Source organism: Stomoxys calcitrans, chromosome 1, assembly GCF_963082655.1.
Source record: "Stomoxys calcitrans chromosome 1, idStoCalc2.1, whole genome shotgun sequence".
NCBI classification, from domain to species: domain Eukaryota; kingdom Metazoa; phylum Arthropoda; class Insecta; order Diptera; family Muscidae; genus Stomoxys; species Stomoxys calcitrans.
In genome coordinates, this window is record NC_081552.1 from 167,915,419 (window position 1) to 168,033,832 (window position 118,414).

At 38.8% G+C, this 118,414-nt stretch overlaps 10 protein-coding genes and 2 long non-coding RNA genes across 16 annotated transcripts; 6 read left to right on the forward strand and 6 right to left on the reverse strand.

Annotated features, from left to right (window-relative positions):
- The first annotated feature begins 1,832 nt into the window (after window positions 1-1,832).
- On the forward strand, window positions 1,833-33,906 carry LOC106085447 (85/88 kDa calcium-independent phospholipase A2). Of its 2 annotated transcripts, XM_059370994.1 has the most exons (14): window positions 1,833-2,174; window positions 11,379-11,513; window positions 12,429-12,718; window positions 12,785-12,955; window positions 13,022-13,150; window positions 23,773-24,392; window positions 24,461-24,652; window positions 24,720-24,817; window positions 24,879-25,439; window positions 25,506-25,593; window positions 28,952-29,075; window positions 29,148-29,271; window positions 29,326-29,419; window positions 33,691-33,906. In XM_059370994.1, exons 2-14 carry the CDS (start codon window positions 11,474-11,476, stop codon window positions 33,827-33,829), a joined length of 2,670 nt encoding a protein of 889 aa, XP_059226977.1. In that variant the 5' UTR covers window positions 1,833-2,174; window positions 11,379-11,473; the 3' UTR covers window positions 33,830-33,906. The 2 variants fall into 2 exon arrangements, with proteins under 2 accessions (XP_059226977.1, XP_059226978.1); XM_059370995.1 differs by lacking the exon at window positions 11,379-11,513.
- LOC106085457 (uncharacterized) lies at window positions 10,577-10,977 on the reverse strand. The gene is made up of 2 exons (XR_001220944.2): window positions 10,905-10,977; window positions 10,577-10,700 (listed from the first exon to the last, which is right to left on the reverse strand). It is a non-coding gene; the product is annotated as an uncharacterized LOC106085457 (long non-coding RNA).
- A 15,562-nt stretch (window positions 33,907-49,468) lies between the features above and the next one.
- LOC131997203 (uncharacterized) lies at window positions 49,469-51,229 on the reverse strand. Its single transcript, XM_059367751.1, has one exon. The coding sequence runs from the start codon at window positions 51,227-51,229 to the stop codon at window positions 49,469-49,471; it is 1,761 nt and encodes a 586-aa protein (XP_059223734.1).
- A 2,780-nt stretch (window positions 51,230-54,009) lies between these two features.
- LOC106085450 (uncharacterized) lies at window positions 54,010-57,176 on the reverse strand. 2 transcript variants are annotated; one of them, XR_001220942.2, is made up of 3 exons: window positions 57,065-57,176; window positions 54,587-54,648; window positions 54,010-54,499 (listed from the first exon to the last, which is right to left on the reverse strand). It is a non-coding gene; the product is annotated as an uncharacterized LOC106085450 (long non-coding RNA). The 2 variants fall into 2 exon arrangements; XR_009398789.1 differs by having other exon boundaries at window positions 54,587-54,691.
- On the forward strand, window positions 54,916-57,191 carry LOC106085449 (protein wntless). Its single transcript, XM_013249704.2, has 2 exons — window positions 54,916-56,402; window positions 56,513-57,191. Exons 1-2 carry the CDS (start codon window positions 55,094-55,096, stop codon window positions 56,887-56,889), a joined length of 1,686 nt encoding a protein of 561 aa, XP_013105158.1. The 5' UTR covers window positions 54,916-55,093; the 3' UTR covers window positions 56,890-57,191.
- A 7,945-nt stretch (window positions 57,192-65,136) lies between these two features.
- LOC106085459 (uncharacterized) lies at window positions 65,137-68,254 on the forward strand. Its single transcript, XM_059370998.1, has 2 exons — window positions 65,137-65,511; window positions 67,995-68,254. Exons 1-2 carry the CDS (start codon window positions 65,227-65,229, stop codon window positions 68,175-68,177), a joined length of 468 nt encoding a protein of 155 aa, XP_059226981.1. The 5' UTR covers window positions 65,137-65,226; the 3' UTR covers window positions 68,178-68,254.
- A 9,606-nt stretch (window positions 68,255-77,860) lies between these two features.
- Window positions 77,861-79,657, forward strand: LOC106085465 (zinc finger protein 135). Of its 2 annotated transcripts, none has more exons than XM_013249729.2 (2): window positions 77,861-78,147; window positions 78,207-79,657. In XM_013249729.2, the coding sequence occupies exons 1-2, from the start codon at window positions 78,019-78,021 to the stop codon at window positions 79,608-79,610; spliced, it is 1,533 nt and encodes a 510-aa protein (XP_013105183.1). In that variant the 5' UTR covers window positions 77,861-78,018; the 3' UTR covers window positions 79,611-79,657. The 2 variants fall into 2 exon arrangements, with proteins under 2 accessions (XP_013105183.1, XP_013105184.1); XM_013249730.2 differs by having other exon boundaries at window positions 78,059-78,147; window positions 78,217-79,657.
- LOC106085466 (uncharacterized) lies at window positions 79,630-93,361 on the reverse strand. The gene is made up of 5 exons (XM_013249731.2): window positions 93,148-93,361; window positions 92,904-93,083; window positions 92,719-92,840; window positions 80,164-80,715; window positions 79,630-80,103 (listed from the first exon to the last, which is right to left on the reverse strand). Exons 1-5 carry the CDS (start codon window positions 93,187-93,189, stop codon window positions 79,686-79,688), a joined length of 1,314 nt encoding a protein of 437 aa, XP_013105185.2. The 5' UTR covers window positions 93,190-93,361; the 3' UTR covers window positions 79,630-79,685.
- On the reverse strand, window positions 87,543-92,710 carry LOC131998552 (uncharacterized). Of its 2 annotated transcripts, XM_059370997.1 has the most exons (3): window positions 89,837-92,710; window positions 88,690-89,741; window positions 87,543-88,634 (listed from the first exon to the last, which is right to left on the reverse strand). In XM_059370997.1, the coding sequence occupies exon 1, from the start codon at window positions 91,682-91,684 to the stop codon at window positions 90,566-90,568; it is 1,119 nt and encodes a 372-aa protein (XP_059226980.1). In that variant the 5' UTR covers window positions 91,685-92,710; the 3' UTR covers window positions 87,543-88,634; window positions 88,690-89,741; window positions 89,837-90,565. The 2 variants fall into 2 exon arrangements, with proteins under 2 accessions (XP_059226980.1, XP_059226979.1); XM_059370996.1 differs by having other exon boundaries at window positions 88,690-92,710.
- A 1,771-nt stretch (window positions 93,362-95,132) lies between the features above and the next one.
- LOC106085452 (biogenesis of lysosome-related organelles complex 1 subunit 2) lies at window positions 95,133-96,252 on the forward strand. Its single transcript, XM_013249706.2, has 2 exons — window positions 95,133-95,605; window positions 95,660-96,252. Exons 1-2 carry the CDS (start codon window positions 95,225-95,227, stop codon window positions 95,795-95,797), a joined length of 519 nt encoding a protein of 172 aa, XP_013105160.1. The 5' UTR covers window positions 95,133-95,224; the 3' UTR covers window positions 95,798-96,252.
- Window positions 95,803-96,340, reverse strand: LOC106085453 (immediate early response 3-interacting protein 1). Its single transcript, XM_013249707.2, has 3 exons — window positions 96,130-96,340; window positions 95,979-96,077; window positions 95,803-95,903 (listed from the first exon to the last, which is right to left on the reverse strand). The coding sequence occupies exons 1-3, from the start codon at window positions 96,215-96,217 to the stop codon at window positions 95,848-95,850; spliced, it is 243 nt and encodes an 80-aa protein (XP_013105161.1). The 5' UTR covers window positions 96,218-96,340; the 3' UTR covers window positions 95,803-95,847.
- A 7,551-nt stretch (window positions 96,341-103,891) lies between these two features.
- Window positions 103,892-105,076, forward strand: LOC106085454 (nurim homolog). Its single transcript, XM_013249708.2, has 3 exons — window positions 103,892-104,378; window positions 104,475-104,645; window positions 104,711-105,076. Exons 1-3 carry the CDS (start codon window positions 104,052-104,054, stop codon window positions 104,969-104,971), a joined length of 759 nt encoding a protein of 252 aa, XP_013105162.2. The 5' UTR covers window positions 103,892-104,051; the 3' UTR covers window positions 104,972-105,076.
- Window positions 105,077-118,414: the final 13,338 nt, after the last annotated feature.

A 118,414-nucleotide genomic window follows, 5' to 3' on the forward strand; every position in this document is an offset into this window, starting at 1 on the left:
GCACAGTTGTTGGGTGTCATACCAGAACACCATGTACAAAATTTCAGCCAAATCGGATGAAATTGCAGCTTCGTGGGGCTCAAGAAGTCAAATCGGGAGATCGGTTTATATGGGAGCTATATCAGGTTCTTTACTGATTTGGACCGCACCTGGCACAGTTGTTAAAAATCATACCAACATACTATGTGCAAAATTTCAGCCAAATCGGATTAAATTTGAGGCTTCCAGGTGCCCAAGAACTCGATTTGGGAGATCGGTTTATATGAGAACTATACCAGGTTATTGACCGATTTGGACCGTACCTGGCACAGTTGTTGGAAGTCATACCAGACCACTATGTACAAAATTTAAGCTAAAAATTGTGTCTAAATCTGAACCGAAATGGCCCATTTGTAATCCCCAACGACTTACATCGATATTAAGTACCTGTGCAAAATTTTAAACGGTTAGCTTTACGCGTTCGGGCGCTATCGTGATTTCGACAGACGGACATGGCTAGTTCGAATTAGAATTTCGAAACGATCAAGAATATACATATATACTTTATATTGTCCTAGATCAATATTTTGAGGTGTTACAAAGGGAATGATAGATTAGTATACCCCCATCCTATGGTGGTGGGTATTAAAAGGGTTTTAGAGGCTCTAAAAGTAACAATAGGGCGAAGCATATACATATGTATATAGGTGCTATCTCTAAATGTGAACCGATTTCTCTTGAATTCAACAAAAAAGTGTCATAAAAGAATCCTATGTGCCAACATTTGCAAATGACTACATTATTGCGATATTCTTAAAACTGGAGCAATATGACAATAGATAAGATACTCGATTGTAAATACATCACAAGTTAAGCTGAATTTCGTGATGTTTAAACCAGTGCCTTTTTTATACCCACCATCGAAGGATGTGGGTATATTCATTTTGTCATTCCATTTGCAACACATCCAAATATCCATTTCCGACCCTATAAAGTATATATATTCTTGATCAACGTAAAAATCTTAGACGATCTAGCCATATCCGTCCGTCTGTCTGTTGAAATCACGCTACAGGCTTTAAAAATTAAAATAATAAGCTGAAACTTTGCAAAGATTTTTTTGTCCAGAGGCAGCTAAAGTTCAAAGATGGGTTAGATTTGGGTAAATTTTTGTTGTTGTGCAAATAACTCTTAATTGTAACATGAAACAAATCGAAAATGGCTAAATAAAATACCCCTATTGTTTGCATGGACCAACAAATTGATTTGAATGACTTAATACTGCATAGCTAAAATAATCGTCCCGGCACGGGATAGCTGTGAGCACCTCACAGGCTGGAACATTGTGGTCCGATCTGTGGGGTGTTCTTTGTTGTCACGAGAAGCTTTGCTGCGAGCTACTGGGCGCTTCCACAGGTTGCGGATGGTTGAATGCTCCATATAGAGTAGCTGCAACACGGCCAATCAGCGGAGACGCTGGGTGGCACCAGCTTTTGCACAAAAACTATGTGCTTATGATACTCGATATAACAAGGCCAGTTATTGGCGCCTTTAAACAAACAATGGCCACCCTGTGTCCGCGGCGATCGGCCTTTTGGACCGGAACGAGCTTGCTCACCTACAGGAACTTGACGAGGATCGCCTCCTTCACATAAAAATGTGGCTACAGCAACAACAAATAATCGTCAAACCACGGTTGAATTAATTCAACCATGCGTCAAACTTACTGACTTACCATTGTTGTATTCTAATTTGACAAACACAACTATGGAAATACTGGTATTTATTAACAGCTGATGTTGTCTATACCAACAACAAAAAATACTGTTTAAAAACACACAATCATCTTCAACAGCTGTATGTATTAACGAATAGTTTTTTCCCGTGCTTTTACTGCTCCGTTGGTTACATTATTTTAATTGTTTCTAGATCAATCGCAAAAAAAGTACAGCAAAAAAGCAAATATATTGCGAAACACATTCACCTTTATTCTATTTAAATAGTTTAGCCAACTACTTCATCTGCACATGTTAACAAACAATTAAAAAATTGTGTTAAACAAGGGTATATCCCCCATACAAAAAAGTTCTAATATAAGAACAGTGAACTTGTGAAAGTATCAAAACAGGAAGTGTATCAACAATATCTATAAGAACGGGAAAACAGCCTACAAAAGCCTTTCACTATGCTAAATGGTAGAGTTTATATAAACGTATATGTGCAACAAAAACATTTATTATAGATTTTTCCATAATGTTCGCTTTGATATATTGCGCTATTATTGAGAATTATTATTCATCATATCGCAAATTTCACTAAGTATACACACACACCGATGTATTTGGGTATTTTTGCACATAACTACCTACAAACATGTACACATCAAATCACCATTTGTCTTTAGACTTAGTTACAGCGGTCAAAAAAAGTATTCATCATTCAATGTTTTTTTTTTAATAAGTCTACAAAAGACAATTGGAATAAAAACATATTAAACTAATGATGCAGTAGTGCTTGTGTGATATATATGTACACAATTTCATTGTTTTTAAAGAAAAAAATAGTATTTATTGGAACAAAAGGGGCCATTTTACAGCTGAACACAAAAAATTAAACAAAAAAAGTATTCATCATTACAAAAAAACAAAAAAATAAATAACATAATTTAAAAAAATTAATACTTTGTTATTCGACCACCGCGTCTTATAACTTCTTTTAAACGGTTTGACATCGATTGGACTAATTTAGCGGTTATATTTTGGTCTATATTAGTCCATTCCTCCATTATCACCTGTTGCATTTGACTCTTGCTCGAAAAATTGCGCGTTCTCAATTTGCGTTCGAGATGTTCCCAAAGATGTTCAATTGGGTTCAAGTCGGGACTTTGAGGAGGAGTTTTAATGACTTTGGGGCAGTTATACAGCATCCACATCTTGGTATTTAAAGCAGAATGTTTGGGGTCATTAGCTTGATAATATTGAAAGTTATTACCAAGCCCAAGTTTTACAGCACTATCTTTTAAATTCCTCTTTAAAATGTCAATGTAATACTTATGATCCATTACTCCATTAATAATTTCAAGATTTCCCGCTCCTGAAGCCGCCATACACCCCCAAACCATTAAACCACCTCCACCATGTTTTACAGTAGCAACTGTGTTTCGTTCTTCAAGCTCTGTATTTGGTTTTCTGTACACTATGACCTTTCCATCGCACCCAAAAAGATTAAACTTGCTCTCGTCTGCAAAAATGTCTGTTTTCCAAAATGATTCGGGCTGTTTTACATACATTTTTGCGAAGTTTAGCCTTTTCACTCGGTTTATTTTATTTATAAAGGGCTTCTTACGTGCAGTTCTTCCTCTGTAACTATGCCTTTTGAGTGTATTTCGAATTGTTTGTGTAGTAACTTCCTTCCCTAAATATTCCATATTGTTTTTACGAAGAATGGTCGCATTTGTCTTCGGAGTTTTCTGAACTTGCCGCACTAGCCAACGCACATCTCCAACTGAAAGTGCTTTTGGTCGACCAGATCTTGGTTTATTGTCAACAGTTTTCGTTTCTGTCCGCTTTCTGATGATGGATTGTATAGTAGATCGTGGTCTATTTAATATTTCACTGATAGTTTTTTGAGTTAAACCATTCCTGTGGTGTTTTATTATCAAAACTTTTACCTCATCAGAAACCTCGTTTTGCTTACGACCCATTTTGACAAAAACTATATTTTCAATGAAATTAAATATTTGCTGTCAAGGGCAAAGCCTCCTTTACTAAATAAAACAGAAAAGGGGGATTCCCAAATAATATTTGAATTTGACTTTGATGATAGCACATCAATGATGAATACTTTTTTTGTTCTGTTTTTGGTGTTATTATATAAAATTGCATTTTTTGCGCTAATTAAATTTATTTTTTGAATTTATTTTAAAACATATTACGAAAAATAAACTATTGCATAAAACTGCATTATTTGTTTACTTTAAATTTTCTTCAATTACCCAAAATAAGTGAATTTATTATCAATTTTGCTAATGATGAATACTTTTTTTGACCGCTGTATCTGCGTTGCTAAACTCAATAACACTGACCTTATACACTACTTGTGGACTAATAGAATTCACAGTTTTATCTTATGTTTCCACCAGTTCAAAGAATATTTTGAAGCTTATCTTTTGCTTCCATAACGGTAACAAGAACGGAACAGCCAGTATAATACATTTTTGGCAAACGTGTTTTAACCTATGTACTTCAGTATCAGTAATATTTAAATTCCTACCCTATTTTATATAAACAAAAAGTTATTTTGAAAGTAAAGCAACTGAAACAAAGCTGTGAATAAGCGCAGTGTAAAAATTTGAGCTGATATCATTCTTATAAGAAGTTTATCGAAGAAACATTTTGTTAAAAAGCTTGTAACGGCAAGAAGGAAGAGGTTTTCGTACTGGGATCCACCCAGCAACATTTCTGGTTATGGACTGATCCAACTCTTCGTGGCTTCCGCTTGAACAACGAAAAAAGTCTAATACTCACCGACCATCATGAATCTCTATTTTTTTTAGGTCCACGATTTTGATGAAGATGACATGAGGTTTGGCGTCAAACTAAAAGAAATTAGGTTAGGTTTGGAAAAAAGCTTCCATACACTTGTATGTTCGTCCGATTAAAGGAAATACGAAAAATTAAGGCTGTCATTGCATAAAAATTTTAACGTGGTAAGGGAGATTTCGATATTGTTTTTGTTGCTGTTATAGGCGAGCAAGCTCGTTCCGGCATATACGACCGATCGCCAATATCTCGCCTTGTCGTAAAGAGCATCATTGGCACTCAGCATTTAAGCAAAAGCCGGTGCCAACCGGCCTCTCACTGAGACTCCCCACTCGATACCGCTGGTTGTCCACGACTGCAGTTGCAGCTACTCCGTATGGATCATTCCACTATCCGCAAGCTGTGGAAGCACTCTTCCAGCTAAGCTTCTCGTGATAAAGAAGAACACCACACAAAATAGAGCCCAAAGTTCCAGCCTGTGTGATGCTCATAGTTATCCTGTGCCGGGGGAGATTTCGTTGTTGTAGCAGTTTATTGTGTTCTATCTTTAGACTGCTTGATTCTGTTGAGTGTCAAGATCCAGGAACTCTGCGACTAAGTCGAGTGGGTCTGGCTGCGCAGTTAAACAGGTGACGTTTATCATGTGGTCCCTGGTCACAATCGGGACATACATCTTGTTCTGTAGGAGTTAAGGCGGCTGACTGCTATCTGCTGGAACGTAAATGAGCAGAACTACTCCGGTTGTTCTCCAGGACTACATTCACCAGGTAACTATTTACCGTATCTGCATGAATTTTGTGCGGATCTGTTGTGCGGTGATGGCATGCAAAGCAGTTATTGTGCTATGCAGTCTCCGAAATCCATGTTGATGCTCGGCGAATGGAAATTTTCCTACGAGGCTCGGGAGCAGTAATGCCTCAAGCGCCTTTGCTACTTATGAGAGAAGGGAAATCGGTCTGTACGACTCCCCCAAACTCGGGTGCTTTCCAGGCTTCAGTAGTGGGATCACTTCACTTCAGCATCAGTGTAGAAATTCCGTCGGGGCCCAATACCTTGGATAATTTGGCGAGACGGATGACATTCGTAACTTCGCCCATGGTAAATTATGATGGCTGTCCATCGGCTCGGAGACCGCGGATACGACGAATGGCTCCCCTCCTTGCCCTGTCACTCTCGAGATGCATAATAAATTGACGGTTGAACAACCTGGTGCATCTCTTCGGATTAGTCACGTTTACGTCCGCCTAGTTTACGTTTAAATTCCGCCTATGTTCGTTGACTATCCTGTTTATTTCCAGATTCACCTCACTTTTTCTGGGGTTAGTGTGGTCCGTACAACAACAACGACTGTGGGCCCGTACAACGACAGCTACCAACCAGCGGTATGTAAACGTTGCATAGCTCTATCTCGGCAGTACCGGACCTGACTGCTATCTCCATGCGGCGGCGCAGGCGAGATGGATCTATATTGCACGGAATGGTGTATCACGAAGGTCAATCCCCCACCTCCTATCCTTGAGCGAATCTTACGTAGCACATTGTATCCGTGACAACGGTGCAAGCTGCGGGTTTTGGTCAGCTTTGTCTCCTGGATCGCTGCAACCAACATGTACTTTCGACTCATAAAATCCACAATCTCCTTGATCTTGTCACGGAGACCGTTGCAATTCAATTGCAAAAATTATACACTTCCCGACAACGAGGACGTTGTTGTTGTAGCAGTTTATTGTGTACTATCTTTCGTCTGCTTGATACTGTTGAGTGTCAAGACCCAGGAACTCCGCGACTAAGATGGGGTGCGTCCACAGGGATCTGGGTCTGAGTCGAGTGGGTCTGGCCGGGCAGTTAAACAAGTGACGTGTATCGTGCGGTCCCTGGTAACAATCGGGACATACATCTTGCACGTCGGCATCAATCCTAGCTCTGTGGGAATTGAGGCGGCTGCATCTGCCGAAACGTAATTGAGCCAGAACCACTCTGGTTTGCCGGGGGAGGTCGTTTTCTTCGGGTGCAATGGGTGGTGGTCGTTCTCCAAGGACTACATTCACCCGGTAGCCAATTAACGCGTCTGCTACCGTGTCTGCATGAATGTTGTTCAGACCCGCTTGATATGCCGCTTGATCTAGAGGTTCTCTCTTGTAGCGCTGGACCTCACGCTCTAGATCGTGTAGATCAACCTTAAGGCTTCTGGGCGGTGGGTATCTATCCACAAGATGATGATTTGGATGATTTCTGCGATAACAGCCCAGAAGGTATTGCTTAGACAGCATGTAGTCATGTCTTCGCACTGGTAGGATCTTTGTCTCCTGATGGAGATGGTCCACATGAGAACTAAGGAGACAGCCCGTCGCAGTTCGGAGGGCGGCATTCTGACAGATCTGAATATTATTCCACTGCGTGTCACAAAGTTGACGTGACCACACTGGCGCTGCATAACTTACCACAGACCGACCAATTGCTTTGTACGTGGTCAACAAGGTTTCTTTGTCTGCACCCCAAGTGCTGCCAGCGAGTGACTTGAGGACCTTGTTTCTACTTTTGACTTTATTGCAGATTGCTGTGGCATGTGGGGAGAAAGTGTAAGAGCTGTCAAATGCGACGCCAAGTATTTTGGGACACTTGATGGTCGGAATCATTTCTCCATCGACCATCACAGTCAGCTCAGAATTCACCTCACGCGTATTTGTAGTGAACAGTGTGGCTGAAGATTTGGTGGCGGATATCTTCAGATTTGTTGCAGCGAAATATGAGGCAAGCTCGTTGAGGTAGACGTTCAACCTATCGCAGATGTCATCAATGGGTGGGGGGCCTGATGCCATGATCGTACAGTCGTCCACATATGATACGATCTCTATGCCGTCTGGAGGAGGTGGGATGGAGGATAGGTAGAGGTTAAACAGAGCCGGAGATATCACCCCACCTTGGGGAAATCCCTGTTTCACTCTACGGTGTTTTGACTTCTTATCCCTAAATTCCACAAATGACTGGCGGCCACACAGATAATTCGCGACCCAACGTTTCAGACCTGGCTGGAGGGACGTGTTGGCGATGTCCTCAAATAATTTGGCATGGCTGACCGTGTCGAATGCCTTCGATAGGTCCAGTGCCACGAGGACCGTCCTGTCACATGGCCTGGGTTGATTGAAGCCACGGCAAATGTGTGTGGTGATGGCATGCAAAGCTGTTGTTGTGCTGTGCAGTCTCCGAAATCCGTGTTGATGCTCGGCGAATGGAAATTCTCCTACGAGGCTTGGGAGGAGTAATACCTCAAGCGTCTTAGCCACTGGTGAGAGAAGGGAGATCGGTCTGTACGACTCCCCCAAACTCGGGTCCTTACCAGGCTTCAGTAGCGGGATCACTCTGCCCATTTTCCAGACATCGGGAACTATAAGAGTGTTCAATGACAGGTTAAGGACTGTGGTAAGGTACTCAACTCCAGGTAAATCCAGATTCTTCAGCATCAATGTAGAGATTCCGTCGGGGCCCAACGCCTTGGAAGGTTTGGCGCCACGGATGACATTCGTAACTTCGCCCACGGTAAATTGTGATGGCTGTTCATCGGCTCGGAGACCACGAATACGGCGAATGGCTCTCCTCCTTGCCCTGTCTCTCTCGGGATGCACAATAAATTGACGGTTGAACAACCTGGCGCATCTCTTCGGATCAGTTACGGTTAACTCGCCAAAAGTGACTGAGGTCCTGTCGTCCCGTCTACCGGGGTTCGAGAGAGATTTAACAGTGGCCCACAATTTGCCTGCACCGGTGCCTAAGTTACATTGCTCCAAGTGTTCCAGCCACAAATTCCGCTTATGTTCGTTGACTACCCTGTTTATTTCCAGATTCAGCTCGCTGATTCTGGGGTTAACGGGGTCCATAGCACGAATCCCATCACGCTCGTCTGCGAGTACCACTGCTTGCGCCGGGAAATTGGGTCGCACTTGCGGTATTCGACCGGCTGGTATAAAGCGAGCGGCTGCTGCGTTGATGATGTCTCGGAATTTCCTCTCGGCCACAAGCACATCAGAGGGGGTGGCAGTTCATTGAAGCGGCGATTGGTATACTCTCTGAAGCCAGTCCAATTGGCCTTCTTGTAATTGATGAACGTCCGGCGCTCAGAGGTTATGAAGTCGGGTGGTCGGTCGATGGTGAGGATTATGGGGAGGTGGTCTGACCCCAAAGAGATGACGGCTTGCCAGGATACGTCACTCAGGAGATCAGGGGATGCGATTGAGATGTCTGGCGAGCTGCTGCACCTCCTCGTAATCCTAGTGGGGGCATCCTCATTCACCGTGCATAACGTGGAGCTATCTATCTGCTCTGCCAAAGCTATGCCACGCTGGTCGTTACCTAGGGGAGAATGCCATGACGAGTGATGTGCATTAAAATCCCCCAGAACCAGACGACTATGGCCAGATAGCAACCCACTTATGTCGGGGCTGTAGGCCTGGCCATTAATCGGGACACAGCTACCAACCGGCGGTATATACACGTTGTATATCTCTATCTCGGCAGTACCAGACCTGACTGCTACCCCCATACATTCCATGTATGGGTCACTAGCGTCAAGCGCAGGCGAGATAGGTCTATACTGCACGGAATGGTGTATAACGAAGGCCAATCCCTCACCTCCATTCCTTGAGCGATCCTTACGTAGCACATTGTAGCCGTGACAACTGTGCAAGCTGCAGGTGTTAGTCAGCTTTGTCTCCTGGATCGCTGCGACCGATATGCTCTTCCGATTCATAAAATCTACAATCTCATCAATCTTGCCTCGCAGTCCATTGCAGTTTAACTGCAAGAACGATACATTTCCCGACACTGGCCTGGCAATAGTAGGGCTAGGGTGCTGTCGTTGCATAAATTGCCTTACGGGAGAGGTCGGGGGGTCACATAGTCCGACGACGAGGACGCCGAAGGCGACGACGGCGACGCTTGTGACCCACTGCTGGCTATGTTCGCACAGCACCTAGCGACATAGCCAGTATGACTATACTCTCGTAGCGAGGTTAGGCCAGAGCAAGAACGGAAATGTACCCACTCCAAGCACCGGTTACACCTCACCGACACTGACCGATGATGAAGGCGGTTCTGGCAAACGGAACAGAACCAGGGTCCGGGGTTCTTTTCAATCCCGGCACGGACCAGAAGCATACGGAGAAGGCACTCCGGGATGTGCCTCTCCCATGACGAAAAAAGACGAACACGTACACTGAGGCGGCAGCCCTTGCCGATGAAGATTCCATCGGGTCAATCCGGTGCGTACAACCGGCTGCCATGGACCTAGAAGGCGACGGCGACGACGATGACGCTTGTGACCCACTGCTGTCTATGTTCGCACAACACCTTGCAACATACTCAGTATGATTATACTCCCGTAGTGATGTTAGGCCAGAACAAGATCGGAAATGTACCCACTCCATGCACCGATTACACCTCACCGACACCGACCGATGATGGAGGCGGTTCTGGCAAACCGAACAGAACTAGGGTCCGGGATTTTTTTTAATTCCGGCACGGACCAGAAGCGTGCGGATTAGGCACTCCGGGATGTGCCTCTCCCATGACGAAAAAAAGTACGAACACGTACCCTGAGGCGGCAGCCCTTGCCGATGAAGATTCCATCGGATCAATCCGGTGCACACAACCGGCTGCCATGGGATTGTATCGTGTATTGTTTATACTCAATATTTAAGAAGTTGAATATGAAAATTTATATATTTTTTTGTAAAATCGAGTATCATCTAAATGCCATAATTAAAAATCAACGTTGGTCGAGTTTAAGTATTCTCCACTTCACTTTTACTTTAATTTGCTATGACAGGACATTGTCCCATTAGCCTAACTCAGAAAAAATCCCCAGCGCCTCGATATTCTGCGATTTTTCTTCTCCACCAATAAAATACTATTGACATTTTCGTAATGCTACCAGAACTAATAAAGCTTACTTCCAACGTTACAACTATTTAACCCAAATTAAGATGCAAAATTTAGGTCCTTAATAGATGCCTAATATGATCTGGCATTGCATTCCATTTTAACTCATTAAACCAATTGGATTGCCAACTTAAAAATGAAAATGGCTACATTTAATTTTGTGCTTATGATGAAATCGTATAGTCTGACATCTTTTGTATTAGATTTTTGTCAATAATAACTATGACGTTGTTGCTTTATTTTACTCTGAAAATAAAAAACAAATTTTAAATTATACAGAGACATGAATAAGCAAACATGAAGTGGACCAAAGATGAAAGTCCAACTACAAATGAAAATATTAACAATAACACGTCATCCAAAGTAATGCCTGCTATCAACGCTAAGAAATACGTATGCCAAAAACTGCAGTCTTTTTAAAATAATTTGAAATAAATGAGTATAGCGTACATGTAGTGTGATAGTTTGATAGTTATATAAAACAATTTCAATAAAAAAGTATCAGCCAAAGACAGCGATAAACAAATTTCTTAAAAGACTAATTTTTTGTGCATTTTAGGAAATACAAAGATTTCATTCTGTCATTACTTCATATTTTTGTGGAAAAGAAATTGAATTGCCACTGTGTAAGCGCATTGCCACTGTATTCATTATACGCCTAAGAAGGTACTCATAATCATAGGTACGAAAGCAAATGTGCACTTAGCATGTGCGAGAAGTTTGCATATGTCTGCAAATACATAAAATTTCTTAAGTAGATGTAGTCTCATATATAAACTACCGGTAACCACAAAGAAATTTGGCCACGCATTTCAGTTACCGCATACAAACTAAGCTAAATATATTGTAATCTTCTAGGCCAATAACATTCATATATTTCTCTAACTTTTTTTCATGTTCTTCTATTTCTAAAAAATTTATAAGGTTTCATGTACAATTAATTTTAACGCATAATATCGACCGATTAACTGCATACAACTTCTGCATACATCTGACGGCGATCATACATTCCATTTACTATGTCTTGGATGAGTTTGGGAGTTATTGCTACTGGTTATGGTATTAACATTTTCTATTACATATGTGTTCATAAACAGCCGTATTCATAGAGAATAAATAACAAGTTTATAAAAAGTTATTGTATGATCAATTCTTTTGTTACATAAGGAAAAATAAGTAATCAACCTAACATAAAGTAATCGTTACCAGACACAAGAATTGGATTGAACATTTCGATTAAATTGAACAATTGATTTAATGAAATAAAATGAACAATTGATTAAATTGATTAGATTAAACAAAATCACTTTTCCTTCTTTGAAGCATCATCGAATCGCATCCCCCGGGGAAAAGTTTAGCACGACCGCCTATGAAGACGAACGCCAGGCGACATTTTAAAAGTATTCTTTACAAGTGGTGTTGTTCTGCGGCACGCCATTCGGAATCGGCGTTGTAGTTATTAAACGTTTTTAAATACAAGTAACAATTATACAGAAATCTTGCACTAACTGTTTACACTTCAAATTTATGAAATTAGTTTATGAATACGGCTGTATTTTCTTTTTTGCATGTTATTCAAGTAATTGGGCCTACGGCAATTTGGTCTTTATTGTCAAATTAGAATTTTTTGTAGCAGCACTTGGTTTGCATAAAGGCTCACCCAGATAACGTATTCATAAAAGGGTACTCTCTTTGGTATGCCATATTTTTTAAACTTCAGGAATAGTTGCAGAATGGGATTCCTTGTGAGCGACTATACCAATTTAAAATCATGTTGAAATTAAAAATTTAAATTCATATTTAATTTTTACTCATTACGTTTTGTAGTAAAATCTTTTCTTAAGTTTATCAAAAAAAATCACACATCTGCATACAATATTCTCTAGGTGCTGACTATAAAAAACTACCTCTCTACATATGTTTAATTTATTTGAACGATTCATATTGATTATGCTTTCTTTAATTTTTATGTAGCATTACAAAGATTATTGGGCGCCGATAATCCGCCCAACAAAGTTATAGAAATAAAAAGCGAATCTCTAGGTTTCTTACAAATATTGGCTCGAGATGAAGCAATGGTACTGTATGCTCCACCATTCAATTCGAACGACAAGAAAACGTACGAAATTGTTCTACAACGGCCTCACACGGAATCAAATACAACATCCTTCAGTTTATTTCGTTCGGCGTCGAATCAAGAGGCTGAAGACAAATTTAACGCTTTCCAACACCGGCTTCCCCTATTTGTATCCATAGTTAATGAGGTAAGACCACTCGTTAGTGATATCCAAACATCGTAATTGTTAATACCCATTTTCCATCCTTTACAGTTTTATAACGTTAGTGGACTACAAAAGTTGAGTGATATTTTGTCAGAAAATCCCTCATGGTCTATAACACATTTAGTGGCATATTTTAATTTGGTTGAGTACATTAGTCACCCAAAAGTTATGCAATTCATTGACTATGCAGATCACGTCAACTGCATGTCGCCACTTCAGGCAAGTTTCAATGAGCTTTATTTATCCAAATGTAAACAGAATGAAAATAATTATGTTTCACTTTAGCTGGCTATTAAATGTTCTAATGTCGAAATGGTGAAGGCTTTAATGCCTCTTTGCAAAATGGAACATTTAGATAATAACAGCAATTCCGTGTTTCATTATGCTGCTGGTACAACTAAAGAAATACTAAATGTAAGTTTGTACAAAAAAACACTTGTTTAATCTTTTCGATTTGTCGCTTATCAATCTGGGTGTTGGTGAAAAATTCATAATCTGGGAGATGGTATTAGGTTAGTAGAGCAAAAACCTAAAATTGTTTAGAGTTTACGGCTCTTTACTTATGGCCCGTATTTTGAAGTATATGATGGATAGGTCGACGGATTTATGAGAAATTTAGTTTTTACATTAATAAAAAATATATTTAATGGAATCTAAACACGTTTTGTGTAACAGAGTTTGAATGGCTAGCCGACCATGAAAAGGTGAATTCACTCGGTGGCCAATAGACATACATAGCGAGAAATTATATATATATATATATATATATATATATATATATATATATATATATATACATATATATATATATATATATATATATATATATATAGATCAATTTAAACATCATCAAGTCAAGAAAGTCTGCCGTAGAAAAAAGTCGAGTCGTGCAACAAGAAGTAGAACAATAAGCAGCATATGCATCCAACGTCAAAAAGAGGTTTAATGGGAAGTGCCAATGCGCTAAGCTTGAACACATGAAACAAGATTGGTGGGTGAAAACAGTCAACATAGCAGAGACATCAGATGAAGTCAATTTTATGGTAAAGAGTGTTTCAAAATCCCTTCTATATAATAGAGTCCCGGTGAGCATGAAATAACTTGCGCTAGACTCCGGAGCTACCGATCATTTTGTGAAGGATATTACTATGTTCTAGTCAATAAATAATTCGAATGATACACGTTATAAAATTGTTGCTAAAGCAAATGAGGTGTAGAGCTATCGAAAATTGGTGATATTATACAAAATAAGAGTTGTCTACCATACAACTGTTTTCGTCTTTTAATCTAGTTCGTGCTAAACGAGCAGTCTAAGCTAAAATATTGTTGTCAGAGATTAACTGTTATTGGGTGGTATTCAATTTCTGATTTATTTTTAAGAAAAATTTTTAATGTTCACCTTTATCATATGTACTATAAATTATTATTGATAAAATTAGTTAAAATTATGGGACTAACTATTTTTGAGTAGTGTTTGATTCCCGATTTATATTTATGAATTGTTAATTTTGTAGTGGCTTAGTCTTATATGGTCTAACGACTTGACTAATAAATGAACAAATCAAAATAAAAATTTATTTCGGGAACAATTTAAACTTACGAAATCCTTTATAGCCCGCAGTTTCGTGAAAACTTGATATCTGTTAAGAAAATAGTTGATGAAAGGCTAGTTGTAAAGGTCTACAGAACACAAGCTATTATTCACAGAGCGAGTGCTCTAATTGCGAAAGGAAGAAGTCATGGAAATTTATTTGAGTCAAAAATAATAATCAAGAAATGTGACAAAAGCGGAAGAATCCAAACTGTGGAATAAACGACTGGGTCATATGGATATAAAGCAATGCATGATTTGAAGAAATTTGAAATGGGTAGTTGTTTGCCAACAGTGGCAAAACGAATCGTGTATTGAAAATATAGATAACATTGACACCATAGGCAAAACTGAAACTTAGAATTTTTATCTAGAGAAGTGAATGCGAAAGCATACCTCCATTGAAATTAGCAGATTATTATTTGTTTACTTTCCAATGTCTCTTCAGCACCATACCCAACACTTTCCAAGATATTGAAATTTCTAATGTTATAAGCTGTAAATGAAGAAATTGATTCAACGCATAGGAAAAATGTGTGGGAGTATGAATCAAAACCTGACAACGTCAAGCTCTTAAAAATCAAGTGGGGTTTCAGAATTAAAGAAGATGATAATGGAAAACCAGAAGGAATTTTAGCACTACTACAGCCCTTCTTTCTATTACTGAATCGATTCGGAAGCGGATTAATGAACGCTGTATCTTGGTGTCCTTAGATGTGACTAAAGCGTTTGATCGCGTAGATCATTTTATTCTTGCTGAGAAACTAAGAGATGAATTTAATATTTCCAAGTCCGCGTGTAAATTGACCATACGTATTTACTTGGGCGTTCCCAGTATGTTGACATAAATGGGACGAGATCGGCTTTTTATAATGTCACATCTGGTGTACCTCAGGGGTAAGTTTTGGGCCCTATATTATTTCTTGTACACAGTAATGATATGATATTACAGTTTGAGCATGAGTTTGCAAACGTTTTGTTTTTGCAGATGACATTTATTTATTAATTGACGCAAATTCTGCGGAGTCTTGTATTAATGATCGAAGACTGCATATTAATCCTGCTAAAACCAAGGCTTTGTTTTTCCATTCTCGTTACCGAACTGTATCATTCCCACGCCTTTTTGTTGATAACCAAATGGTTGAGTTTGTAGAATATTTTAAATGTCTTGGCTTGGCACTTGATTCCGGGCTGAACTTTGGGTGTCATATTTCAAATAGAATTTGTCTTGTCTTGAGAAGGTTGTATGCTCTCAGATCGTATACTCCGAGGCGTGTTCGTCTGCTATTAGTACACTCACTTCTAATGTCACAGGTGAATTATGGCATAGAGGTTTATTGTGGAACTTGGTCTTATAACTTACAAAAGGTTGAGAGTGGTTAGAAGAATTGAATTGAGAAACATACACATAAGCCATTAATCGGCTTGTTGTGCGCTCTAAAAACTACAAAGTAACCTTTAAAAAGAAAATTTTAAGTTATGAATTCCGTGCTAATTACAAAGTCCTTAATTGTTTTTAATACCGCTCCCCTAAGTTGGTTCATGTCTGATATTGTGTCTCCACCTAAGTACCGGTATCTGTTGGACGCGAAAGCCGGGTAATGACAAAGAAAATGCTCCAACGTCTCATCATCTTCCCCGATTTTACATAAGTGAACGCGTAATTCTATCTGTCCCGTTATGATACCAAAAGCTATACTGACCTCCTTCTTGCTTCCTTTCAGTAATGCCCTCGTCTTTTCACGATCTGACCGTTTCACTGTTCCACAATGTTGCATGTGCCCACTCCCTTAACTATATATATATACATTAACGAGAGCATAACCAGGCCTTTACTCGACAATAGTTTTGAATAAATAAGTTAAAAATGTTCCTTCTGGCAGAAAAATAATGTTAAACATTGTCGTAGCCACATGTATATATATATATATATATATATATATATATATATATATATATATATATATATATATATATATATATATATATATATATATATATATATATATATATATATATATATATATATATATATATATATATATATATATATTAACTTATTTATTCAAAACTATTGTCGAGTAAAGGCCTGGTTATGCTCTCCCAACAAAAAGGCGTGGGAATGATACAGTTCGGTAACGAGAATGGAAAAACAAAGCCTTGGTTTTAGCAGGATTAATATGCAGTCTTCGATCATTAATACAAGACTCCACAGAATTTGCGTCAATTAATAAATAAATGTCATCTGCAAAAACAAAACGTTTGCAAACTCATGCTCAAACTGTAATATCATATCATTACTGTGTACAAGAAATAATATAGGGCCCAAAACTTACCCCTGAGGTACACCAGATGTGACATTATAAAAAGCCGATCTCGTCCCATTTATGTCAACATACTGGGAACGCCCAAGTAAATACGTATGGTCAATTTACACGCGGACTTGGAAATATTAAATTCATCTCTTAGTTTCTCAGCAAGAATAAAATGATCTACGCGATCAAACGCTTTAGTCACATCTAAGGACACCAAGATACAGCGTTCATTAATCCGCTTCCGAATCGATTCAGTAATAGAAAGAAGGGCTGTAGTAGTGCTAAAATTCCTTCTGGTTTTCCATTATCATCTTCTTTAATTCTGAAACCCCACTTGATTTTTAAGAGCTTGACGTTGTCAGGTTTTGATTCATACTCCCACACATTTTTCCTATGCGTTGAATCAATTTCTTCATTTACAGCTTATAACATCAGAAATTTCAATATCTTGGAAAATGTTGGGTATGGTGCTGAAGAGACATTGGAAAGTAAACAAATAATAATCTGCTAATTTCAATGGAGGTATGCTTTCGCATTCACTTCTCTAGATAAAAATTCTAAGTTTCAGTTTTGCCTATGGTGTCAATGTTATCTATATTTTCAATACACGATTCGTTTTGCCACTGTTGGCAAACAACTACCCATTTCAAATTTCTTCAAATCATGCATTGCTTTATATCCATATGACCCAGTCGTTTATTCCACAGTTTGGATTCTTCCGCTTTTGTCACATTTCTTGATTATTATTTTTGACTCAAATAAATTTCCATGACTTCTTCCTTTCGCAATTAGAGCACTCGCTCTGTGAATAATAGCTTGTGTTCTGTAGACCTTTACAACTAGCCTTTCATCAACTATTTTCTTAACAGATATCAAGTTTTCACGAAACTGCGGGCTATAAAGGATTTCGTAAGTTTAAATTGTTCCCGAAATAAATTTTTATTTTGATTTGTTCATTTATTAGTCAAGTCGTTAGACCATATAAGACTAAGCCACTACAAAATTAACAATTCATAAATATAAATCGGGAATCAAACACTACTCAAAAATAGTTAGTCCCATAATTTTAACTAATTTTATCAATAATAATTTATAGTACATATGATAAAGGTGAACATTAAAAATTTTTCTTAAAAATAAATCAGAAATTGAATACCACCCAATAACAGTTAATCTCTGACAACAATATTTTAGCTTAGACTGCTCGTTTAGCACGAACTAGATTAAAAGACGAAAACAGTTGTATGGTAGACAACTCTTATTTTGTATAATATCACCAATTTTCGATAGCTCTACACCTCATTTGCTTTAGCAACAATTTTATAACGTGTATCATTCGAATTATTTATTGACTAGAACATAGTAATATCCTTCACAAAATGATCGGTAGCTCCGGAGTCTAGCGCAAGTTATTTCATGCTCACCGGGACTCTATTATATAGAAGGGATTTTGAAACACTCTTTACCATAAAATTGACTTCATCTGATGTCTCTGCTATGTTGACTGTTTTCACCCACCAATCTTGTTTCATGTGTTCAAGCTTAGCGCATTGGCACTTCCCATTGAACCTCTTTTTGACGTTGGATGCATATGCTGCTTATTGTTCTACTTCTTGTTGCACGACTCGACTTTTTTCTACGGCAGACTTTCTTGACTTGATGATGTTTAAATTGATCTCTACTTCAGGTAAATTCTCTAAAACAATTGTATCATAAGATTCAGGAAGGCATTTAAACTACTGTATTCAAAACAAAACTCTACTATGCTCATAACATGATATTTTAAGTGGAATATGTACACATTTGTTTAACAGAGAAAAAATATGTTCTTTATTGCTCGATAACAGTTTTGAATTAATAAATTAAAAATGTTCTTTCTGACAGAAAAAGAATGTTACAAATTTAAAATAGAAATTCAAAACAAGTAATAATTTATTCAGATTCTTGTTTGAAGTGTTGAGTGGAGCGGAAGTTTTCTTATTTCGCTCCACAAGAATTTTTCTATTACTCGTTTCTCATCATTATTTTTGGAAGAAAAATTTAAGTCACTCAAGGATACCTACGGAGTGGTATCCATTAAGCGGTTAATGATCTGCGTCTGTTTCCAGTGGAGCGGCAGATCTAGAGCCCGGGAGTAGGCTTAGAAGACCAAAGACCCAACAGCAGCGGTGGTGGTATCAGGCCGTAACATGTTGTCTGCTTCCTCGACTGATGGAGCGGCTGCTCCAGGCCCCACTAGCCGACAGACGACAGATCAGCAAGGGCTTTTAACGAAGACGCCTGGTTCAAGTCTTACGACAAGGCCGAACTAATTATATACTCGCATGCCTATAATTTTCCTAGGCCACTCCCTAGATTGGGCTCGAGATTCGCTGCAAAGGCTACCCCAAAGACTACACGTCTAGATCCGCAGTCAGACAAGGGAGAAGGGAGAATAACCGGGCTGCATACCTAGGAATAATTGGAGTGGTATAGACAAATGACTGTCATCAGTATACTCCGCTGTTCTTGTGGAATTTCCTGGGTCTCCTTCAGTTTTTGACGATGCAGGCTGGTGTCGGCGCAATTTAATTGCTTTCGAGGATCAACGCTTAATTGAAATGTATCGTTGCGCCCTAAAAAATATTGGTGAGATCTTGCCAGGCGCAGCACTAGATTTAGTGAAGAAGGAAGATATTCCTTCTCGACCAATGACGCATGCTTGTATACCAAGGATTCGCCCAGACCCTGAATCCGTACTAGGAAGACTAAGGGAATGTAATCCCAATATTTCAACCACCGACTGGAAGATTGATATGTTGGATGAGGCCGATGGTGACCGGAGACATGCAGTATTTGTACTAAACTCCGGCTGTCAACAAGTCTAAAGGAGTTGTATCGTACGAATTCAACAAGTTAAAACTGAAGGTCTATAGAAGCGATTGATTTAGGGAATCAGGAGACGACTCAGCAGTTGTTGCTGAACACTTGCCTGAAGAACTATCGACCACATCGCTAAGATCTAGCGGATTGCAGGAGACTGCAAATCCCCCTACTACAATCGAGACAGGAGGAGAGGCATCGAAACGGGACCCGACAAGCCCTGTATGGGTAGGTCATCCGTTTGGACTGGGCTCAAGGTGTGCGCCAGCGGGGAAGGACGGAACTCAAGAAGTACTTCGACAGCAGCAGTTAGTGAAGCATCTTAGGAGGAATCGTCCACACCGCAAGTGTTCAGTGCCCTGAGGAAGAGTGGTTCCTCTGTTTTCTCGCCACCCCCTGAATGCGTACGGAAGCTCATCATGATATCATCAAAGAAAGAGGTGAACTGCTTATTGAATAAGTTGCAAGTTGCTGCTTATCGAATAAGTTGCAAGTTGCAATCTGGCGATTTGTAATAAAGAGGGAAAACCGACCTTTATTACCACGAACAGGCAGGAGATACTATATATTACCTTTGTATTGGAAGATATTAGTGTCAGCCTTGGAGAAAATACTAGAGAAGTGGTCCCTTGGCTAAACAGAAGAAAGGCAGATTGGGATAAATATCGGCACAAATTCTGCACCTATATCCCTACTAGACCAGAAAAGGATGTGGTAACTGCGGAGGATATAGACACTATGGTCAAGCAGATCACGAAGGCCTTGAATGACTCGCTTGTATCTGAATGTCCTAGTGCCAAGCCAAAGAGCAAACGGCGACCGCCATGGTGGTTGGTCTAAGGAAAGACTGCAGAAAACTCTTCAACAGAGCGAAAACCACAAGAGCACCGTACGATTAAGAGCTAAGAAAGGCTGAGCTAAGAAAAAATATAGACGAGCTGAGAAATGCTCAGAACAAATCCTGGTTGCATATGGTAAAGGCAAATCCACTAAAACAGCCCTTCACGACCTAATCGGCTACGTAGAGGGTTCTCTGACGAGGAATATACCATGGTAGTATTTCTTGATATTGAAGGTACTTTCAATAATGTAAAACAGACGTCAATCATGAAGGAGTTTCTAGGCATCAACTCTACCGTAAGAAAGTTTGTTAATAACTTATTTGCTAAAAGATGCATTACGGGAGGATTGGGATCTGTGGATCAAAAAAGATGGGTCAGCAGAGGAACACCTCAAGGAGATGTACTATCTCCTCTACTTTGGAATATAGCCATTAACAATATATTATTGTCACTGGAAGTCGGGTATGCCGATCACGCGGCAATTGCGGTTGGGAAAAGTTTCCCAGCACTCTAAGAGATATACTTCAGGAAGCTCTACGTGCAGCAGCGAAGTGGTAGCAGGTAGCAGAAGTAGCAGGAAATACAAGATGCCTACAGTGTCACCTGTCTCCTTGGGAGGAGACCGCGTGTCATGCAGTGGGTATATACTGCAGTTGTCAGACCTTAAATGCTATATGGTTGTTGATGGTGTTGTAGCAGTCTGTTATACACTGAGGCAGCAGCGCTTGCCGATGAAGAACTCCATTGGGTCAATCCGGTGCGTACAACCGTCTGCCATGGGATTGATGTATGTATCTGATGTATGTTCCAGACAATGTGGATTAAACCCTACCTGAGCCGCTTTTTGATAAAAAACTACTGTACCACTACTCCTGATACAACCGATTGGAACTACGATATCCCTGATAATAGAAGGTACATAGACTTCTATACGAATGGTTCCAAACTAGAAGACCAAACTGTTGGGTGCACTCTAAAGATCTAGGTTACCCGACCACTGCAGTGTATATCAAGCGGAGATCCTTGCAATTAAGGAAGTGGTGGAATGACTTAGATATAATGCCATAACGACGATTGGCATAAATATCTTCTCAGGCGCCAGGCAGCCATTAAATCCCTGGAGAACGTATTTCTGAACACAAAAACCGCCCTCGACTGTCGCAGATCCGGTCCACATAGATATCCCAGGGAATTGTAAAGCGAACGAGTTTGCAAAACTAGGAACTACCTTACACATTCCAGGGATACTGGAATCTGTGGGTATGCCTCTAGCGACATGTAAACTAAACAGGACCAGGCCCTAAGGATAACGAATGATAGATGGTCACAAAGAGGAGGCTGTGAGCATTCCAAAACTATGTGGCCTAATCTAGACTTGAAGATGTCTACCGATTTGCTGTCATAGGCTAGAACAGACGTCTCAGTCATTGTATGCTGACAGACTGAAGGTTGCCAGCAACGACTTTTGCAGAAGCTGTAAGGTCATCGAAGAAGAAGAGTCTATAGAACACCTGTGTGTGTGTGTCCCGCACCAGCGGTCAGAAGGAGTTCAACTTCGGGTTCTCATTTCTCTGATTTAGCGGATGTGAACATTCTCAAGTTGTTGGGCTTTTTTTAAGCGATATGGCTGGTTCAACGGTAGGAACTTGAAGGCATATCCCCTCTTCTCTACCTGTGGTATCACAATGGAGAATTCGTCTAAGTGAGTCTGATGACAGACTGCCACTTAAACCTAACCTAACGTATTAAGTAATGTATGGATTTAGCAAGTAACAACAATAATTTACAAAAAGACAAATAACATATTTAAGTCAAGTACCTAGGGGGCCTCTTAATGGAGGCCACCGTAGCGCAGATGTTAGCATCTCCGCCTATGACGCTGAATGCCTGGGTTCGAATCCTGGCGAGACCACCAGATTCTGGGTCCTCTTCTCTTTTCATTGTACAGTAACGACTTGGCGGGTCAATTGTCTTATTGTGAGGTACATATGTACGCTGACGATGTACAAAAATATATCGGCAGTCCGAGGGATGAGATTGCTGAAAACATACGTCTGCTTAATCATAGAGTCAGCACGTGGGCGAAAGCCAATGGCCTGTGTCTCAACCCTGTAAAGTCCAAGTGTGTGGTTATCAGAAACAGGCTGTCTCGTTTTTCATGTGATGTCGGTATATTCATTAACGACTCTAGATTGGAAATCGTTCCTCATGCAAAGAACTTGGGCGTTGTTATTAACAGCACTCTGACTTGGAGTAATCATATCGACTCTGTCGTTGGTCAGGGATATTCAAAATTGCGTGCTATCTGGGCCACTCAGTCGGTTACTCCGCTGAGGGTTAGGTCTCTCTTGGCAAAGACTTATCTTGTTCCTGGCATTCTCTACGTCTGTGAGTTGTTTGCTAATTGCGACTCGGTAAGTAGACGTAAGCTAAACACCTTTTTTAATAGCGTTACTCGTTATGTATTTGGCTTGAGACGGCGCGATTCCATCTCTGAATACTCTTTATCTCTGTATGGCGTCTCCTTACAGCACTTGTTGTTCCTAAGATCGCTTACTTTCCTGCATAAACTGATCTACACGCAGGCACCACAATATCTGTATGGATTTATTGATTTCGCCAGATCTACTAGAGGAAAAAAATCATTCCCAAAATGTATCGGAGGCTTGTTTCTGAATGGCATATGCTCATATTCGCTGTACGTCTCTGGAATTCACTTCCTAACTATCTGCAATTACTCAGTAACTCGGCAACATTTAAAACCAAACTTTGGAAACATTTACTGCATTAAGTTGATGAATGTTAAGACTCATTTATATATTTATTTTTATTATTTTATACTAATCTTAATTTCTTTTTTTTCGGATCAACTAAGTCTATTTATTCCTCTTTAATTGATAAATTCACTTTTGTTTTTTTTTTTCTTTTAAATTCAAATCTACAAAGCCACAAATGTTAGTTTTTTCCGTTAGTAAGTTATTCATTCAAAATCTGTGATGTATTGTATAGTTTTAAGTGTTTACTATGTACAATTGTTGGAGATATTAAGAATTTTATATTCTTGTTGTGCGGGTGTAAATAAATAAATTACAAATTACAAATATTCAGCGGTGGTTTTCCCCTCTCCAAAGAGGTGTCGCACTGCGGCACGCCGTTCGGACTCGGCCCCTTATCATTGAGCTTAAACTTGAATCGCACTGCACCCATTGATATGTGAGAAGTTAGCCCCTGTTTGTTAGTGGAATGTTCATGGGAAAAATTTGCATTACCTAGGGGGTGCGTTCCTCCCAAAAAATCCATTCTAAAAATAGTTTACTATGTTATATAGTTTACTATGATAAATATAATACCCTCCCAAAAAAACTCCATTCTGAAGATAGTTTACTTTGCTACATAAATGTTAATCCTTTGCATTCATCCTTTTAGAACCTTATTGATAAGAGCACGGTTAACCTTAATCACATTAACTCTGACGGTTATACACCACTTCATTTGGCTTGCCTTGCCGATAAACCGGAATGTGTTAAGGCCTTGCTCATTGCCGGCGCAGATGTTAACATAGAAGCAAAGAACATAAGCAAATTGTATAAGACATCGACACCAACTTCTGTGGCCGAATTTTTGAAACAAAATGCTAACAAACTTTACACTCAGGATATGAAGTTTGGCGGTAGCCCTCTTCACTGGTGCTCATCGCGAGAAACATTGAATGCCTTAATAATGCAGGGGTGCAATGTTAACGCCACAAATTTTGATGGTCGAACAGCTTTACACGTAATGGTAGCTCGCAATCGCTTCGAATGTGTCGTCACTCTGCTTGCACATGATGCTGAGATAGATATTGTCGATAAAGACGGAAATACCCCACTGCATATAGCCATAGAACAAAAATTGGTAAATATAGTACAGTGTCTGGTGGTATTTGGTTGCGACATAAATATAAAGAATAAAAATGGTGAAACTCCACGCCACATGGTGGGTGCTGAGACGGGAGCAAGCAAACAAGATGAAATTTTGTATATTTTGCATTCAGTAGGAGCAAAACGGTAAATAGTTAAATAATTGAAGGAATTTTAGTTTTTGGAATATAATAGTATTTTTGTTGTGCTTTCAGTTGTTCTGATGTCAAAGGTAAATGTCCTGCTGGTTGCAGTTCTTCTGGCACCTATAATGGAATACCTCCTGAAGCTCCAGAATCTGTGGAGAAGCGTGAACATATAGAAAATATGTTGGCATCCACCAGTCGACAGGTGGCTGTTGGAATGTTTGCCTCTGCAGCAAATGGTTTCTTGAATGAAGTCAAAGAGTAAGTACACTATAGAATAGATTTATTATTGATTTTAAGTTTATATATGTGCATACTTGTCCATTAGGCCTCCAGTTGTTGTTAACACTGAAAAAGTTGAAAAAGGACAGAGTATTATGGACGCCTTATTAAGCATGTTTAAAGTCAACGCAGACTCTATGAAGGGTATGGAACAGTTTTTTTTTGTTTTTCCTATAACTTAAAAAATGTATGAAATATTTTTTAGCTTCGCCATCTAGTAGTGTGGAAAACATAAATCCAAATGAAGGAGATGAAGCCACCTCCGGAAAGTGCTCTCCAGAGGCAACATCTTCCAATATGTCATTAAACTCTGCAACCTCCACACAAAAGGGTGATAAGCCCTATGGTAAAGGTCGTTTACTTTGCCTTGATGGTGGTGGTATACGTGGTTTAGTGCTTGTGCAAGTCCTCTTAGAAATAGAGAAAATATCTCAAACGCCAATAGTGCATATGTTCGATTGGATTGCTGGAACTAGCACTGGAGGTATATTAGCATTGGGTCTTGGATGTGGAAAAAGTATGCGCCAGTGTATGGGATTGTATTTGCGCATGAAAGAGCAATGCTTTGTTGGGTCTCGCCCATATCCCAGTGAATTCTTCGAAACTATATTAAAAGATAATTTGGGCGAATTCACTGTTATGACCGACATCAAACATCCCAAAGTTATGGTTACCGGAGTTATGGCCGATCGTAAGCCTGTAGATTTACATTTATTCCGTAGCTATCAATCAGCAAGTGATATTTTGGGCATAATAACGCCAATAAGTAAGTTATACATATCAATTATTCTATACATTATTAATTCGTTATTAAAACATTGTATATCTGTAGCAAATCGAAGAAGTCCACCTCCAGATCCAAAGGACCAGCTGGTATGGAGGGCTGCTAGAGCTACAGGTGCAGCCCCATCCTACTTCAGGTATTTAATCAATTCCGATCTGAGTTGTCTGTACTGTTAACGTATTGTCATATTACAATCCTACGGCAGCCGGTTGTACTCACCGGGTTCACCCAATGAAGTCCTTTATCGGCAAAGACTGTCGCCTCAGAGTACAAAACACTTTTACAACATCACCATGTTGTTGTTGTAGCAGTGTGTAATACACTGAGGCGGCAGCCCTTGCCGATGAAGAACTCCATCGGGTCAATCCGGTACGTACAACCGGCTGCCATGGGATTGACAACAACACCATATTTCAAATTAGCGTAGACTTGTTGTAGAAATACTCCAATCGATATTTACTTGTTTAGTTATTATTCTAATCAAGTATGCTTTTCCTATACATATCGGAACATCAGGTATGAAAAACGTATTACAACAAAATTTGATAAAGGAAAACATAAAGCCAAACGTTTTGGGGTTCTGTGATATATGTACTGAGGCAAAACAGTGTCGTGAACCTTTTGATGGAACTAGGTCTAGATCAACAAGATTACTTGAAAGGATACATTCTGACGTATGTGGGCCAATAACTCCTGTGGCCTGGGATGGTTCCAAATATTTTGTTTCATTCATAGATGACTACAGCCATTTTGCTATGATTTTCTGCATAAAGAAAAAATCAGAAGTCTTTCAGAAATTCAAAGAATATGAGGCCATGGTGACGACAATGTTCCCTAATGTGAAGATATCAAATCTTACAATAGACCAAGGTACCGAATATTTGTCTAAAGCACAGCTAGAATGGTACAAATCAAAAGGAATACAAGTTGAACCCACCATTGCATACACACCGCAGCAGAATGGAGTATCTGAGAGGTTCAATAGAACCGTCACAGAAAAGATAAGAGCCATGATATTGGACAGTGGAGTTCCTAAATTTCTTTGGAACGAAGCAGCTCTTGCCGCCGTGTATGTTATAAACAGAATACCAACAAGGGCTTTAAATGAAATGGTAACACCGGCAGAAAAGTGGTTTGGGAATAAGCCAAATTATGATATATTAAGAATCTTTGGTACAAAAGCATATGCTTGGATACCAGATAAATGCCGAAAGAAATTGGATTCGAAAAGCAAGAAAACAATTTTTATTGGCTACGCTCCAAATGGATACAGGCTGTGGGATATGCAAGCAAGAAAGGTAATACTGGCTCGAGATGTTAAATTCGACGAAAATTGTTTCCCGTACAAAGGTCTCGTTAATGAATCAAGTGAACCCAAAATAATTTGTGTCTGCTGAAGAGAATAGTGCAAACAACAAAGCGGAATCTGAAGAACCAATTGCACAAATGAATGAACAGAATGAAGTAACGTCTGATGAAGATGATAGCCAAAATTCAGCTGAAGAAAACGACCCGGATATAGGAAAAAGACGCAGCCTAAGAATTAAACAATTTCCAATGAAATTTATGGACTATATAACTGGACATGAGGCGAATGTGGTTCAAAATAATATACCCGAAAGTTTCAACGAAATCTTCAATAGAGATGATACCGATAGCTGGATGCAGGCTGTTAATGACGAATTGAATTCTATGAAGAAAAATCATGTCTGGGATTTGGTTAAGCCTCCAGTAGGTGCAAAAATCTTGAAGACAAAATGGGTCTTTAAACTTAAGGAAGACTGTAATGGGAATCTTACAAAATATAAGGCAAGATTAGTTGCGAAAGGCTTTCTCCAGAAACATGGCATTGACTACTGGGAAACCTATGCCCCCGTTGCTAAGCTAACAACTGTGAGAATTGCATTAGCCATTGGTGTTCGTCACGGTTATCACTTTCACCAACTAGATGTAAAAACAGCTTTTTTACATGGAGATTTAAAGGAGGATATATACATAGAAATTCCCCACGGCGTCAAAGCAGACCCTGGTCTGGTGTGCAAATTGGCAAAATCTTTGTATGGCCTGAAGCAAGCTCCTAAATGCTGGAATGAGAAATTTAACGTGTTTCTTCAATCACTAGGATTTTCAAGATCCAGGCACGATTATTGCCTGTATTTTAAAATGGATACCGATAAAGCCAGTGTTCTTATTCTTATACTATATGTTGACGATGTATTGGTGGTTGGAAATAATATCAATCGAATAATGGACTTAAAAACTCAACTATCAAAACATTTTGAAATGTCAGATTGCGGTCCTTTAAAACATTTTCTAGGTATGAATATGGATTTATGTAATGGAGAATTAAGCATATCGCAAGAAGCAAGCATTTCCAAAATCCTGATTAAGTTTGGGATGACAGAATGTAATCCTGTAAAGTCTCCCATGGAGAAAGGCTTGCAATTGCAAAAAGGTGAATCTCCAACAAACTCGAATCTACCCTATCGGCAACTTTTAGGGAGTTTAATGTATATTATGGTATGCTCTAGACCTGACATTTGTTACCATGTTGGATATTTAGGTCGATTTCAAGAAAACCCAAATGAAATTCACTGGCAACATCTTAAGCGTGTACTGAGATATTTAAAAGGTACAATGAAGATGAAACTGAATTTTAGAAACTACTCTGATGAACCAGTAATTGGATATGCCGACGCTGATTGGGCCACAGATTTGTCAGACAGAAAATCTGTTAGTGGATACATGTTCAAGGTCTATGGATGTACAGTATCATGGTGCAGCAAGAAGCAACAAACAGTGGCAACTTCTTCTTCCGAGGCAGAGTACATAGCTCTAAGCATGGCTAGTACAGAAGCTTTGTGGATACGAGGTGTATTAGAAGATTTAAGGGAAATTAGCGGATATGCAGTAAAAATTTTTGAGGATAATAAAGGCTGCATTGGAATGTCTAACAATCTTGAAAGCAAAAGGGCAAAGCATATTGACATCAAGCACCATTTTGTTAGAGACAACATTATGAATGGAAACATAGTGGTCGAACACATAAGATCAGAAAAACAGTTGGCGGATTTATTTACCAAATCCTTGGATACCAATAAATTTCAGAAGCTACGAGTTGAAGCTGGAATTATCGATTGAGAGGGGGTGTTGTAAAAATACTCCAATCGATATTTACTTGTTTAGTTATTATTCTAATCAAGTATGCTTTTCCTATACATATATTATTTTAATCAAGTACGTTTTGTTTTCCTTGCATTGGTGTATAGAAATATTTTTTTTTTCTTGTCAGTCAAAAAATAACCCACCTTTGAATTCTGTTCGTTTAATAAATCTTCAAATTAACTTTTACTAAAATAAATTTGTCAATCCCGTGAATTCTTAATTACAAGAAGACTCAATCTTAACTTAACTCTCATTTAAACAATAGTTAAGAGCAATTATTCATATTCACGTTCATTTGAAGTTTAATGTATAACAACTTACAATTTCAGAGCGTTTGGACGATTTTTGGACGGTGGCTTAATAGCCAATAATCCCACCTTAGATGCTATGACAGAAATTCATGAATACAATATGGCTTTGCGCAGTGTTGGACGTGAAAACGAAGCAGTACCCGTAAGAAAGCCTTAAAATGAATTATGTCAATTAAAATGATGATGACGAATAAACCTTTAATTTGCACTGCAGGTATCCGTTGTGGTCTCGATAGGCACTGGTTTGATACCAGTAACTGAATTGAAAGATATTGACGTTTTTCGACCGGAAAGTATTTGGGATACTGCGAAGCTGGCCTACGGCCTCTCAACTATAGGTAACACCTAAAATATTCCTCTTACAAATTCTTAATTTGCTTACTTTTCTGTAGGAAATTTGCTCGTGGATCAAGCAACAGCTTCCGATGGCAGAGTCGTTGATCGCGCTCGCGCCTGGTGTAGTACTATTGGAGTCCCTTATTACAGGTATGTATGTTTATTTAAATGAAATAGTAATAGCATGAATAAGGACTAACATCAAGAGTTAAAAAATCAAAAATCACGATGACCCCCTTGAGGGTTCAGAGCCGGTGAATTGTTCCAGCTCTGTTTTTCTGCATTATATATCAAAAACATTTGCCTTTACCAGTTGATATATCATATCTTCTTGCAGTAGTGGAATTCTTATATCGTTAAAAAATTAGTTGCCGAAATATTAGTCAAGATTATTACAAATTTTTTTTTGTCCATGAACATTCCGCTAGGAACAGGGGCAAACTTCTCACATTTCAATGAGTGCAGTCCGATTAAAGTTTAAGCTCAATGATAAGGGGCCTCCTTTTTATAGCCGAGTCCGAACGGCATGCCGCTGTGCGATATCTCTTTGGAGAGAGGTTTCACATGGCATAGTACCTTACAAATGTTGCAAGCATTAAAAAAATTCTCAAGAAGAATGCGTGGTAAATCTTACAAATATATTTAATAGGAACATAGACCCCAACAATCAAATATTACTCAAGCATGTGTTAATGATTCAATATGACATTTCTTGCAGCTCGATTCGATTTTTTACACATAAAGCTTGATTCACGCATTACGCAAACGTGTATTTACTTCAAACTGCCCAACACAATGCATAATGACTATATTTTTTAATGCTCAACCGAACGGAGTTGTATGCAATCTAAGTTTCCCCATTGATAGACATCATTGATGTCCTTATACTCGTATTGAAGGATATTTTTTGATCGACCTTACATGTTGTTATTTTTTTATCATTGAAGAGTGTGTAAAGAGTATATTTTCTTTTGCTCAACCCAGGCAGGCAGAGGTATAGAGAATAAGAAAATATTCACCGGCAGCAAACTTTGGGTTGTTTAGATTATTCCGAACCACTCTTGCTTGCTTCACTATTATCCCAATGATCTCCTAATTCTCATCGGACATGGCCATATCCCTCATTCAAGCAACCGCTACACGCTACTGACTAGCTCCAACACATGACATATCCTAGGCAAAAGTCCGCCCGTAGAAACTGTGAAAAGCTTGCCAAACTGTGAAAAGCTTGAAATTAAAAACTGGAAGATGGCCACTGTGTGGGTGTGTCATCCGGTGGGATTTGGCTCAAGGTGTGCGCCAACGGGGAAGGACGGAACTCAAAAGCAGCAGCTAGTGAAGAATCTATGGAGGAATCTTCCACATCGCAAGTGTCCAATGCCCATGCTTTCTCAACTGCCCTTGGCGGACTCAGGAGATGAAGCTAACGCAATGGTGGTGGAAATTCTGAATTCTGGCAAGGTCCGGTTTCTCCACCATTGTAAGATAGCTTCGGAGGCACTAAAGGTTCTTCTGATGGCAGGAGGATTCAACGTGGTTCTTGTCCAGGAACCATGGGTGGTTCGTGGACTAAGAATTCCCGGATTTAAACTACTCAGGGGTACGGGGAATGGGAGACACAGAGCCTGTATTCTTGCAAAGAGTAATCTAGATGTTTTTCTTCTTCCGTCGTTAAGCACTGAAGATTCAGTGGTAGCCAGCCTTTAAATAAATAAGTCTCATTACTGGCTGGCTTCCCTATATGTATATGGCACTCAGAGATGCCGCCTTCAAGCCTTAAGTTGCTGGTTGAAGCCGCTTCTGCAGGTAAAAAGAGCCTCATTGTAGGAAGTGATGCTAATGCACATCACCAGCGATCCCATGGCAGTCGGTTCTACGCACCGGATTTACCCGATGGAATCCTTCATCGGCAAGGGCTGCCGCCTCAGTGTAGGTGTTCGTCCTTTTTTTCGTCATGGGAAAGGCACATCCCGGAGTGCCTTCTCCGCACGCTTCTGGTCCGTACAGGGATTGAAAAGAACCCCGGACCCTGGTTCTGTTCGGTTTGGCAGAACCACCTCCATCATCGGTCAGTGTCGGTGAGGTGCATGGAGTGGGTACATTTCCGATGTTGCTCCGGCCTTATGTGACTACGGGAGTATAGTCACACTGAATACGTTGCAAAGTGTTGTGCGAACATAGACAGCAGTGGGTCACAAGGGTCGTCGTCGTCGCCTTCTGCGTCCTAGTCGTCGGACTTTGTAACCCCCGACCAGTGAACGGTCTCCGAAGCAAGATCGACGAGATTATGGATTTTATGAGTCGGAAGAACATATTGGTTACAGCGACCCAGGAGACAAAGCGAAGACATAACTACATGCTGTCTAGGCAATACCTTTTGGGCTGTTATCGCAGAAACCATCCAAACCATCATCTTGTGGATAGATACCCACTGCCCAGAAGCCTTAAGGTAGATCTACACGATCTAGAGCGTGAGGTTCAGCGCTACAAGAGAGAACCTCAAGATCAAGCGGCATATCAAGCGGGTCTGAACAACATTCATGCAGACACGGTAGCAGACGCGGTAATTGGCTACCGGGTGAATGTAGTCCTTGGAGAACGACCGCCACCCATTGGACCCGAAGAAATCGACCTCCCCCGGCAAACCAGAGTGGTTCTGGCTCAATTACGTTCCGGCAGATGCAGCCGCCTCAATTCCCACAGAGCTAGGATTGATGCCGACGTGCAAGATGTATGTCCCGATTGCAACCAGGGACCGCACGATACACGTCACCTGTTTAACTGCCCGGCCAGACCCACTCGACTCAGACACAGATCCCTGTGGACACACCCCAATAAACTGCTACAACAACAATAACAACAAAGCTGACCAACACCTCCCGCTTGCACAGTTGTCACGGATACAACGTGCTACGTAAGGATCGCTTAAGGAATGGAGGTGGGGGATTGGCCTTTGTGATACACCATTCACTAATTCATTTTTTTGTTAATCAAACATCGCCGAGCTTTACATTGATAGATTGGAAAATTTACAAGTTTTCATAATACAAAAATCAATATTAAAATCTAATTTAATACTATTACTAAAATAAATAACTAACAAATTTATTGAATGTAAAAAAAAATAGTTTTTTAAAAAAATTAGTAACATAGTCTAACGCACAATTATCCGTTCAAACACCAAGAAATGTTGGATTAGCTTAGACTTAAAAGTTTGTTGACATACTAAGATGTTTTTACGACTAGTAGGAAGAGTATTCCATAGCCTAGACAAGCGTATTAAAAATGGTCTTTCAAACACAACATGATTGAAACTTTCAATACGAATTTAAGAGTTCTGGGTTGAATGCAAGAATTATTGAGAAAGTGCTCAAAAGAACATCCAAGTAATTTTTTCGCAAAGTATTCGTAGTCTAGTCTACGACGACGACCGTAAACAAAGCGTAGTATACTATGGAAACACTTTTGTAGCCTAAGCAGAATAGTCCTATTGGATCCGGAATATACCTCAGCACCATACAATATATGAGGCATCAGCAACGAATGAGCCAGCATATATTTTATTTGTGTGGGTAAAATAACATTCAAATTGTAGAGCTTTCTAAGTATAAATTTTAGTTTGGAGCAAATATGTGCAATGTGCAAGGAAAATACAATATCAGAATCAATTACAAAGCCCAATGAGGTCATAGTATCAGTCGATGTGACAGAACTGATTCGGAATATACCTCAGCACCATACAATATATGAGGCATCAGCATCGAATGAGCCAGCATGTATTTTATTTGTGTGGGTAAAATAACATTCAAATTGTAGAGCTTTTTAAGTATAAAGTTTAGTTTGGAGCAGATATGTGCAATGTGCAAGGAAAATACAATATCAGAATCAATTACAAAGCCCAATGAGGTCATAGTATCAGTCGATGTGAAAGAATAGACCCATCTCGCCTGGGACTAGTGACCCCAATATGGAGTGCATGGGGATAGCAGTCGGGTTTAGACCGCGCGTTATGCATTGTTGTGGTATGGTGGACGTCGCTTCAAAAGTCCACCTACTATTCAATACTCAGCGGGCTCCTGGTCATATCGACCACTGCAGAATGTATCAAGCGGAGTACTTGGCGATTAAAAAAAAATGGTGGAAGGGCTAAGATGTAATGTCATAACGACGATTGGAATAAATATTTTCTCATACAGCCAGGCAGCCATTAAATCCCTTGGGAATGTATTTCTGAATTCAAAAACCTTTAAGAACTTATCTGATTTATCGGATGTGAACATTCGCAAGTTGTTGGTCTTTTTAAGGCGATTTGGATGGTTCATCGGTAGCAACTAACCTATCCTAACCTAGCTTTTAAAATACTTAATGAGCAAAAAAGATGTGACAAATGCTGAAGCATTTTTGTTGCTTTTTACTTTCAGATTCAATCCGCAGCTATCAGAAGACATTGCCATGGATGAAAAAAATGACCAGAAGCTTATAAATATGCTATGGTGTGCCAAAGCGTATGTGCATGCCAATCGAAACAAAATTATTGAAATGATCAATTGTCTAAAATAGCATATAAGACGAATTTAGACTGCGCATTTTCCAGTTGAAAATAAAACGTCTTTTTTGATATTGACCAAAATCATAAATATGTAGTTAATAATTTAAAATCTAAATGGAGAAACAAAAAAGATGTTTTTATATGAAACAACCCTATATCAATCTACCAACTAATGTACTAAGCGTATTCAACCTACTTTGAGCGGTCTAAATTCGAGTGTTCATTAAAAAAAAAACCTTATGAAACCACTTTTATATTACTTTCCCCAGAGGGAAGATTTCAGAAAACAAATTTTATAAACAAAATATCTGTTATTCATATCTTCAGACCAATGAAGCTCTTTTAAGATATTTTGGAAAAAAACTATACTTAAATGGAACGTTTCACCACATCTAGTTAGTAATTAAACGAATAGAAAATATTTAACCCTAAACGATATCTTGTACCATTTCCAATTACTAATCAATTAATTTTTATGTTAATATGCACTTACTTTTAAATATTTTTAATTGATTTATTGGGTTTGTTTCATTCCGTTTACTATTATTAACATAGTTTTTGTTTACTTATTTTTCAACAACACAAAAAAATACCATCTCCTTTAAACGTAAATTATAACAATTGGAATATAGCCTATATTTGTATTTAAACATTTACAACATGTTTCGAAAAAATAATTGAAATATGTACGTAATAAAAACTCATTTATTTGTATTCATAAAGAACAACGTGTATTATTCTGAGTATGGATGGGCACACCTTAAAATTTTATTCTCTAAAATTTTATTTGCTTTGGTTATTATGCGCCAAATTAAGTGCAGGTGTATAACATCGGAAGTAGAATAAAAAAATGTCTGATAAGCAGCTGATCTAGATAACAAAGATCAAATCTGACGTCTCTAAGCGGTGTTTCCCTATCAATAGTAATGGTAAAGAAAACAATTAATTGTCGTCGAGCGGAAGGAATCTTTGTCTCCTGATGGAGGTGTTGCACATGAGAAAGAGTAAGCCTTTCGCAGTTCTTGTGCAGCATACTGGCAAGTCGGGGTCCTACCCTGTTAGGGGCAGCATTCATATATCACTGTGAGCAACACATAGGTTGGGACGTTGAGGTCCGATCTGTGTGGCGTTTATTGCTGTAAAGAACATTTTCATATTAATTTTTGTCATAAACTTGCTGGCCCAGGCCCGCTCCGCTGCGCCTTCTTTTACTTTATATGGAACAAAAGTTTCCTTGGAATACTTATTTTCGACAATTAAAGATCTTTTAGTGAAATATCATGCTAACTTGACGAACAGTTTAACATTATAAGTGCCTTTATCTGAATCCCATATGATCTTTATTGGTCTACGAATTTAAATTTGGATGTAAGGTGTACTCAATTCTTAAAATACTTCATTTTAGCCCGATATTCTCATGATGTTCGAGTTAGGGGTGTTATCGGGGGAGAGGTGGTCCCCCAGATACTTGGGCCTGAAAAAATATCAGCATCTCTCAAATACTATTTATTTAAACACCATATTGCCATTGCCTTTATTGATAAAATTATATGTGGCCGACAAATCGTTTGTTCGATTCAAAATTTATTAACGTAATGACATAAAACAAAATGTAATTTTCTATTACATAAAATACAAATTCAAAAGTATAGTAATGAAATTTAACAAGTGAATGATAACAAAGTTTATTTCAATACTCCTCCTCATTCACTTTAAATTACATTTTTCGCAGAGAGCAATATGTTTAGATGCTGTTAGTGGTTTGGTTAATATATCAGCTACCATCTCCTCCGTTGGACAATATATGCATGTTATTATTCCTTTCTTTACTAAGTCTTTTGTTAATTTATATTTTGTATCCATGTGCTTAGTACGAAAAGAAAACTTGTCGTCATTTACCAGACGTAAACAGCTTTGATTGTCATTGTAAATTACAGTTGGTTCGTTGGTAGGATGATGTATTTCTTCCAACAATTGCCTTAACCACTTTGCTTCTTTAGCCGCTTCTGATAAAGAAATGTACTCAGCCTCGCATGTTGAAGATGCTACAAGTGTTTGTTTCTGACAAGACCATCCAATTGTACCTCCATTATAAAGAAAAATTCTTCCGCTATTGGATTTTCTTTCAGTTCTTTCTTCTGCCCAATTTGCATCAGCATATCCAACGAGACTTTGTTCATTTTCTTCGTTGCTTAATTTTAACTTTATTTCTGATGTAGACTTAAGATACTTCAAAACTCTTTTACACTGAGACCAATCTTCCATTGTTGGTTTAGAAACCTTTTGAGCCAAGATACTTACAGAAGCTGAAATATCCGGTCTTGTATTTGTTGATATGTATAAAAAGTGTCCAATGATTTTCCGATACTTTGTATTTGACTCAAGAAATTTTGATCCTTCTGCTTTCCCGTAACTAACATCCATTGGCGTTCTTACAGGCTTTGAATTCTGCATACCATATTCATTTACAATTCTTTCTATGTACGATGACTGACATAGCTGAAAGTTTCCTTTAACATCTTTAGAAATTTCAATTCCCAGATAATGTTTAATTTCACCCAAGTTTGTGATAGTGAAATTCTTAGACAACGCATTTTCGACATACATAATTTGTTTTGATGTGCGACATGCCACAATGATATCGTCGACATATACAAGAATATAGCTCAACGTTCCACATATATTTCCCCGGTAGAAACATACATCATTTACGCATTGTTTAAATCCCAATTTTTCAAGAGCTTCATGTAGAACCATATTCCAAGACCTAGCAGCCTGTTTCAGTCCATAAATACTTTTCTTTAGCAAACAAACCTGCTCATTGTCCTCTTGAAACCCTGGAGGTTGTTTCATATAAATGGTTTCAGAGAGCTTTCCATTTAAAAATGCAGTCTTCACATCAAAATGATTAACAGTCATTTTTTCCTTACCAGCAATTGACAGCAGGATTCGAAACGAGGTATGTGTCGCAACAGGTGCAAAAACTTCGTCATAATCGACACCGAATTTCTGTGAAAACCCTTGAGCGACTAGTCGTGCCTTGAATCTATTTATTTGACCATTAGCATCGCGTTTCACTTTAAATACCCATTTACTTCCAATTGCTGTCCTTCCTTCTGGAAATGAAACGAGGTTCCAAGTCTGATTTGATTGAAGAGATTCTAACTCGTCTTGCATAGCTTCCATCCACTGTACACTTTCTGCACTGCTAATAGCTTCTTCATATGATTTCGGCTCTTTAATCTCATTTGCTGTCCATATTTCATCAATGAGTCTCCTTGCCGCAATGCCTTTAGTAGATCTGTTTGAAGTTCTAATCTCATTTTGCTGGTCAGAAATATTTACATCTTGTATTGAGCTGCTGTCCTCAGTTGGAATATTGATTGCATTTTCATCTGTATCATTTTCTTGTGCATCAATTTCTTCTGTTACGTTTTCTTCTGGTATCTCCTCCTCAATCAATAATCCATTATCTCTCGGATTTAATGAAATTGAGACATCATCATCTTTATTCTTTATAACATCTGTGAATATCACATCACGACTAATACAGACTTTCTTAGTATCCTGATTGTAGCAGCGAAAAGCCTTAGACTTCTCATCATAACCCAGAAACAACATTTCATGTGCTTTGTCATCTAGCTTACGTCTTTTTTCAGATGGAATGTGTACCAAACATCTTGAACCAAAAATGTGAAATTTCTCTAGACTTGGTTTGACTCCAAACCACAACTCGTATGGAGTAGAATTGGTCGTTCTGGTTAAAACTCTATTCTGTATGAAATTGGCGGTTGAAACTGCTTCTCCCCAAAACATGTGCGGTAAATTTGCATCTATTAACATACATCTTGCCATTTCAATCAAAGTTCTGTTCTTTCTTTCCGCTTTTCCATTTTGTTGTGGAGAATGCGGAGCAGTCAATTGGCTTTCAATGCCTTCAAACTTTAGAAAATCCTCAAATGCTTTTCCCGTGTACTCTCCACCCCTATCGGATCGAATTTTCTTTGGAATGTGTCCGAATTTAGTGCGGCACAATGTAACAAAATCCTTAAATGTTTGTAACACCTCAGATTTTTGCGATAACAATCTTATTATGGTAAAACCTGAGAAATCGTCTATAAATGTTACCATGAACCTTTTTCCAGACGGTGTAGTTGTTTGCATTGGCCCACATACGTCACTATGGATTAATTCTAAAGGAGCTGTAGATTTTGTCATTGACTGCTTTGGAAATGACATTCGAGTCATTTTACCCTTAACGCAAGATTCGCAAATTTCCTTTATTCCGCAGTCAACTATTTTCAAATTTTGAACCATGTTTTCTTTGCACATTTTCCGAATCGCTTCAGGATCACGATGTCCTAGCTTCCGATGCCATTGGTGAATGCAATTTTCATTATGTTGCAATACCGCATTAAGAAAAACTGGTTGCCGTAAAATATACATTCCACTGTCAATATCTGCCATTCCGATATTTTTGTTACCAAAGTTTATGTAACAATTGCTGTCTTTAAATGATACGTTATATCCTGATTTTGTTAGCTGTCTGACTGAGAGAATGTTACCAACCAAACACGGAGCATACAATACTTCATTCAACTTCAATGTATGTTGGTCACCAAATTCATTGCATACAACAATCTCACCTGAACCAATGCCTTCAATAGCCACAGTCTGTCCATTTGCCAGTTCAATCGAGCTTTTGTAGCTTTCATTAAATTTCTTGAAAAAATTTCTTTCACTTACTGTATGTCGTGTAGCACCGGAATCGACAAGCCAAGAAAACTTCTTATTCTTGCAAAAATTGAACAAAAAATCTTCGCTCTTTGATGACTTGTTTACCTTTTCTTCAACCGAATTGACTTTATTAGCATTCTTTCCGGGATTTTGCTTATTTTTCCAGTTTTTATACTTGATGCAGGTCTTCTTTTGATGTCCTGACTTTTTACAGAAATAGCATACACTACTATTACCGGTCACTGCTTTCAAAACTGAATCACTTCCCTCATTGGTTGCGTGATGCCGTCTTTCGAATTCTGCAATAACTCTTTGTTGCACTAAAGCGAATGTTATCTCTTCTTCCTTGCGGGATTCAAGGGATGTAATAAGAGTGTCATATCCTTCGGGTAAGCTACTTAAAAGCATAGCAGCACTCCACTTATCCGACAAACTTTCTTCGCCAACATCCCGTAGTTTCGTAAATAAATCGTTCATTGCATTTATGTGAGCAACTGCATCACCTCCTTCTTGAAGTTTTAAACTACATATGGACCTCATCAAGTATACCTTATTTGTAAGTGTGTTTTTCTCATGATATTCTTTGAGTGCGTTCCAGGTGTCCTTAGCGGTCTTTGCATTTCGGATGTGTCCCAACTGGTCGTCCATTACAAGCAATCCAATCGTTCCTCGGGCTTCATCATCCTTTATGTCCCATTCTTCGATTTCCGACTTATTGGTAATTTCATTGTTCTGTCCAATTTTCGGCGGAGGACGAGATCCTTCAATGACACGCTTCCACAAATTATTCTTACGCAATAGCAATTCCATCTTGAATTTCCAGTTAGCATAATTTTCATTGCTTAGCTTCACAAATTTAGGTTTTGCATCCGACATTTTAGATTTTATTTTTTTTTTTTTTTTTTTTTTTTCTTTTCTTTCCTTAGCGAATTCTTTAGCGTATCCTTATTGAATTCCTTTATTTAGTCCTTATTGTTTCTTTATTGCAATCCTTTTTTTTTTATTTTCACAAAGGCCCATAACCTATTGAAAAATTATATGTGGCCGACAAATCGTTTGTTCGATTCAAAATTTATTAACGTAATGACATAAAACAAAATGTAATTTTCTATTACATAAAATACAAATTCAAAAGTATAGTAATGAAATTTAACAAGTGAATGATAACAAAGTTTATTTCAATAGCCTTAAGAGGAGTTTACAGGATGAGGTGTCCCCCAAACACAAACACATGGCCCCAAAATAGGTTATCAAATTCTTTTTCTAATCTCAAATACCTTTCATTTGAGCCACATATTGGCATGGTCGAAAAATGTTTTCCCTTTGAGGGTGTTTTGGGAAAGGGGTGATGCCCTAAATACATGGTCCTACATTTGGATATCAAATTCCTATTCTACTCCAAAATACCTTTATTTGAGCCCCATATTGCGATGGTCACTTAAAAATTGCTATTTGTGGGGTATTTTGGGAAAGGGTAGACCCCCAGAAAATTGGTTCCGAAAGTGGGTATCAATTCTTACTCTACCCCCCAAAACCTTTCATTTAAGCTACACATTGACATGATCGGTAAATATGCTCGATTTAGGGGTGTTTTGGGGATTGGGGTGGTCCCCCAAACACTAAGCCCGGAAAAAAATATCAGCAACGTGCTTTATTCTCATATATCTATATATCATTTATTTGAACCCCATATTGCCATTGCCCTCAAAATTGGATATCAAATTCGTTTTCTAATCTAATTTAAACTGCTTATTGCAAAAGTCAGCAAATATGGGGGTTGTTATGGTGGTGGGATGTCCGCTAGACAGTTGGCCCCTAATTTTGATATCAGATACGTGGTCTACTCCCACATACCTTTAATGTGAGCCCCATATTTCCCTAGTCGGCTACTCAGTGAGTTGGCCTTGAAAATATATATCGGATTCGTGCTCCACTTTAAAAACCCTCTTATTTAAGTCTCATATTGCAATAGTCAGAAAATACTTCCTATTTGGGTGGTGTTTTGGGAGTGGCGTGTCCCCGTAGGCACTTTTGCTGAATATTGATATCAAATTCGTGCTTTACTCCCAAACACCTTTCATTTGAGCCCCATATTGCTATGGTCGTAAATTTGTTCCCTTTTGGGGGATGTTTTTGGTGAGAGGCGGGCCCCAAGCACTTGGTTCCATATTTGGATATCAGATTCAGATAAAGGCTCTTATATTGTTAACCTGTTAGTCAAGCGATATACTATTTTCATAGCATGGTATTTCACTAAAAGTTCTTGAATTGTCGAAAATAAATATTCCAAGGAAACTTTTGTTCCATATAAAGTAAAAGAAGGCGCAGCGGAGCGGGCCCGGGTCAGCTAGTACATATATAAAATCAATTTGTGTTTGTTTGTGTGTTCCTTATAGACTCAGAAACGGCTGAACCGATTTTCTTGAAATTTTCACAGATACTACATTTTTAGATGTCTGAAGGGCCCTCCCCCGTACCCTAATTTTCAGAAACACCAGATCTCGGAGGTGGGTGGTGCGATTTAAGCGAAATTTTGTGTGCTTTCATATAGTACCCTAAAAATAAAAATTAGGTATCCAAATTTCGGATGGGGTACTTAGGGGGGCTGCCCCACCCTAAAACCTACCAAACATATACAATAGTTAGACCAATCACGACAATATGGGACTCAAATGAAAGGTATTTAGGATAAGAAAACGTATCTGATATCCAATTGTCGGACCAAGTGCTAGGGGGTCACCCCAAGCCCCAAAACACCCCTAAATCGGACATATTTACCGACCATGGCAATATGAGACTTAAATGAAAGGTATTTGCGAGTATAATACGAATCTGATATCTAAATAAGGGTCCACGTTTCTGGGGGTCCACCCCTTTCCCAAAACATCCCCCAAACAGGACTTATTTACTGGCCATGGGAATATGGGGATCAAATAAAAGGTATTTGAATGTAGAATACGAATCTGATATCAAAATATTGGACCAAGTGTTTGGGGGGCGCCTCTCACGACCCATAGCCCCATAGCAATATGTGGCTCAAATGAAAGGTCTTTGGGAGTCAATATTCGGGAAAAAGTGTCTTTGGGGCTAACCCACCCCCACAACACCACCTAAATAGTAAGTATTTTCTGACTATTGCAATATGAGGCTCAAATAAGAGGGTTTTTAAAGTGGACCACGAATCAGATATATATTTTGAAGGCCAACTCACGGAGTGGCCGCCCATCCCCCAAAACACCCCCCAAGCCGGTCATGTTCGCCTACTATGGAAATATGGGGCTCAAATTAAAGGTATGTGGGAGTAGACCACGTATCTGATATCAATATTAGGGGCCAACTGTCTAGCGGACGTCCTACCACCATAACAACCCCCAACTAAGACGTATTTGCTCACCAAGACAATTTGGGTCTTAAAGAGAGTGAAACTAAATACTCATAGTTTTTAGGGCCAATACCCCAAACCGAACATATTTGCTGACTTTTGGAATAAGGAATTTAAATGAGATTAGAAAACGAATTTGATATCCAATTTTAAGGGCAATTGCATTATGGGGTTCAAATAAATGATATATACATATATGTGGAGCTTAAATGAAAGGTATTGGGGGGTAGAGCAAGAATTGATACCAATTTTCTGGGGGTCTACCCCTTTCCCAAATACCCCACAAACAGCAATTTTTTAGTGATCAACGCAATATGGGGCTCAAATAAAGGTATTCGGGAGTAGAATACGAATTTGATATCATGTAGGACCATGTATTTATGGCATTACCACTTTCCCAAAACACCCTAAAAGGGAAAACATTTTTCGACCATGTCAATATGTGGCTCAAATGAAAGGTATTTTAGATTAGAAAACGAATTTGATAACCTATTTTGGGGCCATGTGTTTGGGGGCGCCTCATCCTGTAAACTCCTCTTAAGCCAATGGCAATATGAGGTATAAAAAAATGGTATTTGAGAGAAGAGCACGATTCTGATATTTTTTCAGGGCCAAGTATCTGGGGGACTACCTCTCTCCCGAAAACACCACTAAATCACACATCATGAGAATATCGGGCTGAAATGAAGAATTTTAAGAATGGAGTACACCTTACATCCTAACTTAAATTCGTAGACGAATAAAAATCATATGGGATTCAGACGAAGGCACTTATATTGTTAAACTGTTAGTCAAGCGATATACTATTTTCGTAGCATGGTATTTCACTAAAAGTTCTTGAATTGTCGAAAATAAATATTCCAAGGAAACTTTTGTTCCATATAAAGTAAAAGAAGGCGCAGCGGAGCGGGCCCGGGTCAGCTAGTTTTTTATATAATAGAAATGCACAACATGCATAGTTAGATCTCTGCAACTTTCATTTTACTTAAATCGTGAAGCTTTCATTTTACGTAAAATCGTTAAAAACAGCTGATTGTTTTTAACTTTGCAGTGAAGTGAAGAGTGTAAAAAGTAAGTACTGCCGTTAATGTAGTGTTTTTTTGGATTTTCGTCAAGTTGTTGGATGAGTATCAATTAATACTCATATACCAGCGCTAAGTAGGTAATTTACAGGTTAATCGGAGTTTTCAGCGTATGTGCATAGTCTGTGTGTTGCCATGTAGAGGGTGGATATGTTCTTCTTTAGGGGTTTGTGCGCTGGGTTTCATTTAAGGCTTGCACAGTTTTAAATCTCAACTTGTACAAAAAGTTGCATTTTTGCTGCCAGTGGGTACCGCCGCCTGGTCTTTGTTAATGGCAAGCAGTTCCCCCAAGGGTGAGGACATTTTGGATTTTATTCTGAATAAGAAGTTGTTGTTGGAAATTGCGCAACCCGTTGCAGTTGACAGAGTGACAGATGCGTTAATATAGTATTTTTCTGCCAAAATGTACATAAAAGGTAACCGTGAAGCAATCCGGTGTGACCTTGGTTTCGCCAAAAATAGTCCATTTTCTCATTCGTCCACCAAATAAATATTTAGGTGACCGCTAATTCAAACAAAATAATTTTTTCGAAGTCACAGTTCGAAAAATTAAAACATGTTTTGTCTGAAAATTCATACAATTTGCAGAAACAAAGGTAAACAAAAGATAGAAATAAAAAGAAAACCTTGGACTTGTAACTTGTTGTAAAATATTTGGAAATTTAGAAAAGCCTGCGGTTTTCTTGTTGAGACCAAATGGTAGATGTTTTTTTAAATCTCAATTTAGCGCACACTGAAGTGATTTTTAAACCCAAAAACTAATGACACAAATAAAAAACAATCCAAAAGTGGCAATTTAACAGCTGTTTTGTGATTTTAAGGTGTATTTTCAGTATATATTCGGTTTTCGCGGTGAAACTCCATATAAAAAAATAAGCAGAAAATATTGATGAAAAGTGTTTGTTTCCCAAGCAGAGCACAATCACAGTTGCTGCGCAACAAGTCGTTTTCTTATGTAAAATAAACCCGATCGCCAAACTTCTAATTGTAACTAAGTGTTTGTTAGTGTTAAGGCCGGTTCTACATTCGGTTTTCGCGTTAAAACTCCATATAAAAAAATAAACGAAAAAATTTGCCGAAATGTGTTCGTTTCGTCATAACTTGTTTTTTCATCTAGGGAAAACTTACATTTCGGGACGCCCATTGAAAGCACAACCACAGTCGCTGTGCAACAAGTCATTTTCTTACGCAAAATAAACGCGATCGTCAAACTTGTAATTGTAACTGGGTGCTTGTTGGAAAAAAATAAACTGTTTGTGGATGCACAAATAAGAAAGTATTTTTTAATATAAGTAAATATACTCGAAAGAAAAATCAATTTTTCTTTCACTACATGCAACTCAATCAATCTGTACGAAATTATAAGGTTTGTGAAAGAATGTGTTTCGCTTTTGGTCTTGCAGTTACAACAACAATATTTGGATAAAAGTGGAAGATGCTGACAAAGTCTTTTGGAAAGTTGTGCTTATTTAACTTATAACAGTGAAAATACTACAAAATCTTATTATTTTTACCAATAAATTCTGCTGTCTCTTTTTAAACTATTTTGTGTTTCATTATATATTAATTTCGTAGGGGTGGGTTCTGGTTGAAATTGCAACAACATATATGAATATATGATTTAGGGAAATTTTTACCCCAAAAAAACGTAGTACCAGCCTTAAGGAGGAATTCACATTGCTTTCATCATAAAATTTTTTGTGTATTGGTTTCACATTTTTTTTTTGCGAAATCTCACACACGGGTTACCTTATTTCACATAAGCCTGCGAAATGAAACCAATGTCATACCCGATTATTTATAAAATGTTTTCTTTATATTTGTTTTTATAAACGTAATAAAAACATTTCATGAATACATGATATATTATTATAAATTTTATGAAATTGTTTCTTAAATGCTATGAAAGTTTTTCACAAATGCTATGAAAACTTTTCATAAACTACATGTTTGATTTTCATAAATGTTATCACATGTTTCATGGATTTGAGATTTATGAAACTTTTTTCATAAATGTTATGAAAAGTTTAATTGAAACGAAATTAAAATTTTTTTCATAAATGTTATGACAAATTCACTAATATCATTAACATTTTTCTTTCTGTGTAGTTTGAAGGAAATAGCTAATAAAATTTTGAATAAAGCTGTCTAAAGTTGGACATATTAGCTGCCCTTCGGTCGTAAGAATAACTAAGTAATTTATAACTAATATCAGGTATTATTTTTTCCTTGAACTTTATGCTGTGGATAATCCCCTCGCTATTTACGGCGAAATTTTAATAAAATAAATATTTACCATTTATTTATTCATGAAATATTTCATAAACTTAATTTACAAATTTCAAAAAAAGGTGCCGGGTATCGTAGATCATATGTACCTGTCATAGAACTGGAGAATAAGCCTTTTATAAAAAAGAACAAATAATTATTGGAATCCAATACAATAAAATCTAAGCTAAATTAGATAAGAAAAGATATATAATGATACTAAGAAAAACGAAAAACTAGAATGAAGTTCTAAGAGAGTAACAAGACTCGAGTAGTAAGGTATCTCAATTTTACTAATATTGTGAACAAGAAGTGATGCAAGTATAAGAGACAGTTTGCCAGAGCAATCCAGCACCACTTTAATATCCACACTGATTCTTGGGTAGAGGCAATGCAACAAAATGTGACCCACAGAGAGAATTTCATCGCAAAAAAAAAACATCTGACTAAATCAGAACCGTCATAAAAGTGTCGAGTGTTGAAGGAGGACTTCCCAACTCTGAGCCGGCACTTGCCCTCCGGCAACTCTTAACCCGCCGAGCCCGAGGCACAACATAAAAAAAGATTGTTAAACAAAAAACTGAAATCCGACTTTTTTAGTATCATGCCAAGTGATTGGTAAAAAAGACATACGTGGAACATATTTTTAATTGTACGAATTAAATTGTTATTTAATAATACAAATTGTGAGTATCTATTTTTGCGTTCTGTTGTGTCCTCTTTCACACATACATATGAATCTGCATGCTGTTCAAATGAATTCATCGCCACCAAGGATGCAAACGACGATTCCAACGAGGGTCCATACGTTAACATCATATCCAGTTTAACAACAACAGCATGCAACGACAAACCCGACAACGTCTGTGATTGGTCAACAGTTTTGCAGTGTTTCTGGTACGTATAGCCATCGGTAAACGACACATATGCAAATGCTGCCAACAACGAGTGGGGTAAACGCCTACTCGCCCATGTCTTCGATACCACAAATGTTACCAACATCGATAACGGCGAAGTACGATCAACAGCCGCTTTCATCGATTTACCGCCAATCACCTACAACAACGATTTACAATCAACCACCGATTTTATTTGATTTATTTGCTCGGCAAACCTTTTCGTTTCGTCAACGATTGTGCCGCAATAATCAAAGTTAAATCTACGAAGGAACTTTTGCAAAGAGTAGCACGTTGGCTAATGAAACTTTTGGAGTTCGATTGAAACTTTTTTCACCGATGTGTTAAGCCGATCACCAGACTTAACGCCATAAGAAATAGAGCAAGCCGGATTCATCATGAATATTAACGTCAACAGCAATGATTGGATACTCACGATAAAGTAAAAGGACGAAAGCCTGAAGAACATCATGTTGATTTTACGAGATGAAATAAAATCGAAACATGTTAAACAATTTATAGGAAATATATGAAAAATCGGAAAGCTTTCTGCAATGGGGTGATATCGACCCGTTACCGTTCCGTCGAATACATACATATAGATCACCTTAGTACATCCGTAAAGAGCAAACGTGGATACACGCATATTCTGGCAAAAGCTTATGCCTTTACAAAATTTGTTATTGAAAACGCTGTACGTAATACGAAATCCTAACCTGCAATAGGGCTTTTGAACGAATTTGCTAGTTACTTTGGATTGCCTCGCTGTATAACATCTGACCGTGGGACCGCATTAACGTCTAAAATGTTTGAGGAATATTGCGTAAACTATAAAGTAACTTATAAAGAATGCCGTCCGCACACCAATGGCAAATGGCCAAGTTAAAAGGATCAACCAAACGATATTGTCATTTCTACGAACGACAACCGAGGAGCAGATTTATTCCTACATGTTTTGCAATGGTCAATTAACTCTACGAAAAATTCAACGAAGGGGTATGGGCCTAACGTACTTATTTTGGATTATAAGTCCATCGATCTTATTCAAAACCGCAGCTGCCATACAGGACGATATGGAGCCCGAGAATAACGGCATAAACGAAAAAAGGAGACTAGCGCTCGAAAACATCAACTTTGGAAACAACGTTTTGATAAGAAGCACTCACGACCAACCACGTATAAGGAAGGTGATTTAGTTTTTATCCAGAATGAATCAAATGCAACCGGTGAGTCTCGAAAGATGGAGCCGAAATTCCGAGGTCGTTATAAAGTCGTATGTGAACTTTTCCTGGAATAAACATCACGTCGCGTAAGTTTTGTTCAGTATTCAATTCAGATAAGATGAGAAGGTGGTGTGGGAATTCACCTGAACTGGATATTTCCGATGAAGATGATGTCGACTTCAGGATTGGTCGAAAACATCATAAATATTATCTCATTGGGGGCCGCCGTGGCGCCGAGGTTAGCATGTCCGCCTACGAAGCCGAATGCCTGGCTTCAAATCCCGGCGTGAACATCAGAAAAATTTTCAGAGGTGATCATCCTCTTAGGAGGCCACCGTAGCGAAGAAGTTAGCATGTCCGCCTATGACGCTGAACGCCTGGGTTCGAATCCTGACAAGGCCATCAGAAAAAAATTTCAGCTGGTGGTTTTCCCCCTCGTAATACTGGCAACATTTGTGAGGTACTATGCCATGTAAAACTTTTCTCCAAAGAGGTGTCGCACTGCGGCACGCCGTTCGGTCTAGGCTATAAAAAGGAGGCCCCTTTTCATTGAGCTTAAACTTTAATTGGACTGCACCCATTGATATGTGAGAAGTTTGCCCCTATGCCTTAGTGGAAAGCTCATGGGCAAAATTTGATCATCCCCTTATTAATGCTGGCTTCATTTGTGAGGTATCCAGCTATGTTAAAACTTCTCGCTAAACGGCACGCCGTTCGGACTCGGTAGAAGGCCCATATCATTGAGCTAATACTTGAAAAGGACTGCACTCTTTGATATGAGATAAGTATCTCCTTTTCCTTAATGGAATGTTCATGTGAATTTCAGTAGGTTTTCTCCTCAGTAATGTTGGCAACATTTGTAAGGCAATTCCCTTCCGTAGTTTTACGTGGTTAAAGGTAAAAGTTATCTACACAGATGTGTCATTCGGCGACACGCTGTACGGCAATAAAAAGTGGGTACCTAAGTCAAAACTTGAAACGCTCGTTGTTCTCCACAGTAATTTTAGTAAATATATTTGAAAATCTGGGCCACCGTAGCTCAAAGGTTACGCATGTCCTTTGACGCTAAACGCCTGGGTTCAAATGCCGGTGAGAACATCAGAAAAATTTTCAGCGGTGGTTATCCCCTCCTAATGCTGGCAACATTTGTGAGGTATTTTGCCATGTGAAAACTTCTTCCCAAAGAGGAGTCACCGTTCGGACTCGGTTATAAAAAGGAAGTTCCTTATCATTGAGCTTAAACTTGAATCGGACAGCACTCATTGATACGTGAGAAGTTTACGCTTGCTCTTTAGTGGAAGTTCATAGGCAAATTTGCTAATTTTTGTTTATTTGAAAACCTGGTGAACACGATTTACGAACTAAATTGTTAGTTTTTACAACCCACGTACTGTTTTGTTTGTATAACATCTATTTGTTTGTATAACATCTATCTATCTATCTGAGTTTTGCTGCTCTATACATATATACGCTGATGATGTCCAGCTCTATCTGAGTTTTGCTAAACCTGAAATACGTCAAGGTTTTTTAAAAATAAATGAAGATTTGGGCATTATTTCCAACTGGGCTCATGCCAACTATCTTAACATAAACCCTAAAAAATCAAACTGCATCTTAATTTCAAATCGCAACCATAATATTATTACTGAAGAACATATATTAATTGGTGAGCAACACATACAGCTAGTCGAAAAGGCTAAAAATCTTGGTATAACGTTTTTTTGTTTTGTTGATGGGCTTTTTTGGTCAGGTTGAGGATTTTTTAAATAAAACAAATCGTTTTCATTTTTTCTCTCGACGTTTCGTTGGTTATTTTTTCCAACTTCATCAGGACAGAGTTTATTGAAGTTCCTGTTTAAAGTATTCTTGTATAAAGTATATGTTTTGTATTGCTTAGTTTTTTCATTTAGACTTACGATTAATTTTACATCTTCGTTGAATTACTTATATTACTATAAAAACTGGACACCACGACACAGAAAATATAATAATATAAATAATTGCACTTTGAGGGAAGTATATAAAGTCTAAACTTATTACTAATATCACAGAACAGTCGTTTTCAAGTTATTGCAATGGAATACTGCAGCTTAGTGTTGTCTTTGTCTTCTTTGGTGTTTATCGACTCTTTAAGTCTTTGTTGAATCCGTAGGCTCTCTAATGTGTATCGCTTGTTCTCTATTTTCTCTCTGTCAAGTACTCTTACTGTCTTAAAGTTTGCCGCATGTCCGCTCTCTTTTATATGTTGTGCTAGTGCTGTCGATTGTCTCCCTTTTCTTATGTCGGCTTCGTGCTCAGCCAACCTAGTGCCTAGTGTGCGTCTGGTGGTTCCCACATATTTTTTGTTGCATTTTTCTTGTTGATCTCCATCACACGTAATTTCGTATACGACGTTGCTTAGTTTGAGTTTGTCTGTTTTGGTTGTTGTTCCTTTTTTCCTGAATATTTGGTTTAGAGTTTTGTTTGATCTATATGCTGTTGTTGAGTTTTCGTCAAGTATGATATTTCCCAAAGATGCGCGGTCGGTAAGCTTAGGGATGTACGGTACACTGTAAAATTTTTTCGTCGTTGATGCTTTTTCTTCATGGGGTCGTTTGGATCCGTTGGTGACGTCGCGAATTAAATTATTTATTAATGCCATTGGATAATTGTTCTGTTTTAAAATTTGTTGTATTTTATTTATGTTGTCTGCTTTGAAACGTTCATCGCTTAACAGTAGAACTTTGTGGATGAAGTTCTTGGCCGTATTAATTTTCGTGCTGTGTGGTTGCGTAGAGTTATAATTAATCATTCTTCCCGATGCTGTTGGTTTCGCGTACCAGTTTGTTATTAACGTATTTCCATTTCTTATTATCTTCATATCCAGGAACGGTAACTCTGCACGAGTTTCCTTTTCTATCGTAAATTTTAATTTGTTGTGATACGCGTTCATTAATTTCATTATCGTTGTTTCATCTTTTTTGTTTATCACCGCGAACAGGTCGTCTACATACTTCACTATAAATTTTACCGTTATGTTCATACTCTGCAGTTCGTCCATTACGTCGTCCAAAAGGGTGTCAAGTACAATATCCGCAATCGTTGGTGAGAGTGGGTTCCCCATTGGCATACCATAAGTTTGTTGGTAAAGTTTTCCAGCATACGTGAAGTAATTGTTATCTTTCAGGCAGAAATTGAGAATTTTGAGGAATGTCTGTCTTGGAATGGTGGTATTAACCCGAAGTGTATCCCATTTATCCATAATTTTCTTAATGGCTAGATATATCGGTATGTTAGTAAATAACGATACCACGTCGAAGGAGACGATAATGTCATCTTTATCCAAAGTGATAGATCCGAGTTGTTGTTTCAGTTCTAGAGAGTTTTTAACATTGTATTCCGTCGAAATTATAGTTTTTAGTATGTTTCCAATGTGTTTCGAAAGAGCATAGCAGGGGACGTTCATTGACGAAGATATAGGCCGGAGGGGAGTGCCATCCTTATGGATTTTCGGCAGTCCGTATAGTTCTGGCGATTGCGGTGAAATGCTGTCTAATTTAGTTTTTTCCCATTTTGTTATATGTTTACTTTTGAATAGTTCCATGATAATTTTATTGTTAACTTTTTGGAGTTTCTCCGTAGGATCCACGTCGATTGGTCTATAGGTTGTTTTATCCGCAAGTAATTGGTTCATCTTCTGGTGATATTCCTTCTTTGACATGACTACTGTTTTGTTCCCCTTGTCTGCAGTTGTGACCATAATCGTGTCTCTGTTTGCATCAATTATCTCCTTTGTTTCTTCATAGATTCCTAATATGAATTTCTCTCTGTCATCATTTCTCATGCTTCGCTTAAAATTCGTAATTCTATTAGCTATTTTGGACCTAGCTGTTTCTTTCTCCCGGACGTCATCTATATTCTGCACCCACTGTTCAATGTCCGCGATAAGTGGAACTGGTGCAACAAAGACAATTTTGCACCAGTTCCACTTATCGCGGACATTGAACAGTGGGTGCAGAATATAGATGACGTCCGGGAGAAAGAAACAGCTAGGTCCAAAATAGCTAATAGAATTACGAATTTTAAGCGAAGCATGAGAAATGATGACAGAGAGAAATTCATATTAGGAATCTATGAAGAAACAAAGGAGATAATTGATGCAAACAGAGACACGATTATGGTCACAACTGCAGACAAGGGGAACAAAACAGTAGTCATGTCAAAGAAGGAATATCACCAGAAGATGAACCAATTACTTGCGGATAAAACAACCTATAGACCAATCGACGTGGATCCTACGGAGAAACTCCAAAAAGTTAACAATAAAATTATCATGGAACTATTCAAAAGTAAACATATAACAAAATGGGAAAAAACTAAATTAGACAGCATTTCACCGCAATCGCCAGAACTATACGGACTGCCGAAAATCCATAAGGATGGCACTCCCCTCCGGCCTATATCTTCGTCAATGAACGTCCCCTGCTATGCTCTTTCGAAACACATTGGAAACATACTAAAAACTATAATTTCGACGGAATACAATGTTAAAAACTCTCTAGAACTGAAACAACAACTCGGATCTATCACTTTGGATAAAGATGACATTATCGTCTCCTTCGACGTGGTATCGTTATTTACTAACATACCGATATATCTAGCCATTAAGAAAATTATGGATAAATGGGATACACTTCGGGTTAATACCACCATTCCAAGACAGACATTCCTCAAAATTCTCAATTTCTGCCTGAAAGATAACAATTACTTCACGTATGCTGGAAAACTTTACCAACAAACTTATGGTATGCCAATGGGGAACCCACTCTCACCAACGATTGCGGATATTGTACTTGACACCCTTTTGGACGACGTAATGGACGAACTGCAGAGTATGAACATAACGGTAAAATTTATAGTGAAGATTGCATAAAATCATTTATGAAAAATGTCCAGAATACCTGTACCAAAAGCTGCAGTTTGGGAGAACAAACAGAAGGATACTATTGGTGATGCCTCGATATCGCCTTTTGATATCACAATGGCAATATCTAACAAATGCGATCCGCCTATGGAACTCACTACCCTTGTCAATACAATCTATTTGCAACGCAAATTCATTTAAAAAAGCTTTACAGAAAAATCTTTAAATAATCTTAATATTGATAATGTCTTAATTAAATAATGTTTATATTGTCAAAATTATTTGTTAATTAATTATATATTACAAATGTTACTTTATATACTACTAATCTCTGTTGAACTGTGTTAAATGTCATTGATATCTCACATACAGTAATTATAAGATCATTGTTATCTTGTTGTATGTGAAAACGAACAAATAAATCTAAATCTAAATCTAAATCTATAATATTTCACAATAAGGAGGGGACATAGTTTCATTGGCGCACCATCGAATTCTGGCAGGCTGCATCTGCCGTAACGTAATTGAACCATAACTACTCTGGTTTGCCGAGGGAGGTCAATTTCTACAGGTGCAATTCGAGGCGGTCAGTCTCCAAGGACTTCATTCACCCGGTGTCTGTTTACCGTATCTGCTACAGTGTCAGCATGAATGTTGTCTAGACCCGCTTGATATGCCGCTTGATCTAGAGGTTTTCTCTCTCTTATAGCGCTGAACCTTACATTCTAGATTATGTAGATCCTCCTTAAGGCTTCTGCGCGGTGGATATCTAACCACAAGATGATGATTTGGATGCTCTCTGGTATAACAGCCCCAAAGGTATTGCTTAGACAGCATGTAATTATGTCGTCGCACTGGTAGGATCTTTGACTCCTGATGAAGGTGATCCACATGAGAACTGCCCGTCGCAGTTCGGAGGGCAGCATTCTGACAGATCTGAATATTCCACTGCGTGTCACAAAGCTGACGAGATCACACTAACTTACCACAGACCGGCCAATTGCTTTGTACGTGGCCAACAAGGTTTCTTTGTCGAGAGTCTAAAATATTATTCAATAAATTTGCAATATGCATTTCAAATTCCTGCATTGAAACAACACAGCACGACGCACACTAAGGCGCAAAACAATCACAATTTTATATAAAAAAAGACTTATTGCTAAAGGCCGGTACTATGTTCGGTTTTCGCGTTGAAACTCCATTAAAAAAAAAAACAAACGGAACATTTTGCCGAATGTGTTTGTTTCGTCATAACTTGTTTCTTCATCTAGGGAAAATTTACATTTCGCCCATTGAGAGCACAACCACAGTCGCCGTGCAACAAGTCATTAGAGTGGGTATTCTAATAAGTTTTTTTTCGCAAATAAGTCAAATAACAAAAAGGAAAAACGAACCATGGAAACCAATAAAACAAAAATGAAGCCGACAATGGTGTCAAGCGTTGCCGCTAAAATTTCTTTTTGCCGTTGCCCTCACTATTAACAGAGTACTATCTTTCACCTATATTCCTCCAGAGTTTCGCCGACGTTTTTTTATATGGAGTTTGACAGCATTCCGGCTGAAAAACAGAACAGAATACTCAGCTTTACGCAAAATAAACGTGATCGCCAAACTTCTAATTGTAACTGAGTGTTTGTTAGTGTTAGTGATGTTGCTCACATGTATTTATAAATAAGAAAGTATTTTTTAAATATAAATAAATATACTTGGAACGAAAAATAAATGTTTCTTTCACAACAAGCAACTCAATCAATCAGTACGAAATAATACGGTTTGTGAAAGAATGTGTTGTGCTTTTGGTCTTGCAATTACAACAACAATATTTGGATAAGGGTTGAAGATGCTGAAAACAGCTTTTGGAAAGTTGTGGTTATTTACATTATAACAGTGCAAAAGTCTAATTATATTTACAAATAAATACTGCATTAATTACACACCACCATACACCATTAATTACGAAGGGGTGGGTTTTGGTTGAAATTGCGACAACATACATGAATTTCAGAACGATCCACACACTCACATTTGTGTGTACACATGCTCGTAAGCAGCCGATAAATTGTTTGATGCCATATTAATTTTTATATGTAGATGGCAACTTTTTGGCCCAAAAAAGATGTGGTAACCTTGTTAAACCACCGAATGAACGATTTTCAAATATTTTTCCGCAAAAAAGAACGAAATATCATCCTATAAATAAAATGAAAAAATTATGTCATTATTGAATTAAGAAGGTTCAGTCGCTTGCTCAACAACAACGAAATCAACGTTACAAACCTGTGGGGATGGTGGCGCGAGTTCCACTAGGCTGTCATATCTGAACAATTCCTTTCTGTACACTGCCAAATTGAGCCGCAAGAATAAAATATACATCATTATAAACTTTTAAATTATAAATTAAAAACAAGAAAAAAGAAACAAAATGTGAAAAATCCAAACAAAGCATTTATCGTTCTAATTGGAAAATTCAGCTGTGACTTTACATTGTATAAATTTACGTGGGACACACCCACAGAATGTTGGCATAATCCCCTACGTCTGGCATGTCATATATACATATGAAGCATGCTTTTGTCGCATCATCTAAATACCATTCGCTGATGCAAAACGTGTATTGCCATCTCTTTTTGGAGATTGTTTACAAAGGCTTTTGTTTATATTTTATTGTCTGTGGTATACAGTGTTATAATAAATTTAATACAGGCGACAGCGTATTTAAATTGAAGTCTTATTGAAACGCTTTCCCAATAGTAAATGCAGTGAATAGAAAAGGAATCCCTTACAATGTCTGGTACTATATTGGAGAATCTTAGTGGGCGTAAGCTTTCCATATTGGTGGTTTCATTGATGCTATCTCAAGTGGTATGTTTCTTACTGGGAGGTCTTTTTGCTCCGGTGCCGGCCGGTCATCAAAACATATTGGGGATGGTATGTAAAGATAAACCACAAAGACAAAATGATACATCCTTCTGGCTGTACTCTCGCGGGGCTGGTCAGTGTGCTTCCATATCACAAGAAGAAATCGAGCAGCACTATACTAAAATGGCCAACGAAATTGTTTATCTATTTCAAATGCCTCTACCAAGGGATGGTAAACAATTGGACTACTCTCGTTGGCAGCAAAATTTAATTGGAGTCCTGCAAGTTGAATTAGCCTATGTGTCCAAGGTTGGCTTAATAGAGCCCCCAAAGGAATTGAAATTGACGATCGATGCTCGTTTAGCTTACCGCAACAAAGATGATGCGCCAAATGATTGGAAACTATACGCACGTTCCATAGAACAAAGATACTTGGATTGTCACCCGGTACATACTAGTCAGCAGGAAACAATGTATTCATGCGAAATGATTCCCCTTTTTGAACTGGGTGCCCTACATTACGATTATTATCTTCTAAATCTTCGATTTCCTATTGATTCTGATATGCATATGAATTTAAACATTGGTCACATGCATGACTTGACCTTGACTGCAATTTACCAAAACGGAGGTTTTACAAAAGTTTGGCTTAGCTTGAAAACGGTAATGTTTCCATTCATCGTCATTATAATGGTTTGGTTTTGGCGCCGAGTGCATATTCTACAACGCTCACCGGCTTTACTGGAATATATGCTTATCTACTTGGGGGGAGCCTTAACGTTTCTGAATCTACCACTGGAATACCTTACGCTTAGCTTTGAGATGCCCTATATGTTGTTGCTGAGTGATATACGTCAAGGTATTTTCTATGCTATGCTATTATCTTTCTGGCTAGTCTTTGCCGGGGAACATATGTTAATCCAGGAATCGCCACAAAAGAACTCAATACGTTCGCGGTATTGGAAACACCTTTCGGCTGTTGTGGTTGGATGCTTGTCGCTTTTTATTTTTGATATATGCGAAAGAGGTGTACAGTTGCGAAACCCATTTTACTCCATATGGACAACACCATTGGGTGCAAAAGTTGCTCTTAGTTTCATTGTACTAGCCGGTATATCAGCAGGGGTCTATTTTATATTTTTGTGCTTTATGGTTGGTAAAGTCTTTCGTAATATTGGTGCTAAAAGAACCTCATTGCCATCTATGTCACAGGCCCGTCGCTTGCATTATGAAGGTAAGATGAAACCTCAAATTATTTTGTATTGAAAATTCTCTAAATCATTTTGACTTAAAAACTGTACAGAGTCCTTGAATATTGAAACTATTTAAAACATTCTTTTATAGGTCTTATTTATCGCTTCAAATTCTTAATGCTTGCCACGCTTTTGTGTGCTGCACTGACAGTAATCGGTTTTATTATGGGCCAAGTGGCGGAAGGACATTGGAAATGGGACGAAGACATTGAAATTCAATTGACATCGGCATTCTTGACAGGAGTTTATGGCATGTGGAACATTTACATATTTGCCCTACTCATCTTATATGCTCCCAGTCACAAACAATGGCCATGTTCGAACTCAAATGAAACATCACAATCTAACGAGAATATTGTTGCCGCAGCTGCTAATGAAGAAATCGAATTTAACAATCTGCCTTCGGACACCAATCCAAGTGAAATATCATCACTAACTTCATTCACAGGCAAAGTTGCTTTTGATTAGAATTAAAAAAAAAACATAATTTATTAATCGCATCCAATTTATATAAGTACTTATTAAGAAAGCATTACTACCATATAACATAGAATTTTAATAACTTTTCACGCAGACTCATTTCTATCTTTTTTTGCAAAACAATAAGTTATTTCTATTATGAACGTTTACGAAAATAGCTTACCGTCGTTCTCCTTCTATGTAGATGTTCTAGTTCTTTACTTTTTTTTAGTTTATAAGTTTCACATTATCGAACTAAATATTCACCGCTTCATCTTGACATTATTTCAAGTTGTTGTTTTGAACATTAACAATACACATAAACAAAGGTGTTTATTAGTTTAGAACTTATTTCAGTATTAGAAAGAATGTAATTCTATATTTTGTTTTTTTCAATTAAAAATTCAGCATAAAAAAATATACTGTAGAATCATATATCTCATTGTAACTTATATACTTTTAATGTAGATTTTCAACTCTTACAGTGATTACAAATAAAGCATTTAAATAAATGTGTTTAGCTTTAATACGGGCAGATTAAAAGCATTAAGAAAATTACTTTTGGCCGTACTCCAAAATTAGCATTGATCCCGGCACGGGGTGGGTATTAGCACCACACGGATTGAAACTCTCAATTCCGATTTTTGCATTACGACAGGCTTGGGATCTGTGATGACGTGGCAATTGCGGTTAAGGGAAAGTTTCCCAGCACTCTAAGAGATATACTTCAGGAAGCTCTACGTGCAACAGCAAAGTTGTCTAGGTTTAAATCCGTGCAAGACAGAAGTAGTTCTTTTCAGCAGGAGATACAAGTTGCCTACAGTGGAACCTGTCTCATTGGTTGGAAAGAATGTTCCATTTGTCTACTGCTCAATACTTAACCGGATCCAAAGGATGACTTATTTGTGCATCACAGCTGCACTGAGGGCGATATCATCTGATGTACTGAATTTAATTCTACATCTTATGCCTGTGTATGTGAGGCGAAGATAGGCAAAGATCCTAGTACTGAAACATCAGGCAGTACAGGGAAAAGAAACTCAATACAGCTTAACGAACAGGGACCCGACGATGGAACTTTATAAGAGTCGGAAGACTAGACTAGGCAAAGAAACGATGACATCAGGCAGTGCAGTGACTGGAAAGTCAATGCCGTCTAAAAAACAGGAAGCAGAGGACCAATGATTGAGGTAATCCAGATAAACCTCCATCGGAGCGAGACTGCTGCATACGCTCTGATGGAGAAAATCAGCAAGGGGAAGATTCATATTGCCTTAATTCAGGAGCCATGGGCGGCCCGGAACAAAGTTTATGGACTGAATCATAACAACTACCAATTATTCTATGCCAACACTGGTACTCGGCCGAGGACCTCCGTTATTTGTCATATGAATTTGAATCATATATTTTCCCCAGAGACGAGGTATTAATAGGGTGCGATGCGAACTCTCACCACATTTCGTGGGGTACTACCAACACTAATAAGCTGGGCCCAAGCCCTGGCAGAGTTCTTGACTACAAACGACCTAATAACACTTAATATTGGTAACACCGCAACCTTTGTTGATAGGATTAGGGAGGAGGTATTAGATGTGACGATATGTTCGGAAAATTTAATCGATGAGGTTCAGGATTGGAAGGTCTCCATGAAACACTCTTTCTCTAACGATCGCTACATTAGATTTAGAATTGCACGGAAGGCTACTCAGAAGAAGACTTGGGCAAGATAATTTAGATTATCCAAGCATAGAAAACATTGACGAAAATGTCGGCAGGATTACGACTGCACTGTTGGGGTCCTTCGGAAAGAAATCAGCCCAGGAAAAACCCTAGATAACCGGGGAGATTCGCAATATAGGGAAAGAGGTCCGCAGACTTTTTAACAGAGCACGTCGTAAAAAAGCGGAAGTTTATTGGGGCATGTATCACACACGGCTCAAGGAATACAATAAGATTACAGAGCGGCAAAACGTGCCTCCTGGAATTTTTTTCTGCGAACAGGTCGACGCCGCCAAGATAAAAAAGTTTCTCTCAAAAACCCATGTCCAAACTGAAACTTTAATAGACGACATGGGAGTGAGAACAGAGACAACGGAGGACATGTTGTGGCTTTTGATAAAAACCCATTTTCCACAGGTCGTATCCTGTGGAAAATGGGTTTTTATCACTTACGGAGACACCGGAATCTTGGAATAATGACGTTGATCGAAGGTTTATAATTACGGAATTTATGGTGAAGGAATCCTTGGGGAGCTTCAAACCATTTAAGTCACCCGGACCAGATGGAATATTTCCGGCGTTACTACAGAAATAGGCAGACTATCTGGCGCCTCATCTGGCCAAATTTTCACAGCGTGCCTAGGACTTGCATATACTCCGAAAGCCTGGCAGGAGGCAAGGGTGGTGTTTATACCCAAGCCCGGCAAGGCAAGTTATGCGACACCAAAAGCCTACAGACCCATAAGCCTTACGTCCTTTCTACTCAAAACCATGGAATGTATTGGGGACACCATGATAAAGAGTATGACATCCAGCGAACTGCTCAAATACAAACAGCATGCCAATGTCAAGGGAAGGTCGGTGGAGACTGCCATGCACGAGGTTGTGCATAAAACAGAAGCCTTCGATGCCAAAACGTACACCCTGGCGGTATGCATTGACATAGAGGGGGCTTTTAACAATGTGCGGACCGACACACTGATCCAATCCTTAGAACAGTACCGGGTGGACCCGTTCCTTAGAGACTGGATAAACCATATGCTAAGGAACAGGTGGATAAATTGTGTGTCCAATGGCATAAATATAAGGGAGAAAGTGGCACAGGGCACGCCACAAGGGGTCATTTTATCGCCACTCTTATGGGTGACCACCATAAATGACCTATTACTGATGCTGACTGAGGAGGGATTTAAACCCGTCTGCTACGCAGATGATGTTATAATACTTCTAAGGAGTTAGGATCCGAGCGAGCTATGCAGAAGGGCCGAAAGGGGCTTGCATATGGCATTTGACTGGGCTAGACCCAGAGGTCTCAATGTTAACCCAGAGAAGACTGAAATATGCCTGTTCACGAGGAAGACGAAGGTGGTCCAATTTATCGCACCACGTTTCCTCAATAAGACGATTTCGATATCTGACAAGGTCAAATACTTAGATGTGATCTTGGACAGGAAACTGAATTGGAAATGTCACATTCAGGAGCGTACTGAGAAGGCTCACAGATGTTGGGCATTATGTAGACGGGCTGTAGGCTCGCAATGGGTCTGAATCCGAGGATATTCCACTGGCTCTACAGGAGCGTGATTAGACCAATACTTACGCCTCAGTAGTTTAGTGGCCTGCTATGGAGAAAAAGTGCAACCTAAGGACCATACAACATCTTCAGAGAACATGTTGTCTTGGCATAAGCGGAGCGATGAAAACCACGTCCACTAGGGCACTGGAGACTATTCTAGATATCCGACCTATTGACATACAGATTAAGTGTGAGGCAGCCACTGCGGCTTTGAGACATAAGGCGATGGGAGAATGGATTGATGATGGGAGCAGCTATACCATCGCGGTATAATCGAGGCGACGTTAGGAAACCTGGAAGGAAGGGAAGAGGTTTCCGATCGGATACCTGAGATGAACCTTAAGTCGGGTGCTAGGCACTGCTGCCATCGGCACAGTCTTGGATTGACGGAACCCTAGTATTGCCATCTGGAAGATCATTTTACACGAATGGATCAAAGCTATAGGAATGAGTGGGCCTGGGGGTTTACATTGAGAACCCAGGGAGTGAGATCTGTTCTAGACTGCCTGACCATAATACGGTCCAGCGGGCGGAGATCCGGGCGATCACGGAATGCGTGAAGTAGAGTGGTGCTAACGCGGGGACGTCGAGTGTGAACATCTTTACCGACAGTAAAATTACCATAAGGGCAATAACAACCAAGACGTTAAGGTCACGAACAGTCTTGCAGTGTAAGAGGAGGATGGCAAAATCTTCATCGTTTGGATGCCGGGCCATAATGAAGTAAGGTGAATTGAAAGAGCAGACGATTTGGCGGTGAAGACCAGAGGACTGCAGTCCGAGTTAAGGGAGTGGGCGACGTATGCGCATGCAACATTGTGGAACAGTGAAACGGTCGGTAGGACGGCGAAAATCCATATCGGGAGAAGACGAGGCTATTACTGAAAGGAATTTAGGGATAAGAAGTCGAAAGCCCAAGGTGGGTGATATCTGCGGCACTGTTTAACCTCTACCTATCCTCCATTTCACCCCTCTCCAGACGGCATAGAGATCGTATCATATGTGGACGATTGTACGATCATGGCATCAGGCCCCCCACTCATTGATGACATCTGCGATAGGTTGAACGTCTACCTCAACTAGCTTGCCTCATATTTCGCTGCAAGAAATCTGAAGATATCCGTCACCAAATCTTCAGCCACATTGTTCACTACAAATACGCGTGAGGTGAATACTGAGCTGACTGTGATGGTCGATGGAGAAATGATTCCGACCATCAAGTGTCCCAAAATACTTGGCGTCACATTTGACAGCTCTTACACATTCTCCTCACATGCCACAGCTATCTGCAATAAAGTCAAAAGTAGAAACAAGGTCCTCAAGTCACTTGCTGGCAGCACTTGGGGTGCAGACAAAGAAACCTTGTTGACCACGTACAAAGCAATTGGCCGGTCTATGGTAAGTTATGCAGCGCCAGTGTGGTCTCGTCAACTTTGTGACACGCAGTGGAATAATATTCAGATCTGTCAGAATGCCGTCCTCCGAACTGCGGCGGGCTGTCTCCTCAGTTCTCATGTGGACCACCTCCATCAGGAGACAAAGATCCTACCAGTGCGAAGACATAACTCATGCTGTCCAAACAATACCTTTTGGGCTGTTAATTCAGAAACCATCCAAATCATCATCTTGTGGATAGATATCCATCGCCCAGAATCCTTAAGGTAGATCTACACGATCTAGAGCGTGAGGTTCAGCGCTACAAGAGACAACCTCTAGATCAAGTGGCATATCAAGCGTGTCTAAACAACATTCATGCAGACACGGTAGCAGATGCGGTAAATGGCTACCGGGTGAATGTAGTCCTTGGAGAACGACCGCCACCCATTGCACCCGAAGAAATCGACCTCCCCCGGCAAACCAGAGTGGTTCTGGCTCAATTACGTTCCGGCAGATGCAGCCGCCTCAATTCCCACAGTGCTAGAATTGATGTCGACGTGCAAGCTGTATGTCCCGATTGTAACCAGGGACCGCACGCTACACGTCACCTGTTTAACTGCCCGGCCAGACCTACTCGACTCAGACCCAGATCCCTGTGGACGCATCCCATCTTAGTCGCAGAGTTCCTGGGTCTTGACACTCAACAGAATCAAGCAGACGAAAGATAGAACACAATAAACTGTTACAACAACAACCATACGAATGGTTCCAAACTAGACGAACAGGTGGGCTTTGGTGTGTACTCTAAAAATTTAGAACTGGTCATATCGAAATGGTTACCCGACCATTGCAGTGTGCATCAAGTGGAGTTCCCTGCAATTAAGGAAGTGGTGGAATGGCTACGATATGATGTCATTACGACGAATGGCATAAATATCTTCTCAGACAGCCAGGCAGCCATTAGATCCATGGAAAACATATTTTTGAACACAAAAACCGACATCAACTGTCGCAGATCTTTCAACGAGATAGCTGAACAGTTCAAAATTCACCTGTTCTGGGTGCCGGGCCACAGAGATATCCCAGGGAATTCTAAAGCAGACGAGCTTGCGAGACTAGGAACTACCTTACACACTCCAGGGACACTGGAATCTGTGGGTATGCCTCTAGCGACATGTAAGCTAAGTTTTCAGCCCCAGGCCCGAAGAGCAACGGATGATAGATGGTCAGAAAGAGGGAGCTGTGAGCATTCCAAAACTATGTGGCCTCATCTAGATTTGAAGAGGTCTACTGATTTGCTGTCATGAAGTCTCAGTCATTGTGTCCGTCATGAAAGGTTACTGTCTAATCGGAAAACATGCTGACAGAATGAAGGTTGCCTGCAACGACATTTGCAGAAGCTGTGAGGACATCGAAGAAGAAGAGATTATAGAACACCTTCTGCGTGTGTGTCCCGCACTAGCAGTCAGAAGGAGTTCTCATTTCTTTGAGAACCTGTCTGATTTAGCGGATGGAACATTCGCAAGTTATTAGGCTTTTTAAAGCGATCTGGATGGATCAACGGTAGGAACTATAAGGTATCTTCCTTCTTCTGTTCCTATGGTATTACAATGGACGAAAACGTCTAAGTGAGTCTGATGGCAGACTGCCACTTAAACCCAACCTATCGTCATTACGAATAGCTCAGCTGAGAGCTACCGGGAGCGTCCACAGGTTGCGAATTATTGGCGGATTTAAATAACCAAATAGCCATAACGTTCCCGCGGCGATCGGTACTATGGACCGGAACGAGCTTTTATGAGCAAGCTCGTAGAGGAGGAAACATACCAAGTATAGGTTATTGTTGTTGTAGCCACATTTTCATGTGGAGGTGGCGATCCTCGTCAAGCTCTTGTATAAGAGCAAGCTCGTTTCCATCCAAAGGTTACTGTCTAATCGGAACGAGCTTTTATGAGCAAGCTCGTAGAGGAGGAAACATACCAAGTATAGGTTATTGTTGTTGTAGCCACATTTTCATGTGGAGGTGGCGATCCTCGTCAAGCTCTTGTATAAGAGCAAGCTCGTTTCCATCCAAAGGAATCGAATTTTTGTCCTATAGAAAATTTAATTGAAATTTGTTCCTTGGAAATTTTTATCGAAATTTTGTCTTAAAAAATGTTATCAAAACTTTTTTATTAATAAGAGTTGAAAAAAAAGACTTTGGAAAAATTTTATCAAAGAAAAATATCATCAAATCTTCATTGAAAAGTTGGAAAAAAAATAAGTAAATTTGATCAATATTTTATCTTAGGATATTTTTTTATTGAAATTTTGTCTTAAGAGAAAATGTTCTTAATTGCCCTTATAGAAAATTTCATTGTTATTTTGTTTTTAGAAAATTTCATGGAAATTTTGTCGTCAGAGAACATTTTATTCTCAACTTTCGAGTCAATCTAAGATTATTTATACATTTTTAAAAGGGTTTACTTTAATGAAAAAATAACTGGTTTAAAAATCTCAAAAACATAAACGGTTTTAAAAAAAATCGTTTTAGATAGTTAGGTTTTAGGAACAAGGTTTTTTGATTACCCTACAAAGTTTACATTTACTCTGCCGCAGAGTGTCCACATCCTATTATTCAGTTAAAAGTTACACAGTTTGAAGATCAGAAAATGGAAAATATTAAATTTTTGATCCAAAGTTTTGATTGATTAGTCTTCTTAAAAAAAACCATCTTAAATGTTTTAACTTGTTCTTTGCAAAGAGCAACTTTTAATAACATTTGTTAGCTTAAACGAGTGCTATATGTCCTACAAAATAGGGAATTTCCAGATCCGCCATTTGTGCTTATGCTGTTTTTTACTTTATTTGTCCCCTAACCTCATGCAAAACATTTCTCGCACAAATTTTTGTAGCCTCCATAGCCAATTTGCTAAATTTACAAATTTGGGCAGTATTTATTTTTTTAGGACCTTTTCATCTGCCTTATAAATAAGATATCTCTATTCTTTTTATTTCTCAAAAATTTTTAAAAGTTTAACTTTTGTCAACAAAGTGCAATTTTTCTCATAAATTTAGAATGAATGTCAGAGAAATGAATGGGTAAAATGATCGAATGTGAAAAATCAATAATAAAGGCCCCATGATTTTATAATTAATAGTTAGATTGAAAGTATATGACAAATTTCACTCTTGAAAAACGACAAAAAAAAAATCTGGTTGGGTCGTAGCTAGAGACGGAGCCTTTTAATATAGTAGAAACCGGTACAAATTTAAATATAGCTCCCATACACATAAGTTCATGGGATCTAGACTTTGACAATGTGGACATTTTCAAACAAATATTCACGAAATTTGGGATACTGGATTATTTTTTTAATTTTTGACGTTGTTGGTGAATTTCGTAGCTATCGTTTCAAATTTGGATAAAGCTATTAAACTATTGTTTTTGCTGGCTTCATTCGAAGTGCATACTTTGTACTTATATTCCCTTGGTGTAAGGTATCAAAACGTCGGCTTTGCATGACATTCGTCCGTACTTACTTGTTTTTTTTTTTAACGGAAAATAATTTGATGTTTTTTCTTTTGACATTAAAGTCTGCATTTCAATTCTGATATACAAACGTACATACATATATGTATATTGTAAATTAGATTTTAAATCACTTAAATTCACTTGTACAATATTTCAAATCATGTCTGAAGAGGAAAAAAACGAAATTGAATATCTTGAAACGCAATTTGCAAATGGGTTGTGTGGCTTCAGTAAAATAATGCCAAATTACGATTTTCGTGAAAAATACATAGTAAACCAATGGATAACAAAATTAAAGAAATCAAATGGGTCCATTGATGAGAGAAGACTACGAAATAACTTTATTGAATATTTTGTAGCGGATACTAACATATTCAAAGCGGAACCCTTTAACAGTTTGCCAGATAATTTTAACGGATCATTGATGGTATTAAAGAAGCTTTTGGTATGTTTCAATTAATTAATAATCGCGTTGAGCTTTGTCAAAAAACATCTGTTTGAGGCTGCAAATTGCTGCTGAAAAAAAAATGCAGCAAAAATTTGCAAGCTCTCAATTACCTTACACCGACAATTTTGCTCAAGTATCAAACAGATGTTTTTTGAAAAATAAATAGCAAAAGAGAGTAAAAGCAAAAAGATTGGCTCACTTGCCCAGCTGATGAAATTGTCCAACTCCAGAGTTGTTTCCAAATCTCACTAGAACGTCAAATGCTTGGTTTGGATTTTACAACTTTATCACATTTTGTTCCTTTTTTCACATTTGCATACAACTCTTGAGTTAGAAAATTTCATCAGATGGGCCAAGACTTTTCCTTGTATAAATTTGCCTAGACTAGAAAGTACGAAAACGGACCTAATGTATTGTATATCGATGGCTTAATTAATTAATAATTAAGGCCTAACCAAGATATCAAGGTGGATTTTAAAAGGTGGTCTCGCGCGACCAACTGTTATAGCCACGCACATGTATTTGTTTGCGTGTGTTGGCAAAACGACGATCAGCTTGATGGCAAGATGGCAGATTACACCATATGGTTTATGGTTGTTGTACAAATGAGACCACCTTTAATTGTTTCGCTATGCTAAGATATTTTTTTTTTTTGGACTTTAATCGAAATGGCAGAGTACGACTCTATATGCCAGGTTGTACTTCCGAAGTTGGTGTCCCCACCAACTGTAAATTAAAACACGTGTATTAAAAATACAGAATTAAAACCAATGTACAGTTATAACTGTACTGTGTATAACGATGACTAAGCATCGAATCCCGAAGCGTCCGCTTCAGACGAATTCTAAATGCAAAGTGTATGCTAAGATATATTCATTTACAGGTAGTGGCAGTTGCCCAACAACAAACATAAGTGTGTTCGTATACTCAAAAATTTATGCAAATTTGAAAAAATTTTTACTGGAAATCGTTCGCGTACTTTATTCGCCAGCAGAAGAGAGAGGGAGAGTGCGTGAAAGCTAGCTAAATTGAGAGTTTGGTAATTGAGAGCTTTCAAATTTCTACTGAATATTTTTTCCCAGCCCAAATTTGGAGCATCGAACAGCTGTTTTATGAAAAACATGTGTTTAATTCAAATAAATACCAAAAGAGAGTAAAGGCTGTACTAACTCTCCCACAAACTTTTACTGGAAAAATACGCGAACAGACCTATTGAGTAAGATACTAGTTCGCGCCATTTTTCGTTGTTTGCGTATGCCATGGTTCTTAACTATAATACACACACAACCAAAACTCATTGGCAGATAGTACACTTCGCGCGAAATAATGTTTCTCAGCTGTTTACGGTACACTACCTAGTATTTATGGCATGGGCCCAATGCAATTTTTAACGAAATGGCGTTTTTTTATTCTGGAAGACAAATGTCAGATGCACATTCCCTCAAAATTTCAGGTGGATACAATTGCAAATAACGGATTTATAAATATTGAAAAAAGGCATAAGTCAAGTTTCTTCCTTCTGCTGTGAAGTAGCAAAATAAAATGTAGTTACCGTTTTTTTTTATTATTTTTGTTTATTGAGATTCCATTGCAATGTATTGTCCGGCTTTAGACCTTTGTTTAGTGTTTTCTATTGGAAGGCAAATGTCAGATGCTTATTGCCTCAAATTTTGGGCGGATACAGTTACAATAACAGTTTTACTATGGACTAGCTATTTGAGCCGCATATCTATACGATAGGGAATAACATGAAAGCACTTTATTTACATTGGTTATAAATAGAGCTTAATGTTCTTTATGTTAGAAAAACTCTTATGCGATAGCAACAGCACTTCGGAGTAATGTTAAACTTTTAGTGCTTCAACAGTTTTATAAATAGTGACATCGGATTATGTAAGTGCTCTACATATGTATCGATCCATCTGGATCGGATTTGTTATAGATATTGAATGCCTCAGATCTTTAAAATATGGTTATGATAGAAATAAAAGGCTTTTCGTTATCAAAAGATAATGGAAAGTCAAAAACAAGAATTCCCATTGATTTTTTTTTTTTTTCAATTTTGTAAAAGAATTTTAAGTGCTTAAGAAGTCAAAAGGCTTATATAGGATGTAGGCAGGTTATGGCCACATTCGGGTCATAATTATGTTAGACTTTACAGTAGAAAATATCGCACTAAATTTCATAAGAAATAAATAAAATTAAGTGAATTCACAATTACGAAACCTGAGGCACATTTATTTTGTGTTTTGTTAACCCTAACATTCATCAGAAAATATCAATCTGATGATGGTCAACGTTAAATTGTTATGGAGGAGTAAAATTTCTGTAAATGAAACTTATACATTTGTCTCGCTTACCCTTGCTTCAAAATCTTTGTGGAAATTCGTAATGAAGTTAACGCACATATTTAGAAATTAATGAACTATTTGCTTTGGAGGCAACTTATTACTTATTTTAAACTCATTGTTTCTTTACAGCCTAGAGATCCAAAAGAAAACATTACTCTGACCGATGATGAAAAAGGATTTTACATAACGGAATTGTTTGCCACATTACCTGACAAAGGATCATTTTTAATAAAACAACCGGTTCCACGTGATGGTTTTTTTTTCATAACTGTGTTTAAACCGAATGAAGCGATTTTTTGTGAAAAATCCTAATATTTAGCACACATATGTATATTTCTTTAAATTTATATTATATATACCTACTATAAAAAATATTTTTCATCTCAAAATGCAAGATTCTCTGAATACCTATTATAATATCGAAATCGGTCTGACAATCGAATTATCCGATAGCGGATCCGATGACTTCACGTCATCGTAACTAAAAACGAGAGAAGTGGTTGTCATGTTGTCGTTCCGACTGATCATGCGATCAGCTGAGTACAATTTTATAATTTTTATTTTGCAGTATGCTCCTCTGGCTACATTTTCGATACCATAAGAAATGTATTGACATATCCTTAACAAAATTTTCATTACCGGTACCGTTATCGAAAATTTCGTTTGCAGGTACGCATGTCGAAACAATTAAAGGTGGTCTCATTTGTACAACAACTACAGATCATATGGTGCAATCCGCCATTTTGCCATCAAGCTGATCAACGTTTTGCCAACACGTGTATACTCACACTCACACAAAGAAATTTGTATGAGCGTGCGTACATGAGCAGAGAATATGCGAGAAAGACGATAACAACAATGGAATGCAAACAAAAATCTGTCATCTTAATACCGTCAAACCTGGCCGGCTGTTAACAGCTGTTCGCGTGACCACCTTTTTAAATCATTGTTGTCATCTTCTTTCTCGCATATTCTAAACTCATGTATGCACACATATAAACACACGCACAAAATTTTCTTTGTGTGTGTTGGTAAAACGTCGATAAGCTTGATGGCAAGATGGCAGATTGCACCATATGATTTGTATTTGTTGTACAAATAAGACCACCTTTAATTTTTTCGCCATGGTGCGTACCATGCCATAATTACCAGGTAGTGTACCGTAAACAGCTGAGTACAATTTTTCTCGCGAAGTGCACTATCTATCAACGAGTTTGGGTTGTATGTGTGTTTTATAGTTAAGAACCATGCCACATACAAACACCGAAAAATGGCGCGAACTTGTTGCATACACAAAATTAGAGTTGCACTAATCACTGATTTTGACAGATAGTGCACTCAATATATTGTTGTTTGGCAACGGGCACAACCTGTAAATGAATATATCTTGGTGCGTATCATTATATAACTACGATCTTAATAGGTCTGTTCGCGTACTTTTCCAATAAATATACATAAAAAACAGGGAAACAGATCATCGAGCCATTAAATCCGGAAATCCGAAGGCTCCCTCGCGTTGCGTTGTGCCACTGCCTCATATACTTCTTGCTGGCCACATCGATGTTTCGAGAATACCCAATTTTGTGGAATTGCACATTTATCCCAGTATTTAATTAAGAGCCAGTGCCACCTGACTCCTCACTGAGACTCCTCTCGAAAATTGATGACTGGCCGCGGCCGCATTCGCAGCTAATCCGCATAAAAACTGAGCTTTCCACCATCCACAACCTGTGTACGCGCCCGGTAAATTTCAGCTAAGCTTCCCGTGATATCGATGGACACCACACAAGACGGAGCTCAAAGTTCCAGCCTGTGTGGTGCTTATAGTTATCCCGTGTCCCGTTTGAAGACAAACACGGTGGTGGTACACGCAAACCGGGCAGACCAAAAGTCCAAAAGAAGAATAACAACAAGAAAAAATAAAGAAATTCTAGGGAATACTAGAAACAATGTGTAAGAAAACTATTATAATTAGAAGTTTAAAATAACGGAAATTAAACTAGAAACCTTAAAATTAATAAAACACAATTGTATCAATATAACACTAGATCAATTGTTTTTAAGTGCTCCTTAAATCCGCCTTGCAACCCATGGTACAATTAAGAGGTAGTGTCATTAGAAAAACAACAAAAATTTATCCCCAAAGAAACTACCTTGATTTGCAAATGCCGCATATGCAAATATGTCAAAGTGGTTTTAGAAATAAACTTAGTTTTACAATTTATCTTCTTCAAAAGCGTTTTAAAGTTGTATTTTCATCATTTCAACACCGCTTTGTTGCTTGTGTATAGAATATCGGATCAAATAAAACTTTGTTTTAAGATCTTCGAAAAAAATAACATCTGTGTAAACAAGCATTTCACATTTAGATTTATTGCAAAATCAAACCAAAAATAAATTTTAATATTTGGTAGGTTTTTCCAACATAAAGTTAATTACTGAAAAAATGCCGCGGATAACTTAAAATTATTTCAACTTTTTTTGTTCCTGCTTCTTCGTTAAGAATGAACCTTGGATGTCGAGGGGTAAAACACTGTTACTGCGGTTTTTGTGTGTTAAATGCCTTCAATCCGAAAAAGGGGCTATATGACAGCTGAATACAAATGTGGTCAGATCTGGTCAAGATGTTAAGGGGTCCATGTATCGCGCAATTCTGTGTGGTAGAACATTTCGATTTTCAAAACTCGGCACAGTTATTCTTACGTAGACTGCTGAGAACAGCCAGCCAGTTTATTAAGATGACAGTTCTTTGTTTACATTCAGAGCAAACCAGTCCATTTTTTGCACGTTTTTCTTCTCTCATATTACGGGCATACGTACACACATACGAGCGCAAGTCTCTTTGCTTGTGTTGAGGACAATGTCGGTTTAGTGCATCAGCTTGATGACAAAATCTCGGATTAGACTATATGATTTGTGATTGTTATATAAATGAGATCATCCGTTAAATCCGCCTTGGGTTGTTAATTGAATTCGGGGACAAAATACCTTAGACTTTTATGAACGCAAGATTTCTTACCGGGAGATCGGTATAAAGAGAGCTATATCAAAATAAAGTTGATCTTTGAACCTTAGGCTGTAGAGTGATTTCAAAAATAGATGGACCAACATGTATGCATACCTTGTAGGATTAAAAATGTAGAATTTGATGTATGAAAGTTGGAAAAGCAAAATTACCAACTCTTCGGTAGTGGGTATAAAAACATACAGTATTTTTGGCTTGTATAACATTTGGTAGGTTTTGGTCGGATTTTGTAGGATTTTTCTTAAATTTTGGTAGGAAATAATTTTCTTGGCTGGCAACTGATCCTGATTCCAACCCTTATTGTAGAAATCCTCAAAAAACATTTTTTTTAATAAAAACACATAAAGGCAACACTACCATCATCATATGTTTTACCACAAGCATTATTACTGTAAATTGTATTGTTAGCGTAGTGTTATCACGAAAAATAAAAGTGGATGAGCTATATTTGCTAACAATTGTTATTTATTTAAAAGAAAATGAACGAAAATGCAAAGCGAATGCGACGAAAATTCCTTTTTTTATCATGTTGGCTCAAGTTGAAAAACGCTTCATCCACGCTCAATTAAGAAACTAATACAACAAAATAAATTGTTTCACAGATTTTTGCAGTTTTACTGTGAAAACTGACGTTAATAATAAATCTGCACTAAGTAATAGCTGTGTTCGGGATTTAAAATTTTTTTGCAAATTTGCACAAATTTTTACTGAAAGTCGTTCGCGTACTTTATTTGCCAGCAGAAGAGAGCGCGAGGGAGAGCAAATTTTGACAGTTAGAAAATAGAGCACCTGCAAATTTTTATTGGGACTTTTTTGCCAGCAGAAATTTGCAACTTTGAGAAGATGTTTTGTAAAGGTCAGCTGTTTTATGAAAAGCAGCCGTTACATGAAAATAAAAAAGCTAACGCCAAAATGGATCAAAAAGGCAGAAGTAAGTAAAAAATATAAATGTTGTTTATTGGTAATTATTAAAATCGTTTCATTTTTATTTACTTTTAATGAAGATTTATGGCAGCAGCTAGTGTTCAGGTATTGAAAATTAAACAAATGAAGTTGTAATTTAACAAAAATTTGCGAATTTATTTGGAAAATCTTGACAAATTAAAACATTGTATACTTTCAGACATCAAGAAAGGAGCAATTATCGGTTTCTTAATCATTTTGATGGAATCATCCTCATCAGAGAGCTACGATGAAACCAACACCGTTCCTTCGAATTTGTAAAGGAGGGAAGATGCTGCCATGGGATTGAGTGGGTCTAGCTGGGCCGTTAAACAAGCGACGCAAAGTGGGATTAGAAAAAATTAGTGAAAATTAGTCTGCCAATTGTGAACGGATACAGATATCTATGACATGATATGATAACAAATTGTCCCTTAGCCTCACATCCGTGGTCGTAGCAATTTATCTATCCACAACATCCAAAAGCATTAGATTGTTAGTCCAACGTCTCTTTGTCTCTTTGTCTGCACAACAAGTGCACTTTTGTATGCGGTGATGTCATGTAAAGCAGTTGTAGTCCTATGCAGCCTTCGAATTGCATGCTGATGCTCGGCGAATGGAAATTGTCCGACGAGAGGAGCGGGAGGAGTAGTCCTTTATGCGTCTTGGCTACTAATGAGAATCGGTCTGTACGACTCCCTCTTGCTCGTGTCCTTTTCAGGTTTCAGTAGCGGGACCAGACTGCCCATCCTCCAAACATCGGGTTCTATAATAGTGTTCAGATAGGCTGAGGACAGTTGTAAGGTAATCGACTCCAAGCAGATCCAGACTCTTCATCATCAGTGTAGAGATTCTGTCTGGAACCAGCGCTTTGCGCGACTTGACGCAACGGATGACATTCGTACCCTCGCGCACGGTTGTTGTTGTAGCAGTGCATTGTACACTGAATGCGGTACGTACAACCGGCTGCCATGGGATTGCACGGTAATTTGTGATGGCTGTCCAGCGGCACGGAGGTCACGGATATACGAATGGCTCCTCTTCTAGCCTTTTCACTCTCGGGTCAATAAATTGACGTTTACAAAGAAACTTATCTGAATGCGGTTAAGACGTACAAGAAAACATGTAAAGAAAGGAAATTGGAGTATGCCAGAGAGTTAGAAGCTAAAATCTGCAACACCACAGATGTAAAACAATGGTGGATACTTGCAAAACAGATAAGAGGACAAAAACATAAAATCGGTAGCAGTATTTCTGCTGAGGATTTTAAGATATATTTCAATATGCTATTAAATAAACCACAGTTTGCAAATAACATTGAATATGCCGTACTGAAAAGAACAAATATTGAACTGGATAGAGAAATAGATGTACGTGAAATTCAAGATGTTTTAAACGAAACGAAAGAAAATAAGGCGCCAGGAATGGACAGGGTGCCGTATGAGTTTTTGAAATATTCATCACAACAATTTCTTACAGAGCTAGCACGTCAATATAATCGAATTTATGAATCAGGACAGCTAGATAACATCATGCAAGAGTCGGTAATATTTCCTATATACAAAAAGGGCGATATAAACACCCCAAGTAATTATAGAGGCATCTCTTTTATGAATACAATGGCCAAGATTTTTATGGGAATTGTAAATAATAGACTAAAGAAATGGATTAGTGATTATAATATATTAAAAGAATTTCAAGCAGGCTTTAGACCAGGATACTCAACCGTAGACAATGTTTACAACCTGGCATCAATCGTCCACTGCAAGTTATCTGAAAGAAAGAAAGTGTACGCATTTTTCGTCGATTTTTCAGCCGCATTTGATATGGTACCCAGGCAACTTTTAATCTATAAATTGCATGAAATCGGAATCTCAACAAAGATGGTTTATTTAATACAAAACATATACCAAAACACTAAATCGGTAGTTTGGACTGGAGATAATGTATCGCAACATTTTAATACTTATACAGGAGTTAGACAAGGGTGTTTGCTGTCGCCTTTACTGTTCACTCTGTATTTAAATGATATACACGACTGGTTGGAAGGAGGGTTAGTGCTAGACGAATTAAATATTCGGGTACTACTGTACGCTGATGACATCGTCATACTAGCTGATGATATTGAAGTATTTCGAAAAATGATATGGAATTTAGAAAACTATTGTAGTAGATGGAATATGGTGGTAAATTTGCAAAAATCCAAGATAATGGTGTTTCGAAATGGAGGACGGTTATCTTCAAGGGAGAGATGGAAATACCTCAATGAAGAAATTGAAGTGGTGAACGAATACTGCTACCTTGGAGTCCTTCTAACTCCAAAAATGAGTTTTACTAAGCATGCAGAACAAAGAAACAAACGAGCGAAGATTTGTATAAACGCAGCTTGGGAAAATCTGATCAATAACTCAAATGTATCCCTTATATCGAAATGGAAAATTTTCCAGAGTGTGTGCAAAACCACACAGTCATATGCAGCCCAGGTGTGGGGGTACAACTGGTTTGAAGAAGTAGATGAACTACAAAGGTACTTTTTGAAAAAGGTTTTAAAGCAACCAAAACATATACCAAATTATATATTATCTTTAGAGACCGATGTACCTGACAACCACTTTTACACATTGAAACTACATATGGATTATATATATAAAACTTTATTCCTTTACGATAATAACAGACTCCCGCATAAGCTTTCTATAAAAATATGGAACAAACAAATTTTCTGGGCCTTGGCACTGAAATCTTGGTCCGAAAGCACTAACGTTCCAATTGAAAATCTATTCAGAACAGCGCAAGATTGGTCTACAACCACAACTATACTTGTAAATAATCTCAAAAGGAAAAGCTATACAGAGAAAATAGATAGAGCAAGAGCAAGTGAAAGCAGATTTTATCGTTTTTTGAATCCAGAAATCGGGATTGAATACATGCAAGATGTTTGGAAACTGGACAAAATTGCTATTATAATGAAAACAAGGGCAGATGTACTTCCACTGAATGGAAACGTTTTTAGAAACGCAGCGAGACACCAATGTACATTGTGTAACTTGAGAGAAGTCGAAAACTTGCAACATTTCATAGCCAGATGTCCAGTATTACAAGAATTTAGGGTACGGCATTTTGGAACTGCCTATCTAGATGATGTACAGCTAATACAAATTTTAAATGGAACTTTTTATTGTGGGTGGGATGGATTATATAATTATGTTAGCAATGCTTTGAGATATCGGAACTACATAAATCGAGAACAATTTTGAAAAAAAAAAAAAAAAAAAAAAAAAAAAAAAAAAAAAAAAAAAAAAAAAAAAAAAAAAAAAAAGAATATGTAAATTTTTTCCTTAACTTTACACTTTATAAAATTTTACGTTAACTTTATGGCTTATAAAATGTATATATCTAAACGTAATGTTACGCAAACATACTAAATTTAGCTATTTAACAGCACAAATTAAAACAAATATGGTATTGACAGACAACTATTTAAAGTTATTGTCATTAACTAATTACATTTACATTTTGTTATCTTAATCAAACAGTATATAGAAATTTGAATTGTAATGTTTAAAGAAAACAAAATAAAATCTATCTATCTATCTATCTATCTATCTATGGAAAATATTGAGTTGCCCAAAAAGTAATTGCGGATTTTTCATATAGTCGGCGTTGACAAATTTTTTCACAGCTTGTGACTCTGTAATTGCATTCTTTCTTCTGTCAGTTATCAGCTGTTACTTTTAGCTTGCTTTAGAAAAAAAGTGTAAAAAAAGTATATTTGATTAAAGTTCATTCTAAGTTTTATTAAAAATGCATTTACTTTCTTTTAAAAAATCCGCAATTACTTTTTGGGCAACCCAATACCTCATAAGTATCGCCAGCATTTTTTATTTAAAAAAAATTTTCCAAGCAAGCAAATAAAAAACCAACCAAAAATCAGCTGTTTTTCTGCAGATTTCCACTGGAAGTCGTTCGTGTACTATTGCTTGCAAAATTTTTAAAGAGAGTGAAATGGTTCTTACTCTCCTGGAAATTTTTACTGGAAATGTACGCGAACAGAATGACACGCTCACATCTTATACCAGCAATTGTTGACGCTTACGACTCTCAACCATCAAAACATGAAATGCCATTTTATGATTCGTTGAGCAACTAAGTGTTTTTGCTGGTCGTATTTTAAATGTTGAGCAATACTCACGAGGCTCACATGGTTCGCAATTGATGACACACACACAGCTATCTTTCAAAATGACCGTCGACATTATTGTACGTGCTTTGTTATGGCTTGGGTAAAAGTGGCAAAGAAAAATTAAATTAAAAATGTGGTCTCACGCGAACAGTGTCAACAGCCGGCCTGTTTGACGGTATTAAGATGTCAGATTTTTGTTTGCATTCTCTTTGTTGTTATCTTCTTTCCCCCATTTTCTCTTTTATTTTTCGCACACGTATACACACACGCACACAAATTGCTTTGTGTACGTTGGCAAAACGTCGATCAACTTGATGACAAGATGGCAGATTGCATCATATGATTTGAGGTTGTTGTACAAATGAGACCACCTTAAATTGTTTCGCCATGGACTGAAACAAAGAGAATAATAATGCGTGCAGTGTTGCCACAACAGAAAATAATTTCCGACCAAAATGTTCAAAAAAAAACCTACCAAATCTTCAACGAGAGGACCACCATTTTAAAACTCCTAAAAATTTACTTTAAAGACAAAATTTTGATATTTTCTCTAAAACGATAAAATTTTGATAATAATTTCCCCAAGACAAAAGTTTCGATAAAATTTTTTCTGACTAAAGAAATTTTTTTTGTGACTTCGCATCAACGCTAACTTGAAGGGCTGAACATTGCTGATCTATGTGTCTTTGCCATTCCTCTGCTTGCTTTGGCTTCACATGGCACTCATCTGAGTAGTGCCATACGAAGTCCGTCACTCAAATTGAAAAGCACATCCACTGAACGATTGCTGAAATGTTCGATCAACTCTTGCTCTATTGTCATATGAAGTGCGTTTCTAGCTAACATTTGTTTGATAATGGCATTTGAGTGTCAAATTTAAAGTCTCATGCATTTCTCTGGTATACATGCACATAAGTAGCTTATAAATTGATTGGTGCCATAATAATTTTTATATGTAAATGACAATATTTTGGCCCAAGGCGGATTTAAAAAGGTGATCTCACGCGAACAACTGTTAACAGCTGAAGGTATTAAGATGTCCGATTTTAGTATGCATTCTCTTTGTTGTCATTTTCTTTCTCGCATATTCTCTGCTCATGTACGCACACATATACGCACAGGCACACACATTTCTTTGTGTGTGTTGGCAAAAGGGCGATCAGCTTGATGACAAGATGGCGGATTTTACCATATTGTACCATGTTGTACAAATGAAACCACCTTTAATTGTTCCGCCATGATTTTGGCCAAATAAACCCAAAAAAATCAAATGTGGTAACTTTGTCAAACCACAAAAAGAAAGATTTTAGGAAATTGTTCCCCCAAAAATAACGTAGTACCAGCTATAAGCAATAAAAGAGTATTATAATGATGAAAATACAACATTAAAACATATTTGAAGAAGATAAGTTAGTAAACAACCTTTACTTCCAGGATGACCTTATAAGGTGAGGTCGTGCGAACAGCTGAGGAAAATTTTTTATTTTTGTTTTGATTTTGCAGTAAATCTAAATGCCAAAGGCTGATAACACAGCTGTGGTTTTTTTCTAAAATCTTATAAATATGTTCCGATATTTCACACTTAAGCAACAAAACAATGTTATTATGATGAATATACAAATATAAAACATGTTTGGAGAAGATAAGTTATATATTAAAGTTTATTTCTAAACCCACTTTGACATTTCAAATTACGGCATTTGCCACTCAAGGTAGTTTTGTTGTTGTGCTAATGACACTATCTCTTAATTGTACCATGGTTTACTTCTAAAACCACTTTGACATTTGCATATATTGTACAACATTTACAATCAAGGTATTTTCGTTGAGGGTAGATTTGTATTTTTCTGCTAATGACACTATCTCGTAATTGTACCATGCTCGGCTGCAATTTTTTACTCTTAAAACCCAAAAACAGCTAAAACAACCAAATTAAGGAGAGTATTGTTTACAAAATCTTGTAAAGACTAAAGGACCGACTGTAATTAAACATCTGTGCCAAAATGGATTGTTGTAACTTTTGTTCAAGAAAACATAAAACGTTTAAAATCTCCGAATATGTCTTCTCATATGAAGGTCGAAGCGTACCGACTAAAACACTACTTCAGATATTTCCCCCTGACATTCAAGAAGTATGTATTAGAGTGCTATATAATGTTTCCAAGTAGGTACATTTCTAAAGAATAAATAGATTATTACAGGTCCATGCAGTCTAATTTGTCCTTCATGTATAAAACAATTGCATGATTACTATGGTTTTATACAACAAATCCGACAGACTTTTTTAACAATGAATGCCAATAAATCGGAGTCAAATTCTAGCAAGGCGAGAAAATGTGCATTTGTTGACAGTATGGAGTGTTCTGTTGAATATAATAGGCCTTGTAACCAATTTTACCAACCAACGACCTTTAAACCAATTCTACCAAAAACAGAACATCGTAGAGCGCACATAGAGATTGACAACAGCGCCAGCAGAACATCTCATTCCCGTCTATACAAGTGTTTAGAATGTGCTGAAAGTTTTAAATCTTTTAAACACTTGCGCCAACACGAATTTGGGTTTTGTAACATTTTTAACATAAACGGAGTCTTTGCATGTAAATATTGTCATTTGTGTTTTAAAGCGGCAACCAGTTTGGCAAATCATGAAAGCAGCCAACATCCAGAGCAACAGTTTTTGTGCTGCCTGTGTGAGGACAAATTATTTACCTCCAAGGGCTATCTGACCAGACATATTCAAAAGACACATAATCATTCATTTCTACAATACTTTTGTGGAGAATGTGATGAAGCGATGATTATGACCACAAAAAATGATGTAAAGAAACATTTTGAATCTAGTCATACTGGTCAGAAGTGTAGTAACGAGGCGCCGGCTCATGCTCTGGAAAATGAGGACGAAGGTGACATGGATTTGGAAATGCATGAAGAATTTTTAGATGAATTCCTCTTAGCGCACTCAAACGAAAATTCCTTCCAATTCTCGGAATGTTGGGAGGCATTAGATTTACATTTGACTGACATGCTGCACGCTCAAACTACACATTCTCATAACGGCGAAACCCACACTCAAGCTTTTCAATGCCCCAAATGTTTTGAACCATTTCAAAACCCTCAACCTTTACTCCAACACTTGGCCGAGAGTCACAACATAAGTGTCTTCTTATGCCAGATATGCCAGCAGACATTTCCTACTTCCAACGATTTTAAATTGCATAAAAGAAGCATTTGCAGTAAAAGCACTTCAGCTACTTGCGTAAATTGTCCTTTTTGTGGCAAGGCATTTAGTTCTACTTTAAAACTGAAACAACATTTGCGCATAGTCCATACTCAAAACAAGAAACACATATGCCAACTTTGCGACAAACAATTCTCTACACTAGATCATCTGAAAAAACATGTTCTTAGTCAACACCAGAATGAACGTAAACACATATGTCATATTTGCTCTAAGAGTTTTTCGCAGTCATGTCATCTAAAACAACACTTGGCTATTCATACCATCGGCAAAACTATAAAATGTACAGAATGTCCCGAAAGATTTTGGAGAAATATTGACTTGTACAGGCACCGGAAACAGCATGTTTCATAATATGTTGATGTACCAGATATTAATGCTTAATAAAATGTGAAGATTTATTTACTTGTTTGGCATTAAATTTACAAATTATTTTTTCAAAAATTTCTTAAGGCACAAACAAAATCTTCTAGCAGCATCCTCTAGCTTCTCTTTGCTATGAAAGGCAATGGATAGTCTAAGACAATTTGAAGCTTTGTCTGATGCCACAGCAAATCGTGAACCAACGATGAAAAATATTTGCTCTTCTTCCATACAAAATTTAAGGAATTCTGATGCACAGCAATTACCATCCAAAGTGATCCATATGAAATATCCTCCTTCGGGAATGACCAATTTGCAACTCTCGGGCAGTTCTTTTTCCAAAATAGCACAAGTGGCCAGCATACGTTCTTTGTAGGCTGCATACATACGTTGTATGTAAGTCTGAGCTAAACCCAACTCAAATAAACTGGCTACTATACCCGAGGTGTAATTGTTCAAACATCCCCCGCTATTAATAATACCACTGAAATGTAGAGAAATAATTTAAATTCATTACAAGGCTTTATTTAATTGTCTTTCTTACCAACTATCTAGGACTTTTTTCATTCGCTTTGGCAATTCCAACCAACCCAGGCGAACACCGGGACCAAGAATTTTTGAGAAACTTCCATTTGAAATAATATGACCTCTATAGTCTTTGTCGCTTTTGTTATCGTAATCAAAAAGACGTTTTGGAACTTTTGTATCATTATAGTACAGAATATTGTAAACATCGTCGCATGTTATCAGAATGTCATATTTTCGCGCCAACTTCACCAAACCTTTACAGGTGTCCGAAGAGAAAAGAATTCCCGTTGGATTATGATAGGTTGGTATTGTATAATACATGCCCCAAAATTCCTTTTTAGTTGTTTTAAACAAGTTCTCTTTCAATTGCTCTTCCAAATCGTCCAAATCGACACCATCATTATTTAACTTAATTGGTATGATTGTGAGCGTGTGGAACTGTTTTATGCTGTCCAATGCCAGCATATAAGTAACTTCATCCACGAATATGAACCCATTCAAATCGACTAATGTTGACAAGATTACGTGTAATCCTTGAGTTGCTCCACTTGTAACTATTAGATCTTCACTAAAAAAAAGAGAAATATACATTTTATTAATTTATTTTGCTATAAGTTCCAACGTACAACAAATATATGATCAAAGGATCGAAAAAAAGCTTTGGCCGCTATGACCATCAGCCTAAATAGCTACAAAAATTTGTTATAATAGGTTTTTTTTATTTATTTATTTATTTATTTCATTTCATGCAATGCGAAGCCATCAGGCCTATAAATAATCACACTATGCATAAGACGTACTTTTTCTAACATAAGTTAAAAAACTACTCAATTAAAAATAAAAAACTCAAAAAACTGGAAAAAATTTTAACCTATTTAACACTTTCTGAATCTAGATAAAACTAAATAACAAATAAAAAACAAATTACTAAAAATTATAAGCAGTAACTGATTAAAAAAAATCCTACTCAAAAAAGATCAACGTAATAAATTAAAAAAATGATTAAAGCATAATAAAAAAAGTAATACTTAAACCAAAATATACAAAAAAAAAATCACAATAATACTTTTGGCTTTGAAAACAAATTATCAAGAATTATAAACAAAAGAGCTTGAAAAAAAAATAATTAAAAAAGATCACTTAACAAAAAAAGAAATAAACAAAATGGAAAAAAATAAGTAATACTAAAATCAAAAAATAAATAAATTACCAATAATACGCACGATAAAAACATTCCGTTAAAGTTGTTGACAATTTGACACAAAAATTAAAAGCGCTGAAAGTGTAGACGAAGACGATTTGATAAAGATCTTGTCGAAAAACTGAAATTCTTTAAATCCGTAGGCAAGGAGTTGTACAAACCTGCAACCCTTACAAAAAAAGTACTACTCAAAAAGTTATCTACCCTCGGAAGAACCAACTGATTAGTTCTGGTAGAATGACAAAAATTAAATTCATTAACAAGAAAAATTGGAGACCGACATTTCAATAACTTAAAAAGAAACAAAAGCAAACGATAATTAACATACGACGGGAAATCACAACCATAGGGAGTTATATGAACACGACGACCTATACCGTAAACAAAACGAATAACGAATCATATTGTTAAAAACGACCTGAATACGATGCATGCTCCCTTGCGACGCACTGGAGTACACCTCCAGACAATATAAAATGGCCGGCAAAACTAATGCATGCGCCAAACGCTCCCTCACAAAGAGCGGTAAATATAAACTCGTGGTATACAGGCTTCTTAAAGAAAAGTTAACCTTAGACACCACGGAACTAACGTGCCGATCAAACCGAAGCCTGCGCCAAACGCTCCCTCACAAAGAGCGGTAAATATAAACTCGTGGTATACAGGCTTCTTAAAGAAAAGTTAACCTTAGACACCACGGAACTAACGTGCCGATCAAACCGAAGCCTGTCATCCAGCTGAACACCAAGACAATCAATGCTTTGCACAAATTCAATATCTACATTATTATATCTAACACTAACATGATTGTGACAGCCCGAAGATAAAAAAGGGCTTTAGTTTTAGAAGCGTTAACACTGAACCTATTCTCCGCCATCCACTCACGTAACGACTCCATCGCAAAATTTATTTTCGTCTGAAAAACATTCAAAAATCGGTTATCACCCTTAAAAAGCAATTGGATGTCATCAGCATATGCAAATGGAGTGCACCAACAATCCGGAAAAAAAAAAACATCATTGACAAATAACACAAAAAGAAGTGGACCTAATACTTAACCCTGAGGAACACCGCTTCTTACAGAAAGAACACTACTACATTTACCATCAACACAAACAAACTGGCTCCTACCTGTAAGATACGAGCATAACAATGTACATGCACTGGTCGAAAACTTATAAACGGACTTTCATTTACTAAGAAGAAGGCCATAATCCACTCTGTCAAATGCCTTTTCCAAATCTAAAGACAATAGCACGCAAAATCGTGATCCACTTATGTTTGACCGGATAGAATCTGTCAAACCCAATAACAATGAGGCTGTACTTCTACCTCGCCTAAATCCACACTGGGTATCACAAATAAAACGATTACTTTCCAAATAGCCAGACATTTGACATTTAATAACATGCTCGACAATCTTAGAACAAATAGGTAAAATAGAAATCGGACGGAACACCTTCAGAGCGTGATAAGACTGTTTCTTCCCAACGGGCACTATTTTGGCTAATTTCCAATCGGACGGAAAAGAAGAAATTAACAAAATAGAATTTACAAGATGTAACAGATGACAATACACAAGAGCATAGACTTTCTTAAGAAATTTTAATGAGAAACCATCTACACCTGCTGCATTGGACTTAATGGCAGAAAATGCCTTATCCAACTCCCATAACTCCACACGTTGAAAAGCAAAACCACTATAGTCATACTCCCCGAGAGAACTACTTTGGGAGTCCAATTGGTTTTTATTAAAGGTCGTATTCAAATCCTCCACATTCAAATCACATTCATACGACTTGCAACTGCCAAGTCCATTGGATTTTAACAACGACCATAACTGCTTTGTGCTTTTATTGCCCTCAAACTGCAGTACATTCGCTTCCCTTCTAACCTTTCTTATAACAGATTTGGCTTTATTCCTGGCTCTACAATAAATTCGCCACTTAACATTGGAATCCTTCTGAAATCAAATAGTGAAATGAGCATGTGATACAAAATCGAATGTTGTTGTTGTAGCAGTTTATTGTGTTCTATCTTTCGTCTGCTTGATTCTGTTGAGTGTTTAAAAACTAGGAACTCTGCGACTAAGATGGGGTGCGTCCACAGGGATCTGGGTCTGAGTCGAGTGGGTCTGGCCGGGTTGTTAAACAGGTGACGTGTATCGTGCGGTCCCTGGTTACAATCGGGACATACATCTTGCACGTCGGCATCAATCCTAGCTCTGTGGGAATTGAGGCGGCTGCATCTGCCGGAACGTAATTGAGCCAGAACCACTCTGGTTTGCCGGGGGGAGGTCGATTTCTTCGGGTGCAATGGGTGGCGGTCATTCTCCAAGGACTACATTCACCCGGTAGCCAATTACCGCGTCTGATACCGTGTCTGCATGAATGTTGTTCAGACCCACTTGAAATGCCGCTTGATCTAGAGGTTCTCTCTTGTAGCGCTGAACCTCACGCTCTGGATCGTGTAGATCTACCTTAAGGCTTCTGGGCGGTGGGTATCTATCCACAAGATGATGATTTGGATGGTTTCTGTGATAACAGCCCAAAAGGTATTGCTTAGACAGCATGTAGTTATGTCTTCGCACTGGTAGGACCTTTGTCTCCTGATGGAGGTGGTCCGCATGAGAACTGAGGAGACAGCCCGTCGCAGTTCGGAGGGCGGCATTCTGACAGATCTGAATATTATTCCACTGCGTGTCACAAAGATGACGAAACCACACTGGCGCTGCATAACTTACCACAGACCGGCCAATTGCTTTGTACGTGGTCAACAAGGTTTCTTTGCCTGCACCCCAAGTTCTGCCAGCGAGTGACTTGAGGACCTTGTTTCTAGTTTTGACTTTATTGCAGATTACTGTGGCATGTGACGAGAAAGTGTAAGAGCTGTCAAATGTGACGCCAAGTTTTTTGGGACACTTGATGGTCGGAATCATTTCTCCATCGACCATCACAGTCAGCTCATTATTAACCTCACGCGTATTTGTAGTGAACAGTGTGGCTGAAGATTTGGTGGCGGATATCTTCAGATTTCTTGCAGCGAAATATGAGGCAAGCTCGTTGAGGTTGAGGATGGTTGGGGGGCCTGCTGCCATGATCGTACAATCGTCCGCATATGATACGATCTCTATGCCGTCTGGAGGGGGTGGAATGGAGGATAGGTAGAGGTTAAACAGTGCCGGAGATATCACCCCACCTTGGGGAACTCCCTGTTTCACTCTACGGTGTTTCGACTTCTTATCCCTAAATTCCACAAATGACTGGCGACCACACAGATAATTCGCGACCCATCGTTTCAGGCCTGGCTAGGGGGACGTGTTGGCGATGTCCTCAAATAATTTGGCAGGGTTGACCGTGTCGAATGCCTTCGATAGGTCCAGTGCCACGAGGACCGTCCTATCATATGGCCTGGGTTGATTGAAGCCACGGCATATGTGTGTGGTGATGGCATGCAAAGCTGTTGTTGTGCTGTGCAGTCTTCGAAATCCATGTTGATGCTCGGCAAATTTCTCCTCCGAGGCTCGGGAGGAGAATTCCTAAAGCGTCTTTGCCACTGGTGAGAGAAGGGAGATCGGTCTGTACGACTCCCCCAAACTCGGGTCTTTTCCAGGCTTCAGTAGCGGGATCACTGCCCATTTACTCATCACTGCCCAGGTACTCAACTCCAGATGAATCCAGATTCTTCAACATCAATGTAGAGATTCCATCGGGGCACAACGTCTTGGAGGATATGGCGCCACGGATGACATTCGTAACTTCGCGAATAGCTCTCCTCCTTGCCCTGTCTCTCTCGGATTGCACAATAAATTGACGGTTGAACAACCTGGCGCATCTCTTTGGATCAGTCACTGTTATCTCGCCAAAAGTGACTGAGGTCCTGTCATCTCGTCTACCGGGGTTCGAGAGTGACTTAACAGTGGCCCACAGTTTGCCTACACCAGTGCCTAAGTTACATTGCTCCAAGTGTTCCAGCCACAAATTCCGCTTATGTTCGTTGACTACCCTGTTTATTTCCAGATTCAGCTCGCTGATTCTGGGGTTAGCGGGGTCCATAGCAGGTAATTGGGTCGCACTTGGGGTATTCGACCGGCTGGAATAAAGTGAGCCGCTGCTGCGTTAATGATATCTCGGAATTTCCTCTCGGCCACAAGCACATCAGAGGGGGGTGGCAGTTCACTGAAGCGGCGATTGGTATACTCTCTGAAGCCAGTCCAATCGGCCTTCTTATAATTGATAAACGTCCGGCGCTCAGAGGTTATGAAGTCGGGTGGTCGGTCGATGGTGAGAATTATGGGGAGGTGGTCTGACCCCATAGAGATGATGGCTTGCCAGGATACGTCACTTAGGAGATCAGGGGATGCAATTGAGATGTCTGGCGAGCTGCTGCACCTCCTCGTAATCCTAGTGGGGGCATCCTCATTCACCATGCAAAACGTGGAGCCATCTATCTGCTCTGCCAAAGCTATGCCACGCTGGTCGTTACCCAGGGGAGAATGCCATCACGTGTGATGCGCATTAAAATCGTCTAGAACCAGACGATTATGACCAGATAGCAACCCACTTATGTCGGGGTTGTAAGCCTGGCCATTAATCGGGACACAGCTACCAACCGGCGGTATATACACGTTGTATATCTCTATCTCGGCAGTACCAAACCTGACTGCTATCCCCATGCATTCCATGTAGGGGCCACTAGCGTCAAGCGCAGGCGAGATAGGTCTATACTGCACGAAATGGTGTATAACGAAGGCCAATCCCCCACCTCCATTCCTTGAGCGATCCTTACGTAGCATTGTAACCGTGACAACTGTGCAAGCTGCAGGTGTTGGTCAGCTTTGTCTCCTGGATCGCTGCGACCAATATGTTCTTCCGACTCATAAAGTCCACGATCTCATCGATCTTGCCATGCAGTCCGTTGCAGTTTAACTGCAAGAACGATACACTTTCCGGCACTGGCCTGGTAATATTAGGGCTTGGATGCTGCCGTTGCGTAAATTGCCGTACGGGAGAGGTCGGGGGGGTCACATAGTCCGACGACGCTTGTGACACGCTGCTGGCTATGTTCGGACAGCACCTTGCGACATAGCCAGTATGACTATATTCACGTAGTGAAGTTAGGCCAGAGCAAGATCGGAATGTACCCACCCCATGCACCGGTTACACTCCACCGACACCGACCGATGATGAAGGCGGTTCTGGTAAACTGAACAGAACCAGGGTCCGGGGTTCTTTTCAATCCCGGCACGGACCAGAAGCGTGCGGAGAAGGCACTCCGGGATGTGCCTCTCCCATGACGAAAAAGGCGAACACGTACACTGAGGCGGCAGCCCTTGCCGATGAGGATTGCATGGGGTCAATCCGGTGCGTACAACCGGCTGCCATGGAATTGACAAAATCGAATATTTTGTTGCTGTTTACAACAAAAGGTTCCCTAAGGAAGTAGAGACATTTGTAATGAGAATATTGCGTTGATCTTGAGAAATGCTAGTTGGCTTAAAAAAAAAATATTTCGATCATGTTGTGTTTCGGGTACCACAAATGAACCTGAGTATATATAATTTAAATTAATTTTCCTTTAGTAAATAAGTAATCAATTTGGGTTATGCTACAATGTAATTCGACTATAGGCCTAAGCCTTCTATATTGCCACTGGAATTGGATAAATAAACGAATGTCAGAGAAAATTAGGAATGAAATCAAACTTCTGTGGGCTGTGGAAATTTGGCGATTGATCGAGATAGCAGTTGTCCCCGAAGTATATATTCCACGTGTTAACAAACTTCCTTAACAGTTTTTTTTTTTGGCCAACATTTCTATGAAAAGTCTGTGAAACGAGTATGAAAAATATATTGTCTTTATAAATCGAATGTGATTTTTTTTTATTGGGTTAACAAAAAAGATTAAGAGCTCTTCGTCGTTTAATTTAGTGTTTGGTTTACACACTTTGTTGCTAGGCAATTTATAACTTTATCCTAAATAATTTGCCTTTGCACAAATTTTAAGGTAAAGTTAAGTTGAAAAGAAGGTGGGGATATTAATCCGCCTTTGCCCATTAATAATTCTCCATTCCACGCCCCACAGTTGGTATTATGTCCCCAGCTAAGTGCCAAAATATGTTAGCCGCAAAAGCCGATTACATGCGAAATGCTGCAACTTCTTACCATCTCATTATCAGCAATATCTAGTGGAGAGTCTCAGTGGGAAGCCGGCCGGCACCGACTCTTGCTTAAATGCGGAGTGCCTATGATACTCGATATGACAAGGCGAATTAGTGGCGCCTTTAAATGACCAACGGCCATAACATGGTTACGATAACAACAACAACGTCAATGATAAGTGACCTTCTTTTTATAGCCGAGTCCGAAAGACGGGCCAAAGTGCGACACCTCTTTGGGGAGAAGTTTTAACATGGCGTAGTAGCTCACAAATGTGGTCATCATTAGATGTTCATCCTCATAGACAGACATGGTCTGCATTACGGTGGCCTCCGTGGCGGATCAAATTCGTCCACTTTCATCTTTTTCGTAAACTCAGATTTCATTTTTCTCTGGGTTAACATAGACCCCTTGGTTGCTGTTGTAGCAATGTGTTGTTGACTGTGGCGGTAGCCGATGAAGGTCTCCATCCCGTGCCAAGATAACTATGAGCACCACACAGGCTGGAACATTGGGGTCCAATCTGTGTGGTGTTTATTGCTGTCACGAGAAGCTTAGCTGAGAGCTACCTGGAGCGTCCACAGGTTGCGGATAGAAGAATTCTCCATCCAGAGTAGCTGCAAATGCAGTCGCGGACAATCAGCGGTATGGAGTGGATAGTCTCAGTGAGAGGCCGGGTGGCACCGACTTTTGCTTAAATACTGAGATCCTATGATTCTCGATACGACAAGGCGAGATATTGGCGCCTTTAAATAACCAATGGCCATTATGTTTCAGCGGCGATCGGTTGATTAGACCTGAACGAGCTTGCTCGCTTGGGGTTTGAGGAGGATCGCCACCTCCACATGCATCGGGTCAATCCGGTACGTACAACAGGCTGCCACGGGATTGACTTCTTGGTTCAGCCCAGTCGAATGCCATTTCAAGGACCCTTTCTGAATAGCTGATTCGGGTCCCTACCCATTAGAAATCATATAACATCGTTAGCGTAGCGGACGGTTTCAAATTCCTGAGTTAGGATCCTTAACAGGTTGGGTTAGGTTGAAAAGAGGGTGCAGATATTAATCCGCCCCATGCCACTATGGACATAGACCTAAGCAGGTAATCGGCTTGTTGTGCGCTCTAAAAACTATAAAGTAACCTCTAAAAAGAAAATTTAAAGTTAGGAATTGCGTGCTACTTACAAAATCCTTAATTGTTTTCAATACCACTCCCTTAAGTTGGTTCATGTCTGATATTGTGTCTCCACTTAAATACCGGTATCTGTTGGATGCGAAAGCCGGGCAATGACAAAGGAAATGCTCCAACGTCTCATCATCTTCCCCGCATACCCTACACATGCTATCACTTGCCGCACCGATTTTACATGTGTGAACTCGTAAGTCCTATGTGTCTCGTTATGATACCAATAGCTATACTGACCTCCTTCTTGCTTCCTTTCAGTAATAGCCTCGTCTTTTCACAATCTAGTTTGGGGGAGTCGTGCAGACCGATCTCCCTTCTCTTACCAGTGGCAAAGACGCTTGAGGCATTACTCCTCCCGAGCCTCGTAGGAGAATTTCCATTCACCGAGCATCAACATGGATTTCGAAGACTGCACAGCACAACAACAGCTTTGCATGCCATCACCACACACATTTGTCCGTGGCTTCAATCAACCCAGGCCATGTGATAGGACGGTCCTCGTGGCACTGGACCTATCGAAGGCATTCGACACGGTCAACCCTGCCAAATTATTTGAGGACATCGCCAACACGTCCCTCCAGCCAGGCCTGAAACGATGGGTCGCGAATTATCTGCGTGGTCGCCAGTCATTTGTGGAATTTAGGGATAAGAAGTCGAAATACCGTAGAGTGAAACAGGGAGTGGGGTGGGGTGATATCTCCGGCACTGTTTAACCTCTACCTATCCTCCATTTCACCCCCTCCAGACGGCATAGAGATCGTATCATATGTGGACGATTGTACGATTATGGCATCAGGCCCCCCACCCATTGATGACATCTGCGATAGGTTAGCGTCTACCTCAACGAGCTTGCCTCATATTTCGCTGCAAGAAATCTGAAGATATACGCCACCAAATCTTCAGCCACATTGTTCACTACAAATACGCGTGAGGTGAATACTGAGCTGACTGTGATGGTCGATGGAGAAATGAATCCGACCATCAAGTGTCCCAAAATACGTGGCGTCACATTTGACAGCTCTTACACATTCTCCTCACATGCCACAGCAATCTGCAATAAAGTCAAAAATATTTAGAAACAAGGTCCTCAAGTCACTTGCTAGCAGCACTTGGGGTGCAGACAAAGAAACCTTGTTGACCACGTACAAAGCAATTGGCCGGTCTGTGGTAAGTTATGCAGCGCCAGTGTGGTTTCGTCATCTTTGTGACACGCAGTGGAATAATATTCAGATCTGTTAGAATGCCGCCCTCCGAACTGCGACGGGCTGTCTCCTCAGTTCTCATGTGGACCACCTCCATCAGGAGACAAAGATCCTACCAGTGCGAAGACATAACTACATGCTGTCTAAGCAATACCTTTTGGGCTGTTATCGCAGAAACCATCCAAATCATCATCTTGTGTACAGAAGCCTTAAGGTAGATCTACACGATCTAGAGCGTGAGGTTCAACGCTACAAGAGAGAACCTCTAGATCAAGCGGCATATCAAGCGTGTCTAAACAACATTCATGCAGACACGGTAGCAGATGCGGTAAATGGCTACCGGGTGAATGTAGTCCTTGGAGAACGACCGCCACCCATTGCACCCGAAGAAATCGACCTCCCCCCGGCAAACCAGAGTGGTTCTGGCTCAATTACGTTCCGGCAGATGCAGCCGCCTCAATTCCCACAGAGCTAGGATTGATGCCGACGTGCAAGATGTATGTCCCGATTGTAACCAGGGACCGCACGATACACGCCACCTGTATAACTGCCCGGCCAGACTCACTCGACTCAGACCCAGATCCCTGTGGACGCACCCCATCTTAGTCGCAGAGTTCCTGGGTCTTGACACTCAACAGAATCAAGCAGACGAAAGATAGAACACAATTAACTGCTACAACAACAACATCGTTTTAGGTTCTTTGCCTAATCTAGTCTTCCTACTTTTTATAAAGTCGGTAACGGTTCCATCGTCGGGTCCATGTTCGTTAAGCTTTATTGGGTTTCCATTCCCTGTACTGCCTGATGTTTCAATACTAGGATCTTTGCCTATCTTAGCCTTCCAAATCTTAAGTAAATATGCTTCTTGGGAGTAGGTGATGGTACCATCATTGGCACCCTGTTCGTTGGGTTGCATTGAGACTCCTGTCGCTGCGCTGCCTAATGTTTCAGTATTGGGATCTTTACCTATTCCATTATTTCGAATCTTTAGGTCGGTGATGGGTCCGTCGTCGGGTTCCTGTTTTTTAGGCTGTGTTGGGTCTCTCGCCACTGCACTGCCTGATATTTTAGTATTAGGATCATAGCTTCCCCTAGTCTTTCCAATATTGAGAGATGCTGTGATTGTCTCGTTGTCGGCCCCCTGTTTGTTAGGCGGTATTGAGTCACCTGCCACTGCACGGTCTGATGTCGCAGAACGAAAATTTCTACATATCCTAGTCTTCCCAATCTTGAAAAGGAAAGCTTTGCTTCCGTAGTGCATCATGCCTTTAGTCTTAGCCAAACTTGTCACGGAGACTTGATCAATGCCAACCACAAAGAGAGTTCCTTCCTCCTTCTCCTCCCTGTGGAAGACTTCCCACTTCTCTGCGACCAAACCTTCGTTTTGCTTGCCCAAGAATCCCAACATGCGTTCCGTCGCAAATTTACTGCCCCATCCCTTGATGGAGTCCATCTTTCTCATCTGGTCGAGCTTTGCGCCCTCCCAAGGAGCGTGAATACCTCTGACGAGCTGTTTGACGGTATCAATACATTCCGCCGACGCAAAACGCAGCGTAAATATGTCCCCTCTAAACTCGCAGCTCATCATTTGTATGGGTGGACTCTCTACAGAGTTCCACACATGTTCAAAAATCCGATCGTTAACCTGATCCTCCACTTGGGACCGATGATCTGGTGGAAACCTACCGGATGCACAGCCGATATTGATGACTACATAAGTCAGCTCATCTCTGTTGTGCTTCCTTGCCACTCTGGCGTAAGAGGGCGGCTCCTTACCATTCTCAGCGACCATCTCCCCCTTCCGTGATGGCTGTGGCCTCCTTTTGAAAGTCACAGTCCTCCATGAAGACTCAGGGCCCGTGCGCGCTTCCTTCGTTTCTGTTCCAACTTTGGCTATCTCCGCAGGACACTGTCTGGAGTCTCCATTGCGGGCTGGCTGGCTTGGTTTTCCCAGAGTACTTCAAAGCGGGGAGCTCTTTTTCTTCTTCAGTTGTTGTTGTTGTTGTTGTCAGCACCGGATCGCTTTCTCGGTCTGCTTGTGAGCTTAGCAAAGCCATCGCTCACTTCTGCTGTTATCCCGATGCCCTCATCTCTCGATTCGGCTGCGATGACTGTTGCATTGACACAGTCACTGTCTGAATCCGAGTCAGAAACACCAGCTTTACTTAAAGGCTGGCGACGAACTGTGCATCCCTCTGGTTTATCCGTCTCTTCCTTATTAATTAGTCTGACGACTAGTTGTGCGCTTGAAGCATTACTCTCGACTACAGGTGCCAAGGCACCCACACCTATAGGAGGGGAAGACAACACGCTACGATCTGACGCCGCCACCGCAGATGTTGAGTCTTTGGAGTTCATTTCTAGCCTACTCCATAAGGCTTTAAAATTTTTTCGTAATAAGTAGTACCTATTCCGAGATACGAATATATATTTATTTTTTCTTTGAGGAGCGAAATTAAAACACGTCCGCTTCACTCAACGGCTGCATTTAATAGGTTAATAGGTTATTTAAATTTATAGGTTATATTTTGCGCGAAGTAAATATTTGTTCAAATTTATAGACCCAACAGATGATATTTAAATGTTTGTCTTATTTTAGAGCAATACTGTGAAATGTATAAGTTGTTATAACTTAGGGTTTGTAACACACTAAACAGGATATTGTCCAGATTGAGATCCAATTGTTTCTGGTTTCTTTCAAAACATGACCACTTACTATTTTTAAATCTGATATGTAATTTAATTATATAAAATCGTTTAACTTAGCTGTAGATCTACTCAATTCAATCATATTAAATGAGCAGTGGATTGTATTAAATAACTTACCATTTCACTTCGCTTTTGTACATTTGTGAAAAATATTTTGCAATCTGAAACCTGGCTTCATATGTCCCTGATGTCGGTCCATATTGAAATAACATCGAAGAATTGCGTTCGTTATCAATTTTCTGCAATACCACAGCAATGCCAATTTTACAAATGTTGACCAGTATTGACCTTGAAAAACTTACCAATCGATGTTCGGTAGCCTGTCGAAAAATATCTGCACAGTGCTGCAACAAATCGGTTCCCGGTGCACCGACCCCTAAGTTCAGTATCTTTAATTCATACACATTCCAGTCAGATCCATCGAAGAGATGTTTTAACTTGCGATCTTCATTCAACAACGACATGACGATATAAGCATTGGACTAAATAAAATTCATTTGTTCTAAATATGATAGCGAGCTATTTGCGACATTTGTGTAAACATACGATTCTATTGCGGTTTTTTACTTTGGAAAAGGTCTTTATCATTTTTTATTGTATTCATTTAAAATCGTTTTAAAACTTAAACCATCGGGTAATATACCCCATTTATAAATTCTTATCACGGTTTTAGTTGTGGATAACTTTGTGAGATTCATTAAATGACTTATTGTAAAATTGAATTTTAGTTCGCGATAAGCAAACCTTATGATGAAAAGGCACTGGAAGATAGATATCAACATTAAGGGGGGTCCTTATAAATGTTATTTTTTCCGTTTCCTAAGGTATGGATTTAAAGCCTTCTACTATTTATGAAATCCAGAGAGAAAACAATCTGGAGGCCACCGTAGCGCAGAGGTTAGCATGTCCGCCTAAGACGCTGAACGCCTGGGTTCGAATCCTGGCAAGTCCATCAGAAAATATTTTCGGCGGTGGTTTTCCCCTCCCAATGCTGGCAAAGAGGTGTTGCAGAGCGGCACGCCGTTCGGACTCGGCTATTAAAAGAAGGCCCCTTATCATTGAGCTTAAACTTGAATCGGACTGCACTCATTGATATGAGAGAAGTTTGCCCCTGTTCCTTAGTGGAATTTTCATGGGCAAAATTTGCAATTTGCAATAGTCTGGTTTTTACTATGTCGATTTTTGACCCAAAATAGTCCACCTTTTTTAAGATGTAGTATTAATTGTTCTGTGACAGTCCTATATAAATATGTTAATAGGAAAAGATCTATGAAAAAATCGAAATATCAATTAAATTTCATTTCTATTACCTAACATTCCCAAAGTTTGCCTTTAGTCAACAATTTTTTAGTTAAATTTTGCCTTCGGAGAAATTTTTATAAAAATTTCGTCTCTAGAGAAGTTTTGATTGATATATTGTTTTTAAAGAAAACTGAATTGAAATATTGGTTCTGAATATTAATATTGATATATTATTTATGGTGTTGTTGTAAATAATAATAAATCAATTCGGGCAACCCGCATTACTTGGCCTTTCAAAGGTCTTCTACACAAAAACAATTGCGAAATCTAAATGAAAAAATCGGATTTAGGTTTGACGATTTTATGTTTTTTTTTCAAGAAAAATGTGATGATTTGGACAAGTTTTTTTTCTTCCTATATCTTGACGATTTTTTACGAAAAAAAACATGGCAGCACTGGCTCCAATTATTGAAACGCCACCCTCCGAAAAACAGGGGGTGAACTCTTCGCAAAATCCCCATTGTTGTTGTTGTAGCAATGTGTTGTAATTTCCATAATCTCCAAATTCGGTGTCATTTCACTTGGGTGGACAAGGGCCATAATGGGGTCCCCTTAGCCCGAAAAAATGCGAAATTTATAACGCCGCACTGATTTTGCTCACAGAAATCAGTACTTCTACCGCAATGCCTTTGCAGCCGATTGTACGTACCGGATTGACCCGAAGTCCTATATCGGCAAGGGCTGCCGCCTCAGTGTACAACTGTGAGCACCACGCAGACTGGAGCATTGGGGTCCAATCCGTTTGGTGTTCATTGCTGTCACGAGAAGCTTAGCTGCGAGCTACCGGGTGCGTCCACAGGTTGCGGAAAGTGGAGCATTCCAAAGGCAGTCGCGGACAATCAGCGGTATCGAGCGGAGAGTCTCAGTAAGAGGCCGGGCGGCACCGGCTCTCGCACAAATACTAAGTCTATAATGCACGATATGACAAGGCGAGCTATTGGCGCCTTTAAATAACCAATGGCTACTCTTTGGACCGGAACAAGCTTACTCACCTACAGGAGCTTAACGAGGATCGCCACCTTCACATAAAAATGTGACTACAACAATCTGTTACAACAACAACAACAGTACTTCTACGGAATGTATGCGCATTTTCACTATTTTACAGTGAGTTTTTACTGTTGTTTGGGCAAAAAGTCGGGCTCAGTACTAGGCTTAAATTCGAAATCAAACCCCGGATTATTGGCAACACTGTTCACCTTTGTCGTTCAGTTTTCGTTCAAATTTATTGTGAATGGACATGAATTAAAAAAATAAACAAAAACTCTAGTCTAGTCCTGAAGTGTACATCATACAACGTAAAAAAGAAAATCAACAGAATATGTCCAATAAAGGTGAATCTTCCTCAACAAACTCTCCTGCGGCTTCTTCTGTCAATCGAGAGCATTCACAAGCATCAGAACAGCAACAAACCGCTCATAACCCCCAACTAGATTCACCCATACGGGGGCCAACGTTATCAACGAGTACAAGTAGTTTTGAGGCCCTTGACCCCCATGATCCAAATTTAAGTAAATTAGCTACGAAAATGTTTCGTAAAACTGAGGAGTATATAACAAATGAACTTCAAACACCTATAGAAGACTACCAGCTGTTGGAAAATATGAATCGGGCCACCATAGGAAAATATTCTGATATGCGACAAATTGCCCAGAACCTCTCTGTGTCAACAGCAGAGTTAAGCGTGAAATTTCAGGCCTTGGTAAACCTCAATAGTTTTATAAAAGCAATCTATGTTAGCTAGTTTTTATTACAGATACCTTTGATGCAACAAATTGATGAGATATCGGACACGGTAGACAAACTGGAAGCTGCTGCTTATAAGTTGGATGCATATTCAATAGCTTTAGAAAATCGAGTAAAATCAGTATTACAAAGGAAAACACACATTTGAAAATATATATTTAAAAAATGATATTTATTTGATTGCTACATTTTGGTCTGTTAGCCCAATAGAAGCTTAAATAAAACAGCTACAATATTAAGAAAAATCAGGGGAACTGAAAAACAATAAGAAAAAACATTTATTGTAGTAATGATAGCCTAAATAGGCATGTAAAGACAAATACACATACTTTTGGCCACCGTACGTATGGATCTTACTAGGTTTAAAATCTGAGCTTTAGCTGTTGGTTGTCCGAACTCGGTGTTTTGTTGCTGACCACCCCAACCTACTGTAAATTAGTTCAGTTAGTTAAAGTTTACTTAGTTAAATTCAAGACTCACTTTTAGCAAGGAATCTTTCTTCATGCAAAACACACACCGCATTCAAGCACAACAAAGATGCTTCTATCAAAGTCCATAAGGTAAACATTTTTGCTGTTTTAGCTAAAACACAGGAACTTGAAATGCCGTACTTAATTTTTGGAATAGTGATGACGTTTGGTTTCGTTAAAAAACATTAGTTAAACAAATATTTTCACTCACAATTGCTATCGTTCTGAGAGCACAATAAAGAACACAACTGTAGCCGCCGACGCTTGTCACTTAAAGTTCTAGGCAAATTTATACAAGGTAAAGTCCAAGGCGTATTTAATAAGGTGGCCGCATCAGCACAACTGATGGAACTTTATATGTCAATTCATTTTTGAATTCGCCGAATGAAAATAAACTTCAATATAATTATTTTGTTGTTGTTGTTATTGTATTGTAGCACGCTGAGGCGACAGCCCTTGCCGATGAAGAAATCCAACCGGCTCCCATGGGATTGGTTGTTGCTTTTTGTATTGGGTTGCCCAAAAAGTAATTGCGGATTTTTTAAAAGAAAGTAAATGCATTTTTAATAAAACTTAGAATGAACTTTAATCAAATATACTTTTTTTACACTTTTTTTCTAAAGCAAGCTAAAAGTAACAGCTGATAACTGACAGAAGAAAGAATGCAATTACAAAGTCACAAGCTATGAAAAAATTTGTCAACGCCGACTATATGAAAAATCCGCAATTACTTTTTGGGCAACCCAATAAATTGATTTCTGTGCTTGATGCAGTTATGGTTCTTAAACTTAAGTTATGTAATGGTACGCGTCTAACAACATCAATTGCTATCAGCTCCATTCAGGGAATGGTTCATTGTGTTGCCCCCGAAAATAATTCAAAAAGCGCTGAAGAACACTGACAAAATTTACGGTAGTACAATTCCAGACATTAGACTGAAGAAGATAAGGAGCCAACATGAATGATAATAATCGGGGCAGGATGCACTTATAAGATGCTGTCATGCGAGCAGCTATGTACAATTTTTTTATTTTTGTTTTGATTTTGCAGTAAATCTAAATGTCGAAGGCTTGATAACACAGCTGTGTTTTTTTTCTTTAATCTTAATAAGATGTTTTATTTGATACCACACATAAGTAAAAAACAGTGTTAGATAAGGTGTAAGTTTCATGGGGGTAGATTTTAGTTGTTGTGCTAATGACGCTACCTCTTACTACTACTACTATGTAAACAAACCATTTGACATAAAGCCTAGTCTGACTTCATTCACAGCGAAAATGCCTATTAAATTATTGCCATCTCCGATGGACTCTTCTTTATCAGAACACAAACAAAACTCAAACACCAACACAACCCCATGGCAGCCGGTTGTACGCACCGGATTGACCCGATGGAATCTTCATCGGCAAGGGCTGCCGCCTCAGTGTACGTGTTCGTCTTTTTTCGTCATGGGAGAGGCACATCCCGGAGTGCCTTCTCCGTACGCTTCTGGTCCGTGCCGGGATTGAAAAGAACCCCAGACCCTGGTTCTGTTCGGTTTGCCAGATCCGCCTTCATCATCGGTCAGTGTCGGTGAGGTGTAACCGGTGCTTGGAGTGGGTACATTTCCGTTCTTGCTCTGGACTAACTTCGCTACGGGAGTATAGTCATACTGGCTATGTCGCTAGGTGCTGTGCGAACATAGCCAGCAGTGGGTCACAAGCGTCGCCGTCGTCGCCTTCGGCGTCCTCGTCGTCGGACTATGTGACCCCCCCGACCTCTCCCGTACGGCAATTTATGCAACGACAGCACCCTAGCCCTACTATTGCCAGGCCAGTGCCGGGAAGTGTATCGTTCTTGCAGTTAAACTGCAACGGACTGCGTGGCAAGATTGATGAGATTGTAGATTTTATAAGTCGGAAGAGCATATCGGTCGCAGCGATCCAGGAGACAAAGCTGACTAACACCTGCAGCTTGCACAGTTGTCACGGCTACAATGTGCTACGTAAGGATCGCTCAAGGAATGGAGGTGGGGGATTGGCCTTCATTATACACCATTCTGTGCAGTATAGACCTATCTCGCCTGCGCTTGACGCTAGTGACCCATACATGGAATGTATGGGGGTAGCAGTCAGGTCAGGTACTGGCGAGATAGAGATATACAACGTGTATATACCGCCGGTGGGTAGCTGTGTCCCGATTAATGGCCAGGCCTACAACCCCGACATGAGTGGATTGCTATCTGGCCATAGTCGTCTGGTTCTGGGGGATTTTAATGCACATCACTCGTCATGGCATTCTCCCCTAGGTAACGACCAGCGTGGCATAGCTTTGGCAAAGCAGATAGATAGCTCCACGTTTTGCGCGGTGAATGAGGATGCTCCCACTAGGATTACAAGGAGGTGCAGCAGCTCGCCAGACATCTCAATTGCATCCCCTGATCTCCTGAGTGACGTATCCTGGCAAGCCGTCATCTCTTTGGGGTCAGACCACCTCCCCATAATCCTCACCATCGACCGACTACCCGACTTCATAACCTCTGAGCGCCGGACGTTCATCAATTACAAGAAGGCCAATTGGACTGGCTTCAGAGAGTATACCAATCGCCGCTTCAATGAACTGCCACCCCCCTCTGATGTGCTTGTGGCCGAGAGGAAATTCCGAGACATCATCAACGCAGCAGCCGCTCGCTTTATACCAGCCGGTCGAATACCGCAAGTGCGACCCAATTTCCCGGCGCAAGCAGTGGTACTCGCAGACGAGCGTAATGGGATTCGTGCTATGGACCCCGCTAACCCCAGAATCAGCGAGCTGAATCTGGAAATAAACAGGGTAGTCAACGAACATAAGCGGAATTTGTGGCTGGAACACTTGGAGCAATGTAACTTAGGCACCGGTGCAGGCAAACCGTGGGCCACTGTTAAGTCTCTCTCGAACCCCGGTAGACGGGACGACAGGACCTCAGTCACTTTTGGCGAGATAACCGTGACTGATCCGAAGAGATGCGCCAGGTTGTTCAACCGTCAATTTATTGTGCAATCCGAGAGAGACAGGGCAAGGAGGAGAGCCATTCGCCGTATTCGTGGTCTCCGAGCCGATGAACAGCCATCACAATTTACCGTGGGCGAAGTTACGAATGTCATCCGTGGCGCCAAATCATCCAAGGCGTTGGGCCCCGACGGAATCTCTACATTGATGCTGAATAATCTGGATTCACCTGGAGTTGAGTACCTTACTACTGCCCTCAACCTGTCTTTGAACACTCTTATAATTCCCGATGTCTGGAAAATGGGCAGAGTGATCCCGCTACTGAAGCCTGGTAAAGACCCGAGTTTGGGGGAGTCGTACAGACCGATCTCCCTTCTCTCACCAGTGGCTAAGACGCTTGAGGCATTACTCCTCCCGAGCCTCGTAGGAGAATTTCCATTCGCCGAGCATCAACACGGATTTCGGAGACTGCACAGCACAACAACAGCTTTGCATGCCATCACCACACACATTTGCCGTGGCTTCAATCAACCCAGGCCATGTGATAGGACGGTCCTCGTGGCACTGGACCTGTCGAAGGCATTCGACAAGGTCAGCCATGCCAAATTATTTGAGGACATCGCCAACACGTCCCTCCAGCAAGGGCTGAAACGTAGGGCCGCGAATTATCTGTGTGGCCGCCAGTCATTTGTGGAATTTAGGGATAAGAAGTCAAAACACCGTAGAGTGAAACAGGGAGTTCCCCAAGGTGGGGTGATATCTCCGGCTCTGTTTAACCTCTACTTATCCTCCATCCCACCTCCTCCAGACGGCATAGAGATCGTATCATATGCGGACGATTGTAAGATCATGGCATCAGGCCCCCCACCCATTGATGACATCTGCGATAGGTTGAACGTTTACCTCAACGAGCTTGCCTCATATTTCGCTGCAAGAAATCTGAAGATATCCGCCACCAAATCTTCAGTCACACTGTTCACTACAAATACGCGTGAGGTGAATACTGAGCTGACTGTTATGGTCGATGGAGAAATGATTCCGACCATCAAGTGTCCCAAAATACTTGGCGTCACATTTGACAGCTCTTACACTTTCTCCCCACATGCCACAGCAATCTGCAATAAAGTCAAAAGTAGAAACAAGGTCCTCAAGTCACTCGCTGGCAGCACTTGGGGTGCAGACAAAGAAACCTTGCTGACCACGTACAAAGCAATTGGCCGGTCTGTGGTAAGTTATGCAGCGCCAGTGTGGTCTCATCAACTTTGTGACACGCAGTGGAATAGTATTCAGATCTGTTAGAATGCCGCCCTCCGAACTGCGACGGGCTGTCTCCTCAGTTCTCATGTGGACCACCTCCATCAGGAGACAAAGATCCTACCAGTGCGAAGACATAACTACATGCTGTCTAAGCAATACCTTTTGGGCTGTTATCGCAGAAATCATCCAAATCATCATCTTGTGGATAGATACCCACCGCCCAGAAGCCTTAAGGTAGATCTACACGATCTAGAGCGTGAGGTCCAGCGTTACAAGAGAGAACCTCTAGATCAAGCGGGTCTGAACAACATTCATGCAGACACGGTAGCAGACGCGTTAATTGGCTACCGGGTGAATGTAGTCCTTGGAGAACGGCCGCCACCAATTGCACCCGAAGAAATCGACCTCCCCCGGCAAACCAGAGTGGTTCTTGCTCAATTACGTTCCGGCAGATGCAGCCGCCTCAATTCCCACAGAGCTAGGATTAATGTCGACGTGCAAGATGTATGTCACGATTGTAACCAGGGACCGCACGATACACGTCACCTGTTTAACTGCCCGGCCAGACCCACTCGACTCAGACCCAGATCCCTGTGGCCGCACCCCATCTTAGTCGCGGAGTTCCTGGGTCTTGACACTCAACAGAATCAAGCAGACGAAAGATAGTACACAATAAACTGCTACAACAACAACAACCAACACAACAAAGATAACAGTATTGAAGCAGAGTTTATTCGGCGCATTTCGTGAGCATTTAATTACATTTGCAATTACCATTTTGCGAAATTTATCCTGATGCAGCGACATGTCGCTACTAATTTTGCTCATAGAAATCAGTACCACTTATAAGGAATGTGTTCGCGTTATCTTCGTCATCATTTTTTATAGTGTGTTTTGAGAGTTGTTCGTGTGAAAAGTCTGAAATTGCAATAGCTGTGTTTTATTTTCGTACTATATAGTGCAGTGCAATGAAATTTGTATGAAAATTACACCTATCCAGGACAACGAAGAATCGGAAATAACGTTATATTACATTCGTATAAAATTCTGACAGAATTTTTTGATCCCTCGTATTGTGAAAATTTTAATAAAAGAGCTTTAAAACTAGGTTGGGCCATGTGTGAGTGTGCGTAATATTTCCAAGCCCAAGGGCTCGTGTTCTTGAATACAACTTTGAAATTGGAAAATTCCATCAGCTGGGCTAATGACTTTACCTTGTACAAATTTGCCTAGATCCAAACAAAGTATTTGACGTTCTAGTGGGATTTGGGTACAACCATGACATAATTACCAGGTAGTGCACCGTAAACAGCTGAGTACAATTTTTAATCGCGAAGTACACTATCTGTCAATGAGTTTTGGTTCTGTGTGTGTATTATAGTTAAGAACGATACATAAACAAACAACGGAAAATGGCGCGAACTAGTAATATACTCCAAATCAGATTTGTACTAATCATTGATTTTGACAGATAGTGCGTTCAACATTTTGTTGTTGGGCAACTGCCACAACCTGTAAATGAATATATCTTGGGCACAACCATGACATAATTACCAGGTAGTGTTCCGTAAGCAGCTGAGTAAAATTTTTCTCGCGGCTGAGTAAAATTTTTCTCTGTCGACGAGTTTTGGTTGTGTGTGTGCGTATTATAGTTAAGAAACATAATACACAAACACCGAAAAATGGCGCGAACTTGTTGCATACACAAAATTAGAGTTGCACTAATCACTGATTTTGAGAGATAGTGCACTCAATATTTTGTTGTTGGGCAACCGCCACTACCTGTAACTGAATATATCTTGGGTACAACCAAGGTATATTTATAAGGTGGTCGCATCAACGAATTGATACAACAAAGCATCTTTTTTTGGGAACTTGATATGTCAAAATTCGTAAACAGGGCGAAGAAAATTAAATTCGCCGTGACATTTAAATTTTTCGGCAAATTTGCTTCGACCAATCAGAACAAGGAGAAAGTTTATTAATTTTTGAGTGTCAAACAGAAAAAAAAACAAATTTAAAAATGTTCAAAATTCCTATTAGCTCCAGAAAAAACCATCAAGATGGCATGTTTAAATAGTGTTCACTAGGTTGTTATAGTCCAGCTCAAACTCAATGGGGCTGGGAATTATTCCAACATCATAGACGTTTGTCGCTATTATAACCAGGGACCACACATCACATGTGTCAAATGCATGACCCTCTGGTGGACATGAGGATTCCTCCTGAATTGAGTTCATAAGATGTTGATGAGCAGAATAATAAGCGTACCACTAGTAAAGAGCTCCAGTATGAATATTGTGACTAGAGCTCAAGGACGGTTTTTGTAACCCTCTTGGGGCTCTTGGGTAATTGTGGGATTTTTAGGTCATTCGAAAAAGAGGGGGCTAAAATTTTTTAGCTACGAAGATGACGTTTTCACCTTGGTGTGTGGCCGTTCAGAGAACATATAGTATGGTTCCAATATTGGTCAATCCCTAAAAGATAAAGTTGGTGTTATTCAACAACATTAAGTAATTTGGTGTGTTCAGGGGACCTCTCCTAGATGGGGTGGAGCTCACTACTGTTGGGCTTCTAACAAACAATTGCAATGTCAAGACTTCAAAATCGAGGTGGTTGACGGTTGTATACCTATTATTATTATTATTATGGCTAAATAAACTCCTTTTTTCCTGTCTACATTATTTCCACGCACATAGCCCTTTCGCCATTTTGACTGCAATAGGGGCTTGTAATGGGATTGGAGGGAATTTCTTCAGCCCGCCTGGCCCCCATTATTGTCATTCATGTTGGCTCCTTATCTTCTGCATTCTAATATCTGACATTGTACCGCCGTAAATTTTGTCTTTTTTCTACAGAACTTTTTAAATCAATTTCGGGGGCGACGCAGGATTCACTGAATAAGGTTAAGCCCAGGATTCACTAATAGAAGGTTAGGTCACATGCAAAAACACAAAGTGGATAGGCCCCATAAACATCATTAAGGATGTCAAATCTGACGATTGAAAATGTCATCATATAGGAGAAAACGTAAACAAAGAATGAATGTAAAAAGAGAACAAGTTGACATCCACAATGCCAAGTACTGCCAAATATTAAAAAAAAAGTATATCGGCTGATCGCTTGGCTTAACCTTATTCAGTGAATTCTGGGACCTTTTTACATTCATTCTTTGTTTACGTTTTCTCCTATATGATGACATTTTCAATCGTCAGATTTGACATCCTTAATGATGTTTATGGGGCCTATCCACTTTGTGTTTTTGCATGTGACCTAACCTTCTATTAGTGAATCCTGGGGGCGACGCAATAAACCTAAGTTTCCTGAATGAAGCTAATAGCAATTGATTGATGAAGCTGATAGCGTACCTAGATAATGGAATGCATCTAACAACCTCAAACCTAAGTTTAAGAACCAAGACAGCAGCAAAAACAAAAATCAATTTATAAACATTTATTTCGAAGTTTAAATTTGAATGCAAAAATGATTTGACATATCAAATTCCATCAGCTGTGCTGATGCGGCCACCTTAATAAATACGTCTTGGGTACAACTCTGAAATTGGAAAATTCCTTCAGCTGGGCTAGTGTATCAATTTGGCTTGAAGACCAATTATTGGAGTTTTAAAAATCGACGCAGGAACAGACCAACATAAACAGAACATCAACAACATTTTATGATACAGAGTCAGCGTTATTTAAGCGGAATATGGCTTCTGTTAAACAATACCTCGTTTTGCTACTCTCCTTGGCGTCTTTTGTCTATACCATTTATGTGGTAACACAACTAATACAGTTCCTCTCTGCGCCTAGAAAAACCTCGAAAATATACACCTGGGTTTTCCATTTGCTGGACAACACAAGCCGCTTGGAAACCGCATATGGCCCTATAGTTTTCAACACCCTTTATTTGATGCTTTTCATATTTCAACATAGTTTTATGAAGTCAGCAGTAATTAAAAAAGTGGTACAGTCTTTGGGATTGTCTACAGCAGAACGAGCTATTTATAGTCTGACATCATCTGCCTGCTTGCATGTAAGTTAGTACGCAAATCAACAAAATCGATGAAAACACACACAAACATTAATATTTAATACTAGCATAAAATTTTTTTAATTTCATTTATTTCAGTATTTGATCAGAAATTGGGTCACAGCCTCGTCGATAATCTTGTGGCAAGTTGATGTTGAAGCCAATAAATGGATGTGGTGGCTATTTACTTTACTACATGCATTTGCTTGGATGGTGATTTGTGGAGGTAGCATTATTATGGACCTACCGGAGCTTATGGGCATTAAACAAGTAGGTCTACATATAAATGGATTAAGATCTATGACGTTTTTATTTGTACTTACCTTTGTTTTTAGCCTTATTATGACATGAAATCCTATGCTCAACCATTGGCCTATAAATCATTCGAATTAAGACACCTATATACACATGTTAGACATCCCTCCTTTGTGGGTTTGTCTGTCATATTATGGGCCAGTAATCTTATGACTTTAGATCGACTATTGCTTGCTGTTATGCTGACATCTTACATGTACTTTGCTTGGTCGACCGATCATAACGATATGATATATCAAAAATGTCAATTACAGCGAAAAAGTGATGAACTGAAATCATAGAGAAATCTTCTGAATAAAATCATCTAATATTTCATAACAATACTTTAAGGTTTATTAGCATTAACATATATTTGTAAGACCAGTAATAAAAACTACATTACTTAATTTCTTTACGCTATCCTTAACAAAGTGGGAGGGTCGAGCGAGTTTTACCAAGGGTTGGAAAATCACAAGAAACGAAGGATTTTTTATTAATTACAGCAAAGAAAAAATTGCCAGATAAAAGATTGATTTGATCGCAGGCAACACCTCCCATTGCAGACGTTTCATAGCGGGCAGGGCTAATCATCAGTACAATAGTGTTGATCTCTAAGCTCCAGTCCGGCTAATCATCAGCTTATCATCTGGCTAATTATCAGTACAATAGTTGTTGTTGTAACAGTTTATTGTGTTCTATCTTTCGTCTGCTAGATTCTATTGAGTGTCAAGACCTGAGTCTGTCCTGGATCTGAGTCGAGTGGGTCAGGCCTGGCAGTTAAACAGGTGATGTGTATCGTGCAGTCCCTGGTTACAATCGGGACATACTTCGATTTCTTATCCCTAAATTCCACAAATGACTGGCGACCACACAGATAATTCGCGACCCAGCGTCCAGTGCCACGAGGATCGTCCTATCACATGGCCTGGGCTGATTGAAGCCACGGCAAATGTGGCATGCAAGGCTGTTGTTGTGCTGTGCAGTCTTAGAAATCCATGTTGATGCTCGTCGAATGGAAATTCTCCTGCGAGGCTCGGAAGGAGTAATGCCTCAAGCGTCTTTGCCACTGGTGAGAGAAGGGAGATCGGTCTGTACGACTTCCCCAAACTCGGGTCCTTTCCAGGCTTCAGCAGCGGGATCACTCTGCGCATTTTCCAGACAGCGGGAACTATAAGAGTGTTCAAAGACAGGTTGAGGGCAGTAGTAAGGTACTCAACTCCAGTTGAATCCAGATTATTCAACATCAATGTAGAAATTCCGTCGGGGCCCAACGCCTTAGATGATTTGGCGTCTAGGATGACATTTAACTAACTTCGCCCACGGTAAATTGTGATGGCTGTTCATCGGCTCGGAGACCACGAATACGGCGAATAGTTCTCCTCCTTGTCCTGTCACTCTCGGGATGCACTATAAATTGACGTTTGAACAACCTGGCGCATCTCTTCGGATCAGTCACGGTTATTTCGCCAGAAGTGACTGAGGTCCTGTCATCCCGTCTACCGGTGTTCGAGAGTGACTTAACAGTAGAACACAGCTTGCCCGATGGAAAGATCAAGTGGTGGGAGACACCTCGAAACTTGGTGTCATAGATTACAGAAGGGGAGGCCACCGTAGCGTAGCATGCCCGCCTATGACGCTGAACGCCTGGGTTCGTATACTGGCGAGACCATCAGAAAAAATTTTCAGCGGTGGCTTTCCTCTCAACACCGCTTTCCTCTAATGCTGGCAACATTTGTGAGGTAATATGCCATGTAAAAATTCTCTCCAAAGAGGTGTCGCACTGCTGCACGCCGTTCGGACTCGGCTATAAAAAGGAGGCCCCTAATCATTGAGCTTAAATTTAAATCGGACTGCACTCATTAATAGGTGAGAAGTTTGCCCCTGTTCTTTAGTGGAATGTTCATGGGCAACGTTTGCATTTGATTATAGAAGGAGCGCAGAAGATTGAGGCGCTTGGAAGGCTAATCTGAGTTCGGCTAATGGGACAAACTTTGGTCCCTCGGCTCAACAGAAGAAAGACGGATTAGGATAAATTTCGGCACAAATTCTGCACCCCTATCCCTTCTAGACTAGAAAAAAAGTGGAAACTACGGAGGATATAGACATAGTGGTCAAGCGGATCACGAAGGCACTGAATGACTCGCTTGTGTCAGCATGCCCTAGTGCCAAGCCAAGGGGCAAACAGCGACCGCCATTGTGGACCCCAGAGCCGGTTGGTCTAAGGGAGGACTGCAGAAAACTCTTCAACAGAGCAAAAGCCACAAGAGCACCACACGATTGGGATATATGTAAGGCTGTGCTAAGAAAATATAAGGGCAAGCTTAGAAACGCTCAAAACAAATCCTGGGTATAATTCTGCAGCTCCGTGGTGGATACATCTGAGGCCTCTAGGCTAAGGAAGATTCTGTCCCCGAGACCTATTACAGTGGGGTATATCCGGAAGTCAGAGAATGTATGGACAATGTGTAGTGAGGAAACACAAGAACTACTCGTTGATACACATTTCCCGGGAAATTCTCCAACGAACAACGTGGCGCCAGAAGTGGTTGTCACTGATATGCATTCGTCGGAGGCCATTAGGGAAGTTGTGTCTGAGCCGACCCGCCTGTCGCGGCAGCCGCCTGTCGCGGCAGCAGTATGGATATAGCAAAGGCAAATCCGCTAAAACAGACCTTCACTACCTAGTCGGCTGCATAGAGGGTTCTCTCGCTGTCAAGGAATATATCATGATAGCATTTCTTGACATTGAAGGTGCTTTCAATAATGTAAAACCGACGTCAATCATGAAGGAGTTGGAGTTTCTAGGCATCAACTTTACCGTAAGAAAGATTTTTAACAAGTTACTTACTAAACGATGCGTTACGACAGGCTTGGGACATGTGGATTTAAAAAGATGGGTCAGCAGAGGAACTCCTCAAGGAGGTGTACTGTCTCCTCTACTTTGGAGTATAGCTATTAACAATATATTATTGTCTTTGGAAGAAAAATGTGTAAAAGTGGTCGAGTATGCTGATGACGTGGCAATTGCGGTTAGGGGAAAGTTTCCCAGCACTATAAGAGTGCAACAGCAAAGTGGGCTACCGAAAGTGGTCTGGGTATAAATCCGTGCAATACAGAAGTAGTTCTTTTCAGCAGAAGATACAAGTTGCTCACAGTGGAAACTGTCTCCTTGGGTGGAGAGAATGTTCCATTTACAGAAAGCGCAAACTACCTGGGTGTTTTGCTGGACAGGAAATCGAACTTCAAATCCAACATTTAGGAAAGGGCAAGAAAGGCAACTCTTGCCCTATATACCTGCAAGAGAGCCATTGGCAAAAGTTGAGGATTTAGACCGCGTGTCATGCATTGCATATATACTATATGGTGTTGTGGTCTGGTGGACGGCGCTTCAAAAACCCACCTAGTGCTCAATACTTAACCGGATCCAAAGGATGGCTTGTTTGTGCATCACAGCCGCACTGAGGACGACACCATCTGATGCACAGAATTAAATGCTACATCTTATGCCTCTGGACATTGTGGCTACCCAAATTACAGCGACCATTGCCGTGAGGTTAAGGGAGCTTTATCATTGGTCATGTGGCAACTGTTATTCTTAATACAACACTGTTATCCTTGATACAATATCCGATATTCCAGGCAGTGTGGATTACACCCTACCTGAGCCGCTCTTTGATAAAAATTACTGTACCGCTATTCCTGATAGAACCTATTGGAACTTCGATATCCCTGGTAACAGAATTACATACACTTCTATACGGATGGTTGCAAACTAAATGACCAGGTGGGCTTTTTGGTGTACTCTAAAGATCAAGAACTGGTCATATCGAAGAGGTTACCCGACCAGTGCAGTGTGTATCAAGCAGAGATCCTTGCAATTAAGGAAGTGGTGGAATGGCTAGGATATAATGTCATTACGACGATTGGCATAAATATCTTCTCAAACAGCCAGGCAGGCATTAAAACCCTGGAGAACGTATTTCTGAACATAAAAACCGCCCTCGACTGTCGCAGATCTCTCAACGAGATGGCTGAACAGTTCAAAATTCACCTGTTCTGCGTGCCGGGCCATAGAGATATCCAGGGAATTCTAAATCAGACGAGCTTGCGAGACTAGGAACTACCTTACACACTCCAGGGACACTGGACTCTGTGGGTATGCCTCTAGCGACATGTAAGCTAAGTTTTCAGGATCAGGCCCGAAGGTCAACGAATGATAGATGGTCACAAAGAGGGGGCTGTGAGCATTCCAAAACTATGTGGCCTCATATAGACTTGAAGAGGTCTTCCGCTATGCTGTCGTTGGCTAGAACAGGCGTCTCAGTCATTGTGTTCGTCATGACTATCTGTCTAATCGGAAAACATGCGGACAGACTGAAGGTTGCCTGCAACGACTTTTGCAGAAGCTGTGAGGACATCGAGGAAGAAGAGACTATAGAACGTCTTCAGCGTGTGTGTCCCGCGCTAGCAGTTTGGAGTTCCACTTAAGTTTCCCACTTCTTTGAGAGCCTGTCCGATTTAGCGGATGTGAATATTCGCAGATTATTCGGCTTTTTAAAGCGATCTGGATGGTTCAACTGTAGGAACTAGAAGGCATCTTCCTTATTCTGTTCCTGTGGTATCACTATGGACGAAAACGTCTAAGAGAGTCTGATGGCAGACTGCCACTTAAACCTAACCTAACCTATTCTCACGAGACGACTATCATTTATTCTAAATTTTATAATCCTAGCTCTTTCCGTTTGTTGGCCCTGGGCGAACATTTACAAATAAAATGTAAAAGGTAGTCTTTCGATATATAAATTGTATTTTTTATTTATTTCAAAATGTAATAATTCATTTTTTTGTTTTATGAGTTTTGTTTTGCTTCTTTTTTTTAAGTGTTCATTTTATTATTGTATATAATTTTAATTCTGTTTATTTTTGTGGGTTTTTACTTTCATAATTTATATAAACTGTATGGATGCATTTCAACTTTTTTTGTTTTGTTGTTCTCATGAATGGTTGTTTGTTGTTATTTTGCATGTTTCATGTATAGTGAGTGGCTTTCTTGGTTGGTAGATTGTGTGACTTAATTATTAAAATTAATATATTTTTTAACTTTCAATTGCATATATACTTTTTTTTATAAATTTAAAATTAGTCGTTTGTAAAGATCGCGTTGGGGGGCGATTGTAATGAAAACAAAAATAAAGTTAATAAACAAAAATGTGATATTTTAACTCGTTTTGTTTTGTTTGTAGTAGTTATCACTTAAGTTTTTTTTTTACAAATGGCGTTTTATTTTTAAGGGTTAATAGACAAAAATACAATGGTTTGAAAAGGGAAGAAGGATAACACATATGATGCACATTAATAATTAAACATATATGGGACAGCATGTTTGCAAGGGGGAAGGGGGGGGGGGGGATATATAAAATAGAATACCATAATAATTATCATAATAAAAACGATATGAAAGGGGTGGGGATGGGGGGCGAGAGAGAACAAACTCTACAAAATCTCCATCTTCTCTCAACTCAAAATTAATTTGAAATTTCCAAGTTTCAAAGTTTGTTAACTTTTTGTTTCGTTTGGTTTTTTCTTTTGAGTTTGTAGAGCTGTGTGGTGGCAGCCAACTTTTTTTATGGTTAATACAATAATAATAATAATTGTGATAATATAATAGTAATAATATAAAAATAACTTAGTGTTTTTTATCTAAACTTTTACAATATAAACTTTTAAACAAAATGTTTTAGTTTTATACGTTTTTCTTCAATATTAATTACTAAAAAAAAAGAATTAAATGCTTCTTACTTTGTTATAATAAAGTTGATAGAATAGCCAATCGATTCTGTATTCTTGCATTGGAAAACATCTAAAATTTCCAACTAAAATTTAACTTTTTAATCGTTGCTACAAAACAGGAGATGTTTGGAAAAAAAGATTGCAATTAAAATGATCGTGTGTTTGTATAATTGTTTTTTTTTTTTTTTTTGTTTTCAAATCATATCAGAAAAAACTAAACCATAAAATGCACACAACATAGTTTCCTAGGCAGTAAGTGAAGATAAAAAATAAAATACTTTGTATATCAGTGATTTGTTTGTTATACTTTTAATTGTTTTTTTTTCTCATTTCTAAAATTAAGCAGTGAGCGCGAAATTTTCATGTTTTATATATATATATAATATTCTAGATTTAAATGAAAAAGTGAGTTTTTTAAGCATTTATGTTACATGTTGTTTGTTTTTAGTTTTGTGAAAAAATTGTTAGATTTGCGTATTAATTTTTGTTTTATTTGCTTGCTAGGATGTTTGATTTGCTTGTTAAAATTTATCTATGTTGTTGCAGACGATCGGGAACTGGTAGTCACACAGACAGGACAATGGTTTCCAAAATAAACAGAACCGTGGAAGGGAGTTAAAAATCTGTGCAATCAGTTGTCAATAATTTTAAGTTTATTCTCTAAACCGAACACCATCGAGGGAAATTGTCTTGGCATGTATTTTAATTTTTACAGCCCTATGCTGAATATCAATTCCCTGGGAGTTTTTTTCCCTATTCCCTTATTCTGAATAACAATTTCCTGGGCGTTTTCCCCCTACCTCTTTTCCCTTCCCTTTCCCTTATTCTAAACAAACTTCGAAAATGGGAAATGTCTCTCAGGGAAAAAAAGTAGGTATTCTGAATCGAAATAAAAGGGAGAATGAGACGATAAAATTTGGGAAAAATTCCACTAAACAAATGGAAGGGAGTTAGTATAAAAAATTATGAATTTTATTGTTTTTATAAAAAAATGTTACCACTTTTTATAAAAAAAAATGTTACCACTTCTTATTATTTACGAACAATGTATTATGTACGGAAATTATTTTTCACTTCACTTTTTCATTTCACTTTCATCAAAAGCAAGGACAAATTTTGTTAAGTTCAACCAGCTTAAATGTCATGTTACCACCACAGAAGGTTTGCATAAGTTTTTCAGATTTATTGACTTGGTATATGAATATACATTTGTATGTTGTTGTTGTAGCAGTGTGTTGTAAACCGAGGCGGTAGCCCTTGCCGATGAACATACATCCGGCTGCCACGGGATATACATAGGTATCAAAATATGTGATTCATATTTTAATACCCTTAGTAGACCCATATGTATGAAGAGATGTTGCAAAGTGATACTAAAAAGAGGTCCCTTATTATTGAGCTTAAAGTAGAATCAGGCAGCACTCATTGATATGCAAGAAGTCTTCTGCCTGTTTATTACATTACACTTCGGACCATCAGTTACTAAAGAATAATTGGTGCCACATTTGGCAACGTTCACACCACAGTGATATAAATAAATCCATAGTCCAACAGCCGTCCCAACCAACAAGAAAAGCGGTCGCTGCCCGGAATGTCGATTAGATTATTCAAGTTCTAGATGCATAAATGTAGGTCTTTATATAAAGCAGCGTATCAGGCAGACCACTGCCCAAGAACGATCCGGTAGATTCAGCTACCTAAGCTCGTTATGGCAAGGGAATACGCCAACGTCCACCAGACCACTTTGGAAGCATCTCATTTAATCCAACGATTGTTGGATGAGGACGGAAAGTTGTTATCACAACACAGAAATTTCGTGACTGTAGGCCATAATTGTGCCCTATCAAAATACAAAAAGTAAAACAAGCATTACAAAGGCAACACTAAACTTGTTTTTAACAACCTTTTTAAATACTTTTTGGTTATTCTTCCATTTTATGTTCTTTTTCCAAAAAATAGTAGTAAAATATGTATCCAAAATAAAACAGCTGTTTTCGAAAATTCGAAATTTCCTCTCCCAAATTTTTCTTCTCCCCATTCAATCAGAATAGGAGGATTTTTTTCGAGGGAGAAATTAATTCCCTGGCAATTTTCAGAATTGGGCTGTATTATTTTTTTCGATCTCATTCCACTATGCGATGTACTAATAGATCTATATGCTCATTTCGGGCGGTTTTGGAGATTGGGTGGCCCTCCTGATTCTTGGCCTCAAAATTCTGTATCAAATTCGTTCTCTTCTCTCAAATGCATATTGTAGCGAGACCCTTTTGAGGCTTTGCTCTGTTGACGTAGCACTTTTATCACCATTTGGAATTTCTCACCTCCTAATAATGACCCTGAAATTGTTCCACAGTGGAATCAATCGCTTTTTAGACTTCTTTTAGTGTTAATAAAAGTGCCAAGAAAGTTTCCGATGAGCAGAATCTTTACATCCTCCAACATGCATTAAATCAGTGGTGACCAAAATTAAAATTTTTCTTTACACTAGATTCCATATTTGGAGGAGGGCACCGTAACGCAAAGGTTAGCATGCCCGCCTATGACGCTGCTAAACGCCTGAGTTCAAATTCATAAACAAGTTTTTCAGCGGTGATTATCCCCTTCTAATGATGGCGACATTTGTAAGGTACTATGCCATGTGAAAACTTCTCCCCAAAGAGGTGTCACACTGCGGCAGGCCGCACAGTGGGGAATTTGACCTCAAAAGTGTCGTTTAAATCAACGGACTGACCGATCTTCATGAAATTCAGAAAACTTGACTTGAAGAAAAAGTAAAAATATTAAGTTTGAAGCAAATCTGTTCAGACCAATTTACCAATATATCTGCTATATATATATTGTTTATATTATTTATTGATTTATGATTTTTTTTTTAAATTCAGCACAGGAAGGAAGGAAGATGAAAGAAAGATTTTTGGCGAATATCAGAAAAATCTGTTCAGATTTGGAAATATATCCGAAATATATTACTTCTTTGTGCTATAACAATTACAAACAACAACCGATTGCGATGAACTTTGTCTCAGATATTGCCGATATCTTGGAGAAGATATACGGTGAATTTCGAGAAAATCGGTTCAGATTTGCATATAGTTCCGATATAACTTTTTTTGTACATCCCTTTAAAATGATAAAACATCAATAATTAACGACCGATTGGGCCGGAATTTACTGAAAACGTTGTCGACGCATAAGAAAAAATGTATGGGGAGTTTTAAAAAGATCGGTTCAAATTTTCCTATTGTTCAGATATATATATATATATATATATATATATATATATATATATATATATATATATATACATATAGTTTTTGAAGATTTTCCTTGCTAATGCTGTTGTCCCACATTTAACAACTGATTGGTCCGAAATATACCACAGATGTTGGTAAATGAGGAAAATATGTGATAAGTTTTAAGTAAATCGAATCAGTTATAGATATAATGCTAATATATATATATATATATACTAAACTATTTGGCAGAAATCAAACAACGAATTTATGCCCTTACATAGAGCTTAGCATTACATTACATACATTTTATAGATGACATCAGTATGTAACTTTAATTTTTTCATTGATTTTATGTAAATCGGAGCTGACATAACCTACACTTTAAAGACCCTAGGATAACAAAGAGATTTTCGAAAAAATGTCAATCAAAATGTCTAGTATTTTATAGGGAAGTGTGTTTAAAGATAACGCTGGATATGGATTTATTGTACATATATAACAATAATAATTAAGACAATGGGACTGCATAAAATCTCAGATCGCTTATACAGCTTTAGGTTAGGTTGAAAAGAGGGTGCGGATGTTAATCCGCCCCATACCACTATGGACATACACCTAAGCCAGTTTGTTGTGCGCTCTAAATACTAAATAAAAAAGTAACCTCGAAAAAGAAATCCCAAGTTCCGTTATCTGTTAGCCGCAAAAGCCGGGCAATGACATAGGAAATTGTCCAGCTTTCGCGGCTTTAATAATCTTTAATTGAAATATCTGCCCAAGAGGTTGGGCAAAAATTGCCATACAGAGAATACAAACAGCATAATACACCAAATATGTGCTGTTTTGATATCGACTTACCAAATGGGTCAAAACGGGCAAAACTTTTTTGAACATATATATAGTCGAGGATCCCCTGAATTAGAAAAACCAAGATTCGAAATTTAATACGTTTGAATAGTCAACTATATCTCCATGATTTCCTAAAAAAACATACAAATTTTGAAAGTCATCAGAAGTTTATTATTTTACGACATGTCAATTTTTGATTTCTGCTGTAGCAAAATTTGTAAAATTAGTTCAAAGCCATAAACAAATAGGTTTAAGGTTTCAAGTTCAAATGACTTATAGTTTTTCCGACAAAATTCGTACAAAAATTATACGAAATCATATTCATGGGCCTACCACAACTAAGTTATATGACCTAAGACCATATTTTTTCGGAATATGAAAGAGAATTTTATACCCTTTCGAATGGTGCATAATAATGAAATATTTTGTTACAGCTAGAAAATTTTAATTTTGAATTAAACGACAACTTTGAGATCAAATTCCCCCACAGTGCGCAGTTCGGACTCGGCTATTAAAAGGAGTCCCCTTAACATTGCGTTTAAAACCAGAATCGGACAGCACTCATTGATATGTGAGAAGTTTGCGCCTTTTCCTTAATGGAATGTTCATGGGCAAATTTGCATTTGCTGATTCCATACTCAATGTACACATACGCTTATGCCCCTTGTTTTAGTCGTTGTTCAGACAGCAACGAATTAACATGCGCATGGGTGTACGCATATTTTTTGTGTTTTCATTTAGGAAACAATGTTTTTTTTTTATTAAACTCAACATTAGGAAGGAAAGACTGATAATTTTGTTTAATAATATTCGGATGTGTTCTGAAACTCACTTTAGCTAGTGAAACCAAAAATTTTCACTTTGAGTTGTTCCGTGGCCCTTTTTCCCCTGAAAACATTTTTTGGCAGGGAATACAAACAGAATTGCTTTAACTAACGATGGAAAAACATATGTAAAAACAAATAAGCAATTAATTAACAATTGTTAGTATGTTACTTATTAGTTTCAGCTATATTTTGTACGACAACATCATTTTTATGTCAAATTAAATCATATTTAACAAAACAGCACAAATTTTGTAAACATTTGGATGTTGATTTTTGTTTCGTATCTAGGGTGGGTTTTAAATTGCTGGAAATTTTTTGAAAATTATGTTTTCTTTTGAAATCATCAATCTTTTTGTCGGATAAATGTTTTTTTTTTTTTAGGAAAGGAGTGTAGACAAATAAGGGAGAGTACAGTCTTATTTTCATTTTGGCCACCACTGCATTACATTCAGCAAGTTATGTGGACCATTTTTCCAATTATTGAAACTTGATATAGTGGTTGGAAATCAAAACAAATGTCCAGCTGCAAAAATTTCGGTCAAATTGAATTGAATTGTGCTCAATATGGTCTCAAAATGTCAAATTAGAAAATCGGTTTATATGGTTTACATGCTATACCTGTTTATAGACATATTTGAACTATACTTTGCATGAAAGGTGGAAGTCTTAACAAGAACATCATATGAAAAAGTCATCACTCACGATTCAAATCGAAGGTCGATTGTGGATGGCAACCCAACTTCAGTTGCGTTACCAGCGGTCAAATTTGTTACAGAAATTTGAATTTTTGTATTGAATTACGTACGTTTTTACAAATTTCTTAGTAGCTGAACTTTTAAAAATACTGTTATTTTATGAAATTGACAAAAATTTCCAACTTTATGCTAATTTTTACTTCGTGATTTTGTCTCCTTCCAACGCAATTGTATTCGAGTTCCATAATCCATAATCGACCCAAAAGTTTTGTGGGAACTATATGTGAACATAACTCGATTTGCTTAAATTTCAATTTCATCTGACTCAATTCAGTAAGAAAAAACTGAAAGTTTCGGTACTTAACTTGTATTTTACAGACGGACGGATATCGCCTGATCAGCTTAGGAGGTCGAAATGACCAAGATTAAACTTATTCTATAGGGTCTTAAGTCAGCAATTCGAGATGTTACGTTACATATCGCCACCCCAATTGATGCGGTGCTATGCTCAGCATCAGCATCTAAATATTCGTACATTTATTTACATGTTACGTGTACCACCACTTTTAACATCGGCTCTGCCCATGACGAACAGTTTGAGCAGATACTTTCGAAACGATGATTAGAGTTCATTTGTTATCAACCCTATTCTGAATAACAATTTCCTGGGAGCTTTTCCCTACTCCCTTTCCAGCTATTCTGAATAAAATTTCCTGGGAGTTCTTTTTCCCTGCTCCCCTTTTCCATCTTTCTAAACAAACTTCGAAACAGGGAAATATCTCCCAGGGGAAAAAGTAGGTATTCTGAATCGAAAAAAGGGAGAATGTGACGATTAAATTTGGGGAAATTTCCCCAAACATATGAAAGGGATAAAAAAAAAATATGAATTCAATTGTTTTTATAAAAAATGAAACGACTTCCTACAATTTACGAACAAGTTATTATGTATGCACATAATTTTTCTATTTTTGATCAAAAACAAGTACAATCTTTGTTAGCTTCTCCCGGTTTATATACGTCATGTACCCAATCTATAGAAGGTTTCCATAAGTTTTTCAATTTTATTGGCAATAAAAGATGAAGAATCTAGAATTGGTTCATATTTAATATTCTTAGACCCATATGAATAAAGAGATGTCACTAAGTGGCACACCGTTTGGAGTCGAATACTAAAAAGAGTTCCCTTATCACTTAGCCTAAAGCAGAATCGGGCAGCACTCAATGGAATGTTCGTGGGCAATTTTGCAACATTGCACTTCAGATCATCAATTATTCAAAAATACTTGATGCCACATTTGACAGCTTCGTCTCTAGACCCAAGCAAATGCTTGTGCTACATTTTAAGACTTTTAAATTAACATGGGCAGACAGACAGCTAAATCGAATCAGAAAGTGATTCTGAATCAAACGGTATACTTATCAATCTAGGTCTAGCTCTCTTCCTTCTGGGCAGTGGTATAGGTGCGGTGTTTTTTTTTTTTCAAATAATTAGTAAACATTGAGAAACACATGAGCATAATTGTTTGCGGTGATAGTTGGAACTTTGCTTTGATTAATGTGTTTCATAGAGAAAGTCCGCACCAACGCAAAATTCTTTTTGTTTTTGTGCAAACTGGTTGCTTGACTTGCGTTAATTGGTTGGATTGCTTGCGGTAGTTCAAAACACAAGTATTTGAAGATCTCTGGTTGCGTCACTAGGTACATTAAGGATTATGCCCCTATCTAGATGCCATGCATCTTTGACTAAATGTATATAAAAACAAAAATATTACGAGAGTGGGAGACACAACAGTTATTCAATTTTTTACATAACAATAAGTAAAGGCTTTTAGTTTAGCCGGATCGAACTTGAGTCATGGATCGCATTCTCTACGGACTCAAGTCCTGCCACAATATTTATCTATGGACCTATTTTGATCGTACTCGGCAAGAATATATGACTACCAACGGGTAGACTTTTGTCCAAAACAAGTTCTTGTCTCAATTAACAAGTGACATTGTTAAAAGAAAGTGTTAAGTGGCTGCATTGCTGGTCATAAATAAACTAGACAGCTTGATGGCATGAATAAAGATTGTGGCAGTGCATAATTGAAATTAATGCTTTGACTCCCTATGTTTTTAATGGCTAATGTCATCACAAGATCTATACTATTCGTCATTGTGCATCTTGGAAGAGTTGGAAGAAGGGCTTTTTAGCTGAGAATGGCTCAGCTCGCGTCATAGGCAAGAAGTGCATACCATCTTTCTCATCTTTAGGATTAAGAAAGCGTTGATTTGGAAATTGTGAGGAAGTCATATGCGTGAGCACACCAAGTTTTCATAGGTTTTTTTTGTTGCCTAATTATTCCATC

Coding starts and splice junctions, on each gene's coding strand:
- LOC106085453 (XM_013249707.2), bottom strand. CDS start 96,217: ATGTTTACCTTATGGACTTTGATAGAAGCATCTTTGTTGTGCTTGAAT. Junction 96,078..96,129: donor AGAAAGATTCCTTGCTAAAA/GTGAGTCTTGAA, acceptor ACTAATTTACAG/TAGGTTGGGGTGGTCAGCAA. Junction 95,904..95,978: donor CATACGTACGGTGGCCAAAA/GTATGTGTATTT, acceptor ATTGTTTTTCAG/TTCCCCTGATTTTTCTTAAT.
- LOC106085466 (XM_013249731.2), bottom strand. CDS start 93,189: ATGATAAAGACCTTTTCCAAAGTAAAAAACCGCAATAGAATC. Junction 92,841..92,903: donor AGGCTACCGAACATCGATTG/GTAAGTTTTTCA, acceptor GTGGTATTGCAG/AAAATTGATAACGAACGCAA. Junction 80,716..92,718: donor TACAAAAGCGAAGTGAAATG/GTAAGTTATTTA, acceptor TCTTTTTTTTAG/TGAAGATCTAATAGTTACAA.
- LOC106085454 (XM_013249708.2), top strand. CDS start 104,052: ATGGCTTCTGTTAAACAATACCTCGTTTTGCTACTCTCCTTGGCGTCT. Junction 104,379..104,474: donor CATCATCTGCCTGCTTGCAT/GTAAGTTAGTAC, acceptor CATTTATTTCAG/TATTTGATCAGAAATTGGGT. Junction 104,646..104,710: donor AGCTTATGGGCATTAAACAA/GTAGGTCTACAT, acceptor CTTTGTTTTTAG/CCTTATTATGACATGAAATC.
- LOC106085447 (XM_059370994.1), top strand. CDS start 11,474: ATGTCTTGGATGAGTTTGGGAGTTATTGCTACTGGTTATG. Junction 13,151..23,772: donor CAACTAAAGAAATACTAAAT/GTAAGTTTGTAC, acceptor TCATCCTTTTAG/AACCTTATTGATAAGAGCAC. Junction 24,653..24,719: donor TTCTTGAATGAAGTCAAAGA/GTAAGTACACTA, acceptor CTTGTCCATTAG/GCCTCCAGTTGTTGTTAACA.
- LOC131998552 (XM_059370997.1), bottom strand. CDS start 91,684: ATGGTCGCTGAGAATGGTAAGGAGCCGCCCTCTTACGCCAGAGTGGCA.
- LOC106085465 (XM_013249729.2), top strand. CDS start 78,019: ATGGATTGTTGTAACTTTTGTTCAAGAAAACATAAAACGTTTAAAATC. Junction 78,148..78,206: donor TTCCCCCTGACATTCAAGAA/GTATGTATTAGA, acceptor AAGAATAAATAG/ATTATTACAGGTCCATGCAG.
- LOC131997203 (XM_059367751.1), bottom strand. CDS start 51,229: ATGAGAAATGATGACAGAGAGAAATTCATATTAGGAATCTATGAAGAA.
- LOC106085449 (XM_013249704.2), top strand. CDS start 55,094: ATGTCTGGTACTATATTGGAGAATCTTAGTGGGCGTAAGCTTTCCATA. Junction 56,403..56,512: donor CCGTCGCTTGCATTATGAAG/GTAAGATGAAAC, acceptor ATTCTTTTATAG/GTCTTATTTATCGCTTCAAA.
- LOC106085452 (XM_013249706.2), top strand. CDS start 95,225: ATGTCCAATAAAGGTGAATCTTCCTCAACAAACTCTCCTGCGGCTTCT. Junction 95,606..95,659: donor GCGTGAAATTTCAGGCCTTG/GTAAACCTCAAT, acceptor TTTTTATTACAG/ATACCTTTGATGCAACAAAT.
- LOC106085459 (XM_059370998.1), top strand. CDS start 65,227: ATGTCTGAAGAGGAAAAAAACGAAATTGAATATCTTGAAACGCAATTT. Junction 65,512..67,994: donor TGGTATTAAAGAAGCTTTTG/GTATGTTTCAAT, acceptor GTTTCTTTACAG/CCTAGAGATCCAAAAGAAAA.